This window comes from Pinus tabuliformis, chromosome 4_2 (genome assembly GCF_031772625.1).
Source record: "Pinus tabuliformis cultivar Carrire ecotype Pingquan chromosome 4_2, CPIR1, whole genome shotgun sequence".
Lineage (NCBI taxonomy): Eukaryota > Viridiplantae > Streptophyta > Pinopsida > Pinales > Pinaceae > Pinus > Pinus tabuliformis.
The window spans coordinates 477218318-477362496 of NC_142304.1; the positions used below are offsets into that span (position 1 = coordinate 477218318).

The 144179-nt window shown below is 38.5% G+C and overlaps 1 long non-coding RNA gene across 1 annotated transcript; it reads right to left on the reverse strand.

The window, feature by feature from the left end:
* Window positions 1-55965: 55965 nt before the first annotated feature.
* LOC149170018 (uncharacterized) lies at window positions 55966-57044 on the reverse strand. The gene is made up of 2 exons (XR_016259843.1): window positions 56657-57044; window positions 55966-56580 (listed from the first exon to the last, which is right to left on the reverse strand). It is a non-coding gene; the product is annotated as an uncharacterized LOC149170018 (long non-coding RNA).
* Between the last annotated feature and the right edge of the window lie 87135 nt (window positions 57045-144179).

Below are 144179 nucleotides of genomic sequence, written 5' to 3' on the forward strand. Positions count from 1 at the left end.
GATTGTCGCAGTGGGAGGCGGCTGGGTCAAGTGAATTAGATGGTCACCATGCAAAAATTTTGGCACAATGACATGGGACAGCGTTCACTCACAACTGAGAAATGTTGTAGGACGTAGCCATGCATGCAAGAAAGGGCCGCATTGCATCAGTATTCAGAAGGCCGAGCAAATAATCATAACATTGACCATGTGTTGAGTCAACGCCAATCTCAGAATTCTCCTCCATTCCTTTTTCAAATCATCAGTCCCCTCGTATCTGTGTTTGTTTGTTATGTTGTAGCACTGGACCATCCGAGGGTGCATAAGGCCAAGCTGGTGTGACATTTGCGCATGGAGAACAATTTGTTGAACCATATCGATCGTGTAAAACAAGTGTGGAGAGCGACCATTAGTTTACTGATGTGTAGATCCTGGACTCAAGCCGGCCAGATCGGGTTGTGTCTAGATCGAGCAATTAGGAGGTCGAGATCTTGACATTTTCCTGACAGTGTATTGTATTGAGACGGGACTTTAAATGTGTCATTGCCAGCATGTAAAGTGACGTCCAATTGACACATTCGTCTACTGCATAGTGTGCCTTGGCTGGAGCATACCTGTAGCAGCACTTGTACCCTGCATTGTTTGTCTAATTTGGAGCAAATCACGTATTCTTAGACACAGTTTATGTAAACTATTGTAGTTGTTATTGCGATATGCGGAGGGTTGTCAGCGCTGGCATTTGATGATGCCCTATATATTGTTGCATGAGGAAGGAATGTTTTACATCTAGGAGGGCCATATTATTTGCTAGAAAAATGAATGACTATTCGGTGTATAATGCAAGGTAGGCAGTCGGTTGTTGAGCGTGCCCTGCATTGAATTAAAAATCAACTACGTGTTCTGATGTGAGGGAGTGTGACAATATACAACGGTGTTGTTGAAGTCTGCATGTAGAGTTCACAAGTGACAATGATAAATCGCATTTCCATATGTGATAGTGTGAGAGTGTGAATAAGCATCCTCGTGCTCATAACGGAGTTGAGGTTGCAGAGTCTTCTTCTGTGCGTATAACCTGAAGCAAGATCCAATTGTAAGTTGTCTAACACATAAGGTTCGATGGTGAAAGGGTGGACACAGTGCATATTAGCATCAATGTGCAAAGCATAGTCAATTGGAATGACGTTTTGCGTTGACACCTGTAGAGGTCGATTTGACAACGATCCAATAGTAGTCTTCCTGGGAAGGATGAATTGGTCTTAAGTGATCCCCACGTTATTTTCGACTAGCAGACGTCCATTCCAGGTATGGTTGAAATATGAAGCCAAATCTATTGCTGTATAGCCATGAACTAATAGTATGTTTTTGTCCATGTACTTGAGTGTGTTTTGAAATTGTGTCAAGGTTTGAGCAATCATAATCTGTATGGTTGTATACCTTTGATGCAGAGTACTATGTGCACAAATCTGGATTATTAATGTCATGTAAAGTTGAGTAGGAGTTTGGGTAGAATCTTAAGTCAAAGTCATGTACTTGACATCATTCAACTAAAAACATGGATCAAACACTCATAGACTCCTTTAATAAATCAACAGCAACAATCAACCGATCCCTTTCCAAGGGGATACTTTCTATATTACAACAAGCACAACTAAATGATTCGCACGAAAGGACATGAGATGAGACACAAACTCTTCACACTTGGGACAGATTTAAAATCCATGAGGTTTTCAGTAAAATCCCTTCTCAAACTAGAAGAATTTGCTTCACTTCTTTCCAAGGTCGATCAGTGAGATGGGAGGAGCTTGATTTGGGATCTAAAACCAACCATGCTTTTCTTAGTACAACCCAAGCGCAGGAGAACCCTTGTCTAGGAGTCAAACTTTCAATTGCCTCCTATCTCAGCACTATCATAATGTTGTCTGCACCCATACTTCCTTATAGTGATGGCATAATGAGGAGAGTCTTCAGTTTGACAGTAGAGACCTTTCAGGATTTGGATAACATTGAGGGTCATACTTTTGGGAAGAAGCTTGAGATTCTAGAATTTGTTGTTGGGAATTTTCTGCTTAATTCCAAAACAAAAGAACAGAGAACAATGCTCTCTTTTAACCACAGGATCAAAAATTTGTTTGCTGAAGAAGAACAGAGTTTTACACACTCATAAAAACATTGTATTCATTAATAAGACAAACTGTTACAAAAGGATCTTCCTCTTAACAGAGGGATTCATCAAGAACTTCCAGTTCCATACAAAAAAAATTACTTTGTCTCTTCTGGAAATTTTACACTACTGTGTGTAAAATATTTCTTACATTTACTGCTGTAAATGAAAATCTTCTTGTTTCATTTACTCTGCTGCATATTTCATTTCAACACAAAAAAAAATTCATACATCAGCGCTGCGCATTGCATTTCTTGTTCTCAACGAATAACACCACTCCCTTCGCGCTGCTGCGAGTTTTCATTTTTCTCCCTGCTCACGTGCTGCTGCGTGCTTACAGTTTTTCATATATTCAATGAACAATAAAAAAAAACATTACATATATGAACACCAAAAAGATTACTTCACGTTTTCACTTGCCATACTGCTGTAAAATAAAAAAACATTAAAATTTAAAAACTTTACCAATATTCTACGAACAGGAGTAAATACCATTAATTACTTTACTGAAACAAAGGCGGTCAAACCCAAAACTTCACATCAACTCCATGTGCAGGCCTGTACGCAGCTTTGGCTTCAAGCGACGGTGGACAGCCTTCATTTCGATCGAATGGATATCGCTCAGTCAAGCCAAACGAACATTACGCTCCGATGAAAAGTTGTTTTGAAAATGTTCTGAGGACACACGTCAGATGGTGATTGTATCGCTGCCCCTCCAGAGAATACCACTGTCTGTGAAAAAAGCGGTGCGATAAATGGCTCAGCGATTTTCAGCTCCACGGCAGTTGAAATTATATTTTCAACACTCCCCTTTAATTTCAACTGCTGGGTTATCAGTCATACCCAGACATTTCCTCAAAAATTCAAAACTTTTCTGGCCCAATGGCTTGGTCAGAATATCAGCAACCTGCTCCTGAGTTCTACAATGTCTTAAAACAATTTCTCCACTGTTTACCAATTCCCTGATGTAATGAAACTTTGTATCAATATGTTTCGTTCTCTTATGAAACACAGAATTCTTGGATAATGCAATAGCTGAACTATTTAGGCGGGATACTTAACGCATTAGCTACAGCACTGCGCGGGTCGATACGCACAGCACTTAGTATCCATCATTTACGGCTAGGACTACTGGGGTATCTAATCCCATTTGCTCCCCTAGCTTTCGTCTCTCAGTGTCAGTGTCGGCCCAGCAGAGTGCTTTCGCCGTTGGTGTTCTTTCCGATCTCAACGCATTTCACCGCTCCACCGGAAATTCCCTCTGCCCCTATGGTACTCCAACGTGGTAGTTTCCACCGCCTGTCCAGGGTTGAGCCCTGGGATTTGACGGCGGATTTGAAAAGCCACCTATAGACGCTTTACGCCCAATCATTCCGGATAACGCTTGCATCCTCTGTCTTACCACGACTGCTGGCACAGCGTTAGCCGATGCTTATTCCTTAGATACCGTCATTTTTTCTTCTCCGAGAAAAGAAGTTCATGACCCGTGGGCCTTCTGCCTTCACGCGGTCACAAAAAATCACAGTTCCTTTTACTTGCTCTTGGCATAAGCTCCTTAACATCCTTCTCATCCAAATTGCTTGACACGCTGCTGTTGTAGCCACCACATATTCTGCCTCTGCTGTAGACAATGCTACAATAGGCTGTTTTTTAGAAGCCCATGAAATGGCCCTTGAACCCATGTGAAAAACATAACCGGATGTGCTTTTCCAATTATCTACACTTCCAGCCCAATCACTATCAGTATATCCAATTAAATCTGAACTGTTGGGTCCCTATAATACTAGTGATTACCCCATTACTATTGTAGTTATACCCCTTATTTATATTGTTGTGCCCCTATTACCCCCATATTGTTATTTCTGTGCCCCATAGAATCCCTCTATTGTTATTTTTGTGGCTTTATATTATTATTGTTAAGTCGGCTGGATTATATTGTGACTCCCTAGACTCCTATATATAGAAAGGAGGTTTTGTCATTTGTATCATCCAAGAATTGTTCATTTATGTAATGTAAAGGAGGTTTCCCCCTCGAAGAGGCTGAATTCTAAGGCGTGGATCTCTCTTTTCTATCTTTGTGTGAGCTGGTTTCATAACATTTGGTATCAGAGCTTTGGATTCTAGGGTTTCGCTGCTCCAAACAGGTCATCGTGGCATTTTCGCTATAACTTTTTTTCTGTGACGTTTCAGAAGTCGCAAAAAAAACCCATTTGAGAAGAATTGTCGCTGAACCTTGGGTCCAAATTTCAGAGCTTTTATCGCGATATTTTCGGAGATATGATTTGAGGAAGTTGGTCTTTTTGCAAACTCCTGAATTACATTCAAAACAGGTGACCTGGGGAAAATCGTCATAACTCTCTCTCTGAGGATCGGATTGAAATTTCGTAAAAAGGTACAGAAAGAGGACGGACTGTAGTTTCTTGTGCGTGTGTTTCAGATTCAAAGGTTGAAACAGTGACTCGTGGCACGTCGTACAAGTTCGCTCTACTGAACCAGTCTAAAAGCAAGTCACTGTGGGAGATTTCACATAACTCTTCCTTGGAGAATCCAATTTGGCTCAGACTTGTGGCATTGGAAAGAGGACGCAGAAGGCTACTACAGGTAGCAATTTCAGAATTGGATGATCCGAAATTACAGAGATACATCAGATTCAATATCAGGCTTCTATAAAGTGAAAAAAGGTGTGTAGTTTTTTTTTATTTTTTGTGTAAGCTTGGTTTAACGGAATTCAAAGGGCATAGTAAAACATTATTATCGGTAACTGATGCCCCGAGGAAAGAAAATGCAAACACCTAGTAAGGAACCTGAAAGCTCTAGCATGACTCATGAAGAAGAGGAAGAAATGCTACATGATATATCAAAATTACAAGAACAAGTGCAACAAATGTCACGCTCACAAAAGCTAACAGAAGCTAAGATAAGTGGCGTGGAATCTAAGATGGATGGCATGGAAGCTAAGATTGACGCTAAATTTGATGGCATGGATGATAAGATGGATGAATTGAAGAAGTTGCTACAAGAAAGGGTCACTAATGGTGAAAAGGTAGTAAAGGAAACTCATGATGAGAATAAAAGAAATGTTAATCATGATTCCATAGACTCTAATGTTGGATCGAAGACTCACCATGTTCCAAAAATCGATATGAGGAAGTTTGATGGCAAGGATCCCGCCACATGGATATTACAGATGGAGCAATTCTTCGATCTCAATAATGTGCAAAACACACAAAAGGTACGTATGGCAACTTTATATTTGGAACCAAATCAGTTTGTATGGTATCAATGGCTTTGTTCTCGTAAACAATTTATCACTTGGGCAATTTTTACGGAAGAATTGATAGCACATTATGAGGATACAAAAAGCAACACTTTTTTTAGCCAATTGATAAGTCTCAAACAAAAGGGTTCAATAATGGAGCACATTGAGGAGTTCCAAAAATTGAACATAAGGGTAAAAGATATTCCAGAGGAGCATAGGATTGATGTGTTCATAGGGTCTTTAAAGGATAATATCCAACATGATGTGCGCCTTTGGGAACCTGATTCATTAGAGAAGGCATTCAGGTTAGCAAGAAAAATGGAAAGCAAAATTATGGCAACTAGGAAGCATACCGTTCACAACTATAAAGACGGAAGTGTTGTTGCCCATAGTCTTCCACAACCTACAAGGTTGACACCACAACAATTGGAAGAAAAAAGAGCAAAAGGGCTTTGTTACAATTGTGATAGCAAATACACAAAAGGTCATAAGTGTGCTGAGAAGAAATTATTCTACATAGATTGTGAAGAGGAAGAAGAAAAGGAGCAAGAAAGGTCAAAAGAAGAGGATATATTCCAGGAACAAAGCCTAGATGAAGAACAAATAAATCCGACCATATCTTGTAATGCATTGGCAGGAATTACCACTCCTCAAACCATCAAGATAGAAGGACAAATCAAGAAGAAAAAGGTAATAGTGTTGATTGATTCAGGAAGCACCCACAATTTTATTCATTGTAGGGTAGCAAAAGAATTGAATTGCTTCCTATATCCAGCACCAGAGTGTCAAGTGATGATTGCAAATGGAGGAACAATAAATTGTTCTGGAAAGTGCCATAATATCAAGCTATCCATGGGAGAATATGTATTGACTAGCCCAATGCTTTCCATTCCAATGGGAGGTGCTGATGTTGTACTAGGAGTCCAATGGCTACAATCCTTGGGTACAATAGCTTTTAATTTTCAAGAACTTTTCATGAAATTTTCTGTGGAAGGAAAGGAAGTTGAATTAAGGGGTATTGCAGGGAAACCAGGAAAGATAATCAGCTCTAATGGCATGACAAAGCTTCTAAAAAAGGAGCAAAGAGGTGTAATTGCACAATTATGTTCGCTAGATGTTTCCACATTGGAATCATCTATTTCTCCAGATCTCCAAAAAGTCCTGGACAATCATTCCAAGGTATTTGAGACTCCCAAAGGTCTCCCACCTATGCGTGATCATGATCATGCTATTCATCTGATTCCAGGAAGTGTTCCTCCAAACATCAGGCCGTACAGATATCCCTATGTCCAAAAAAGTGAAATTGAACGTATGGTTGCAGAAATGCTAGAGGCTGGTATAATTCAACCGAGTCAAAGTTCTTTCTCAGCTCCAGTAGTATTGGTGCACAAGAAGGATGGATCATGGCGCATGTGTCCGATTATAGGGAGCTCAACAAGCTCACTATTAAAGATAAGTTCCCCATTCCTGTTATTGATGAATTACTGGATGAATTGCATGGATCAATTTACTTCACCAAGTTGGATCTTCGTTCAGGATATCATCAAATCAGAATGAAGATTGAAGACATTCCGAAAACGGCATTTAGAACTCATGAGGGTCATTATGAATTTTTGGTCATGCCTTTTGGCCTTACCAATGCACCTTCAACATTTCAAGGTTTGATGAATTCAATTTTCAAACCATTCCTTAGAAAATTTGTGTTAGTATTTTTTGATGATATACTAATCTACAGCAAGTCTTGGAAGGATCATGTTGAACATGTTGACAGGGTGCTACAACTATTGGAGGAGAAACAATTATATGCAAAAAGATCCAAATGTTTCTTTGGAGTCCAGGAGGTGGAATATTTGGGTCATATTGTATCTCATGAAGGAGTTAAGGTAGACCCTAGCAAAATTAAAGCCATTAAGGAATGGAAAATCCCCACATCCATAAAGCATCTGCGAGGATTTCTTGGGTTGACAGGGTATTATCGCAAGTTTGTTAAGAATTATGGGAGAATAGCAGCACCTCTAACAACATTATTGAAGAAAGATTCATTTTCATGGACTCCGGAAGCAACAAAGGCCTTTGAACATCTTAAAGAGGCAATGTGCCAAGCACCGGTCTTAGCTACACCGGACTTCACAAAAACCTTTATTGTGGAATGTGATGCTTCAGGAAATGGAATTGGTGCTGTTCTAATGCAAGATGAAAGACCCATTGCTTTTGAAAGTCGTCCAATCAAGGGAAAGTTTTTAAGCAAAGCTATTTATGAGAAGGAAATGTTGGCAATACTCCATGCACTTAAGAAATGGCGACCCTACCTAATGGGAAGACACTTCAAGGTAAAAACGGATCATGATAGCCTTAAATACTTTTTAGAACAAAGATTATCCTCTGAAGAGCAACAAAAGTGGGTCACAAAGATGTTGGGTTATGACTTTGAAATCATCTACAAAAAAGGGAAGCAAAATGTTGTGGCAGATGCACTCTCAAGAAAGGATGAGGATGTGGAAGCATTGTTGTGTGCCATTTCTATTATCCAACCAGATTGGATAAACGAAGCAAGGGAGGAATGGAAGAATGACGAAGAAGTGTGGGCACTTATTCGAAAGTTACAACAAGATTCCAGTACTTCTGATACATTTAGCTGGCAAAATGATTCGTTATGGTACAAAGATCGCTTATACCTCTGTAAGAATTCCCAGCTAAAACAAAAGATTCTTATGGAATTGCACACTTCTCCCTTAGGAGGGCACTCAGGATTTTTAAAAACTTACCACAGGGTTAAGAAGGAATTTTTTTGGGATGGCCTTAAATCAGATATTCAAAAGTTTGTGGCGGAATGTTTGGTTTGCCAGCAAAATAAAGTTGAAACAATTAAGACACCAGGTCTATTACAACCTTTATCCATTCCAAGCCAACGTTGGGAGGAGGTTTCAATGGATTTTATCACAGGTTTACCCAAGTCTGAGGGAAAGAGTGTCATCATGGTGGTAGTTGACAGACTTACCAAGTATGCACACTTTTGTGCATTATCACATCCATTTAAAGCCAGTACAGTTTCTACTGCATTTATGGAAACAGTTCAAAAGCTACATGGAAACCCAAAGATTATTGTAAGTGACAGAGATCCCATTTTCACTGGAAATTTTTGGACAGAATTATTTTCTTGTCTTGGTACTCAGTTAGCTCATAGCTCATCTTATCATCCTCAATCTGATGGGCAAACTGAGATAGTAAACAAATGTTTGGAAGGATATCTTCGTTGCTTTGTATCTGATAAACAGACACAATGGGTCAAATGGTTGCCTCTGGCTGAATGGTGGTATAACACTTCCTTCCATACAGCAACAAAAATGACCCCATTTATGGCACTTTATGGGTATCAACCACCATCCATCACATCATATTTAAGAGAAAATTCTAAGGTTCAGGCAGTGGAACATCACATCGAACATCAACAACAAGTCCTCCAACTCTTAAAGGATAACCTCGTGTTGGCACAAAATAGAATGAAACAACAGGCAGATCAACATCGCAGTGAAAGAAGTTTTGATGTAGGTGATTGGGTATTCCTACGGCTACAACCATATAAGCAAATGTCCCTAAAGCAAGCTAAGAAGGATAATAAATTATCACCAAAGTATTATGGTCCGTACAAGGTGTTGCAAAAGATTGGTACTATGGCATACAAATTGGAGCTTCCTGCAGCTTCTCGATTGCACCCAGTTTTCCATGTTTCATGTTTAAAGAAGGTTATAGGTGACAAGCTCCCAATTCAAACAATATTGCCAGAACTTGACAGGAAGGAAAAATTATATTGGAACCGGAAGCAGTCACAGAAACAAGAACTCGACAGCTACGAAATCGATCAATTTCAGAGTATCTTATCAAGTGGAAGAACTTATCCGCTGAAGATTCCACATGGGAGGATGAGAATTTTATGCAGAAGTATCCAGAACTACTCAAGCGTTGAGGACAACACTTTTTTGAAGGAGAGGGGCATGTTGGGTCCCTATAATACTAGTGATTACCCCATTACTATTGTAGTTATACCCCTTATTTATATTGTTGTGCCCCTATTACCCCCATATTGTTATTTCTGTGCCCCATAGAATCCCTCTATTGTTATTTTTGTGGCTTTATATTATTATTGTTAGGTCGGCTGGATTATATTGTGACTCCCTAGACTCCTATATATAGAAAGGAGGTTTTGTCATTTGTATCATCCAAGAATTGTTCATTTATGTAATGTAAAGGAGGTTTCCCCCTCGAAGAGGCTGAATTCTAAGGCGTGGATCTCTCTTTTCTATCTTTGTGTGAGCTGGTTTCATAACATGAACATTCTGAAGTAGTATATAAAATTCCAAACCTTTTAGTACCTTTAACATACCTCAGAATCCTTTTTGCTGCCTGCCAATGTGCTTCTTTTGGCCTCTCCATGAATCTGGAAATTAAACTAACAGCATACATTATATCCGACCTAGTTGCAGTCAAATACATGAGGTTGCCAACTATGCTCTTGTACAAACTAGGATCAAAAACCTTGATGCTGTCCTCTTTGCTGAGTTTTAATCCCATCACTGTGGGAGTGATTGCTGCCTTGCTCTCCTGCATGTTAAATCTTTCCAACACTTCATTAACATATTTTGCCTGTGAGATAAAAATCTCATTTCCATTTTGTTCTACTTCTATTCCTAAGAAGTATCTCATCAAACCCATGTCAGTCATTTCAAATTCTTCTTTCATGACTGTTTTGAAATTTCCAATAAGATAATCATCATTGCTTGTGAAAATAATATCATCAACATATAACACAACAATTAGTATTTTACCATCCTTTTCTTTGATGTAGAGGGTGGGTTCTCCCTCACACTTTTCAAATCCATTTTCCAGTAGATAGGAATCTATCCTACTGTACCATGCTCTTGGTGCTTGCTTCAGCCCATAAAGAGCTTTCTTCAATCTGCACACTTTGTGTTCTTGGCCTTTCTTTTCATAGCCTAGAGGTTGTTCAATATAAACCTCTTCCTTTAACACTCTATTTAGGAATGCTGACTTCATGTCCATTTGGTAAACTTTGCACTTGTTTTGTGCTGCTATGGACAGCACTGCTCTCACGGTTTCCATTCTAGCAACTGGTGCAAAAGTTTCCTCATAGTCTCTCCCATACTGCTGCTTATATCCTTTGACAACAAGTCTTGCCTTGTGTCTTTCTATTTTGCCTTCAGCATTGCTCTTGGTCTTATAGACCCATTTAACTCCAATGACTTCTTTTCCTTTTGGTAGTTCAACTAAATCCCATGTCTTGTTTCTTTCTATGTCATTGATCTCCTCATCCATAGCTTCTATCCATTTCCTATCCTTAATTGCTTCTTCGAAATGAATAGGGTCATCAACATGACAATATAAAGCAAACAAAAAATTCATACCTTCATTTGCTGTCTCTTGCTCATAAATATCAGTTAAATTTATGAACTTCTTACCTCTTTCATTTGGTGTACAAGTGCTTGAAGAAGCACTTGAATTTCCTCCTTGTGGTGTGCTTGTAAAAGCACTTTCATTTCTCCTCAAGGGTGTCCCTTGTTGTCCTTGTGTTGGTGTTGCTGTTTGGGGATGTATTTCAGCCATCTCTTCATCTTCTTCATTATGTGACAAAGAGTCTTTAACATTCACTGTTTTCTCTATGCTTCCATCCCAAGCTTCCTCCTCAATGAACTGAACATCTCTACTCACAATAAGCGTCTTGGTGGATGGGTTATACAACCTGTAATCTTTGGATTCCTTACTGTATCCAATGAAAATACATTTCTGCCATTTGTTGTCCAACTTCTTCCTTAGCTGATCTGGAATGTGTGCATAAGCCACACATCCAAAAACTTTCATGTGGGTGACTCTTTGCTTTCTCCCACTCCATGCTTCTTCCGGCACTTTGTTCATGACTGCTTTTGTAGGGCATCTATTCAAAATGTATGTTGCACAGTGTACAGCTTTAGCCCAATAATCATTTGGCAAATGCTTTGCCTTTAACATACTCCTCACCATATCCATGATTGTCCTATTCTTCCTTTCGGCAACACCATTTTGCTGCAGAGTGTACCTAGTGGTAAACTGCTTATGAATTCCATTTTCTCTACAAAACCGTAGAAATTCTTTGGAGATATATTCACCTCCTCTATCAGTTCTCAAAACTTTGGTATGCAGCCCGCTTTGGTTTTCTACAAGTGCTTTAAAATTGCAGAATTTTTCAAACACTTCACTTTTTTTCTTAAGGAAATAAACCCAAGTTTTTCTTGTAAAATCATCATTGAATGTTAATATATAGTGGCTGCCTGCAAGTGATGGAGTTTTCATCGGTCCACATAAATCTGAGTGGACAATTTCTAAGGGTGTTTTTGCCCTTATGCTTTTCCCTGATGGAAAACTTTCTCTGTGTTGTTTCCCCAAGATGCAACCTTCACAAAGGCTGTCTGGTTTCTCTATCAATGGTAATCCTCTTACCATTCCTTTTCTACTCAACAAATTAAGACCTCCAAAGTTGAGATGTCCAAATCTCAAGTGCCACAACCAATTTTCATCTTTTGGTTTGCTTTGAAAAGCCTCTTGTGTAACTGCTGCGATTACTTCTTTATTTTTTAAATCTGCCTTCATTCTGAGAGGGAACATCATGTTCCTTGTCATCTTTACTTCAGTAATGCATTGTTTGCTAGGTGCTCTATCCATGATGGTGCATACATCATTCACAAAGTAAACATTGTAACCCTTTTGAACAAGTTTTCCAATACTTAAGAGATTACATTTCATTCTAGGAACATAATAAACATCTGCTATGGTTTTCTTTTCACCTCTCTTTGTTAAAACTTTTACTTCTCCTTTTCCCATAACAGAAACTTTATTATCAGTCCCTAGTGTGACTTGTGACTTCACACTCTGATCTAACATAGAAAACAGGGCTATGTTTCCTGTCATATGGTTACTGCAACCGAAGTCTAGAAACCATACATCTTCACTCTTTTCTTCAGCAATATTACAGGCTAAAAACAAATTGTTTTGGCTGATATTTTCTCTAGTGAAATTTGCACTAGTTCTATTACTCATATCATGCTACTTCTTCCTACATTCATTTGCATAATGCCCATATTTTTTACAATAATAACATTGGACATTGGATTTTTCATACCTTTGTCCTTGAGCATGATGTTGTCCACTTTGTTGGCTACTGCCTTGGCCTTGGTTCTGATTTGGATTGCTGCCTCTTCCTTGAGCATTTGCTGGACTGTTTCTTCCACCTCTATTTTGGCTTCTGCCTCTTCCTCTCTTGTTTCCTCTGCCTTGACCTCTTCCTCTTCCAAAGGACATCTGGGTCTTGAAGGCATGTTCTAGAGATGAGTTTTCATTTCTACTCAATCTCTGCTCATGTGTTATTAGTGATGCATGTAGTTCATCAACTGAGAAGTTTGTGAGATCCTTTGTCTCTTCTATGGTGGTGACAATCACATCGAACTTTGAGGGTAGGACCCTCAACAGTTTCTCCACAATCCTCCTTTCTTCAAGAATCTCTCCATGAGACCTTATCTGTGTGACCAGACCAATTACATGTGTGAAGAATGAGTCAATACTATCTGACTCCTTCATGCAAAGATTCTCAAAATCTCTCCTCAGCAACTGTAGTTTTGTTGTCTTCACTTTCTCCATGCCTTGATAGGCTGTCTTGAGAGTTTGTCATGCTTCTTTGGATGTCTTGGCTGCTGCTATCCTTGGAAACACACTCTCATGCACTGCTTGATACAAAAATACGAGGGCTTTTGAGTCCTTCTTCTTATAGCTCTTCAACAGATCTTTCTCTGCCTGTGTCAAGTTATTGAACTCTTCTTCATCTGCTGGTCCTTCAAATCCATCCTCAACAAATTCCCATAAATCTTGTGAGGCAAGCAAAGCTCTCATGGTTATTGCCCAATATTCATAGTTTTTCCCATTAAACTGTGGGAGCTGAGTGTTAAAGATAACCATGCTAGTGTCGGTGCTGGAGCCAGCCATTCTTGCACTCTTAACTATGCTTCAAATACTTGACTGTGTATTAAAAATCACTGACTGTCTTCAGCAGTAACACAAAAAACTGACTTGAAAAATACCTTGGATTTTTGACCGAGTCTTCACTCTGCTGGATAAGTTGCTGCAGCAAGAAAACCCTTCCTTTAGCTTCTTTGACACCTTCAAAGAGCCTGGACAAGCTTTGATACCACTGTTGGGAATTTTCTGCTTAATTCCAAAACAAAAGAACAGAGAACAATGCTCTCTTTTAACCACAGGATCAAAAATTTGTTTGTTGAAGAAGAACAAAGTTTTACACACTCATAAAAACATTGTATTCATTAATAAGACAACCTGTTACAAAAGGATCTTCCTCTTAACAGAGGGATTCATCAAGAACTTCCAGTTCCATACAAAAAAATTACTCTGTCTCTTCTGGAAATTTTACACTACTGTGTGTAAAATATTTCTTACATTTACTGTTGTAAACGAAAATCTTCTTGTTTCATTTACTCTGCTGCATATTTCATTTCAACACAAAAAAAATTCATACATCAACATTGCGTGCATTGCATTTCTTGTTCTCAACGAACAACACCACTCCCTTCGCGCTGCTGCGAGTTTTCATTTTTCTCCCTGCTCACGCGCTGCTGCGTGCTTACAGTTTTTCATATATTCAATGAACAATTAAAAAACATTACATATACGAATACCAAAAAGATTACTTCACATTTTCACTTGCCATACTGTCGTAAAATAAAAAAACATTAAAATTTAAAAACTTTACCAATATTCTACGAACAGGAGTAAATACCATTAATTACTTTACTGAAACAAACGGCAGTCAAACCCGAAACTTCACGTCAACTCCATGTGCAGGCATGTACGCAGCTTTGGCTTCAATCGACGGTGGACAGCCTTCATTTCGATCGGATGGATATCGCTCTGTCAAGCCAAACGAACATTACGCTCCGATGAAAAGCTATTTTGAAAATGTACTGAGGACACGCGTCAGATGGTGATTGTATCGCTGCCCCTCTGGAGAATACCACTATCCGTGAAAAAACGGTGCGATAAATGGCTCAGCGGTTTTCAGCTGCACGACAGTTGAAATTATATTTTCAACATTCGTGGCCTTGGTTAGATCTTATGACCTCATGTTTGACCTGGAGTGTGACGATTTTATCCTATAGATGTTCTAATGCTTCTTCAGCATTAAAAAACATCATCCTGATACAATCATAACACACATGCAGTCCATTTTGTCCTCATGTATGGGAGGCCATGATGCCGTTTGCAGGAGGTTTTAGTCTAATTTTTTGGCCATTTGGAGGGAGAAACAGTTGGTTTCACCTGCTGCTTATGAACTAGCTGAAAGGTTAGTTGAGCAGAACATTGGACTATTCAGGAGACGGTTGACCCAAGAGGAGTTGTAGTGAATTTATGGTGACCAACCATGTAGCAGGAATGGTTTGAGGAGGAAGGGTCTTTGCTTCATCTATAAGGAACCTTGGGGACCTGACCAATATTGCTTTTGAGATGCAGAGGAGATGGAAGAGGTATAGAAGGAGGATATTCCTTATGTATTTTAGGATGTGTACTCTTCTTTGGATGAGTCCTGGGGTCATATGAGGATGCTTATGGGGAGCATGAGCAGTTATATGGAGTCGTTGACAGGAGGCTACATTTCTATTCTAGTGTGGATGGTGAGCAATCAGTGGACCCTATGGGAGACATTCAGGATGATGAGTCACCCGTGATGATTCAGCATGAGCAGCATATGGTGGAGCATGAGTCAGTTGAGGAGGACGATATGCACAGTATGCATGATGAGCCTTTTTGGGGGACTCAATTGGAGGATCTTATTGAGCTCATGATGGAGGAGGATAAGCAGCCACCCTTGGGGTCATCCATTGATGAGGAGCAGACAGATGTACAAACAGTTAGCGGGGTGGTAGTATTTATAGACACTTGTCCTCAAGAGGTGATGGAGTCTGGCAGGATAGTTTTGCAGGAGATTGGTGGGCTGGAGGAGCGTGGAGTTTCCTATTAGGCAAGGGAGATGACAGTGCATCCATATTTGGGTCTACCCATTGATAAGGTGAAAACAGATGTAGTGGCGGCCAACAAAGCCGCAACATTTTCAGGTAGCAGCCCTCTCCAAGAGTACATAGACAGGGCTTGAAAATCAACTTGCCCACTTTTTCCCATTAGTGAGAGAGAGGCAATATTTCTTGGACAAGTTTTGATTGACTGGGTAGAGCATCATGAGTTGAGCATGGACCAGTATCAAACTAGTAGACATGTTCCTTGCACAGGTGTCCATACATTATATTAGCGGGAGATCATGAGTTGGTATCATATTGATGGAGTATCATTCTTAGTTTGGGTCACAATACAACATGAACCCTTAGACGAGAGGGTTATTGCATGTTCCAGTGAGTAGTGGGTTGTGGAACGACAGTTCATCAATATTCCAGTAGCACCAGCCTAGCATTAGAAGTGTAGGGTTAACCTCGATCTATGTCAAAGGTTGGATTGGAGAGATGTAATGAGTTGGTACACAGTCGATAGGGTAACATTCACAGTTGGAGTTATAGCCCAGCAGGAGCCATGGAGCATTGATTCTTAGTGGCATTGGGATCCAGGAGGGTTTATTGATGACAGGTTTAGTCAGATATTGGCCTGGGATCTGGGCATTGAGGGATTCGTTCTTGGTGGTTCGACACAGAGGCATAGCCTCACAGAACGATTTGTATGGGATCTGGGCATTGGGTCTCAGCTTCATTGGGCCACCAAATTGGTCCACATGTTTGGATTGTTTAAGGGCAAGAAATCTTGGGGCGGGAGGACTTGTAATATTCCTTTTTTCTGGTGTTCCTCACGACATGGTTAGGATGGACTTTCATGGTTGGGGCAGATAGGTCATAGGTGTAGGTTCACTTCATCAATGGGCCCATGGGTTTCTGGAGGTGTTTCATGGGGTTTTGAGGAGATTTTATGAGGTCTGATGGAATTTTCTTAGTATATTCCATCATCCACACAGTTTTCCTTTTGTTCTGATTCATTCTGACAACTTTCAAAAAACTGAGTTATTAATGGGCCTAACTCAATTAATTACGCTTAAGGTGGAATTTCGAGAGGAATACTTGGCAGAACACCTTAGTGCAATAGCTCGTTGGAACCATAACAAGAATATCTACAAGATGGGATGGATAGAAGTGATTTTCGGTGGCTTGAATAAGCATGGTGGCTAATTCACCATTTTCCCACATTAAAAAGAATATTTAAATAAGGGAAATGTGCTCAATGATTAAAATAATAGGAGCTTCTAGAGGGGTCCATCAGATCTTTAAAAAGAGAATGAGGAGGCCATTAGAGGACATATTGGATTTGAGAATTGTCTTGTATGAGAGGTTTGATAACCTGGTTGTCTACTTCATTGTAGCCCCAAGACGGAAACCCTCGAGTGATTTAGTGAGATTGGGCGAGTCCCTATCTCCCCTTGGTGAATTCATCCAGAATTCAATGGAGAGATTAGCAGTGCAGTTCATGTCAGTTTGGAGGAGAGCCCATGTAGCAGTAAAGTAGATTATCTTGGAGGCTACCTTCTTATCTCAACTATTTTGGTTGTATATGCATGTAACCCCTGATTATCTATTATAATGAAAGCTGAGATCATTTTCTGCTTGTCATGTTGTTGTGTTGCTGAAATTTATTGGTTATATTTTACGTGGCAATCTTCTAGTAATTTAATAAAATTTTGTCCTACGCATTTGTGAGTTGAAATTCTAAAAATCTATCCAATTTTCCCATTTGGGATATTACAAACTGTCTATAGATAGTTCCATCTACTGCGTCACTTGTAGAAGCATCCTCTTTCCTCCAGTTAGTACCTAGAGGAGTATCCATTGGTTTTCAATCCTGCATATGGAATCTTTGAAGGATTTCAGAGGTGTACTTCCCATTCCCAATAAATATCTCTCCATCTCCCTGCCACGCCTCCAAGCCAAGGAAGTAGTGCATCAAACCCATATCATTCATCTCAAGCTCTCTTGCAATGTCCTCCTTGCAAGGTTGAATTACCCTGTCATCTCTTATCAATCTCAAATCATCCACATAGAGAAATAAGATGAGTAGACAACCATCTACCATAATGTAGTAGATATTGGCATATGCTTCACTCGTAGTGAAGCACAATCCACTAAGATAAAATTCTATGTGAGTTTACCCTCGAGGTGCCTGCTTGAGACCACAAAAGGATCTCTTGAGCCTACACACATGTGTCTCCCTACTAAAGGTTTTAAACCCCTCGGGTTTCTCAATGTAGATCTCTTCCTCAACCACTCCATTAGGGAAGGAAGTGTTAACATCCATTTGGTGGATCTTTTTGTCTTTTGTAGACAATTCTAGGTTGAGGAACTATGCCAAAATATATAAAGTAAGGTTTGTTATTTTAAATGGATGACCATTGCTTTAAACTTTAAAACAGATGTAAATCCTAAATGTTTTTGAGAAAACAGAAGGGTTGATTCTTCATTCTTAACAGAATTAATCTTTAAAATGATTTGGAAAGAAAAATTTAAGAAAATATATCATTCCTTAAACATTCATATTGAATATCTAATATGTTATATATAGCAGATGCATATAGAAATTTTCCACAGCCAAATAATACGTGTGAAAGAGATGACAAAAGGAAACAATTAAAAGATTTAGAGGAATTAACTAAGACACATAGTTTCAATTAATTAATCTCTTTTAATAATTATAACTTTGCAAGGGCTTTCAGAGAGATTGACATTCAATCTAATCCTACCCAAAGTTTTATGTTACCTTGAACATGTGTAGAGAAAATAAAAATGGAAACATAATTGAATAACTAGAAGAACTCACGTAGATACACAAACTGCTTAGAATGAATCCAGAATCCTTCTATTAGCTTCAAAAATAGCTTAGAAAATTACAATCGTGTCATTGGTTCATCACAAGGGTTCAACCCCTTTCTTCTTTGAATTACAAAATACTTATAGAGTTCGACTCAAAATATCTAGACTTAAATTAAAATTTATTACAAAATATAATATCATCCAAAATAATTGGGATATTACAAAAATAATACTGAAAAATAGTAAATCTGAACTTATTTGAACACTCTGCACATATTTCGAGTGTTATTGTTTGATGATTGTAGCTAGAAATATACTTTTTTGTTCACTGCTCCTTTTAATCTATTGTATGCTCCTGAAATTTAGCATCTTGTTCTATTCGATGAGCTCACATAATTTATCCCATCTTTTTTCATCAAGGATAGAGAATTTAACAACTTTTTGTATGACTCATCAACTTCAGTGTATTTTTCAAAAGTAGGCCTAGTTAGAAACATATGCTTAATTTCATGTTGATTGAATAAATCATAATTTAAACCTTCAATGAAAGCTTCAAGTTACAATTCCTTTGATTTTGGAAAACTTAGCCTTGTCTACTACTATCTCATGTAACTTGTGTTGATAGTATTCAAGTGGAATCAACTTGCCACCTATACCCTACAAACTGGAAGTCTTTTATGATGTAGAGCATTGAATTTTATGTGAATTTTTTTTATCTAAGTTAAGCTCTGACACTTATTTTCAATTTGTAACCTCAAATTTCTTTTTGGTTAAAACTTTTCTTACCTCCAAGACTACTTCAGTTCTATCTTCAATCCAAAATTCTTCAGGTTCATGCTTTTTTTTGGAGTTTAGGACTTTAATTATCCTTGTGGCATCTCCTGGTTTATGGTCTAGGTCCTCTTTATTTCTGCTACTATTGCTTTTGACCCCTGCAATAAATATTCTTGTTCAAAAAAAAAATCAATGAAAGGCCATAACTCAGTTACTGATGCATTGATATCAATCCATATATTTTCTTTGGCCTGAGCTATAGTTTGTGCAATCAATGATTCATTCTCATAAGTTTCTAATTTCTTAGTTAACTTATAATTCTTTTGAATCTCAGCCAAATATGCATTATCAAACTTGATTTTCTATTCTTGAATCTTTTGGAGTTGCATCTTAAGTTTCTCAATTTCTTGATCTTTCAAAGATAAGTCTCCCATGGCCTTTGACAATTGCTCTACTGAATCAGTAGACTGTGTTTCTACTATGATTGTTGCTTCTGTAGATGTCCCTGTTGTTGAAGTACCTGCTATAGAAGGTGTCACTATGGGAGTGACAGTTGTAATATTGAGTTTTTGCTCTCTTTCTTTAATCAAATTCTCCATTTCTGCTTCCATCTTTTGAATCTACATGTTCTGTTCAACAATCATTTTAAGCATATTTTCCTTCTCCCTTCCTAATTGGCCAACTTCTTGTGCTTGTGGATGTTCAGAGGTGGGAAGCTTTAATTGTTTCCTTAATACTTGAATATCAACATTTCTATTCTTAATTATCTCTTTTGTTTCCTTAACATATTTAGGATCTAATCCTAATTTTAAAACTAGATCTTCAAGTCCTTTGATTCTTGTATCCTTAGACAAAGAAGACATGTTTTCTAGTTTTAACTGAGAATGAGTATTATTGAGTGATGCTTGCAGCTTAGAAGTTGTCATGGTAGAACTTGTCAAGGATGAGTAAATCATATCCCCTGCTTGCTTATGTAGATCAATTTGATCTATAGGATGAATGTAGGTTTTAACCCCATACAGAAATTACCTACATACGAATTCTAAAACACAGAAAATAAACAACGCGAGAGAATAACACATAAAACACATATACACAGAGATTTTCCCCTGGATCCCAAAACCGGGACTACCAGCTTGATTTTTCATTATGTTCTTTGAATGTTACAATACATATTTATACATGCCGAAGCATCCAATACCATGGACTGAAAACCATCGCATCCAAAACCATGGACCGAAAACCATCGGGTCCAAAACCGTGGACCAAAAACCATTGCGCCCAAAACCGTGTGCGAAAACCATGCAAAAAACCATAGATAGGTCCGCCCAACCTAATATAGGGTCCAAAAAAAAATTTCCTTAGGGCGTTGCCCCGGACCCCATAGAGGGGGGGTTACCCACCCCCCCCTCTAACCCCCCGGTTAACTACGTAGGCTAGTAGTGGAAATAATATAACGCAACCCAACATTTTCCCACTTGTTGTTTTCTTTCCACATGAGAGCTTAGTCATTTATTCAACCCTGCAACACCCATTGTTTCTCTACACCAAGAGAACTTCTCAGAGCTCACAGATTTTGTCAATGCATCTGCAGTATTCTTCAAAGTGTCCACCTTTACCAGCAACGCCTTTTTGTCTTCTATCATATCCCTCACAAAGTGATACTGAACATCAATGTGCTTTATCTTTGAATGATAAGCAGGGTTCTTTGCCAAGAAAATTGCACTTTGGATGTCACAGTCTATCCTTATAGCTCCTTGTACTAACCCCATACTTGAACACAATCTCTGCAACCAAACTACTTCCTTGCCTGCATGAGTGGTTGCCATGTATTCTGCATCTGTAATTGATAGTGCCACTACAGATTGTTTCTTACTCATCCAACTAACTACACCTCCAAATAGGTTAAACACATACCCACTTGTAGATCTTCTCTGATCCAGATCTCCAGCCTAGTCTGCATCAACAAAACCACGAATATCCAACACTTTGTCCAATCTTGGTCCTCCTTGGTAGCGGAAGTCATAATCACTAGTGCCACGCAAATACCTGAAAACCCGCTTCATTGTTGTCCAGCGCTCCTTCCCTGGTTTTGACATAAACTTGCTCAATACTCCCACTACATGTAAAATGTCTGGTCTAGTACAGACCATCGCATACATCAGGGTACCGATTGCACTTGCATATGGAACATGGGAGATGTCCTCTTCCTCTTCTTGTGTCTTGGGACACTGTTCAGCAGATAACTTTACACCTACAGGAATAGGAACCTTCACCGATTTACTATCATGCATATTAAACCTCTTCAATATTGTCTCGACATACTTCCTTTGGTTTAACCAAAGCTTCCTCTTTGTCCGATCTCTTTTAATTTCCATGCCCAAAATATAGTTTGTAGCACCAAGATCTTTCATGTCGAATTTGGAGGACAATTGGGTCTTCAAATCCTGGATAATTTCTTTGTCATTTCCAACCAGCAACATATCATCCACATATCAGACTAGATAAATAACACGGTCACCAATTAATTTAAAATACACACAGTGATTTGCTTTGCTTCTGATGAAGCCAAGTCCCCATATAAATGTATCAAATTTCTGATACCACATCCTTGGTGACTGTTTTAACCCATACATAGACTTCTTTAACTTGCATACTAGTTCTTTCTTACCCTTCACCGCAAAGCCTTCAGGTTGCTTCATGTAGATCTCCTCTTCTAGATCCCCATGAAGAAATGTTGTCTTCACATCCATCTATTCTACCTCAAAATCAAAAGCAACAGCAACAGATAAAAGTAATCTAATAGAAGTTACCTTGGCAACAGGAGAAAAAATATCACCAAAATCAATTCCTGGCACTTGGGAATAACCTTTTTCTACCAATTGAGCTTTGTATTTATCCACCTTTCCTTCTGCATTTGTCTTCTTCTTGAACACCCATTTGCTACCAATGAGTTTCCTTCCAGCCGGCAACTCCACTAGATCCCAAGCCTAATTTTTGTGCAAAGATGCCATTTCATCAACCATGGCCTCTTTCCAGAGTTTGCCATCCTCTGAATCTACTGCTTCCTTCACAGTTTTGGGATCATCATCAGTAACAGATAAAGAAAAATTTGAACAGAAAGCAGATGGACTATACCTTTTTGGCTGCCTTCTTTCTCAAACTGATCTTCTCACACCCAGAGTTTGTGGCTCTTCGTCTTCTGATTCCTCCTCCGCTGTAGAGTCTGATTCTTCTTCGTTAAGCTCAAACTCTATCTTCTTAGGTTCCTTTGGTTGGACTTCATGCTTAATAACATCTTTCGCTTCTCTGAACACCTCATTTCATTGTACACAACCTTCCTTGTTACTGGGTTCCAAAGCTTATAACCCTTTAAACCATCCTTATACCCAATAAAGATGCACTTTTCAGATTTACTATCCAACTTGGTTCTTTTCTCCTTTGGAACATGTACATATGCATCACATCCAAATACCCTCATATGTGAAAGAGAGGGTTTCTTACCAATCCATACCTCTTGTGGAGTCTTATCCTCCAACACTGATGAAGGTGATCTGTTGACCAGGTAACATGTTGTCTCCACCGCCTCTGCCCAGAATTCCTTTCCTAACCCAGCACCACTGAGCATGTTTCTTCCCTTTCCATCAACATCTTGTTCATTCTTTCTACAACTCCATTTTGCTCAAGTGTGTATGGAGTAGTCTTCTGTCGTGTTATACCACACTTCTTACAGAATTCTTCAAATTCCTTACTACAAAACTCTCCACCGTTATCTGTTGTCAAAACACTTTTATCTTCTTCTCTGTATGGTTTTCCACCAGAGTCTTAAAATCTTTAACCCTGTCAAAGACTTCAGATTTCTTCTTAAGGAAATATATCCATATATTCCTTGAGAAGTCATCTATAAATGATACATAGTACACAGACTTACCCAATGATGGAACATTCACAGGTCCAAACACATCACTGTGCACAGGCTCTAATATATGTTTTGCCCTCTTACCACCAAAGGGGAAACTCACCCGATTCTGCTTCCCATATACACAATTTTCACAGAAATCAAAATCCAGAGATCTATTACTCATACCTTCTACCATACCTTTAACATGAAGTATTCGAAAGCCCTTCTCTCCAATATGTCCAAGCCTTTGATGCCACAGCATGGTCTTCTCTCCAGAGACCACTAGATTTTCTGCTCTACTTTCAGGAACCACATAATCGTTACACCCATCAACAACAGTGTTTCCTTGCAGCTTGTACAGAGTTCCAATCAGAACTCCCCGCATCAATACCAGTGCTCCCCGAACCATATTGTAGGTATCCTTTTCGAACATTTTTTTTACACTTGCATCATCCAACTTGCTTACAGAAATCAGATTTCTGACCAATGCAGGAATATGCAGAACACCCGAAAGTGTTCTAACCCTTCCACCTTGCAATTTCAACTTTACTTTTCCGCGACCAATGATTCTAGCCTTCCTATCATCCCCTAAGAAGGCATCACCACCGTCGTATTTCTCATACTCACAGAGCCACTCTCTATGAGGAGTGAAGTGAAAAGATGCACCTGAGTCAATCAACCATGCCTCATGATCTACATGTGTACTTGAAGAAACCAAGTACACATCTCCACCTTCATCTGAGGTGGTTTTTGCCTCTACAGAAGGAGCATCATCAGATCCCTTTCCTTTGTCAAGAGCTTTAGATTTACAATCCCTTTTGTAGTGCCCTTCCTTTCCGCATTTCCAGCAAACTACCTTTACAGGTTTTCTTGGAGATTTAGATCTCCCACTCGATGACTTATTTTTGTTTCTGTTTTGGGACCATCCTCATACAGACAAGGCATCACCATTCTGGCTCTCCATATTTTTTCGTCTCATCTCCTCCGTCAACAAGGATGAGACTATTTCATCAAACTACAAGGCAGTTGCATACCAGACTATCCCACGAATCTGGTAGAGAACACAACAAACTGATGAACTTATCTTCATCTGAAATTTTAATATCAACAGATAATAACTGACTTACCACAGTATTAAATGCATTCAAATGTTTTGTCACCGAGTCTCCATCTTTCATCCTTAGGTTATACATCTTTTTCCGTAGGAACAGTGTATTCACCAGAGACTTAGATTGGTACAAAGTCCCTAACTTGTCCCATTAAGCCTTCATCGTAGCTTCCCCTGATACATTCAACAATACTGAATCTGAGACACACAATCGTATTGTGCTCTTAGCCTTCCAATCCAACTTCTTCCATCTTCATCGGACACTCTTGTTGGTTTAGTACCAGGATCTACCGCGATCCAGTGATCTTTATCCACCAACAGATCCTCCATCTTGAGTTTCCATAACTCAAAACTCTGACCATTAAATTTCTCGATCTTTATCTTTTCGCTGCTCGTCATATTCTTTCACAACTAGAATTGATCCCGCAGATCTTCCACTGAATAGGGTTTACCACAGGCCTGAGCGAAACCCCTCAGCAACAAAGGCGTCCCCTTGAAGCCAAAACAGCTCTGATACCAAATGTAGGTTTTAACCCCGTACAGAAATTACCTGCATATGTTTTCTAAAACACAGAAAATAAACAATGTGAGAGCATAACACATAAAACACATATACATAGAGATTTTCCCCTGGATCCGAAAACCGGGACTATCAGCTTGATTTTTCATTATGTTCCTTTCAATGTTACAATAAATATTTATACATGCTGAAGCATCCAATACCATGGATCGAAAACCATCGTGTCCAAAACCATGGACCGAAAACCATCGCGTCCAAAACCATGGACCGAAAACCATCGCATCCAAAAGCATGTGCAAAAACCATGCACAAAACCATAGGTAGGTCCGCCCAACCTAATATAGGGTCCAAAAAAAAAATTTCCCTGGGGCATTGCCCCAGACCCTGTAGAGGGGGGGCTACCCACCCCCCTCAAACCCCCCGGACAGGGGAGGCTATTGCCCCCCTGCACAACGAAGGGGGAGCTCCATCCCCCCTCTAACCCCCTAGTTAACTACATAGGCTAGTCATGGAAAGAATATAACACAACCCAACAATGAATCTGTTTTATATCAAAAGAAAACACAAAAGTTTTGTAATCCTCATTTGTTCTTGGTACAGGGATCTTTGGCTCCAAAAATGCTAATTGAAATTGTCCTTTCTCACTATCTAGTGCTTAAAGTAACCTTCTCTGTGTTGAGGAAAGCTGCTTCCAAAACTTTGCATATGTCGAAGTCTTGAGTGCTTCATTCTTCTTTTTCATTTCTAATAATTTAGAAAATATACTTGGTCGCCTCGAAGAAGAGAGAATGGAGAATAATAAGAAGTTATGATCTCTTCTATCTGTTCTAGTGAAAAAGGAGACTGTGTTGACAATACAACAGTAGTAAATTCTTCAGAAGTTTGAACTTTTGAAGATTCTTCATCAAGATTTATAATTTTATTCCTTTTAACCTCTTGAAATATGATTCCTGCAACTTCGAACCTTGGTGATTTAAACTTGCTGGTGCTATATTTTCCCATGGCCTCTTTAGTTCTTTCTTTGTCATTCTCGAAGTTTCCAGTATTGTTTGACTAGATATTGGATCCTCAATCTCCTGAAAAGTATTCTCATCCCAATCATCTTTATTTGCATATTGTTCAATTTTAGGTTTAGGCATATGAGCATAAGGTGTTGATTTATGTGAAACTCTTATTGAAGATATAATTCCCAATGGGTCATAAGACCAACTGAAACTGAAATTGAAATCGATCAGTTTTAATAAAATATCAACCTCTTTTGTTGCAGCTCTTGTGTTGGCTATAAAAGGGTCGACCTGTGCTTTCAACTTAAACTGAGCTTTTTTTTCTAGCAAAAAAGTGAACATCATCTACATTCATCATTTGCTTAATATACTCAAGAGAAAAAATTCTCATTGGGAGAAATACAGTCAACTTGTATGGTTGCAGTTCACATCCATAAATTCTAATTTTAGTGAAATTCTGGTATAAATACTAATCTCCCACTTTAGTCTTCTCACTTAGGTGTACAATTCTCTTAATTGTAGTTGAAATTCTAGGAACAACGTCACTATTTTATAAAAAAATGGCCATATACAGGAATTGATTAAACAAATCACTAAATGAGAATTCTTCAGAGGTCTTTCTCACTAATGATGTCCAATGAATGAGTCACTGTGGGGCACCTGCAACATCCAACTTTTGCATAGGGAACTTAAACCTTTCAGTATGATGATATAGAAACAAGTAAATTAGAACTGATTGGTATTTGAAGGAACCTTCTGCAATAAACTTCAAGAATTGATCATGAATTGAATCTTACAGAAACTGACTGTAGTTTTGAGGGTTTTTTACCTGAAGAGAAAACTAACAAGAAGTGCAAGATGACTTCATCAACCCATTGGTCGTTGGGGTATCCTAATAGACATGAAACTAAGGAAATGACTTGCCTAGACAATTCAGGGAACATAGCAGCAGAATAGCGAGGATTGGTCCTGGGTAATCCAAAATTATCAAGCAAGAAAAATTCAAAGATATGAGCTCTGTCTGAAAATGATAATTTTTGGTAAATTTCCATTAATGCATCAGTAGAAAATGGATGCAAAGGTTCTTTAGGATTCGGCTGGACGGATTGACAAATTGATTAAGAAGTCACATAAAAAAGGGTTTCATTGTTTTGAGCTATTACAACTCTTTGACTCGGTAGATATCAAGCTCCACACCAAGCAAAAAACTCTAGGAAATGGTAGGTTTGTCAGAAATTGAATTGATGAAATAGGGACTCCCAAAAATAAAATTCATCATTGGTATCTTGGTACTTTTGAAAGGCCAAGTTGTGAAGTTCATATAGATCAAATTGACAATTAGTTTTTGTAATCTTGAAATGATTATCTACTAATGGGAGTTCATTAAGGTTTATCACAGGGGGTAAGAAGGGATTATCTGCAACAACTTTTGACGTTCCTTTATGTGAAGCCAATGGGAAAAACAAAATATTGAGACAATTTACAAGGATTTACCCGAATACATGATGATTTTAGGCTAGAAATAGTGGTTGAAGGTCATTGTTTACTGAAATTTCTCTAACAGGTGTTCTTCAAATCACAGCGATAGGCATAATGCAACTAGCTTGATTTGAATAGGTGGCAATGTTTTATTCGGGAATGAAATAACAGTTTGAATGATTAACCGTTATTGGTGCGTAGGATTTAATGAAATGAGACGTTGGCGGGAATAAATGTGGCACCAAGGGTCATCTGCCAATTTAGCGGGAGGAGTTGGTGGTAGTTAAACCTGGCAGAAGAATGGCGGGTGGACAAAAAATGGAGAATGAATGGCGGGAGAATGGTAGCGGAGAAGTGGTATGCGGGGGGGAGGGGAAGGTAGGGATTTTCTTTTCTTTTATTTCTTTCTTTCCTTTTTGTTTTTTTTTTAAATTCTTTTTCTTATTTTTTTTCTTTTTTGAACATAAAGGGAAAAGTGGAAAACAAACTAGGGTAAAAAAAAGTTACAACATCTCCTCCACACAAACTGTGTATCCAATGCAAGTATGGTCTTGATAGACGAATATCTTACCACAGGGGCAAATGTATCCTCATAATCAACCCCCTCCATCCATGAGAATCCTTTGGCCACAAATCTGGCCTTGTACTTCTCAACACTACCATCAATTGTTGTTTCACCTTAACCACTTGGAACTAACAAATGACTTGTTCTCAGGTCTGGGCACCACCTCCCAAACATTGTTCTTCATGCATCACCTCCTAAGCATTATTCTTCATGATGGAGTTATACTCCTCCACCATACCCACACTTGTTAGGAAACAACCTCTTCAAAAGAAGATGGATCGGAATCTATCAAGTATTTCATGAGTACCATAGATTCGGTATATCTTTTTGGTGATCTCCTTAGCATGTGAAAGGAGCTAGGAGTTCCAACCTACTCTTGAGCTTCCTGCACCAACCTGTCAACCATATTGGTCCTCTCTCTCCCTTCTCTAGAAGGATCTATGTGAGTGGGTGCCTCCACTTGGTCCGCTCTTTTCTCCTCCACATGTGGTTGCTCCACATGATCCTTCAGGAATGTCCTCTTGCCTTTGAGCAAGATCTGACTGTGTGGATCTGAATAAGGCTTCTCCTTTGGAACTACAAACTCCTCCTCTAGTGGTATGCTTAGATCTTGCTTTAGAGATCTCATCACGACTTTCTCCTCATCAAATATCACATCCTTCCTCATAACATTCATCCTAAGTAAGGGAAAGTACACCCAAAAAATATGAGGTGTCTCAGTATAGACTACAAAGATCTTCCTCTTTGAGTGGGCTCCAACATTTTCCTACTATCTTTGGAGTTATGACAATAGACTATGGATCCAAAAATGTGAAAGTGGGAGACATATGTCTTCCTCCCAGTGAAAGCCTCTTCAGTTGTAATCATTCCAAGAATTTTGTGAGGGCTCTTGTTTCAATGAGTAAACAATTGTATTGCAAGCTTCTACCCACAGGGATAGTGTCAATCCCTGGTCATGCAACATTTCTCTAATAAATTCTACAATACTTCTATTTTTCCTCTTGGCAACACATTTTGTTGTGGGTTGTAAGGTGCAATCATCTCCCTTCTAATACCCTCCTTGGAACATAATCGTTGAAGGCATTAGACACATACTCTTCTCCAATATCACTTCTCAGGGATTTGAATTTATTTCCAGTCTCATTTTCAAATAAGACTTTAAATTCAACAAACTTTGAATAAACCTCATCTTTCTTCTTCATGAAATAGATCCAAAATTTGCGGGAAAAATCATCTATGAAGATCACATAATACATGTGCTTTGCAATTGATACTGTTGAGAATGGTCCACACACATTTGAGTGAACTTGCTCCAAGATGGCTCCATCTCTACTATCTTGGCCTTGGAAGGAGGATTTAACATATTTTATAAGAGTGCATCCCTTCAGGCATCATGTTGATCACGGGTGCATTTTGGAAGTCCAATGGTGATCTGTTGCATTATTTTCAAAGCTCCATGGTGTAGGTGTCCCATGCACCTATGCCAAAGCTCTACAACATATTGGCCCTGAACATGTTCTTCCCTGCTATTTAATGTAGCGCATGAAGTAGTAGAATTTTGCAAAAATTGTCCTATAGGAACGTCGTGTGTTACAAATAAGTCTCATATCATAAATCCCATATCATTTTGTGTTGCACTTTTAATATTATTCGAGCTACCACTATGTATTGGGTATTAATATAAGTATTATTATTATTTTAGATAATAATTATTTGTACATTGATTTGTCTCCAAAGTAATTTGTTTTATAGAAAACTATAGCTCTAAATTGAAAAATGGCATTGTGGACACTGAAATTTTATGGGACAGCCATGCGTTGATTGCAGATTTTTCCGACCATATTCTTCATTATACATTGGTGAAATTATGCATAAATTTTCAACTAGAAAATGTGTTTTAGTGGCTAGAAATTATATGGTATAGCAAGGTTTTAATTGCATAAATTCCAACCAACTATTTCCTCAAATATTTTTTATCTTTTACATGGGCTTTCAACTAGAAATGATATTGTTTATGTTGGAAATTGTATGGGGCAACATGCTGAAAATTGTATGGGGTTTTTGCTAATTTCATTTGTTTCTAATCTTTATTGTTCTTGATGTATTATTATGTTATTTTTTTATGCAAACAAGCATGATTACATGCTTACCTTATCGAGTATTGAAGCATTTTATGTTTTTAGCTTGAACATATTGAACAATTTGATATTTCTTTCTTGAAAGTGTTGATATTAGTAAAACAGCTCCCACACAGATTGAGTATTCAATATTGAATTGTATTATTTAAGAACATCATAGTATTTGAGTGATTGGAGGCTTCCACAGTGATTCATATTGTTATAGATTTTCGGAAGAGCACTGTGTAATATATGTGATCCGTCCAACATTTTGGATGGGAACTCCATCCATCATTAAAGACCAAGGAGAGCCTTGAGAGTAAACGAGTGTTGGAGTGTCTTTTTATAGGAACTTTTTGGATTATGTATTCATAAATTAACAGTTAAGAGGTAGAAATAATATTACAAATAGTATTAAATTTTATACTAATTGACCAAAATTTAGTCAAATAATGATTGAGATAGGTTCATGGACCAAGGTTTGACCAAGAGGAATAGAAAATTAGCTTTTTAATTTGGTTTTGATTAAAGGCAGAAGGGAGGAGATAGTTGAAAAAAGTTTGTGATTAATAATAATAGATATTTAAAAATAAATAGAGGATTAAAATATTAAAATATATGAATCCTATTTGAAAATGGGACATATAAGTATATCTAAAAATTTTGGAATTAAAATATATGAATCATTTTTTAAATGGGACATGTAATTATATTTAAAATTTATTTGACCCTATTCTTTATTAAAATGACTTGTTCAAATATTGAAAAATTAGGGAACACAATTTGGACAATATTTTGTTAAATTAATAAATAAAAGATTAATAATTTTTAGTTAATTAAAATTGATTGAAGAAATGAAATTATATGAATACTTTTTAGAAATGGAACCTAGATGAATTAATGTCATATATGGTTATATAATTTTATGAAATTTCAAAGGGTTATTAAGCTGCAGGGAGATAATGAAACAATAATGAATTTTAAGGTAGGGGATAGAAATTAGAGCTGACAAAACATTAAAGAGGAAATTATTAAAGAAGAGAATTGAAATAGAAAAGTCAACGGAGTTAGAAGGAAAAAACATTCATGATAAAGAGAATTCGAGAGATAAAGACGAGAGAACCAGAATTCTTTAAGATGACCAACAAGAGGGGAAAAAAGAGGAATACTTGAAGGGGAGACAGAGAACAAGATCGGGGCAAGAGTCAAGGGTGAGACGGTGGATGACAGGTTTCCAGGATTGGTTGAGCTTGTAACCATCTTCCCTATTAAAATTATCAAGGCTTTTCTCGATTTCGAGGGCTTCTCAAATAATATGAGAGTGGTAAAAAGGGGTAGAAGCAATGACTTTAGATTGATTGAAACATATTAAGTGATTGGTCTTATAAGAGTGTTTTGCAATGGCAGACTTTGAAATACGGTTATGGTTGGTGTCAGCAATATGTTCCTTGAGGCGAGCTTTGAACGGACGACCCGTTTAACCAATGTAAGATTTACCGCAGGAACAAGGGATTTTATAAACCCTTGATCCTAGCATTGGATCTGATAAGTCTTTGGGTGAGCAGAACAATTGCTTGAGGGTTTTATGGGGTTTGAATACAGTTTTTATGCTTTTCTTAGCCAAAATCTTGGCAATAAGATCGGTGGTCCCTTTAATGTAAGGGAGGGTGACTTGGCCACAAGAGGGAGAGGGGTCCAAATTTTTGGGTTTAGGGTGAGCAACAGACTGGAGCGCTTTGGAGATCTGAGCAAAGGAATAGCCATTAGCTTTGAAAGCCTTGACTAGATGGGACTTTTAAGCTGAGAGAGATTGGAGTAGAGACTTTTAGTGCTAAGGAGAAGAGGGTTTTGAGAACACCAGACATTTGGGATGGGTGTTGATGGGAGAGGGTGTGTAGATAATTGTTAGTATGAGCCTTTTTTCTATAGACTTGATGAGAGAGGGAGCCATTGGGGAGGTGAGTAACAAGCACATCAAGAAAAGGGAGGGATTTGTTGGATTCAATTTCCATAGTAAATTGGATAAAGGGGTAAATGCTATTAAGATGGGACTGAAAGGCATCAAGGGTGTGGCGTCTGTATTGCCAAATGACAAAGGTGTCATCAGAACACTGAAACCAACATTTGGGTTTGAGATGCCAAGAGTTGAGAGCTCTGGCTTCAAAGTGTTCCATAAAGATGTTAGCCACGACAAGAGACAAGGGGGATCCCATTGTTGTACCTTCCATTTGTTCATAGATGGTTCCTTTAAAGGAGAAGAAGGTGGAATGAAGGCAAATTTGGATTAAGCTGAGGGTTTCTTGGTCAACTCACTGGGAGGAAAGATTGGGTTTGTGGCTCCAACATATTATTTTTGGAAGAACATTATGAAAAGCCTCTTTTTTGTGCAAAAGAAACTACAAATGTAACAAAGTTGTGGAGACTTTAGAAACAAGTTAACACAGAGTTCTGTTGTATTTACCTGTGAAAAGAATGGTAATTTTATTTATTAATTTTAATGACTTTTCTTCCCTATAAATAAATCTCACCTTTGTTTTTTTGATATTTTTAATAAATAATTTTCTTACATTTATTGACATCATCAAACTTTTAAAAATTAACACACATGTTTATAGTGTTAGTAGTTAATATTGAATATTGTTGTTGCAAGATGAGGTATATGCATTTTTATTTCTTTATTGTTTTTTACTCTAATTTAGCTATATTTAAACTAAGCGGCACACAACACTTGTTATTAACATAATATCCCATATATATTTACTTTACTTTTTATTCAAGGCACAATATTAACAATGAATATATGTGAAATGATATGAATGCATTTTTTTTACTATTAAGGAAATATATTTTTATTTTTGTGATACTGAAATTTTTATTTTTATTTTTTTGTATCTTATTAGAGAATTGAATTGGGAAAAAAAAACAATAGAAAGCCTTAAAAATAAATAAAAGTAAGAAAAAACTTAAAATGAATGGAAAAAGGTGCTTCAATTTTTTTTAAAGATATTTTGGCAACAATATATACGTTAATGTATATAATATAAATAGGTACAGTCTAACTAACTAATAAATGAATCTCGCAATACAATTTTGAGCAAATTTGTGATTTCTTATCGTTTAAAATGCACTTTTGAATCAATAAATGGGTTCAACACCCTTAAAAACCCCTAAGGCAATCGAAACAATTTAAACTTATGAAAATATCTACCTAATTTTGGGGAAAATGTCTAGTGAAGAGCCATTTCCTCTATTAATTAGACTACAAGATATAAGTATAGTTATGCTATATATACTTATTATTAACATAGTATATTATATTTATTTATTTTACCTTTTACCAATGAGATAATATCAATAACTAATATATATGAGATAATATGAATATGTTATTTTAGGACAATGTCAGTGTCAATGCTTCATTTACAATTGGTCAGAACTCATACCAATTTGCTCGTAGAATATTTGAATATTTTATGATAGAGAGTTCAATCCTTCTTTACAAATTCTATGCGTAAAAAATGTTTTTCTTATTTTTAAGAAATGCATGTCTATATTGGAATATGGTAATAATTATTAGGTGAATGGTAAGGATTTAATCTTGGTTTAATATCTACAAAATATATCACTACACATTATTTTTAGTAGAGTAGATACTTATCTCAAACATAGTTATGCATTCTTTATCTTTTTAATTTAATTTAAAAAATGCCATGTACATAAATGTTAGGTTTCCATTAGATTTTTATTTTTGGCATTGAAATATTATTATTGCGTATTATCACTTTATTATGTTTTTTTAATTACATATTTTTTAAATGTACATAATGCATTACTTTTTATAATTAATAAAAATAAGAATAATTTAAAATAAAGTTATAATTTAGTTAATTTTAATATTTTTTTAACCATGGCAATGTGAAATGTATCATGAGATGAGTTTTTTTCATCTCTATGGGCATTTACTGCCATTTAATATATATAGATAGTTGGCTCATTCTCCAGTTAAGTATGAGGGAGATACTTAATTTCTTTAGTGCTTAACCTCCTATTTCTTTTTTTAATATTATCTAAATTAAAAAAAAAAAGGTCTAATAAGGTAAAAAACAAAAATGAATATACATGTTTTGGTTAGTTTAATTGAAAGCATTATCAAACATTAATAATTACATTCTCACTTTTTTCACTTGATTAACCCCAACCCAACCCACTATGGAAGAGATGTTGATGTTGTAATGTCTTGTCATGTCCTGTTATGTAAACAAAAATAATTAAATAAACATAACCATACAAAAATAATTAAATAGTTAAATAAACATAACCATACGCTAAAATAAAAATAATGTATTGACCCATGGTATTTGTGTGGAATATATCATATTTAAAAGGGGGCAAGACTAGCCTAGCTCCATCTTAACTCTAAATCTACCACGCGCTGACAAGGATTCATTTGGGATCATTAAGATGGCTTGGTTTATAAAAAATGTTCATGTGTGTATAGTTACTTTTTACTAGTTTGTGAACATAATTAATTTAAATCAAGCATGAAGAACTTGAAAGAAGTTGCAACTTAGAGAAAAAATATAAAAGATCAAGAAGGAGAGAGAATAAGGACAACCATGCGATAACGAAGTTCATCCAAAGTGGACTACGTCTCTAAATCTTGCCTCCAAAAGAGTGACATTCTTTATTAATGCTCCCAGAATCAATTACAAAGAGTAATTGCCTCCAAAATATACATAAAATAAAGCTCTTTGCCACTAAGAAGTGGTATTGAAAAACCACTTAAAACTCCTTCGCTTGCTGCAAGAAAATGAGCTCCAAAAACTTTGTTTTACAAAAATTATAGGCTTAAAATTGTGCTCAAAAGGCCCTCAACTATATTATAAGTTCGACATTCATTGTTCTGGCGCACTGGTATTATTTAAACATATAAAGCATTGCGGGCCGACAGACCCAGGTTAGAACCTGTGGGTTGTTAGCCTTATCACATAGTAGGAATCATTTATTTAATAATTTTGGACCATATATCATTGCAACCTCATAATTGTTTATTTGTTGGAACCCAACGTCCAACCACAAGTAGTTGTGTTGGTGTTAGTTGGCACAATTTGTATACAATGTAGTCCAACATATGCAAATGACATATCCGTTAACCATTTGGGTCCCCTGGCAATATATGTTGTCAGTCCTATTTTACATTGTATCGTAACTATAAGTCGCAGTCTAATCAAGTTTGTTCCCTACGGCATGTTGTTTAAACAAATCGACATATTACAACCATCCTTGACGTGGCTAGTTACCAAACTTGTTCAAATGTTGATGGTTGAATCACCATACATGTTGGCTATGTCGATAGTTTTGGGGAGGTCACGAGGGTCAAACTCGTGGGCCTCCCACTTTGGCATGTAGTTCAACGAATACATTAAATATAACATTTCGGTAATTTGGTACAATTTCGGCTCGTGGCCCCGACTAGGTCATTGGCTAGCCTCAACCAAGGTCGAAGGTTCAATGCCCGTGGCCTCCAACTGTCGAACAAATTTTGACTTTCTAGATTGTTCTTGAGCTACCCTGTGGTGCACTCTGATTAGGCCACATGACAACCTTTCATTGGTCCACTTGCACAGCCAATCGTCCAGTCACCATGACATGTCATCATGGCTAGAAACTTGCCACATGTTTCACCTCTGGTAACATGTCATCATGGCTAGAAACTTGCCACATGTTTCCACCTCGACAACATGTCAACATATAACTTCTACCATGTGTCAGCATCTCAGCCTGCAACTTATCCTGCCATGTAATTATATTTCTGCCATGTGTCAATCTGTGGCCTTGCCACATGTCATCTCATGATTCCACCACCTCATTGCTTGTATAGACTTCCACATCAATTGTATGGTTTGCCATGTGGCAACCTTGTAAACCTTTTGGCGTAAACTTTAGAATGTCATAAATTTTGCATGCATGCTCTGTTTGATGCGATTCAAGTTGCGTTGGAATCATCTCGTCGAGATCTTCGATGTAGCGTTGTTTTCATCAAATATTAAGAACTTTGAATTTATGGCCTTTCCCAGATCCTCCCATAGCAATCCTCCCTACTACGAGACTTTTGGAGCTCTAAAAGGTTTTAATCAAACTTCAAGTGCGGGATCTGCCTTCCCACTTGTATGATATTTGTCCACCCTATTCTGTGTACCTGACTCGTCACAATAAATTGTCATGTGGTTACCAATGAGGAGTCATCTTTTATGTGATGAACTTAGATGATCTACTCAACTTCGTCCTTGAAAAGGTGATACATGTTTTCCTTCCTAAAGTAGATAGCCTTTCTATAAAAAAAGTAAGGACTTTCAAGCATAATTCCACAAATATCCAAAGGAACCACAACTAATTCTATTGGAAAATCAACATATTTGTAAATTAATGTTGATTCTCCTTACTTGATAATTACTTGTGATATTAGTTGGCATTTCAATATATCTTTTGTATTTCTTTATCAAACAATTATAAAAAACATAAATATCACAAAACAAAAAGAACACAAGATATAGGCTCCACACAAGGGAAAAACCCCACAACTAGGTAAAACCCAAACAATCCTCTTCTTATAGAATCAGATCAAAACGAGACGTCCAAGACCCAAAGACCAAGACAATTCCTCCATAAAATCCCCAAGTCAACCCTCCTCCCAAGACATAATCAAAGTCAAGCTTCTTCAAACTTCAATCAAACTACAAAATCATATTATTGTCTTATTACCAACTTGCAATAAATTTTGGCCATGTCATTAATTGCAGACTTCTTCAGATTTTCATCCCTATAACAAAATTCATACTTCTTCATATTTTCATCCCTACCACAAAAATTCAGAGAACTTGCTTATCCTTCCACAGAAACTCGCATATCCCTGTCACTGAAACTCACATATCACTTCAAAACTTGAACAAATTTCTTGCCTTTTGGTGGAGGATTCAAACCTATATATAGTTGTTTGTACGATGAAGGGTCTAGGGAATATACAGAGGTGGGCTAATATTCTATGCTTTTTTCCAAAAAAGCTAGTTTCCATTTTTCTGAAAATGAATTCGCCCAAATTTTATAGTATAAAATTATTTTACCTTAAAAATCGCCAAAATTTGAACATTTTTACAAAGATATCATCAAACATTTTAAATTTTGGATATTAGAGACTAGTAAGATTCACCAAGGTTGTTAAAGTTTAAGATAACTTCCATTCTTAAAATTTTCCTTGGAAGGGTCACGACTATTCAACAGGCCGACTTGACCAACTAGAGGGCCGACTTGGTCTTATGGAGGATTATTTGACTCCTTTTGATTAAAAAAAATCATTTTCTTACAAAGAGTTCAAATGGAATTTGACTCAATTTCAAATCTTTGACTCAACAAATCCCTAAAAGCATGAAGAACATGCTTAACCTAGACTTGAGCATGAAACCCATGCTTGAAACAAATACAATTTTTTTCTTCATTTACATAAAATACAAAATAATATGAAGAACGAACCTAATTACACTTCCAAAGAGTTCTACTTCATCCACAAATTTAGATGTAATAATAAACCTAAGCTTACACTTTTCAATTATTTACAACTTAGTATTATTACATATCCATTCGGGTGGATAAGGTTTAGGATGTGGTGTTGTTTCCAGTTTCAGTGTCTTTACAACTTCCTCGAATATCAGGTTGGTTTGAGATCCAGTGTCAAACAAGGCATCTACTTTAACATGTTTGGTTATCCACCTGATGTGAAAGAGTTCATTTCTTTTTCTTGCAAAAATAGAAGGCAAAATGGAAATGTGTAGACGATATACCTTTCAAACCCACAACGATGATTTGTGTCTCATTGCCAGAGTTTGATCCCAAATCGTGTTGAAATGTTGATGCTACATTCTGCTTTCCCTTCTAGTACCACTTGGTCCTCAACTCCATATGCAACTTCCAACAATGATTGTTGTCGTGCCCCTCTCTCTTGTAATGGGTACAAGAAAGGTTTCCATTGACCTTCTTCACAAAAGTTGTTCTCTTAGGCTTCTCCTTTCCTTTTCCTTATCTTCTTTCCACTACATGGCTTCCATGGAGACTCCACCACCTTGTTCCTCTACTGCAATATAGGTTGCTTGTACACATACCTCATCTAGGTTAGATGGCTTCAACAGAAAAATGATGGTGTATATACCAATGCAAACTACCAATGTACTATCAAAAGAGTCTTTTATGTGTTGAGTTGAATATTTTATGTCAATGCCTTTTTCCTAAACCCCTCTATAAATTTTTGCACACTTTGGCCTTTACGCTGCCACAAAATTTGTCATTCTATTATTGCCTTTTGGTTATTTGCCAAGGGGTAAAATTGTTTTTCTAACGCTAAAGTATATTCAAACATGAGGAAATTTTTTACCTTCCTGAAGCCTAGTTTCCCACCATATGAATGCAATACCTTCCAATGAAGAGAGGCCAATTGAATTTTTACCTTGTCATTGATGATTTGTTGAACACGGTAGTAGACTTCCATCTAGTTAATCCAATTGTCACGCTTTTCAGCATTGAGCTCCCCATCATAAACTAGCAAATCAAATATGATGTCCAACTTCAATAAAGGCTTCTTGAAAACAACTTTCCCATGAGGAGATGGAGGAGGAGAATGAGCAGAAGGAGGAGAATTTTTTCAAATCCTCACCATTTCCTTCATCTTTAACTTTCTTTGACGAGCTCCCTTCTCCAAACTTTTTCCATTCCAGATACATTTCATTTACCATGGCCTTCATCACCATGAAATCTTCAGAAAACTTTGCCATGGAGTTTAATCGATTTCCTTTTGGACTTCCTTCTGTTGGTGAGGTCATCTATATTCTTTGGGTTCGATTCAAATCAATCTTCGGATTGACTTCTATAAGAGTTCCTTCACCTTGCTTGAGTTTGCTCCACGTTATCATGCACACTCACAAACCAACTGCCAATCATGCTCTGATACCACTTGATCTAGGATCATTAAAATGACTTGGTTTGTAAAAATGTTCAAGTGTGTATGGTTACTTTTTACTAGTTTAAAATGTGAGCATAATTAATTATATCAAGCATGAAGAACTTGAAAGAAACTACAAATTAATATAGAAGATTGAGGAGAGAAAATAAGGACACAACCACGTGATAATAGAGTTTGTCTAAAGTAAACTACATCTTCGAATCTTGCCTCCAAGAGAGTGGCCTTATTTATTAATGCTCCCAAAATCAATTACAAAGCGTAATTTGCCTCCAAAACCTACATAAAATAGAGCTCTCTGCCACCGAGAGTGGCCTTATTTATTAATGCTCCCAAAATCAATTACAAAACGTAATTTACCTCCAAAACCTACATAAAACAGAGCTCTCTGCCACCAAGAAGTGTATTGAAAAATCAATTAAAACTCTTTCAATTGTTACGAGAAAACGGGTCCAATAACTTTGTTTAACAAAAATTACAGGCTCAAAACTATGCTCAAGCGGCCTTCATCTCTCTTATAAGTTTGACGTTCACTATTATGGTGCATTGGTATTATTTTAACACATAAAGCATTGTGGGCCAACGAACCCGAGGTCAAACCCGTAGGTTTTCGGCCTTATCACATAGTACGAATTATTTATTTAACAAATTCAAACCATATACCGTTGCAGCCTAACAATTGTTTATTTGTTGGAACCCAACGTCCAACCACAAGTCGTGTTTGCGTCGATTGGCATAATTTGTATACAAATGTTGTCCAACATATGCAAATAGCATATATGTTAACCTTTCGATCCCTTGGCAATCTATGTTGGTGGTCATATTTTACATTGTATCATAACTATAAGCCACGATCCAATCAAGTTTGTGCCCTGTGGCACGTTGTTTAAGCAAATCGACATATTACAACCATCCTTATTGTGTCCAATTAACAAACTAGTTCAAACGTTGGTGGTTGAATCACCATACACATTGGCTATGTGGATAGTTCCGGGCAGGTCGCAAGGTCAAACTCGTGGGCCTCACCACATTGGCATGCAGTTCAATAAATACATTAAATATAACATTTCAGTAATTTAATACAACTGCCACTTGTAGCCTAGCGGCTAGGCCATTGGCTAACCTTCGCCAAGGTTAGAGGTTCAATCCCATGGCCTCCAATCGTTGAACAACTTTTGACTTTCTGGATTGTTCCAAAGGTGCCATGTGGCAACCTTTCATCCGTCCACTTGACTTTCTGGATTGTTCCAAAGGTGCCATGTGGCAACCTTTCATCCGTCCACTTGACTTTCTGGATTGTTCCAAAGGTGCCATGTGGTAACCTTTCATCTGTCCACTTGCATAATCAGTGGTCCACTCACCATGCCATGTTAGCATGCCAAATGACTTTCTGGATTGTTCCAAAGGTGCCATGTGGCAACTTTTCATCTATCCACTTGCATAATCAGTGGTCCACTCACCATGCCATGTTAGCATGCCAAAAAATTTCCACTTGTTTCCACCTTAGTGCCATGTCAGCATACGACCTTTGCCATGTGTTAGCATCTTAGCCTGCCATGTCATTATCTATCTACCATGTGTCAACTTGTAGCTTTGTCATGTGCCATATTTTGGTTCCACCACATCAACACTTGTAGAGGGTACTACACCAATTGTATGGTCTACCATGTGGAATTCCCTAGTGTTGCCACCTTAGTGCCATGTCAGCGTACGACCTTTGCCATGTGTCAGCATCTTAGCTTGCCATGTCATTATCTATCTACCATCTGTCAACGTGTGGCTTTGTCATGTGCCATAGTTTGGTTCCACCACATCAACACTTGTAGAGGGTACTACACCAATTGTATGGTCTACCATGTGGAATTCCCTGGTGTTGCCACGTGGCAGCCCTGCGAACTTTTTTTTTGTTGTTTGTCGTAAACTCCAGAACACCATAACTTTTGCATTGGAGCTTCATTTGAGGTGATTCAAGTTGTGTTAGAATCGTCTCATTGAGATCTTTGACACAACGTTGTTTTCATCAAATTTTGGGAACTTTGAATTTTTGGCTTTTCCAAGATCCTCCTAGATCAGGGATTTTGATCCTTCTTCACATTTGGTAGATCCAGATTTAAGATGGATATAGGCTAGTTGATATTACAACTCACTATGAAGGAGATGTGGTAAAAATAAATAAAATAAAATAAAATGATGGTAACATACATACATACATGTACATATATATAACCTAAATTTATATTTTCACTTTTAAGTGTGACAAGGATGTATAGTTCTTATTCTTTTAAAAAATGTTTCACTATAAAATTTAAATACACTACTTGAACATCCATGTTAACTAATTCATTTCAATATCAACTATATATATATATATATATATATATATATATGAAAGAAAGTTAAGGAAAATAAAACATTTTAATATTGATAACAATAAAAAAATTTATTGCTCAAATAAAATAAGCGATTGAAAGTAAAAAGTTCAATTCAATTATATCTTAATAAGAGCAATAAGAGAGAGATGTGTAATTCATTTAATTCTTAATATAAGATTGGTGTTTGGAATTAAAATAATAATAATAATAAATTAAATGTAAATAAAAAATAAAATATTTCAACACTTACAATTAAGTAATATCGACATATGTTTAAAAATATATTAATAATTAAAAAATATTTTAATGTGGAGAATCTATCCATAAATAAAATATTTCATGCCCATATTAACTAAAATAGTAGGGTTAAAAAATACACCAATTCGACCTGTGCGCGCTCTGTGCAGCCGCCCTTCTGCCCGATCTCGGCCTCCCTGCGTTGCATGCAGTGGCTGGCTCTCATCGGCCTGTCTCCTGCACACCTTGGAGAGCCCCTACGCGCACCTTGTGTTGCCGATCGGACCTGCGTCCTGAACCCTGCGCCTCTGCATGCAGTGGTTGGCCGATCCATGGATTCTGTCGGGATCTGACCCTCCAGCTCCTGGGATTCGCTTCAATGGAAGGGCTGGGCTCCCCTCAGTCGCTTCCCCCGCCTCCCCCTCCGAGATCGCCAGCTGAGGCCTTCTCCCAGCTCCTGGCTGGCCTCCCAAAGAAGAGAACATCTGATGCAGCAAAGTTTGTTAAAAAATTAGATGAAATCTCGGTGATCTCTCTTCCTCCAGAAACCCCGATTCAAGTCGTGCTGTCGTTAGCTGAGCGGGCTCTCATCGGCCAGTTTACAGGACTATGGCCATCTCCAAAATCCACCGAGAGCTGGGTCAATAGAAACTGGGCACCGCTAATCAAAGAAAATGTCACCTCATATTTTCTGGGGAGAGGTTTTTTCCTTTTCGAATTCACATCCAAAGAAGACAAGGAGCTGATCTTCCAAAACGGCCCCTACTTCATGGGTCCTCAGGGATTGTATCTAAACAACTGGACCCCGGACTTTGATCCGACAGTTGACGTGCCCAAAGCAGTCCCGGTATGGGTCAGGCTCCCAAATCTCCCGGTTCACTGTTGGAACTGGGACTCACTAAGACATATTGGAAACGCCCTGGGAAAATTCATAGACCGAGCTAACAATAAAGACCAATATGACTGTGCCAGGATCTGCGTTGAGGTAGATCTGGAGGAGGGACTACCGGAGGCCATTACTTTAAAGGTCGGAAGCTGGACGCACCTCCAGAAACTGGACTATGAACAGCTGCCCTTCAAATGCCGGAAATGTCATGTCTATGGACATTTCGCCAGAGACTGTCCTTCTAACAATGAAACAGTGCAAGGGAAGGAGGACGGATGGAACCAAGTCAAGAGATCCAAAGTTCACCCCAAGAATCAGAAACCGGGAGGCCCTTCCGGCAAAGGGACTCACCAGGCTACTGCTCACCAGATACCTACCAAGACTGCGTCTGAAAACAAATTTGACCCTCTGAGTTCGCAAACAGAGGGCACCCAGGAGATCGAGATCCAAAAAGAGACAGATATGGTTCAGGAGACCGAAGTCCACAAATCAGCTCCTCCAGAAAAAGGTACCCCCTCAGCCTCCCCCAAAGGAGCCAACACTGTAGATTCCAACGCCAAGAACCTAGTAGAGGAGGAAGCAGAACATGAAACTGAAGAATCAGAAGAGGAAGGGGAAATAGGCGAGTCCCAATCCTCAGTAAGAAGATCTACAAGAGGACGGAAAATGGACAAAGAAAAAAGGGAGCAGGAGACCTACAGAGAAAAACTTCAGGGCAGCCAACCTACCTTGGAAAAGCTGCTGGCACCAAAGTCAAAGATGTTGAAAAGCCAGATCCAAGGCTCCAAGGGAGCCCATCAGAAACATAAATAATGAAGATCATCTCCTGGAACTGTAGAGGGATGGGGAGCAAAGCTAAGGAAGAAGCTATCAGAAATTTAATAAGAACAGAAACCCCAGACATCCTTCTTGTCCAGGAGACAAAGCTGGAAGACATTGTCTTCATCCATTCAAGTAAGAAAATCTGGTATAAAAGTGAAGCAAGAGCAATTTCTGCCCGGGGAGCCTCGGGAGGAATTGGCACTATATGGAACATGAGTAAATTTGCTGTACTTTTTGAGGCTAGAAATACCCACTAGCTACTACTGAAAATGCAGAATTTAGCCACCAAGGAAATTTTTTGTCTTTTTAATGTCTACTCTCCAATCATTGCGGCGGATAAAAAGAACTGTTGGGATTCCATAAGACACCAAGCAGATTTGGTACACATGGAGAATATCATAATAGCCGGAGATCTCAACCTCACTCTTCATTCTTCCGAAAAAAGGGGAGGCAGTATAGTACGAGATCCAGCAAGGGAATGGGCGGAGGACATCTTGCAGGAATGGGACATGCTGGACATCAAACCCTCTTCCGGTAAGTACTCTTCGTCTAATAAAAGATTAGGCCCGGGCCATATCGTTGCCAGGCTAGATAGATTCTTTATCCAAAGCTCCTTCTTGCTGCTAGGCCTAGAACCAAGAATGCACATTCTCCCTAACAGCATCTCGGATCATAAGCCCATTAAACTTGAGCTTCTTGCTCATCTAGATCTGGGCCCTATCCCCTTCCGCTTCAGCCCGCTTTGGATTAAAGAACCAGGCTTCATGCAAATTGTCAAGGATAGTTGGAACCAGGCGGTCAAAGGCTCGCCTTTCTATATATGGGAAGAAAAGCTCAGAAGGGTAAAAGGAGCTCTCAAAAGATGGGCAAAAACTCTGTCTAATCCGGCTACAGACAGAAAATCCTTGAAAACTTTGCTGGATTCCCATCAAAAGAGCATGGAGAATGTCACTATAACTAAGGAGGTGATTGATCATGAATCTCATTTGCAGCAGCGCTACCACAAGGCTTGCCTAGCGGAAGAAGAATACTGGAGATTGAAGTCCCGCAATCTCTGGCTCAAAGCTGGGGATAGGAACACTGCCTTTTTTCATAAACAATCCCAGGTAAGGAAATGCTTTAATTCTATTTCAGAGATCAAAGTAGAGAATGTCATTCATAAAGACTTTGATTATATAAAGAAAACAGCCTTCTTGCACTTCCAAAGCCTGTACAGCGAGGACAAAGATTCGAATCAAAATTCAGATCTGCTAGATGTGGTGCCCGCTGTAATAACTCAACAAACTAAGGATTCTCTAGAGGCCAAAATCACCAAAGAAGAAGTAGAAAAAGCCCTTTTTGATATGGATCCGGATAAGGCCCCGGGGCCGGATGGCTTCTCAGCTAGATTCCTCTAAGTCTACTGGCCGATTATAGAAAAGGACCTGCTCAGAATGGTGCAAAAATCTCAGAATACCCAGAAGATAGGAGGCAGCACAAATTCTGCCTTCTTAGCCCTTATCCCCAAGGAAAAAGGCGCCAACACCTTCAGCAGATTTCGCCCGATTTCCCTTTGCAACATTGGTTACAAAATAATTACCAGAATAATTGCAAACAGATTGAAGCCCATTCTCCCCAGAATAATCCCTGAGAACCAAGGAGGCTTCATCCAAGGAAGGCAGATTGTGGACAACTTCTTTCTCGTCCAAGAGGCAATTCATTCAAGTCTTCTCCGAAAAGAGCAAGGTATGGCAATCAAACTCGATTTAGCCAATGCATTTGATAGAGTAAATCATAGCTTCCTGTTAAAAGTCATGAGCAAATTTGGGTTTGGAGATAAGTTCATTAAATGGGTCCGGGCCTGCATCTCGGAGCCTTGGATCGCCCCATTAGTGAATGGAAGAGCCACTGACTTCTTCAAAGCTTCGAGAGGACTTAGGCAGGGGTGTCCCCTTTCCCCCCTGCTATTTGTCATTCAAGCTTCCGTCCTCAGTTTCCTGTTAAACAAAAGAATGCAAGATCAAGACATTAATGGATTGTGCATCGCAAGAGGGGCAAAAAAAATAAATCATGCACTGTTTGCGGATGACACGCTGCTTCTGGGACCTGCCACTCTCTCCTCTGCATCAAAATTCAAAATGGTTTTGGATGATCTCAGTAAGGCTACAGGCAGCGCTGTAAATAAGAACAAATGCCATATATACAGCTGGAACATTACCCCGAGGACGTTGTCTGATATTTCAAGATGCTTGGGCTTCGCAGCCTCTTCCTCCTGGACTTCGTTTAAATACTTGGGATTGCCTGTTCACCTCAAAAATCTAACGAGCAAAGACTGGCTACCACAATTGGAAAAATTCAAATCAAAAATCCAAGCCTGGGGCTACACTTGGTTAAACACTGCTGGAAAGTCAGTTTTGATTAAATCAGTCCTCCACAGTCTACCATTATTCCAATTCACAGGCCTTCTGGCTCCGGCAACCATCATTAAAAAAATGGAAGAATACATCAGGCGATTCTTCTGGAAGGGAGGAAAAAACAATGAAAATAAAATTCCTCTCATTAGCTGGGACACCATAACCAAGCCGCTGTGGGAGGGGGGTTTAAAGTTCAAAAAACTCTGCCATCAGAACGTGGCAATGGCAGCAAAGATTCTTTGGAAAATCACTTCATCCAATCTGGGATGGGCTCAAGATGTTCTCTGGAAGAAATACTTCAGGGGTCCCCGCACCAGGTGTTTGGAAAACGCCATCCATATGCCCAATTCGACTTTCCTGAAGCTACATGCTAAAGCAGCCCAGCTAATAACTGCGCATTCTTTCTGGACTCCAGGAAACGGCAAACAAGTTAAAATCTGGAGCGATCGAATCATGAATAATGAACCAATCGAGAGCAGAGTCACCCTCAACTCGCTGCGCAGCTGGATGGACCTCAACTCGATGCGCACGCTGTGGGACATTTCACAGTGGCAGAATGATTCCTGGGCAGGTTGGATACGCTTTGACGGGCCGGCGCATCTGGCAAGGGACTGGAACACGCTCCTGGAATGTTTACATGGTCTGGCGCCCATTAACAGGAGACTAAGAGACCAGAAGGGTTGGGGCACGAGCGTCACAGGTTATACAGTCGCTCGGGGGTATAATAAACTCAATGAGCTTCCTTACGCCCCTCCCGATCCAGCCCCTTGGCGAGGCGTATGGAGCATCCCCTCTCTGCCGAAGATTGACTTCTTTGCCTGGCAGCTCTGCCACACCAAAATTCTCACCTTCGACATTCTTCAGAAAAAAGGATTTTATGGGCCCTCCATCTGCCCTCTGTGCAGAGAAAACGTGGAGTCAGTTGTTCATTTGTTCCTTGAGTGTGTCTTCTCCAAGCAGGTTTGGTCCTCTTTCATCCCAAATTCAACCCGCAAGCTCCCAGGTACCATGGCAGCCCTCTTTTCCACCTGGGCTCTCAATTACCCCGGCCCTTCCCCTAAAAACCAGATCATCAGAACAGCGTGGGCAATTCTCCCTAAGGTCGTAAGTTGGCAGATTTGGCTGGAGCGCAACAGAAGAACCTTCAGGGATACAAAGCACAACCTCAGGATTTTAGAAAATAAAATTAAATGTCAAATTAAGGAGTGCCTGGTGGATATCAAAGATGACACTAATCTGAGTCAGCAGGACATCGAGTGGGCATCGACCCTTGGACTTCAATTCCGGCCAGCAATTAAAAACACCCCAATTATCAAAGAATGGCAGATAAGGAAGTCTGAAAATGACATGCAAAGCTGGATCAAAATGCAAGAAAGACACTCCCTCTTTTTCGACGGGGCATCAAAGAACAACCCGGGCAAAGCGGGAGCAGGAGGAATCGTTCTAAATCCATTAGGAGAAAAAGTACATGCCTTTGCCTGGGGTCTCAGGTATGCTTTCAGCATTCAAGCGGAGGCCTTAGCCCTTCTTCAAGGTCTCCAGAGCCTTAAAGAATTAAACATAAAAGAAGCCAACGTTATAGGAGACTCCCAGATCATCATCAACGCAATGGTTACCAATTCCCCAGTTTCTGATCTCAAGCTAGCAAGAATGATAACCAGAATCAAAGGCTTGGAGAGTTATTTTCAAAACCTAAGATATTATCATGTGCTGAGAATCAATAATAAAGAGGCGGACAGTGAAGCCAATAAAGCTGTCCTCCTTCCCGCCGGAACTAAGTTGAAGGACGGAAAATAAACTTGGGAACCCATCCCATAAACCGCACGCTGCCATGTTCTATTGTTGGTTATTAAATAAATTTGTCTGCATCTTCAAGTGGGGGAAGATCACTGATATGGATTTCATGGTCTCTTTAGCAATTAGGAACTCCGCAAGTTTCAGCTGCATTCTCTGCAGAATGCAGCATCAGGGCAATGAGTTTCCCAATGTAATTATCCTATCGCCATTCAGGCCAAGATGAATACAATCAACCCATATCCGTTACTGTTAAAAAAAAAATAGTAGGGTTAAAAAATAAATTAAACCAACTAGAAAAAACAAAAATCTTATGGTTAAAAAATTCCATGTAGTCTTACTCTTCTACATCTTGGCCTTTTTTTAAGATAAATATTTCGGTCATTTTGTCTCAAATTCAACAAATGTTTGTTCGAATTGCAAGTTTAAGTTGTGTAGTTTCTATAATTCAAGTGCTCTAGGGTGTTTACAAGGGGTTGAATTCATCTATCTATTCAAAAATGCAATTTAAGAAGGATTTATGTTAAGATGGATCTATATATGGTTAAACAATGAAAAATCACACATGGTGTGCGTGTGTGTAGATCCATCTTGATTATGGATCTATCACGAGCTAAGAGGGATCAAATTTATAAAGGTGTAAATCTTTTTCTAATTTTACACTCTAAAATAAGTTTGCACCTCAGGGATTGGTGGTTAAGATGAATCTATACTCGTGTATATAAATATGTGGATAAACAGTGGGTGATATTGAGAGTATATTCTTCGACCTCTTCACACACAAAGAGATGAGACTAAACTTCCATTAGGGGAATTTTGAGGTCTAAAATGGACATCCTAAGGAAATTGTAAAATAATAGTGGAAATAATAAAATAAGATTAGATTACATCATCAAAGTTTAGAGGGAACCAAACAAAAACAAAAAAACTATTTTTCCAACTCGTATTTTCAACTTATTCCTTTATGGGTTTACTCAAATTTCGAACAGCAACACTCGTTAGATGCAGAATTTGATTCATCATCCAAAGTGTACCCATGTTGCATACTTTTGATGGACTTGAATACATGAAAAGTGAAAAAGACATGAAAAACATGATTGCAATCACATTTTTTCATGTATTTCTCATTTATCGTATAGCAGAGTCCATCGAAAGTATACAACATTGGTACTCATTCGATAAGGAATTAAATTTTGCATCCAACGAATACTCCTGCTCAAAATTTGAGTAAAACCTTAGGGAGATAAATTTAAAATACGAATTGAAAAAATTATTTTATTATTTTATTATTTTTTAATATTTTTACTTTTTTAATCCAAAAATGGTGAATCATCCTCAAGGTTGACATCATCATCTTGAATCCTATTGGTTCTTATAAAGTTTATTTTGGTTGTATATTTTTCTTAGGAGACCCATTTTAGACCTCAAAATTCTTCTCAAAGTTGGAATTTAGATTTCTCTTTGCCCGTCATACAATTTTTCTTTACGTTTTCGGTCATTATGCTATTGGTCAAGAAACATTATGATTAAATTTTGTCCTTTAAAAATGATTCTCATAATAAATTAACCCCTTTACGAATAAAAGCTTGATTAAAAAATTACCCTTCAATAACATAACTATGTTTAAAAAAAATACATGTTTATTATAAGCAAAACATCGAAATAACCATAACACACAAATCAGTTATTTATCTTAACGCATATCAGTTTAGATGTGTTTAACAAAATGTCATTATCAATCAATATGAGATACTCTAACCGAAAACAAAGTTATATCATGTCAAAACATTAAAAGAGTAAGTGAAAAGAACTCATAACATGCAAATTTGTGCTTAATGAGTGTCAAGGTTTCATTTTGAGAAAGGCATGTTCAAATTCAATAATGAAGTTGAAAGCAAGATTAATCTGGAACAACCGTTGTCCATTGGTATTTGAATCTAAGATTTGTGAAGTGTTGTGGACGCAGATTATTAGCCTCGAAGCTCCAAAGCTCCAGCTCCCTTCACATTAATTACAAGGGAGTTAGCTCCATCCATAGCGGAAATAACAAGAGGGCCCATGTGGTTGAATGAGTTTTGATATAAATTGATGGTCAAAGGGAAGTGAATATGTCCTAAGTCTTGACTGTCTATTATTTCGGAGGGCCCTAAAACCCATATTGATGGCAGCCTACAGGTGTGTGATCATCGGTAGTTGTTGAAATTTATTGCTCTAAATATCAAGAGATCGACATAATCTTTAAGGAAAACATGACATTATGCATATTAACCAGATGAGTGAGCACTAGCACAATCCACATCACCCTAAATCGGATCAGGAATCGGGATTTAGCATATTTGGTTGAGTAATTTATGATCAATAAGATCACAGCGCTTTCATGGCTCATATTATTCCAGACTCCAACCATCTTTTCGGCCGTCTAAAATGTGCGTCGGCGTCCACTCAACTACTCCATGCTTCATTTATTATATATATATATATATAAAATCTTAACATTGTTGCAAACTTGCAAGTTTCAACACACAGCAGTGAATTCCAACCCTCAGACCACAAGCCTCCTGGTCATTGACAATTATGTTTCAAAGGGATATAATGAATGGCTATATACGAAGCTACATTCCATAAATGTTTTCTAGTTTAGATACATATCAAATTGCTATCAAATCAAACTCTTTTGGGTGCATAGTTTATAAAGATGCATAGTTTTTAATGTGAAGTGTCAGTAAAGAACTTTTGCCTACGAACTTGTTACTTCTAAATACGTGATCGGTAGATTAATATGTGTCTTAGAATTGGAATAGGTAATTGATGTTTAAGAATCTTCTTTACAGGCTTTCAGATTGTTCAGTATGAGAGCATTTTCCTATTATTCATTTGAATATTATCTATTCATTGTTAATGGTTTAATGTTATGTTTGGGTTTTGTAATACAGAGAATGCAGTATCAATCATTTTAGCAGGGGTGCAGTGGTATTTGATTTGTTCCTTTTTGAGCAGAATACATTAGTAGTCTAATGGTTCTAGCATTGTTTCAAGAGTTAGACCATTTGTGCTGGTTGCAGCCTTATAAGTAAGTTGAGATTTGCAAGTAGTAGATTCATCTCAATGCAAAACACAACCTGCGGCTCTTTGATCCCACCGTTGGGGCATTCGACATTTTTTCCTAGCTTGGTATAACTTTTTCAAATATAAATTTATGGCTGCATGATACATGGACACTTCTTTGACCCCATAGTATAATTATCGGGACAAATGAGCATATGCATCATAGCGAGTTAAGGATAAAATTGAATCTGTCAGTAGGTGTCATTTTTTATCTTAATTTCTTATGAATTGTTAAAAGTGACATTCAAATCTATAGTTATTCCTTTTAAATATGGGAAGGCAAAGAACACACGTTTGACATAGAAACTGTACTTCGCTGAACATCAGTTGTAGCTTAAGCATGTCACTGTATCTGGAAGCAGTGAATACATAAATATAGTTTTTCCCTGAGTTTTCCCGGATAACAATTCGTCAGAAATTCATTTATTCATGTGGCAGGTATCTTGTTTTACTATTTTAAGGGATGGAAGATGTGAATGACTTAAATCTCTTCTCCTTGATGTTGATGGGTAAGATGTGAATGCATTGAATCTTTTTTTCTTGATGTCGAAGGGTGAAATGAATGCAGTGACCCAATTAACGTGTTCTGTTTGGAATGAAATAACAAGTTCATGTAGAACAGGTTAACCTGTCTGTTGGTCTCATAAAATAATGAAATATCTGTTTATTTAACTTACACAGATTTAGTATTTGACTGATACACATTATTCTTTTGAAGTATTATTCTGCCACAAATTAAGGGCCTTTTTGCACTTCTTGACGGATTAAATTATGTATTAAAGTCTGGCTGTTTTGCACTGTGCTCAGTGAGTCAACGGTCAACCCCATTTTCACTAAATCCTGGGCAATTTTAACTCTCTTAAAGCACCTGGCGAGGTCCATCAAGAAATTTATTTGATGTAGCTTATTTTTAATGCAATTATAGAACAGTTTACCGAAGAAAAAAAATAGTAGAATAGGTCTCTTAGAAATGACCCGAATAATCATCTTATGGAGTAGCTTGAGCTAGTTTCTTTAGATCTATGCAACTGAAGTATATCTTTCGTACATTCATGAAAAGATTAAGGTCTTCTCCTAAAGGTGGAATGTGCAGAATTAAAAAAGGAATGTGCATATTTAGTTTGATAATTGTCAACAAAATGTATTCTTAAAAATAATGTAACATTGTAATACCCTTTGCCCTTACAAAAAAAGATGAGATGGCAAGTCTCACTCTATGAGTTGAATCGATGTCCTACTTGTAATGCTATGCAGCTTTCGATGATTATAGAGATGCAAGTCTCACCCTATGAGTTGAATCGATGTCCTACTTGTCATGCTATGCAGCTTTCGATGATTATAGAGGTTAATAGGTTTTTTTTAAGAGACTTTCACTTACCTCTCTGTGGCTTCTTGCATCTTAAGGGTAACTACTACGTCCATTAAAATGGATAAATTCGTCCTAATATGTCGTGACACATATTTTTTCTTCTGAAAAAAAAATTCAAAATAGCTGACATGCTTTAAACATCTACCCTAATGAATTGTAGTGTACGCAGAAATAAACAAAGTGAAACTGTACTATGACTAGATATTATTGTGCTGAATAAAACGTGTTTACATACCAGGCGAACTGGTGCAATAATTTTAAGATGGTTCCATATGAACTCGATTACCCATGTTCCGTTTAGTTTCTCTTTTCCCAGTGATATTGTTCATATGCGATTTATATTGATTTAAACCCTGTACACAGCAAGTTGCAAGTTACAACTCATCTCAGTTCAAGTTGCAACTCATCTCAGATCTGTATTATTAATACAAATAAACATACAGTATTACAAAATTCAGATCAAGCTGCAACTCATCTCAGATCTGTATTATTAATACAAATAAACATACAGTACTACAAAATTCAGATCAAGTTGCAACTCATCTCAGATCTGTATTATTAATACAAATAAAAATACAGTACTACAAAATTCAGAGTGAAAATAAATATGATTTAATAATGTTGGGAGAAAATTACTGCAAGTCAAAAAGTATGTTTCCACGTTTCCAACCACGTTCGAAAAGACGGCATCCAGAAATTTTAGACGTCAAATACGGGTAAAATGCTTGTCAAATTCCATCTCTAATTCCGGGTAAAATGCCCGTCAAATTCCATCTCTGATTTCCCTAATGAACACAATTCCATCCGTAATTCCGGATAAAATGCTCGTCAAATTCCATCTCTGATTTCCCTAATAAACTCTAGTTAATTAATTTTTCCTCTGCTATTTTATTTTGACATTTTTTTATTAAAGAGTAAGATTAAAAAAAGTTCACTTAATTACATGGAGATACAATTAAACTTTTGGATAATGGGCACATAAAAATCAATTAGCCTTTATAGGACTAAACCAATAATTCCTTTATTAAAAAAAACAAATCAACACTTTTATTTTGTGTTTTTTCACTGTTCTTATTTTTTCACTCTTTTTCTTATTTTTTCACTGTTCTTATTTTTTCAGCACGATCAAACTATCCTAAATTACCAAACATATTTAGGGTAGTATTGCATTCAAATTATTAAGAAGGCCCTCTCTTAAAAGTAACTAACTCCATAACAACAAAGATAGTTGGCTTCAATCAAATTTCCTCCACCATCCTGCAAATGGCATTGTTGCTGGGAAAAATGAATTTAGCAGTCTTAGACATAGTTTCGATTAAAAGAATCTCGAACGTGGTACTTGTAAGTTTGTAACCAATGCAGGTTGGATTGGTCAGTTTTATGAGAATTAAGTCACATTGATATTGGGCCAAGCAGAGAGTAAGATTTCGACAATGAAGTTGGACTTCACAGAAACTTTGGAAAAGCTCTGCTCGCAAACACTTCCGAAAAGTACCCAAAAAAAAAATTGCTCCGCTAAACATTTTTTTTCCTCTTCGACCGAAATCAACCATTTTGAACCAGCTAAATGTAACCTAGTCAATCATTTTGAACCAGATAAAATAGAAGCTCAACGCTAATAATGAACTATACATCATAATCCTCAAAAAAATATGGATTGTTCCATAGACTCCAACTCTTATAAACCATTGTGAGGATATAGTAAGAAACAGCTTGATTGATAGATACATATGGATTGTTTTCAATGCTCCGAAATCTAATCAAATCGCTATTAGGGTTTAGTGAAAAAGATATTAATTGATGGATGTTAAAAAGATATTAAATCGGTCAACAGTCAGAACCAGGCTGAGGGATTAGATCTAGCTTAGCAGATTCTTGTTGATAATCTTTAAAGTTTAAAGAAAAGAGAGGAAGGTAAATGAGAAAGTGGAATCCTATGTGTTGTTTTCTGAAGCTTCTTTTCATTTTTCTGTGAAATTCGAGTGACTAGCACCTACAAATCCGAGATTTCAGATCCTGAAGTAGAATTTATTTTGCCAGGCTTCTAGAGATACAGTGCTTCTAAAAAGAAACTGATGGGTGCTGATGGGAATATTGGGTGTTTATCCTTTTTCCTATATGGAAGGCCTGGGTTGTTTATCCAATAATGAGGTTGAAATTTGAGCCCTATCAGGAGATTGGTGATTCTAATCCTGGGTGATTTAACTTTTCCCATATAGAAGGCCTCGGTTGTTTATCCAATAATGAGGTTGAAATTAGAGCCCTATGAGGAGATTGGTAATTCTAATCTGATTGTTGAGGATATGTTGAACAAGAAAGTGTTAATCAACATGATGATAAACTCTCTCCCTTTTTAAGAAGAAATTGTGTATGAATTTATAAAATTCCCAACTTTTCGTTTTGAGTGGACACTCCACTCATTAGCTTTTTATCTTTCGTTTTGAGTGGAGACTCCACTCATTAGCTTTTTATCTTTCATGATAGATGGAATGTCCACTTAGAACATTTAGACGCACTCCCCACCCGCCACCTAAAAAAGGATTAGCAAGAAAGTCATTGTCAATGTTAGAATTAAGTCTCTTCTTCTATTAAAGTTCTTCTCTTAGGTTCACTGCAACATATTTCCAGAGACTAAAATATTTGTACCAATGTAAATGCTAAGGCTTCTGTTTACCTGCTACCTACTGGCTGATTGTCACGAGTTATAAAGGCAGCTTTTTTAGTATGATCTTTTTATTTTCAAATATGTATACTCCGTTTTCCTGTAGTTTTGGGTTATCTGGAAAGGAAATGAATTGGAATTGAACTAAATTATATGTACCCAAAGCTCATTTATTCTAGCCAGGTTGGATTGCAATGCTTGTGTCATTTCCCGATCATGAATTATTACAACGAGATAACCAGCTTGCACTACGTTCAAAGCATGTTATAAAGGAATTGGAATTTGATTTTTGGTGTGTATGAACTATGAAACACTACTTCACCATCCAATCAAGCTCTGTGAACATCCTTCCATGTGTAAAGAAAGGAAAAAGGAATTGATGAATGTTAGCAAATTTCCTCCAAAGTTCTTTGAAACCTAGTACTGTCTCAATCCTGAGAAATATTTCTTGGAATATGCCAGTGCCATCACATGACGATTGTCAAAAGAAATATGATGAATTTATCGAATTTATCCTCAACTCATCCAGTTACCCATATTTTCTTTTGAACGTGGATGGTTCCCTGGAAGGAAATATAAACCTTTGCTGCTATAAGTTTATTGAAAGTATCTTATCTAGCTTTACCAAGTCAAATGCAACAAACCCGTAAGCTGAAGGTAATGTTTGAGCTTATGCAACTCAAATATGGATAGCAACTTAAACTGTAGAGGCCTTTTGATAGTTTATGCAGTTTACACTGAGATTATCAACTTTTGGTAGATGGCATACAAACAACTCAGTGTAAACATGATCAGCACGTCAACAATGCCGGCCATAAAACAACAGTTGTATGGCTGCAAATTTTCCTCTCCACAACAGAAGGTTGTCTGTCTATGACTATAATTCCCCTAGATACAGAAAGAAACCATGTCATAGATAACTTTGGCAGGAAAGCACCTTAGCATCAAACCATGTCATAGATAACTTTGGCAGGAAAGCACCTTAGCATCAGTGAAGAATGTAGAACCTGCTTTTATATTGTCAAAGTAATATGAAATCATTGCACAAAGGCGGTCGCTTGTCTCACAAACAAAAGGCATCATACACCAACTTGGTGTCTGGCTTGGCTGTAACCTTAAAAATAAACTATTATTATTATAACATTCTGTTAAAGATAGTAGCAATATTAACCTGGTTTTTAGGGGAATTTTGCCAAACTTAATAAGGTTGGAGTTTGTAAAAAATAATCTAGACCTGAGATATATGAGCTCGATTCCCCCTATGCAATTGCCAATAATATGACCGATTTCACTTTGTTAGAAATTCCGATGCATAAGCAAACCTACAAGCGCTGCCATGCTCTTTTGCTTCATCGAAATTCTTTTATTTTTTTTCTGTCGTTACATGGGCATATGACAGCCCCAAGTTATCACATTCATAAGTCTTCTGGAAATAAAATTTCTGTTTCAGGCACCCATCTAATTGAAAGACCTTTCTATTATTCAATTCACAAATGGAAATTACACTTTTCAGGTCAAGCATATACAATCCTTAACATACAAGATGTGCAATTGTAAAGGACCAAGAAATGTTTCCAATCCTCAAAATTAACACTGAAAAATGATTGTGTTGATTATAATTTACAATCTGTAGATCATGTAACCTCAAGTACTGTAATGCAAGGGATTAAGATAGATCCCAGTTAACAGTTCTAGTTAGTAGTGTTGGTTGTACATGTGGGATTTATGTTTGCATATCTTATCTAATCCTGGATTCAATAGAATTTCTCGTGTAACAAAACAGCGAGTTTACTTTAGGAACAGAGCATGCAAACTCTCGTGTCAAAGAAACTTATTGAATCTATATACAAAGATAGATAATGGACAAAACCCATAAGTGGGCTCAAACGGAAGCAAACTTACAAATCTAACTAGCTGGGTATTGCTTTGCTTTTTGTACTTACCTGCAACATTCTTCACAATAGTTGTATCTTGACGGATACATGAGTAGAAGTTATGATCCTTTACAGAAGACTTCTGGAAACTCCATAAAGAGAAGCACACTGTCAATGGAATGTACACCTATGGACAACGGCTGATCTTGGCAGATCTGAGAAACTTGTAACCCACCAAAATGGTGAGATGGAGTGATGGTAATGTGGCAAATCTAACCTCCTGCAGGCTTTTGTTTCCACCAAAACTTCATCAAAATAAATATAACCAAGATGGAGAGGGCAGTGAAAGTGAAAGGGAAAAACCTGAATTGGAATTGATGAGGATTATTCTGCCTGTGAATGTGAGGCTGCCCATGACGAACCGCCATGTGTGGAGCGTGCTGGTGGTGGTAATGATGATGCATTATATCCCGCTTAGACTGAATGAATTATCACAACCCTGGACCTCTTACAGATGGTTTTCACTTGAGCGGACCTGCTTCTTCTGTTGCTTTGGGTTCTCCAGATTGATCAGATTTACTCCGATCCAACTCTTTAAGACTTCTTTGGTGCCCAATACCTATATTCAAAAGGGGTAGTTCTGTGGAACTTTTTGTTGAGGGTTGATAGGTACAAAACAGAACAACACCTAAACCAAAAGGAGTTCATTGAACCGATGACCATGTGATCCCCCCGAGTGCCGACGTTGGAGTTTGACGGGCGCTTCGCGGAAGAAGTTGACTTTTATTTTAATGTCCACCTCATATGTAGGATAGACTCATTAAATGTTTTTGGAAATTCTTATGGAAAGAAATTTAGTAGAAAATATTCATTTTATCAATGAGAAATTTTATCATAAAATTTTGTGATTCAGTCCTTGGATAGTGTGTAAGGGAGAGGGTAAGATGGGAGAAGTTGTGAACAACACAATGCAATGGTGGATGGTGCTTTGGTGGTAGTGGTTTATGGTGGCATGTAATGAAGGATTGATAGCAATTTAGGGATGAATGGTGTGTCACAACCTTCCATTACACATCTTTAGACATTATGGTAGGTGTTAGGCCCTTGGCTTGAGGACGCTCAAGTTGGCCTAGGTTGACTTGGACTTATATCGTGCATGAGCGGAAGCAAAGGGCAACTTGGTCATGTTGTGCGAGGGATGACATGGGTGTTGTGATGGAAGCGTGCACGTGAAGGGAAATTGGATAAGTTCAGTTAGACATGAGATGGTGAGTTTGGGCAGGGGGCGTCGCATGAAGGCGAGTGCGCCCATCGAAAAAGACAATGTGGATCGTCGAAGGTATCATGTGATGGAATGGGCAGTGGTGGAACAATGGATGTACATACTTGGCGAATGGGCATAGGCGGCGATGTTTTGTGCAAGGCACACAATGAACAAGCAAACATGCCAAAATGATTGGCGTGCGACGAAGGTGAACCAACGACGCTGCAAGTGAAGGTGTACGCCTAAGGCACGTCTGCACGAACGTGGGGCACTTGGTGACACGCCCATGTGACGAGGGGCGAGGGGGTGTTGTGTGCATGAAGGAACCAAACTGAGGGGTGTTTAGGCAAGTGTTCAGTCAGCTTAACAGTAGAGTGGGGGTTAGCACGAGTGGCATGACCACCCCAACCAACGGGCGCAATGGATATAAATGAGAAGTCGTGCGATGGGAAGAAGGAAATCAATGAAGATCGCAAATCATAAGATAAGTGAATTTGAAGTAGAAACGAAGAAGGCAAGGAACAATGTGATAAGGAAAAGGTGTAGGTCAGGATATGTGCTTTCCTTGAGCGAGCTAAGGCAGATCGTGCAAATTTCCATTGGGTTTCTACTAGTTTGTAAGGGTGAAGCCTTGGACTGCCCATAATTCAACTATCATGCATACGTGTTGAAGTTTTGCCTAAGTGTTGTGGCAGTGAACCTGTGGGGTTCGACCCAAACTTGGCTGTTAGGATTTTGAAGTTATTCTACCTTGTGAAAGGAAGTCGACAGGGGCTTGGTCCTGTTGATAAATCTATGGGCAGCTAGATTAGGTGATTTCTCTTCCTTTGATAACTGCTTGTGATGTATTTTTACTTGATTTTCTTCTTCTTTTACTTGATTATTATTCATCAAACAGCGACCAAACCATAAAGAACAATAAGACAAAGGACATAAGATATAGGCAATCAGACAGGGCCAAACCTCTCCAACTAAGAGGAAAACCCACAAGAATTATTCTTTTCTTATAAAACTTCAATTGACGAATTCCAAGACCTATGGCCCTTGACCAAGACCCTCCAATACCAAGTAAAATATTTTATGCTTTCCAACAACTTCTGCAATTTTGATCCCAGTATATTCTTCTGCAACTTCGACCCCCCAACAAATTCTTCTGCAACTTCGACCTGCCCAGCAAATTCTTCTGCAACTTCGACCTGCCCAACAAATTCTTCTGCAACTTCAATATGCCTAGCAAATTCTTTTGCAAAAACCCTAACGTTTGCACATGTGGAAACATAATGGTAGATTCTCCCTTATTTCTTCTTTGCTTGACTTGATTCTCTCTCCTCGAGAACTCGACTTGCAAGGTGTCCTTCTTGATTCCCTAACTCGACTTCTGCAATTCAGCCTTTTCTGTTGCAATTGGTGCCCTAGTTCTTTCGCACGTGTGGAGAGGAATAACCCAAAAACTGTCCAAAAGCACTTTGCTCTTCCTTCCCTTTCCTTTGCTATGTATTAGGCTTCTTATTTTAGCTAGATCGAACTTCTTGATACTTGAGTGAATGTGCCTTCCAAGTGAGGTCGAAGTCTCCTTTATATAGGCCTTCTACTAGGTCAAATTGCACCTTTTAGGCCAACTTGATCTTTGCAACATGACAAGGTCTTGGAGGGCCTTTTGACTCCAATAATTTTTTCTTTACAATATGTAACATGCCCAAATGGGTCTTCAATACATGACAATGACTCAATTGACTTGTAGACTAAATAACAAGCCCTATAAGCACTCAATGGGTGCTTTGACCTAAAAAAAAAATTGTGAGCATGAAACCCATGCCTTAAGAATAACAATAATAATAATAATAAATCTCACTACATCAAATACATAAAATCATAAATACATATGTCATTATAAAGATCGAACCTAGTTACATATTTCAATAGGTCCAATGTATGACTTTGTATATTTGAAGTTGTAAACTATATTTGAAGTTTAATAAAAGAAGGGAAATTTATTGTTGGGAGTTTCCCCTCCCATGTATGTTGTTGTTATATTATTGTGCATTGTTATACTCGGACATTGTAGAACTGTTGGTTAATAAATGAAGTTTAAATGAATGCTAAAGATAATAGTAGTGTACGCTAATAAAGTAAACAAAGTGAATTGGAAAAATAGATTGTTTGTTGAAAGAAAAATTGAAGGGCTATTGTGTTGAAGTTACTTGAAAAGTTAATTCCACAAAGTTGATAGTAGCTTCACTAAGAGACACATAGGCTAGAGGCATAGTCTGGAAGCAAGTAGTTGTGTGCCTTGCAACGAAAACTTGTTAGGGTTGCATGCCCTCGGTGTTCTAATTGGTGCGATCATCATGGGGTCATGACAATAGGTTATCTATGGGAGTGGAATGAGTTATATATCCTTTGTAGTAGTCAAAATATCTTGGAAGGGACAAAGCCACGTATCAAAATTATTGATCCTCATCAAACATAAGGATGGTTGTAACACGTCCTCCCACATTTACCCGCTTTTACAAGCTCTCTAGGGTAAACGTGAAGCTAAGTGTTAATATGACATGACTCAACCTCTAAGTTCCAGTTATGGAAGTGGGGTCTACAAACTGGAAACTTGTTGATAACCCTCAGGAACACCATATCACCTAGAAACCAACAAACAACCTCGGATGATTAGATCATGAGCTAGAACTACTTTTCACAAGCTTTACCTCCTAACCACAACCTTAACTCACTGTGCATGTAGTTGGAAGGCTCCAACTGCACACATAAGCCTTCATACATGCAATTATGACTAGCGGTTGCGAGATTTGTGCCACATTTTTAGGACTAGATACTTGTAATGCCTCCTCCCACATTTACCAACTTTCACTGGCTTTCCTAGGGTAAACAAGAGATGAGGGCTACTATGATATGATTCAACCTCCTAGATCACCTTAAGGAAGTGGAATCAACAAACCAAAACCCTTAATGACTTCCCTATTAGGTGTTATAGGACCCCCAAGGGCTAAACCACCCTTCTAGGTGAACTCTGAACTAAACCTCATTTTTTAGTGCCCTGATCTCCCAAACGCTAAAACAACATTGCTTAATTTCGACTGAAACCCACAGTTAAAAAGCATAGTAAGGAAGGCATGGTCACTTCAATTCATCCAGAAATTCAAAAGTCACAATAAAGAAGTCATGAAGACATTTGCAAGGTATTTTAACGGCGTGGAAGTTGAGGTTGGAGATCTCAAATTTTCAGTCACAGAGGCATCCATTGCGGCAGCAACGGGGCTTCCACAGGAGGGGAAACGGTGGTTCAAAAACAAAGACTTTGATGAGAGGGCTTGGAGGATTATCTTGCGCAATCCAGGCATGGATATAACCATTTTCAAACGTGGAATCCCTGTCTCTACTCTAGAGAAAAAGTGGATTAGTTTATTACTGATAATTCATAAGTTTATTACATGTGAAGGACAATTTGGGTCCATGTACATGTACCACATCAGGTTACTAATGAATTTTCTAGAAAATCAAGCCATCAATTTGCCTTATTTCCTATTGAGTAGCCTGAAAAAGATGTCCACAACCGTACAAAAGAATCTGAATGACGTAGAGCATCACCTTTACCATCACGACCTTTTTAAAATTCTGATTGAAAAACAATTGAAGGAAAGAAAGGACACCTGGGAATAGTTCTTGATTAGAAACTTATTTCAAGACCCACCTGAAACACCTGAAAGTAACTCAGCAAGGAAAAGTAGGAGAAGGAAAACAAGTGTGAACATTCAGGATACTCCTACTAACATAGCTAAAGAAACTAGTAAGGAAGAGAAGCTGTCTGAAAGTAGGAAGGAAAGAACTAAGGTTAGGAAGCAAGAAAAACTAAAGGGGAAAAGAAATATTGAAGCTGTCTATCAAACCCCATAACCTTCCTCAGAAGAGGATCAAATACTTTCTGAAAGACTAATTTACCTTAAGGAACAAGCAGCTACAGTAAAGGGAAAAGGGAAAGAAAAACAGAGTGTAGAGAAAGGAGACACCAGCTCACAGAATCTAAGGAGGAGCTCCAGACTTAAAGGTAAACTGAAGAAAGTACAAATTAAAGGGGCCCACTTCATAGACTTAGGAGAGGAAACACCGAAACAGTCTCCAGTAATCCCTCCTGGCCATAGCCCACAACATTCTCCTCTTTCTCAACCAAATATTGAGATCAGTCCTTCTTAACCAGATTTTGGGGTTAGCCCAAGAAAGGCTACACCTGAGATAGATCCAACCCAACAAGAAATGTATGATTTCATTGAATCATTGGAGAAGACTGCAATAGATCAAGGCACTTCATCTACCTAGCCTAATACAGCCCAGGAAGCTTTAATCCAATCACTAAAGCAGGAAGTTTTTGAACTGGAAGTCCTGAATAGACACATCAAAAGAGAAAATGAAACATTGAAAGAACTGAGCGGGTTGGATAAAATTATCCACGACAACACCATGTTGCATTTTGAGCTGTGGCAGAAGAAAAATAGGAAATTGAAGAAAAAGAGCAGGAGGTTGAGCAGGGCAATTATCAACCTTAAATACAGGTGCCTAATGAGGAAGCCTAGAATGACAGTGGTACCAAGGAAGAAGAAAAGAAGGCTGGATGTATTAGCAGAGGTCTCAGAACACATGAACTGAAGGGAAAATGGTCACAGTTTTGGTTGCACGAGGACATGCAACACCTTCACAGTGTGGGTATGTTGAGCCCTGAAACCTCTCTTCTACATACTTTCCTAGACCTTTTTCCCCTCACCAGTGCCTCATAAGCTATCAAAGATCATTACATATTGATCATAAGAGTGCATTTAAGTGGTTTTCTAACTATATTTTTGTGTTTGCTATTTGACTTAGATTTTGTTCATAAGATGCGGAATGCAGCCACTTTCCGTAGCTGACCCATGATTCCGCAGCTGTTTTTATTAATCTCTAGGTTACAGGTGTTGGCAAGTAAAACGAGGCACGTGGGCAGTTCGGGAATGATCTGGACATGGACCAGGTCCTATCAGTTCAGCCAAATTCGTAAAGGAAAGCCTTGGTCAAACGATGGTCAAACGAGGAGTTCTACAACAAACAGGTCTCTGTTTTCAACACGTGAAAGGTCCGAGACCGTTCCTAGATCCTTGGATCCATTTTGACAGCTGTAGACAACCTCCATGACACAAATCCAACATCCACCATTTGGTAGATTGAATGATCATGGAAACCAAGACGCTAAGTTCGTGGGTTTTGTCTTTTTACGTGTCCTCTACTGAAGGTGTTTTATAGGAAAAATAGTTATGTAATTTCCTCTATAAATAACGCATTTGCAAATGCATGTAGCTAGTTTTTGATATAGTCTTGCTATTAGTTTATATACTGTTGCCGTAACATTGGTCTTGCTGTTGTAACGAGAGGATCCTTCCTCTGTTTTGCAATATAAAAGACCCTGTTTCTTATGACTGTGTGAGCATAATTTCGGATTGACATCGTGTTAACCAAGGCCGTGCAGAGGGCCACTGCTGGCTAAGGTTTTGTTTCTTTATTTCTGTAAAGTCTTCATGTATCATTTTCCTATTTCCATTGTAAAATTTTCATAGCTTGTTCATTTGTGCATGTATTTCCTAATTCATTTATGATGTTAACATTTCATTCCTGTACATGATTTTCCAGCACTTTATATTTTTGATAACATTGATCAGTGTGTTTCAGGATAGGTTACGCTCGAGCATTTTCATATAATTTTTGCATCAAATAGTGACATGTGATTGGTCTCTCTGCTGACTTTGTTTTCTTAGCTTTTCAATTTCAGTTATGCTTTGATTTCAGTCTTATTTATTTGTTGTTGTTAGTTAGTTTAGATATCAAATTCCTCATGTCATTGATGTTATCTCCAGAGCCATGGCTTAACCCCGAAAAGCTACTTAGCGAGCTATCGGATTATGAATGAAGTGATTTGATTTTACTTTCATTTTTACAATTAGATATCAGATTCTTCATGTTATTGATGTTATCTCCAGAGCCATGGCTTAACCCTGAAAAGCTACTTGGCGAGCTATCAGACTATAAGTGAAGTGACTTGATTTTACTTTCATTTGCAAGTAGGTAATTTAGATATCAATTCCTCATGTTATTGACGTTATCTCCAGAGCCATGGCTTAATCCCGAAAAGCTACTTGGCGAGCTATCAGACTATAAGTGAAATGAATTGATCTTATTTTCATTAGTCTGCAATTTTTGGTTTGTTTGAGTGCAATAGTTTAACTTTTATTTTTGTATTTAGATGAGCAGCAAAGACAGTGATTTCATGATCAGTAGTTCATCATTTTTTAAATTTGAATAGTTGCACATTTACATTCTTGTTCAAATACTACTCTTATCACTAGTATGTTTTGAGATCCTTTGAAGTGTTAAGCTCCGGAAGTTATCATAAGGGACATAATTGTCTAAAATCTATATGCATACTTGCCTTCTAAAGTATTCTTAAAACTTAGGAATAGGATTTCCACTCGCATTAGGAGATAAACAAAGATAAAACCCCAAAACAAAATAAAATTGAAAACAATAAAAAGTAAGAAAGAGGTTGTCTTGCACATATAGTGCACCTCACTTCATCAGTTTACGACTCCCGGATTGATAATTAATGTAGCAATTTAGGACATACTAAATTGACTAAACACCTCTATTGAGCTAAGTTCCAGTAACCATTATTTCTTTCTATACCACAATATCATGGCTAATCCTAAGCTGACACAACATCCAAACGTGGATTTTCTATCCATAACTTTCCCATTCCAATCAAAATCTATGCACCACTACAAATCTACTCCATCCGATCTAACATATCTCATTCCAAAGTCCCTTGTACCTCAAAGGCATCTCAACACATGCTTCACTACCGCCCAATGAACTCATCTTAGCTCCATCGTGAATTAGCAAAGCTTGTTCATAAAAAAAAAATATATGGCCTAGTGTTGACTAGATACATCAAGGACCCAATGACCTACTTTTATAGTGTGGGGTCCACCAACTATCCCTCAAAAGTAGTTAGCTTCTTCAAGTTGGTGGTGGTCATAGGTGTAGACATCAGCTTGTATCCTCCATATGAAATCACCTCAAGATTTCAACTGCATACTTGCCCTGCCCTGGGAAAATCTCCCATGGATGTTGCCACACCTCTAATGGCAAAAATTAATGTGTCAAACTAATTTCCTTCATCTCAAAATCTAAAGCAAGGGCTTTCTTTCTCATCATTATGATCATGTTTGATCCCATCAAGAAGAGATCATCAACATATAGGACCAATATAAGTGGTTCACTATCTACAAACACATAGTAAAAGGTAGAATCTTCTTCACTCTTAGTGAAGCCCAAACAAGGAAGATATCCATAAATGCTAGTGTACCATGCATGTGGAGCTTACTTAAACCCATAAAGGGACTTCTTCAGCCTTCATACATGATAATTTATCACATGCACCTCAAAGCCTTGAGACCACTTAATATACACTTCTTCCTAAATCACCCAATTGTGGAAGACAATCTTCACATCCATATGATGTATCCTCCATTTCATCTCTGAAGAAATATATATAACCACCCTAATAGATGCATATTTGGAAATAGTAGCAGTTTTCTCCTCATTGTCCAATCCCCCCTTATAGGAGAACCCTATCGTCATGAGCCTCACTTTATACTTCTCTAAACTGACATCAACTATAAGCTTGATCTTAAGGATCCACCTAGAAGTAACCAAATAATTTACCCCGAGCATTGACACTATCCCACACTAATTCCTCATGGAGATATACTTCTCTAGCATGGCATCTCTTTAGAACTTCTCATTTGTAGCCTCCTTGAAAGTGGAAGGTTTAGACTCATTAATCTTACTTGACAAGGCCAAAAAAATGGAAAATATCACTGGTGGTCTACTTTTCCTAAAGGTTCTATTAGGTGCCTCCACACACTCTTGAACATCTTTTAAGGCCTATTTTACCCACTTCAGCCTCCTCATAGAACTCAATGGAACATCTTTCTCCTCCTCCAGATCTATAGAATGTGTCTGTTACGTAAAATTGACTTGGGGAAAGAGTCAAAGATTGAGCGGGTCATAGTAGTGGTGTTGGGCCCATGGTTTTTGGTTTCCCATGGATTGCATGTGATGGAGCCTTAAAAGACTGGGAAGACTTCATTGTAATGTGCTAAGGGATGTGAGCAGTGAAGGCTAGCTTCGCCAGGGTTCTCGCCAAGGAGACTATTGGATTTATGTTAAGCTGAGTATTTCCTAAAAGTTGGGATTTTCCCAGTGAAAAGATTGTGTTGCTACATTTGCATGATGTTTTATTATTGTTGTTGGTTAATTTAATTGTTAATACTCTTGGTAAATTTTTATTTTATGTTTCGAAAGTTCTACATATAGTTCCTAAGGCTATGGAAAAATGGACGAGCTGCACCTTGGGGATTGAGGTGTGGATGGTTGGTGCTAGAAGCGATGCACCAACAAAGAAGAAAGATGAAAGGAGATCAAATATGTATGGAACTTGAAAGTGTATATGGAGATAGAACTGTCGTTGGAAACTCCTATGATATTCATAGCTAGAGTGAAGGTGATGAGTGTTGTATGTAGTTGGTGAAGGGGCTAGTCCACTCAGTCAACTAGCCTAAACGAGTTGGAAAACATATAATGTAAAGATAAATGTTAAGCTAACTAAATTCAAGTTAGTTAAGATTTTTGTCAGACAGTTAGATTGCCGTAACTATCCTGAGATGCTATAAATGTTTGTCTATGTATCAATGTATCATTTGTACTTGGATTTTAAGAGAAATAATAAAAAGTGTGCTTCTGCTAGTTCTCCACTACTTATATATCTTCTCCTTCTTTATATTATGTGTTTTTATATGTGAATACTTGATGTCTGTGCTACTGGTAACCATGCACACTTTTCCCTAGATTACAACATTGTGTCTATTATCTGTAGTTTGGATTTGAGTCATGAAAATGCAAGCATAATTGTTAACATTGGAAGAGATACAGTTGTGGTGGGAGACAAAAATAAATAACTAACTGAAGAAATATGCATGGATAAATAGATTATCTTTAGCAGAAGCCAAAGCTGATTTTTTCACTGAAGTGCATGAGTAGTTATCGAAAGCACCCCGATAGAAATAAAAGATTCCTTGATTAAGTTTCTCATGAAAAACCTCATAGTGAATCTAATGCTTGAATTTTATTGAAGCTGTCAGATGGTGGTCGAGAAAAATTACATGAGTGGGTCGAGTCAATTTTGGATGGTTTCTATGAAGAAAGAGAAATAGAAGAACAAATTTATATCGATTGTGTCAAAGCTAGATTATTTGATGATTTGCATGACAACTTCTTTTGCTTGATTCCCATCCCTTTACATAAGTTCCTCCTTGACAAGGGTGCAGGTCATATTCTCAAATACCAAATTCCGTTGCAAACTTGAATACATACTTCTCATAGAAGTGGAAAACTGACTATCACAATTTCTTAGATTCCCACTGCAAAGACATAAAATAAATTTGGGATTACTTCTTAAGAAAATAAATATGGTTGTGTTGCTGCTGCTGGACCCGCCAACATGTCAAGTGGATCTCCCCGGTAAGAAGTCCCAATTAGACCTTAGATCATTTGGTGTAGGAGTCCCAACAGTGAGTCGTAAGGTAATGCCTTGACCGTGATGTCGCACAGAGGCAAGTAAGATAACTATGTCACTAGAAAGGGTGTGACTGATGCAGTGAGTTAAGGAATGAGTATGAGAGGTTCCAACACTTCAAAGGGAGAGGAAGGTGAAGGTGATTTCCAAGTTGAAAGGGATTAGTCCCAAATCGGCTAGGAACACACAACACAAAGGACATGCACAACTTCTAGTAGAGGAGTCGACACAGATGTGACAGTCACAACATACAAGGTAAGATAACATGAACAACACTCATAGATAAGTTTGAGATGAGTGTGATGCTTGATATAATAAGTTTTAGAGAAAGGTCTGTTTGATGTCTGGTAGAGTAGTCGACACGGGCGGTGACAACATTAACAACATATGCAACACTTAATAACAAGATTCATATAATTGCATACACATCAGTTCATATACAAGTATATAAGTTAAACAACATATATCATTAAGGAAATCGAAGTAGTCCAACTACAGTAACAAGATATGCATGAAAATGTGTTGGCTTTTATTATATAAAGAAGTGTAAGTCACAATCATACAATACACCATGTAAACCTGCTAGCCCCATCAGTGGAACGTTACAGCACATCCGCCTACTCCTGCAAAGAGATGTACGAGCTTTGTGAAGTGGAGAAGCCAAGACGCATTACAATACTATCCAAGCCTTCTTCAAGATAGTCTTAGTAGAAGCTTGGCTGGCCAAAAAGCCTATACAATGAGTTATGAGGGACTATTTATAGCAAAGGGTGGGGTGACCCTTGACATTCCCCTTTGTGACCATTCAATTACCCTCATGAATCTTCACCTACTCTATGACTATTACATTCACTCTTGAGACTTGACTTACACTTGACATGACTCAACAATACAAAGAACATGTACCCATGTGAACAATGGCTTGAACAAGCCAAACTAGACACCACTCTAACTTAGACAACTATAGAAGTCCAACTGCTCGACATCTTCATGCTAATCAACAGTAACATATTGGAGCCAAGATTGGTAGTATCTGATAGTGTCCATGTGTTCTGTTGTGACATCCGTCTGGAACCTGAACCTTGCCTCCATGGAATCTAGGTACATTACTTGGGCTCCTCTGTCCAACTCATCTGAAATAATATGCAACAATGTCCTCAATGTGGCTGGACTAGCAACATACTTGCGCATGATGTCTGCACTGATAGGAAAGTCTGGATTGGTGGCGACGCACATCAACTTGTCGAAGTACGAGTTGGTCTTCACTTGGGTGAGGGTCCCAAGTGATGGAATCTCATATGTGTGCACAATATCATCCATGCTCTTGAATACTCATGCATGGGAAGCCTGTATGCTAGTGATGAGATGTGGTAGGTCCTCATAGTTTCGGATCTGACTCCAGATAAATTCTTACAACTTAACCACATTAGCCTTCATCATCTTGGGTAAATGAAGTGAGGATCCTTTATACTTCATCATCCATGCTCGCATGCTATCAATGACATCATCTATGTTCTTCAATATGCAATCTCTTCTCACACATGGATGCTGCCATCCGTGAAGATAAACGACTGCTTGATGCATGGTCCTGAACTTGGAGTACAATGCTCGCATAACGTATCCAAGGATGATACTTCCTCCAGTATTGCCTTCTTCAGTTCATCTCGGGTGGACATTGTCACCATGTCTCCTCCCTGCTTGGCCGCTTGTAGTTCCTTCGCCATTCGCTCATTTTCAGCTATGAGGAAGTGAACACTGGAGCTAGTGGCTTCAACGTACACTCTAGTTGCATCAGCCAAAGCAGCTAGGTCCTTGTGCACATTGGTCACAATCACTTGTTCTTCAACTTGCACAAGGGATGTTTGGTCCTCCGGAGTTGGTACTCTGTCAGGGTGCATTACTCTAGGTTGAGATTCATCAAAGGAGCTGTCGCGCATCTCTGCTTCTGGCTGATCACCAAGGATTTCAGTGCATCCTTGGTCATTGTAGACTTACTCATCATCTGGATACATTGCAGTGGGTGATTCGACCTCTCTATGGTGAGGCATGAGGTCAGTATCCTGTTCCAACTCCTGCTGCTCCATGTCTGCATCCAACTATTCAAAAGCCTGCTCTTTCTCATGAGAAAATTCTTGCCCCTGCGAGGGTTCACCCTGTTCACTTGATGCTAGCTGTTCAGAAGAATCAACTACTTGTATGGGTGTTGCTTCGTCTATCTTTACGTGATGCACCCCCTTTTGAATCCGTTGCTTCTATGCTTCCTTCTCATGTTGGCATAACTCTTGTTCTTTCCGAAGTTGCTCCCTCAGCTCATGCAACTTCTTCTATGCTTCTTCTATTCTCTTCTGATCCCTTTGCCTTTGTGCAATTCTCTTTTTGTGTTGCTGCCTCTTATGTTGAATAGCCATAGATGCTTGTTCTACAAGTGGATCCTATTTGAATATCAACCTGTACATTGGGGCGACAAGATGGTCGGACATCCATTTGATCACTCCTATGAAGTTGCACTCAAAGAATAGCTTGAAATATGTGCTCACAACAGTATCTACCGGTGACCATGCCCTCTCTAAGCCCAGGAACTCATGTCGGGCACAGACCACATCTAGAATGTAGGCAGACGTATAAATCTCTGCATGCATGCCTTTGTGTGACTATCAAGCTTTTGTGACTTTCTCCTTTAGCTGATGAGCTAGTATGCTGGACCAGTTGCACGGTCTTCCTTATCTAGCCAGTTGGTCCAACGCGACCTCCCAACTCTGATGGAAGGTCTTAGTGCTTGCTTGGCCACTCAGTCGACATGCGAATATGACCAAGTATTGTTATGCCTTCCTCAATATCTTCATCTTATAGATCTAGTTAGGGGTCATCTTGAAACAAGATGGATCCTTTACCTAACCCTTTAGAATATCTCAGGAGCGGCCTCTGCTGTTGGGCAAGTTGAACGGAGGGATCATGCTAGTCATGGGCTCGTCCATTTGATACATCTCATCGTAGTCTCATGCCTAGAAGGTTGCAAGCTTTGTCCCACTAACACTTCTCAAGGTCATCGTCTCGGGGTTAGTGTGAGAGACGATCCAATGAATCATATACGCACATGGGAACGTGGGGTATCTACATGCAATCCGGTATAAGCCAGACTTATGAATGTTCACGTACACCTGATGGTCTTCGAGGCCTTCCCCAAAATTACCTGCGAATGTTTCATTCACCTCTTTCCACTTCAGTTTGATGTCCTTGTCTAGATACAACTTCATATCTTCATAGATCGACATGCTAGAGGACACCTATTCAACTGCTGTTCCAACTGCAACACCATCAGTGTCCCGGGATCCTATTCTCTTGGAATCCATTGAGATAGATGAACACCTTAAAGATCTGGAAACAAGCAGCATGCATGGCAAGAAATATGTTAGTGAAAACAAAGAAAATTGGGGGAGGTCACAACACATACCTAGGAAACTGATGAGCAATATTGCGCAAATTTCACTGGGAGGCTAAGTGATTGGCTACCAGAACTGCACAAAAGTTAGTCTGGATTGACTGGGATACTGAACTGGCTGCTGGGTCTACAAAATGTGTAATCTAGTTAGGCAGTTGGCTACTGGGATTGCATAATGTGTGATTCCAGTTGGGAAAGGCTGCTGGCCCAGGGACAATTTTGTGCAAATTTTTGGGCCAAGCAGCCCCTGACCTCTAGAAATGCGCAATTCTTTCCAGGAGGTTAGTGTTGTGCCAAAATTTTCAAATAAGGATAGGAAGGTGAGCCTTCCTTCTCCATATTGCGTAATGCAGCATTGGTGAAGGTAGAGACCGGGTCAAGGTTGGCTCGACTCATCGACAGGCAACTGAAAGCAAGTAAGTCTATGAGATGCATGGCGACACTAAGTGATAGTAGAAGTGACAAGTAATGCATGCAAAACATTAATGGAATATTGAGCAAATAAATCAACATGCGTGTGGGTGAGGCCATTCGCCGGTTGGGAAAACATCTGTGCAAAACAGTTTCATGCATGAGACAACAGTGAGATAGCAACGAAAATCGAAACAAAGCTAGGAAAAATATAATGTATGTAAACGATAGCAGGCATTCAAAGAAATCAAGCAAACAACACTCACACAAGCGAATACACAAAAAATGACAAAAATGATGAAAAAGACAAGTTGAGGCCACTTACTCGTGAATAGCTGAGCCAAATGTGTCGAAGAGTCATGGATATGCTGTGGGATGTCAGAGCTCCAAGGTCAATGTGAATGAATGAGATCTGATGTGTCGAATAAATAAGTTTGGTCTTAAGACGCACATGTCACAAATCTAGGAAAAAGCGACACTTGGAGGGAAACTTCTAAAACAACTTTGCATGTAACCTTCAACTGCTAAAAATAGCTCCCTGAATCATGTGATACCTTTTTCATGTTGCCTCTTGCTATTCCAAGAATATCAATTCATGCATGCATGCAAGTCAAATTTCCTCAGTCCCAGGTGGAACTGGTCAACCAGACTGTCCATGCATGCTGGTGCTCAACTGCTTGGGAAAAATGCGCATTCCTAACTGTAAGCTGGGCTGACTGCCCAAGGGGATTGCTCAATTTCTGGGCCCAACAGCTAACTGCTTCCCAGATTTGCACAAATCCTAGGCTGAATTACCTATTGATGGGAAAATTTGCACAATTCCTGCTAGGAGGGTTGGCTGGCAGGATTGTGCAATTTAGAAGGCCAGCAGGTTGTCAGAGAGGACTGCGAAATTCTTGGAGGGAAAGGTTGGTTTCCCTCTAGGATTGTGCAGTTTTCAAGGGGAAGCTGCTCAGCCTGTAGATGGACCAAGTCCAGGTAAGAAACTTGTGAGGGGAATGGATCAAATGTGTTCGACATGCTACCTTTGTGCAAGGAAAGCACTGAAGCTTGAGTACTTAATGAACCAAGACAAAGTGCTGTGTAAGGTTGGTAGGGAGGCTCCAAAATAGGCTAAGGAAAAATTTTGGAGGGTGGTTGTAGCCACTACAATAGGTTGTTAAGTACTCCCTCACTCCTTGACACTAAGTCAGGATGACATGAGGAGGTAACGTGTTGTGAGAAATAAAGAAAAGAAAAATAAAGGAGTAAACTTGGAGAAGTACTTGAGATTCATAAATATTGAAGGAAGATAATCGTCTACTAGAAAAAAACATAAAGAAAGTACTTGCAACTATAATAAAAAATAACAACATTCAAACAATATTCAGAAAATAGAAAGGGACAAATGACAACAACAATGAGATAAAATAAGAGAAGAATACCAGAGAATGAGAATTTAAAATCATGGGCATGTGAGCAAAGATGCACGAGACTCATCAAACAATTTGAGAGGATTTCCATTGCCTACTCCAATAGAGAACAATAGTCTACTCGTAAGTCCTAGAGGGCAAGTAAACGTAATGGAAATTAATGACTTTGGTCCTGTTATTCAACAGATTCTGACTGTATCTATAACAAGTCCCATTGTGAGAGAATTACTTCAGCAAACATCACGACATTATTCAGACATACTCAATGTTTGGAATAATGAAGATGATCAAAGAAATCAGCCAGAAGTTGTAAATCCTAATGAAAATCATCCAAACAGTGAGAATCAAGAAATTTATCAAGTACTTATCTAACTTAACAATCTCACAATTGTACCCCCCCACCACAATTAGTATCTGTCAAAGAAATTGAAAGCACAAATACGATCGGCAAAGAGACACAACCTAGAGTGAGACAGTTTACCAAATAGATAGATAAAGCGTGTTAGGCTGATGATTCATTGTTGGAAGACATCATTGATAAGGAACAAAGTAGCATGTTTGAGAGAAGTCAACCCACCATCGATCCTGCCGTAAATGACCAGTCAAGTAATAGTCAGACGTTAAAACCTTAAACAAGTACAATGGGATTAAATCACATTCCCCTCTATGAGGGTGATGAAGATCAAAGAAAAAATTGGTTTATTTGTGAAAATTTCTTGTCTGCAAATGATATTACTAATGAAAATAAGAAAATGGCTTAGTTTTTAGTCGCCTTGAGGAAGCACGAATTAACATGGTTTATGAATCTTACCAAGAAGAAACCAAAGTCGAAGGATGAAATCAAGAACAAATTTCTCACCTTCTTCAAGGCCAAGGATGCCAAACATCTTGCAGTACAAAAACTAAAAGAAATTAAACGATCACCAAATGAGACTGTAAGGGAATACGATAAAATATTCAAATATATGTTGAGTCAAATCCCATACGTTCTCAAGAACATTTATTAGTCCAATGGTATGTGGTTGGTCTCCTCCAGAAGATCCCTGTTATAGACATTTTTGTGCCTTACAGCATTGAGCATGAAATGTCCATAATTCAAGGGATCCAAAGTCCCTAAAGATGTTGTTATAGCTCCTAAAGGAACAAGGTCAACCAATGACAGCTTCTTCCAGAAGTTCTCCACCAAAAACCACTCAGAAACAGTCAATTCAGGATCAATTCAGAGGCTCCACTAGTTGTCTGCGATGAAATGCAGAGATTACACTGGCTAGGTGCACTGCAACGCAGGTAGAAGCACTACCAGGGTGCGCTGAGCGGGAAATGACAAATGGCAAGTTCATTCAACGAGGTGGAAAGACCCTGGAAGCTTCCAGAATCTTCTCCAATGACACTTGCCTCAATTAATTCAACTAGTGATGAGTAAGAGGCTCTCAACCTCCAAGTGGAAGCAAGAACTGACAGAGAGAAGCCACAAGTCAAAACATGAGCTGACTCATCCTCTCTGCTCACATCTATATATGGATCTCTCACCCAGAGGTTCAGGAGGCTGGAATTTTGTACTTTGCAGAGAATTGCTGTTGGTTTGAGATTGTTATTAGCACATTGGGTGATTTATGCTTTGTTGGAGGAGAGGAAGGGATTCCCTTGTTGGGAGGTAGATGCTGGATCGGAACTCACTTGGTTGTATCTCCTCTCAGACTTTATTATCTTATCAATAAACTATTTGAGTTTCTCCTACATGTTGTATACCAATGATGTTTTGTTATGCTTACATGTTTAGCTTAATCTGATTTTGAGTTTTTTATGAATATATATCTATATCTTTGTGTAGTTTCTCTCTCTTGTGATCTTGCAGGAATTCGGTGAAGCTGGGCCGGTGAAGGAGCAAGAAGCTGGGAGCTACTGAAGAGAGGAGTGATTTGGATCGACAAACTAGCGGAAGATACAGGTTAGTTAGATCCTTCTTCCTCACTTACATCTCATAAAGAAGAATATTCAAATAAGTTTACCTGTTTGTTGCTAAGGCACTATCACCTCTTAGAGTGGGATAGGGGCATTCCGTATTGGATACTTTTCCCAACAACAAATTGGCGACTTAGAGAATGCAAGAAGTTACAACATGTGAAGAAGCTCTTAAATTGGCATTGAGTATTGAAATAGACAATGAAGGTCAGTTGATTGTCTCTTTCACTGATAACAAACTCGAGGATAAAATTAAACAATTACAAAATCTGTTGCTAGCGTTGACATTATAGAAGAACAATTTGTGGTGCACTAACTGTCATACCAAGGGACATACTAAAGACACTTGTAAGTACACTGATTATTTTGATCAAGATGTTTGATGAATATAATTTGATATATATTGTGACATGTGTCAAATTGTTTCTAACCATATGACTAAATACTATTAGTACAATATTCAAAATGCTAAGCCTAAATGGTGCACCATTTGTGAATATAATACACATTCAATGCAAGAGTGTCTCAATGGGAAAAACAAGCCAAAATATCATGTTGTGTAGCATACATAAGTTGTAGATTAGTTCAATGAGGCACCATTAAATGGAGGACAAGGAAGGAGTTGAGGAGGTTATGGTAGCTTTCAAGGGGGATACAATGATAGAGGTCGAGGCCGTGGTTGAGGTTAAGGAAGATATTACTCTTTCACTAGTTGGTAAGAATGACATACAACCCTGAACTAGCCATTGAAAGATAAGACTGACCTCCACAATTTTAATATGTGTATCTTGGGTGATCATTCATTCGAAGACTACCCCAAAATTATTGAAATAGTTTTAAATAAAAGAATTGTCAATATACTGCAAACCATTCTAAATCAAGATACATAAAATTTGAAGAATATTCATGTTGTTATGAGGCCAGGCATCAGAAGAGACAACAATCAAAAAGTCATTCAACCAACCAAAAATGTGACTAGATATCTAGATATATAGGCACAAAATGATGTATTGACAAGAGCAATTGATTTCTTTTCCAAAGAAGTTGATTCACAGAAACTAACTAAAGATGTCATATTGGAATATTTTTTAGAACTTTTAAAAGGAGAGCATTTAGTCGGCTATATAGTAGAACTTCTGAACATGTTAGAAGATTGTAATGAAAGTAAAGAAAAATGTAATAATGTCTTACAACTCTCATAAGGAAAGCAAATTGAAGACCATGATCCACAAATCGATCTTTAAATAAATGGATATATGGTAAAAAAAGTCATTGTGGACATTGGATCTCAAGTCAATATACTCTCGAGAGAGTGTTGGGATAGGGTTCCCTAGGATCAAATTTGTAAAAGGTTTTTGTAAATATAGTAAAGTCTTCGCATTTTAAGGAGAGGAGCGTGAGTAGCGAGGGTCAATAGGAGTCAAAGGGGATTTAGGAAGGTCAAAGCCCCTTAGTCTGTTAAGAGTTAAGATGTTTTGTGACCCACCTATGGTTTGTAGACCATGGTTTTGTATAGAAAATGATATAAAAGGAGTCATAGAGAAATCATTCAGTTAATGATCTAAGTAAGAAGAGAAAAATTTGCATCTGTTTTCTGTACTTAGGCAAAGGGGAAGGCTCCTACAGCTATGTGCACGAAGACCTTGGTAAGTCTACAGCTATGTGTGCAAGGTTGGAAGAGTCTGTAATCAGAGATATAAGCATAATAAAGGCTGTTTTGAAGAGTTATTTGCATATTTGTGTATTATTATCCATCTCTGAATTTACTATATGTTTTGATATGTTACTTCAATTTATCATGGAAATTACTTAATAGATGCACGAAATAAGTAGATCTATTTATTTACATGATGATATGAATGTTTAGTGCAATCGACAAAGGGTTTAAATATGTTAACTATTAGTTGCTATAATTTCTGAGTTTTAAGAGTTAAGGTTCACGAAGGTCAGGATAAAGCCCTAAGTGTAACAAAAACACATCACATAGTCCTTTGTATGCAGAAATCACGTTCTAGCATCCCCCAATGCTACCTTGGCTGAGACTATAGCCTACGCTACGTGGCTTGTTGCCGAAATGGCCAATAGTATAGGGTTTTGTTGGTTAACACAACTAACTCTGAACTTGGGTCCAAGCCCCCTCAAGCCAATAAATGGTTCTGTTGCTGGGACCAAGATCTATCTAAGGAATTTGTGATGTGGCATTAGTGTATACTGACTAAGAAGGAGATCGAAAAGTGGATAGATCGGAAGCAGCACGAGTTTGCAACCCAAGAAAACAGGAATCGACGTCTGTCGAAAGAAGAGTGGTTGAATATATATATGTATATAGAAGAACACAAAATTTTCTTTTGCTCTTTTCTGTGCAAGTTATACGAGTAGTTAGCTAAATTGGCAGATGGTCAAGACACTTGGAAGTTGGATAACACTATTATGTGGACTCCAGAGTTAGTGAGGTGCCTAGAGAGTTCAAAAAATAAGAGCGCGAGGGCTATCGATTATTGGATCAATATTATCTTGGGTGGATTTATTACTGAGTTCGCAATTGACACGTATGTCAGTTACAGTGAAGCTGAATGCCGTTTTTTCAAAGGACCAAGAGGTAAGTACCTAAAGTCTCCGAAAAGTTGGGTTAAAATGATATTGTGTGAGAAACAAGTTATTCCATTAAATTGATTTTTAGACGAGACTTGAAGGGAACTACGTGAAGTGGGAAACCTTCATAAGAGATCTAGATTTAGGTGCAGAATACAGTCCTTTATTGGGAGCGTCTAATAGTGACAAAGAATATGCACCAAGGTGCACCATAGATGGTAAATCAGGGTATTGTGGGAATACCACATCCATCCACTCCACCTCTGACATCATCTCCACCTCACACACCTACACCTCCACCTCCACCCCCACCCCCACCTCCACTATTCAATATGGTGAATTTTATGAATATGCCTATATTCAAGGGTCTAGGGACAGAAGACCTTGAATAATTCTAGTTTGTAGCAAATACCGTGTGGAGGTCATAATAGATAATGGATGATGATCTGAAGAAAGAGCAGCTAGTCATAACATTGCAAGATAGGGCATTGAGTTGGTATATTAAGTATAGTATGACTCATCCAGCTGCGACGTTGAAAGATATGAAAGATGTGTTGAATAATGAATTCAAGAAGCCTAAGTCTCAAGGTCAGTGTGTAACTGAGGTTAAATAAATTAAGCAGAAGGTAAATGAGTTTGCATGGGATCAAAGGTTGAAATGTATGCTACAACAGGGTAACCTGCAGATCTCAGATGAGCAACATAAGATTGGTATATTTCTTCGTTGTTACCTAATTTGAGATTACCATTGTCACAATAGAGGATTGGAATGCAATTTGAGGCATTGGATATTCCTATGAAGTTGGAGGACTCGCTTATTTAAGATACGAATCTGGGAGTGCTGCAGATTCAGTCGTAGTTGGCTAGCCTACATATGGAGTTGTAGAGTCTCAAAAAAGGAAAAGAGTTCTAGAATGAGATCCATGTGGAAGTATGGTGCTTAAAGTTAAAAGGCCATGTTCATGATAAGGATCATTGTCCAGTGTATCAAAACTATTTAATTGGGGGAGGTCTTGTTCCCCTGAAGCCAAAAAACACTGCTGTATTGAGTACAGGTGTGGTACCATGGTGCACTGTCTGCCAAATAAGAGGAAAACATACAGTGGACAATTGCCATTTGTTGTATAAGTTTGTACATACTCCCCAAGAATTGTTTTGTAGTTTTTATAAGTCTGTAGGTCATGATGAGCGCAATTGCCGAAGCTATGAATTAATGATGGATAAAACCCCAACATATAGAGTACATGCTGAGACATGTCCTCAACAGGATCAAGGTACAACTGTAACACACAAAGGGTTCCAGGGTCAAGGAAGAGGATGAGGGGGAGGAGCTAGAAGAGGTCGTGGCCATATTATTTGTTACAATTGTAGGGAACTATGCCATTTTGTGCGATATTGTCAGAACCCAACACACCCCTCTTGTTAGTATTGCCATCAGTTTGATCACGTTATAGAAGATTGTCCTGTGTTCATCGCAAAGATGTAAGAGAAGAAGAATCAGACTCAGTAGCCTACTCAGAACATCCAGATGATGAGATCATAACCGCGTGAAGACGGGCCCAGTGTTAATATTGTTATGTGAAGCAGTATAACTATCGAGGAGGATAAATTCACAGGAAAACAACCCAAAGAAATTATATGGGTGTGCAAGGATGATGGATTTAATTCAAATAAGGCAAAGGAAAATTTTATGGAGGAAAAAAAGAGTTTTACAGATTTGGGGGCTTCCACATTAAAACTTCAGGGTGCACAAATGAAGAAGCCTGAAGAATTCATTGGTGCACAAGAAAAAAATCCTTCTTCGTATGGGGTGTCTAGATGGAGTAACTATGGATATTGAAGGGGAACACACTATAGTTTATTTTGAAGTAATCGAAATAATGGTTGAAAGTAATCCCTATTCGATGGTGCTTGGAATTGATTGGGAATTTGATATGAATGCGGCCATCAACCTAAATAAGCGCAACATGACATTTGAGAAGAAGGAACTGAGGGTTATTGTTCCATTGGATCCGGCTAAGGGTGTGGAATATACTGAACCATTCTGAGATTATTATGAGGAAGATGATATTGATAAAATCTATAAGCTTACTATGTGGGATGAGGATTAGATCAACCCTACGACGGATGGGCAAATTACTTGGGAAAAGGACAACTCCAACTCGAATTCCGATGAGGAACTTGAGCACTGGAAAAATAGATTGCATGAGGTATCGATGCTGCGATGCGACAGGCTTACTAAGTCACTCCAATGTATATCTACTGAGATACGTAACTTACCATATTATGATGGATTAGAAGATTTAAATTTATTTCTAGATAAATTTGAAAGGGATTTACCAGAGGAACATCGGTTCCAGGCATTAGACTTCGTGCTGAGAGCTATGCCTACCAGATGGTGGGGTACACATAAGAACAATTTTGTAGACTGGAAGGAATACCTTAGGATGATGAAGCTATGGTTTTGGGTATGCCAATACCCGCATTACGAAAAAATATACAGGAAAGGATGATCCGTACGCGCATCTGGCTCGGTGGAAAAAAGCATGGGGAGAGGAACCATAACCTGAATGGGTTCATATATTCTGCCACACTTTGGACACTATCCTGATGAACTGGTATGTAGAAACAGAGCTGCGACATGGAACCATAGAGTGGGATGTTCTAAAGGAGAGCTTTCTGTTAGTGTTTAGTTTTGAGGATGGATTTGATTTTATTGATGAAGTGTTACAGGAGATCAAGGCTGCAATATTTAGGATGCCTATAGAACCTGTCACATGGGTACAACTAGACTGGAGTACGCAGCTGCAACATGCGCTGGAATGATAAAATGTTACTACAGAAGAGGGTGAGGAAGATCCCAAAAATAGCAATATCCTTGAGTCATAACGACAGTGCGAAGTCGCGGGGCTTAAGGTAGAAGTTCTTGACATCTCAAAACCCTTGAAAACTAAGCAAGTGAACATTGGGTTGGAAGTGTAGCCAAAGTTCGCAAATATAGGGGATTACTGGGATGAGGACATAATTGACAAAGTTGCGGAGTTACTGCGAGAGTATCAGGACTTGTTTCCAACAAAGTTCTATGATTTGAAGGGGATAGTAGGGGATCTCAGTGTTATGAAGATCAATCTGAAGCCAGATGCAAAGTTGGTGAAGCATCACCCATACTGGTTGAATCCTAAGTACAAACAAAAAGTGCGTGAAGAATTGGATAAAATGCTTGTAGTAGAGATTATTGGGCCTGTAGAAGAATTACAATGGGTTAGTCCTATGGTGGTTCAGGAAAAGAAGATGAAGGGTGAAATACAAATCTGCATAGAGCTAAGAAAGTTGAATGATGCTTGTGTACATGATCCATTCCATATGCCATTCATAGATAAAGTATTGGAGAATGTCGGAGGTCAAGAAGCCTCTTCATTTACAGATGGGTTCTCTGAATATCATCAGATCAAGATTGTGCTAGAAGACCAAAGTGAGACTATCTTCACCACAAAATGGGGCTATTTTCAGTGTACAGTTATGCCCTTTGGACTTCAGAATGCCCCTGCTATCTTTCCTAGGGTGGTAGTCACAAATTTTCAAGAATTTATTCATAAGTTTTTGGAGGTTTACTTTGATGATTGGATGGTGTTTGGGTTAGTGAAAAAGCATGTCGCCAATCTTCGCCTAATGCTGGATACTTGTAGGAAGTATCAGATATCCTTAATATGAAGAAGTGCATATTCTACATACCATATGGGATACTCTTGGGCCATGTTGTTTGAAAGAAGGGGTTGATGGTGGACCTTGCCAAAATTGTAGTGATTATCGATTTGGAGCCTCCATGGAATGTCAAACAGTTGTACGCAACACTAGAACATACAAGATATTATAGGAAGTTCATCAAGGCATATGCACAGATCACTACGTCCATGGAGAGATTACTAAAGAAGGATGTGACATTTTGCTGAGATGATGACTGTTAGAAAAGCTTGGATGTGTTGAAGGAAAAAATGGTTACAACACCTATTCTAGTGTTCCCCGATTGGAAGAAGGAATTACATGTACATGTAGATGCATCCTGCATAGCATTAGGAGAAGTATTAACCCAACCAGGCATAGGTGATATTAGCCATCCGTTTGCATTTGCGAGCAAGAAGTTATCTAAGGCATAAAATAATTGTTCAACCACGGAGCGCAAAGGATTGGCGATGGTGTATGTGCTCCAAAAGTTCAGGCATTATTTGTTGGGTGCGCACTTCAAAATGTACACAGACCATTCCACTTGAAGTACCTAGTCAACAAGCCTGTGTTGGGGGGGGGGGGGGGGCGAATTTGCAGATGGTTGCTGATCTTTTAAGAATATGACTTTGAAGTAGTTGTGAAGCTAGGGAAATTAAATATTGGATCAGATCCTTTCGCGGATTGGGAATGGCGATGAGCCTACAAGTCTGGATGAAGGATTTCGTGATGCGCATCTCTTTGTTGTGCGTGTCAAAGATGAACATTTTGTAGACATAATCCAATTTTTATCCACGGGTACAACTCCTGAAGGGTATACAACACAACAGAAGAAAGAATTGGTGGTCAGGGTTGCAGATTTTTTTGTCATTGCAGGGCATATATATAAAATGGGATCCGATGAAGTTCTGCATAGGTATGTCCTAGATTATGAATGACAAGGTATCCTCACTGAAGAACATGAAGGAGTTGTTGGAGGACATTATGCGAGAAGAGAAACTGCGCAGAACGTCCTACGAGCAAGGCTATGGTGGCCAACTATGCACAAGGATTCCAAGGAATATTTTCAGGCATGTGATGTTTGTCAAATAAAAGGGAGGCCATCGTGAAGGGATGAATTGCCCCTGAGCCAACAAGTGTCATTACAGGCATTCTATAAGTGGGCAATAGATTTTGTGGGACCGATTCAACCACTAGGAAAGAAGACAAGAGTAAGATACACCATCACAGCCACAAAGTACTTGACCAGGTGGGCTAAGGCACAACCTGTGAAATATTGCAACGCGACTATAACTAAAAATTTGATATTTGAATACATTTTGTCTCGGTTTGGCTTCCCTAATATTTTGGTGCGTGATAGGGGTTCACACTTCTTGAATGAAACAATTGCTGCTTTGCTTGAAGAGTTCTAGATATATCATCAGAAAAGCATGCCTTACCATCCTCAAGCAAATAGTATAGTGGAAGCCTTTAATAAAATCCTGGAGAATGCTTTCACGAATGTTTGTAATGAAAATCAAAACGATTGGGATGTGCTCATACCATCTATTCTTTGGGCATATAGAAATACCTAGAACAACTTGAATGGACAGAAACCACTCAAACTAGTTTATGGACTAGAGGCCATGATGCCGATGGAGTACATTGTGCCAAGTTTACGGATTTTTGTAGTCATAGAAATGGCAGATCGGGATACCATGGAAGAACACCTCGCGTAGATACTTGAGTTGGAAGAAGATCACTTCTTGGAAGTCTTTCATCAGCAGGTGTAGAAGGCTCGTGAAAAGGTGTGGCATGATCGCCACATTAAGCAGTTCACCTTTAAAATTGGAGATTTAGTGCTATTGTATGATAGCAAATTTACGAAGTTTCCCGGGAAGTTCCAGATGCATTTTCTAGGGCCATATATTGTCAAGAATACTATGGATGGAGGTGTAGTTCAGCTCGCGAAGCTGAATGGGGAACTATTTCTAGGAAAAGTCAATGGAAGCCAATTAAAGTTGTACAGGGGCGATCCCACCCTTGCATAATGAATATATGCATGCAGGAAAGTCTTAGTACTCCAGGAAAGTCTTAGCACTACAGGAAAGTCTTAGTTGCAAGGAAGTTTGGGAATCTAAACTACACTGCCAGAAGGATAGTTTGGTGAAGTGAATGGGTTACGTGACGAATAGAGGAAATGCACAAAGGGGAGATGCAATGAAGAAGCTATGCTATCATGGTGGGTACCACATAGCTTGGAAAAAAAGTGACTGTTGGAAGCACTGTAGATGATTGGATGGCTATTTTTTTCGTTAAAGGGAGTGGGGGGAGAGCATTTAAGCAGCATATATTTGGAAATATGCCGCCAAAAGAGCATTAATGAAGAATATCTGGAGGGAATAGATGGATTTGAATTTAAAATGGGATATAAATACAACACCCTTCTCCACATTCAGACACTTTTCTTCCTGAGAAATTTCTTTGAGCTTTTGTGCCTTAGTTTGCACCAAAATAATTGATGCATGTCTCGAGGCGATTGGAAGGAGACTTGAGAAAAGTTTGCACAACAAGGCCTTGGGTAGAAGACGAATTTAAATGATTGATAGAAGGAAATATTATAGGAGAGAATGACTACAGCACAACTCATACCTACCATAGTTCCTAGGTTGTTGAGGCCTAAACCATCTGCCTCTACAACAGGAGAAAAGAAGCAAAAGAAGCCCCAACAAGCACTGGTGCGGCAACCGCTGCACAAGAATCCCACAGAGGTTAGACAAAAGGGTCGGATGGATAGGAGCAAGTAGCCAATGGAACCCTTGGACTTAGATGAGGAAGATTTAAATATGGGGGTTTAAGAGATTGATGCCGATGAAGCAGTGCTGATTACTCGGTTACCATCAAATGTACCCCCTCGGAAATCAACAACCAAAGTGACAAAGGACCCAGATTCGGAGAAATTCCAGGTCTATACCCCATTGCTCCTGGTGGAGATACATTTTGAGGGAAATTTGTTGGCCCAGATACTGATTTTGAATATGGAGGAATGGGACTTGGTTGATCACACGAAGTTCCCATGGTTTAAACCGAGAAAATATCTAAGAAGGTCTCCTATGAGGAGTCGGATGTTATATAACTTGAGCCAATGAAGTGGGTTACCATAATTGACCGTGCGGGGTTGCTTAACATGTTGTGGGTGCCACATTTTAGCCACAACACTATTAACACTATTTGTATATGTCAATTATTGATGCTGGTTCATGATGGGTGCCTATGGTTGGGAGGGCCCATTCCAATTACCGATATATTAATCCGTCAAATAACCTTGTTTCCATATCAAGGTGTGAACCTTGCAGATGATTTTGTAGGGAAATCGTATGAGAAGAAGCTAGCAGACCAAATGAAAAGGGACTTCGGCTTGGTGAAGAAGTTGCGAGGCTATGCTATTAGATCCATATCAGATGGCGCTATGCAATTTGCTGCATAAATATTGGCCGAGAAGATAATAAGGAAGTGTCGCACTGATGAAGTGCCAACACCAGTAATATTTTGGCTGTGCAATGCAATATAATTGGGCTAAACATCCATGTATGAATTCTTGGAATATTTCCATGAAGCCCAAGATGATGACAAGGCATTCCACTATGCATGGTTAATTCTTTTGATCATGCTAGCAGCATGGAGGACCCCTGAGGAGAGCCATTTCCTACAACATGATCTAGGCTTATGTGAGGCTATGAATTTCGCCTCACTATGGGCGATGAAGGATCCTAAACGCATCATGGAGACAAAGATATGCTAGGTCCTATTTGAGTTAGAGTTACAGATGGTGATCAACTAACGACCATGTTTTGTCACCAAGTTTACATGCGCAATATGTTAACATTGTAGACTTTAAGGAAAATTTTCACAATCCATCTATCCTTGCAAAGAAGGATGCCATGGGAACATGGCATAAGTTTCCATACTTGGTCACCAAAGTTGATATTATGGGGGTCATCAGTAAATGGCCAAGTGAATGGCTCGCCCCATCTAATGCAAGCATAGGAACTAGTAAGGTTGCCGAAGGTGAAATAGGCAAAACCACAGGTACGATAGAAACAACGAAAGACAAAAAGAAAGAAGCATAGAAGGCTTCTGAGAAAGAAAAGACCACGTAGAAAGAAGAGGCCATGAAGTAGAAATATGCCACTTCAAAGGAGAAAGAAGCATCGAAAGAAAAGGTCTTTGCAAAAGAGATGGAAGCAACCAAAGAGAAAGCTGCTACCACGTTGTAGGCAACTATTGACCTCAACGAATCTGAAACTAAGTACACCAATGTAGAATTAGAGATTGAAGGTGAAGAGGAAGGGGGCGCAGACTTGGAGTCCCCCTCCATTGTCAGGAAGAGGTAGAATCGAAGTTCCATGGGACCTCGTAAGAATAAGAAGTCTGACAAGTCTTCCAGTGTTACACCAATGGTCCTCAAGGAGGGGGACCTAGATGAGATCAGAGATGTGGTACACAATGCCACAGAAACTATCTGGGAACACATCAAGGATCAGTACCATCAGGCATTAGACAAGGTACAACAGGGCCTGAGGGAATTTTAGGTCTAGATAGGGGTAATTCAAGTGAGCATAGGACAAGTGAGCCGTAAGCAAGAGAGCGTGAAAACCACAACAAAAAAGATCACCATAGACCTCCACATAGTACAATTCACATTGAGAATTCAGAGGACAAGGCACACCTATTGCAACTGAAGAATTTGAACCTCAACCTTTCTACGCTCCCCATTCGATCATTACATGAGCTGCATCAAGGAGTATTAGATAAGCTCAAGGTTCGGGAACAATGGGCATTACTGGTTATTAGTGAAGTCAAAACTAACAACTAGAAGATGTTTGAGGAAAAGGAACAAGCACTTAAAGAACAAGAAGAGGTCATTGCACGTAGTCAGCAGTGATAGCAAAATTCTGCAGTGAGATTCTCGAGCTCCAAATTCAGGCAGAAGAAGCCTCCACAGAGAAAATCAAGAAGTTAGTTGCTGCAGTGAAGGAGTCAAAGGAGGAAATTGGCAAGGTCCGCTTTGAGCTGCAACTACATATATTTGAGCTTCAACTTACGTTGCAGGCAATCACTCCTCCGGAAGTTAGAGAGCAATGTGAGGTTGCTATTAAAGTGGATATGACTACTTTGGATGTTGTAGTCAAGGATTGCAACCAAATGTTTGAGAAAACGATGGAGATATGGACCTTTTTGCAGGAGGATCCACACTTGCAGAAAATTGAAGCAGACATCCGAGGAAAACAGGTACATTTTGAAGAGATCAGGGAAACATCATGGACCTTAGCACTGGTGTAAAGGTTCACCAAACTGTAGGAGGGAAATTTCATCCAGATCCAAATCGATGTGCTACGTCAAAAGTTATCCATCATATTCTCAAGGAAACAACCCTGGGCCAATGAGGTAAGCAAGCTCTCATAGACAGTTTAGAGCAAGTTGAAGGCTATGCAACAGACACATAGAACCGTGGGCCTTGCAGTCGAAGGTCCAACTACAGAGAAACTGGTTGAAGAAGTTCGTCAGGCCACATGAAGGGAACAACAGATGTTTAAGCATTAAAGACAAATTTCAGTGGTCTACAAGCAAAGTTCGAGGCAACACCAGTAGAGTGGCTTGGGATGAGTCACGACTTTGTGTTGGGGGCCTATTGGGACAGGGTCCCCTGGGGTCAATTTTGTAAAAGTTTTGGTAAATATTGTAAAGTCTCTACATTTTGAGGAGGGGAGTGCGAGTAGTGCATGTCAATAGGAGTCAAAGGGGATTTAGGAAGGTCAAAGCCCCTTAGTTTGTTAAGAGTTAAGATGCTTTATGACCTGCCCATGGTTCGCAGACCATGGTACTGTAATAGAGAATGATATAAAAGGAGTCATAGAGAGTCATAGAGAAATTAGTAAGTCAATGATCTAAGTAAGAAGAGCAAGATTTGGGTATGTTTTATATACTTAGGCGAAGGGGAAGGCTCTTGTAGCTGTGTGTGTGAAGACCTTGATAAGTCCGCAACTGAATGTGTGGGCCCATGCAACTATGTGTGTAGGGTTGGAAGAGTCTGTAATTGGAGATCTAAGCATAATAAAGATTGTTTTGAAGAGTTATTTGCACAACTATGTATTATTATCTATCTTTGACTTTACTGTATGTTTTGATCTCTTACTGCAATTTATCATGGAAATACTTAATAGATGCACGAAAGAAGTAGATCTATTTATTTACATGATAATATGAATGTTTAGCGCAATCGACGAAGGGTTTAAATCTGTTAAATGTTAGTTGATGTAATTTTCGGGTTTTAAGGGTTAGGGTTAGTGAAGGTTGGGATAAAGCTCTAAGTGTAACAAAAACACATCATATAGTCCTTTGGATGTAGAAACCTAGTTCTAGCATCTCCCAATACTGCCTCGGGTGAAACTGCAACCTGCGCTACATGGGTTGTTGCCAAAAGGTACAATAGTGTAGGGTTTTGTTGGTTAGCGCAACTAGCTTTGAAACTAGGTCCAAGCCCCCTCAAGCCAATAGAGAGATGATGAGCCTCATCATTGGGTAATTATATGGGCCTTAATTCACCTCCTAGCTTAGTCAAACCAACTTTTCTCACAACTTATTACATCTTTTTGATTATATTTTTTTATGAGATGAGTTAGAGTGGGATATCATGCCTAGTGGACTAATATGCATTGAATGCAGGTTTGAAGGAGAAAATCAAGGAATTTTGGCAAAGACTAAGGTTGAAACTCAAATGGGACAAGGGAGAGGGATTGTAGGAGGTAAATCCTCCTCATTTACTTCTCCCCCATTTGAATATTCCTTCATTTATCACACCAGCTCAGAGTGCAAGCTGCCAAGTCATGAGGATTAGAAGGCAGCCGAGCATGTGAGAGATAAAGAGTTAGTTTAACTCTAGTTTGGGAGTCGAGCCTACCTAATTTTAAGGAAGTCGTTGGGGCCTTCTGTTGTATAAGTAGAGAGGCCTAGAGCCTCATTAGGATTTGAATTTTTGTTGTAAAACTCTAAGTTATTTTCGAGCTCCAAACTTGTGGAAGATTTTGATGTAATTTTATGTTTTGGTAATAGAATGAGTTTTGTTTTGAGCCAGCACTGAGTTAACTCAGAGGGCTGAAACTCTTGGGCTAGGTCCCAACCGTAGCAACCAAGGCTCTTGTTTTTTATCTGTATGTTTAGCTTAGTTTCATAGCTTCATTGTTAATTTGTCTTTAGAGGTATTTTCATTGCAAGTAGTGTAGATTTGATTGGTTGTTTATTAGTTTGCTTCCATTTGTGCCTTACTTCAGTAGCAGGTTGGTATGGATAAAAGAAGCACCACAAGGCTGTCAGTAGGTGTCTTGGCCTCACTTCTTCCCTTTGGGATCATGATTTGAGGAAGGGACCCTTATGCAGCCCCAAAAACACAGATTTCTATTTCTTTCATAAGCTTTAGAGTTTACTGTATTTAAGCTAGCATTTGATCAGTTTTGCAAAGTAGGATTGAATTTCCATCTCTTCTATCTTCATTCTTGTAGTAGATCTCATCCTTGATTCCATTCCTTTCAGCTACTTTCCTCATGCATAAGGTAGACAGTTAGTTCATTAATTCTGCTTTTCTAGCTTATGAGAATGCTTCTTGTTTACATGACTTTTTGGAAATTATACATGTTTGATGTGGAGCAAGTGCTTTGGGAGAAGACAGAGACCTCATAGCCAGTAATCACTTTCCACTTCATCCACCATAATCATTCCTTTCTTTCACCATTTCCTTCACCAATTTCATCATTTTACATAGAAATTCTTCCAAGCACATTGAGCGAATCCAACCATCTCCTAACCTTGTTGTTGACTTTTGAGTGATCCTCGATCTCTTCCCACTTCATTCCACCCATCAAACACCTTCCCTAAGATTTCCATCACCTCAAACACCCGTCATTTTGCTCATGGTTGCATCCTATAGAAATGTAGGGAATCATGTAGGTTTTCCTGTAGTGGCCTGTTTTGAGGTCGAATTGAGGGAAAACCTCTAGGAAGCCCCCAAAGGTCACCCAAGGGTCTCCCACACCATCCATCCATCTCCTAAACCTTCTAGCCATCCTCAAACATCCTTAAACCACCTGTCACATCACCACAAGAGATTAGTTTGCATATTTGATTTTGCATGAAAATAAAAAAAAAAAGACAAAAAAAGAGTTATTTCAGTCCCTTTACTTGCACAATAGTGATGTTTGATGATTTTAACTTCCATACTTAGATAGTAGAATTTGGTTCATGTTAATTTATCATCATTGCAAAGCATAGTTTCTTAGCAGTTAATCGGGAAATGGTGTGATTTAGCATTGGATTTCGACCTTTTTTATTATTGCAATATATCAGCTCTCTCTTAGATTGGATTTCCCTTTCTTTCATCAAGAAACCAAGCTTCTTCTGAATCCATAGAAGTCTAGCTTGAAAATCCCTAGTGGTCTCTCACTAGCTGAACAAGTGACAAAAGGCAAAACATCACTTTTACTTGTGTATACAACACTGTTACCTCCAAGTTTGTATGAACCCCGGGTTGATAAAGTAAAGCTGGTAGCATAAAATTTGTAGCATTCTTGCTGCAATATTGGTTCTCATCACTTTTTGGCGCCATTGCTGGGGGTGTCTGAGTAATATGTGATTACTACTTTCTTTCTTCTACTTCTTGTTTCTATTATTCTGCCATTAGTTTCATTTCTGAAAAAGAAATTTAGTTTGATTTTCATTATGCATTCTTTGTTTTCAATTCCATTCGATGAGTTAGATTTCAAGAAGTTAGCTAATCTTGTCATTCAGTTAATAGTTCTCATTCAGTCTGCAATTTTAATTCTGCAAGTTAGATTTCAATTCAACAACTAGTTTTTCATTCAGTTAGTAGTTTTCATTCAATCTGCAAATTCAGTTATGCAAAGCACTTTCAAAATTTTAAAAATCACAAAAACAAACCAAAAAAATTCCCTTTCATGCCTCATAGGAATAGGGATAACTTAGGGAAATTTTCTCCAAATACCCCCATTGCATTCAACAACCAACCTTCCCTCTTCTTGGGTGGTTGTGAACTAGAGGAACCCTTAGGTGAGCAACCAAACATATTTGAAGAACCTACAGGGGAAGAAGAAGAACCCATTCCTACCGAGCCAATGGTTGAAAATAGAAATGACAGAGGGAATAGAGAGAGATTTGAGGGTGCCTTCCCCATCAGGAAAGCTAATGGGGACACTAAGATGAAAATTATAAGCCCCTCTTCCCTTCCTCATTTCCATGGCCTAACCATAGAAGACCTCGACACTTTCCTATTTGGGTTTGTTGTTATATGCCGAATCTATGACTATATAGATGATGAGCTGAAGTTGAAACTATTTCCATCTTCCCTCAAGGATGCAGCTCTGCGCTAGGTCATGGGTTTACCAGGGGATAGCATCACAACTTGGGTTGATCCAAAATGGATTTTGGATAGAATCCTAAGTCTAAGTGTTCCTCACAGAGGAAAATCAAAGTCCAAGGAAGTTCCTGGAAATAGCCCCATTGCAGAGATCTTTTCCTTCCGAATCTGCTACAACTTGAATGGGCTAAAATGCACTTAGGATGTAGAAGTTATCGTAGAAAGAAGATGCCATGTTTCTTTGGAAAAGAGGCAAAATCCCCTAAAAATGGAAAAAAACCCTTATAAAGGGAAATCGCATCGGAAAAAGGCAAAGGTTGGGCTTAAGCAGAGGCGGAAGAAACTTGATCCACCGATCTGATATATCGGATCGAAGGCAGACATGTAGGTGATATCGGGAACCTGGACTTGGCGATTACGATCATGAATACACCGATCGCTGATGATTGGATTGGCGATGGACAGAACCCCTGGGCCATATGCGACGCGATATGCGATAGCGATCATGACATGCAATCTTACCCATCGGATCGCAAAATAAATGGACGACCAGGATTAAATTAGCGATCAGTGATTGCCAGACCCGATGGATTTCATAAGTGCAATTTGTAAAATTTGAAATCCGTTAAAAGGGATTTTCTGTGTATTAACGTTTTTCGATGTAAAAACTAAAATATAAAGGAAAACGCCCGAAGGCGATAAAAAAGACCCGAAGGGGTATTCTAAGCCCAATTGCATAGATTTTGAGTTCCGTAAAGGCAGATTTCGTGCAGGCCTCAAGCAGTAAATGGTATTGGGCTGGCTCCGCCCGATTTGACACACTGGTCGACACGTGGCTGGCGGACGAGAGAGGAAAACCACCTTTTCGGGCGAGTAACCTCTGTACCCTTAAGTCACCCGAAATTTGATATTGACCATTGGATCATAGATCATGTAGATTGACGGTGGGGATTATGATAGCAGCCAAAGGTGGACCTGATGCGATATTAGGGTGGATGAGATAATAATTTGAAGTCTGATAAAAAGGATTTTGACAGGTTTTTCACGTATTTCCCGTGTATTTGGGATTTTACCCAAAACACTTATGCAATGCGATATAACGCCTAATGGTGGACCCGATAGGGATTTTAGGGGCGATTGAAGGGAATTTCACGTCTGAGAATCGCGCCCGATAGTGTATTTCCAGGAAAAACCTCTGTGTAATGGATTTTGTCTATTTTCGGCTTATTGCCTGGAAAACGGCCCCGATCCCTTGTAACAGCTCCTAATCATCATTCCACACCACAAGCGGGCATTTTTGGTAGACAATGAGGTGTTTGAAAGCCACGGAGCCGTAGAGCCAGATGGCTAGTTGAACAGAAAGCGTAGAGAAGCCAAAGAGCTATAGGGGAATGATTGAACGTAGGAAAATTGCTGGGGAAGCCAAAAAGCCAGGAAAATGCCTCAAAGGAGCCTAGAGAGCTCAATTGAGAGAAGAAGGAGAGAAAAGGCAGAAGCAGGAGAGCGAAAATCTACTGCACAGAGCAGCTGAGGGAGCCTTTGGGGTCACTTGGAGATCAAGTGAAAAGCCAAAGAGCTAAAGGTTGTAGAAAGCCAAAGCCAGAGCCAAAGAAGCTAGAGCCAAAGAGCTAGAGCCAGAGTGAGAGCCAGAGCTAGAGCCAAGAGCCAGAGCCAAGAGCCAGAGCCAGAGCCAGAGCTAGAGCTAGAGCTAGAGCCAGAGCCAGAGTCGAGAGCCAGAGCCAGAGCTAGAGCCAGAAAACTGAGAGCTTCAGAGCTAGGGAGAAGATGGTGTTCTAAGCCCAGTGAGTTTTGTGTAAACCTGTGGAGTTGAGTGTGGAGCTTGTAAAATAACTTAGACCATAATCCGAAAGAGCCTAGTTGAGTTGACCAGAGCTCAAGGAGATGTAGCCCAAGAGTTTTGGGTGAACTCCATATTAAATTGTTGTCTTATGTGTTTGTTATTTGCTGCACTGTTACATGTATTTACATATCAGCACAAACAATAGATTTTATAGCACATAAACAGTTAAAAAAAAACATAAGCATACACCTTATTTTCAAGCACATATTTAAGTCCGCATTGGTTAATCACCAAGACTTGGGAATATTTAAGCTTTGGAAGTGGGAGAGGTTCTTGTAAGTTATACAATAAGCCTAAGTGCCCCATTTTTAGATCAGGTGGTATCGGATCTTGAGATTGATTAACCATACCTTCAAAGAAGGTTATATCAGAATGCTTGATTGACAGAGCAAAGATTGCTTGTCTAAAAGGTGTTTAACAGGCAGAGGTTGATTGTATGCTTGTTTGTAGACTGACTATTGTTTAAGTTTGTAGAGGTGAAGGGAAAGCTAATGATAGCTTAGTCCAGGAACGATAAGAAGGAAGAAGGGTTGAAGGCATTCTTCTTATCCCAAAGGACCTCGAGGCAATCCTTGAAGCACAAGAGGTTTGTTGCAAAAGGTTGCTAAATAAGCTCTTTATTAATATTGTTTGAAGTTCTTTTGATCATTGGCATAATGGCTACTTCTACAAGTGAGTCGTCAAATTATTCTTTCTTCATCACAAGACTCTTTGATGAAGACATGAAGCAAGATTTTTCCACCATGATGGATATGGTGAGAGAAATGTATGAGGATGGAAGAAAGAGAAGCATACTTAGAGAGCAGTTGAATTTCATGAAGGAAGAGAAGCAGTTGCTTTCTGACAAATTTCAGGAAATAGAGAGGCAACTTCATATTACAAATATGAACCTAAGAAGGATGCATGAGTTGGAAACACAACTATTTGTTGCACAAGAAGCCTTAGTCAAGTATCAACTTGAAGAAGAGGTAAACCATTCTAGTTTGTCTTCAAATTCCTCTAAGAAAGCTTATATTGGTTCTTTTGAAAACATACTAGAGGCATAGGTTCCAAGCTAATGTCCAGGATGGGCTATGAAGGAAAGGGCTTGGGAAAGCATGCACAAGGTATTGTTGAACCAATAATAGTTGGGGAAAGGCCTAAGTATTTGGGTCTTGGCTATGGATAGTCTTATGGAAAGAGTTCCAAAGTTGCCATGAAGGCCATTGAAACAACTCCAAGAAGGAGTTGCATTGCATAGTGTGAAGATTGTATTTAGGAGAAATACAATAGCTTGAAACATCATTTGCAAGATGCAGGTGTTTAGAAGCACACACTTGAACCAGAGAGTTGTGGAGACTCTGACAACCTTGAAGAGATTGATGGTGTTCCAAAGGGAGCCACTTCTTCATTTGCTTCACCTCCTCATGAAGGCAATAAAGGTGAAAGAGGTAGGTATAAATCTGGTTCTAATCATATTCCTTTTGATTTTGCAAAGCATGATAAATTTCCACATAGATATGGGAAAAGAATTGCTTGTTCCTTTTGTGGGTTGGATAACCATAATGCTTCTAGATGTTGGAAGAGAATGGCCACATACAGGAAACTTTTGAAGGAAAAGAAGCAAGAAGCCAAAGGTCCATTGGACAAGGAAAATCACGCTGTTAAGAGGATGCACATGCAGTGCACTTACTGCCATAAGCAAGGGCATCTTGCTGAAAAGTGTTGGACTTTGAATCCAGCAATGCTTCCACAAAAGCTTAAGAAAGTGGAAAGAGAAGATAGCAGAAATGAAACTGAAGATTGAAGATTCCATGAATGATGTGTCTCAGGATGATTTACATGATGATGCTGATGTGCAAACAAAGGTAGTAACTTTGAAAGGGATTGGTAAGAAACGATTGGAGTTCTTATCCGATTAAGATTGCATGTCTATTGATGCATTTGTTTTCAATTCTTGATGCAACATATATTTCATTTCAACTTCGAAAGTATAGTGTGCTTAAGTGAAAGTTGAAGGATGACATGCATGCATGAGCATGAGATGCATGAACACATGGATGTTGATGATTTCCTTGTTTTTGAACATGTATGTGTATTTAAATTGCAGGGTTGATTGCTTTGACATGCATGTGATGCCATGTTGACTTGGGAGAAGCTAACTTGGTCTCTGAATGGAGATAATGACGAAGTGTTTCATCTTTTGAAAAAGAATCCTAATGGTCTTTTTCTACATGCTTGACTTGAAGGGTCATTTGTTTAAAGGAATTTTTTGTGGGCTTGGTATCTAGCCCATCATTTGTATGCAGATGTAAGACATGGAGGTGTTCACAAGATGTGAAATATGTTTCTTTTGTTGAAGCAGGAGTTTAGACCATCCAATTGTTGTCTGTGTTTCTGTTGTTGTTAATAGTTGTTGTTGACAACTTTTCAGATAGGTACAAATGAAAGTTTTGTGGAGCAGATGTACTTCACATTTGTTTGAGCCACCTTGGATCAGTGATCAAGGTAGAAAAGTTCAAACTACCTTCTATGACAATTCAAGCAGAAGTTCTACAACGAGGCAAGGAGGAAGGCAGTTCTTCCCAGGAGGACCAGCACATCCAGGAATCAAAGTGGTCAGAGACTTTGGTTCAAAAGCACTTGCAAGGAAGTGTATGGAGGATGAAAGAAGAGGGTGTTGTTACTCTCATTTAATATTTAGATCAGTATGTCAATCTTTTGGAGACCAAAAGTTCTTTTAGTGGGAAGGTGTGATCCAAAATGGATTTTGGATAGACTCCTAAGTCTAAGTGTTCCTCACAGAGGAAAATGAAAGTCCAAGGAAGTTCCTGGAAATAGCCCCATTGCAGAGATCTTTTCCTTCTGAATCTACTACAACTTGAATGGGCTAAAATGGACTTAGGATGCAAAAGTTATCGCAGAAAGAAGATGCCCTGTTTCTTTGGAAAAAGAGGCAAAATCCCCTAAAAATGGCAAAAAACCCTTATAAAGGGAAATCACATCAAAAAAAGGGAAAGGCCAGACTTAAATGGAGGTGAAAGAAACCATAATCCGCTGATCCAATGTATCGGATAGGAGGCAGACATGTAGGCGATATTGGGACCCTAGACTTGGCAATTGCGATCATGCGATATGCCAATCGCCGATGATTGGATCGGTGAATCAGCATCGGTGATGGATAGAACCCCTGGGCCGTATGTGATGCGATATGTGATAGCGATTTCGATGTGCAATCTCAGCCACTAGATTGCGAAAGGAATGGATGGCCAGGATTAAATCAGTGATTGGCGATTGCCGAACCCAACATGTTTCATAAGTGCAATTTATAAAATTTGAAATCTAGTAAAAGGGATTTTCTATGTATTAAAGTTTTTCGGTGTAAAAACCGAAATACAAAGGAAAATGCTTGAAGGCGATAAAACAGACACGAAGGGTAATTCTAAGCCCAATTGCATAGATTTTGAGTTCCGTAAAGGCAGATTTTGGGTGGGCCTCAAGTGGTAAATGGTATTGGGCCATCTCTACCCAATCCCACACATCGGTCAACACGTGGCTAGCGGAGGAGAGAGGAAAACTGCCTTTTGGTGTGGGTAACCTCTATACCCTTAAGCCACTCGAAATTGGATATCGGCCGTTGGATCAGAGATCCCGCAGATTGATGATGGGGATTGCGATAACAGTCAAAGGCAGACCCAAGTCGATATTAGGGTGGAAGCAATAATAATTTGAAGCCTGATAAAAAGGATTTTGATGGGTTTTTCACGTATTTCCCATGTATTTGGATTTTACCCAAAACACTTATACGATGTGCTATAACGCCTAATGGCATACCCGATAGGGATTTTAGGGGTGATTGAAGGGAATTTCATGTTGAAGAATCCCACCCGATAATGTATTTTCTAGGAAAAGCCTCTGTGTAATGGATTTTTTCTATTTTTAGCTTATTTCCTGGAAAACGGCCCCGATCCCTTGTAACAACTCCTATTCATCATTCCACACTACAAGCGGGTGTTTTTGGCAGACGATGAGGTGTTTGAAAGCCACAAAGCCGCAGAGCCAGATGGCGAGTCGAACAGACAACGCAGAGAAGCCACATAGCCATAGGGGAATGATTGAACGCAGGGAAACAACTGGGGAAACCGAAAATCTGGGAAAATGCCTTAAAGGATCCCAAAGAGCTCAATTGAGAGAAGAAGGAGAGCAAAGGCAGAAGCAGGAGAGCGAAAAGCTACTGCGCATAGCAGTTGAGGGAGCCTTTGGGGTCACTTGGAGATCAAGTGAAAAGACAGAGAGCTAAAGGTTGTAGAAAGACAAAGCCAGAGCAAGAGTGAGAGTGAGAGCAAGAGCCAAGAGCCAGTGCCATGAGCCAGAGCCAAGAGCTAGAGCTAAATCCAGAGCGAGAGCCAAAGCTAAGAGCCAAAGCGAGAGCCAGAGCGAGAGCTAGAGCCAGAAAGCTGAGAGCTTCAGAGCTAGGGAGAAGATGGTGTTATAAGCCCACTGAGTTCTGTGTAAACCAATGGAGTTGAGCATGGAGCTTGTAAAAGAACTTAGACCATAATACCAGAGAGCCTAGTTGAGTTGACTAGAGCTCAAGGAGATATAGCCAAAGAGTTTTGGGTGAACTCCATATTAAATTGCTGCCTTATGTGTTTGTTATTTGCTGCACTATTGCACTGTTACATGTATTTACATATCAGCACAAACAACAGATTTTAAAGCACATAAACAGTTAAAATAAACATAAGCATACAGCTTAATTTCAAGCACATATTTAATTCCACATTGGTTAATCATCAAGACTTGGGAATATTTAAGCTTTGGAAGTGGGAGAGGTTCTTGTAAATTAGATAAGAAGCCTAAGTGCCCCATTTTCCGATCATGGGCTCAAATGCAACAAGCCTTCAAAAATAAGTATCATGATTACTATAGGTCTAAGGATATTGAAGAAGAAATTTTTAGGATGACCTGAGGAAATGATGAATCCCTAGGGGATTATGAAGAAATATTCTAGCTTAGTCACAAAAGGGCCAGGTGCACACTTAACCCTGAGTTGCTAAAGCTGGTCCTTCTTAGGGGAGTAAGGGAAGATCTTCTGGATACCCACACTTGTTAATAGGAGGAGATATCTACCAGTTACCCTATGAGGACATCAATACTGTCTTTAGAAACTATTCTAGGGCAGCCAGGAAAAAGGGTAGGGGTAGTCAACCTATGGTCAGTACATCCTCTTCCAACTCATCCATCAAGGGTGAAATTGGAAACACGCTGGAAGATTTCAAGAGTGAGATGTTGCAAACCCTTGCCTTACAAATGGACACTATGCACATTAAGAGAATGCAAGAGGAAGCAGAAAGAGCCTTGACCATTTTTTGTCCTAGGTGCACCAGCTAGCACCCTAGGAATGTCCATAAAATTTTATTGAAATATGCTTAGTATGTGAATAAAACCACTCCAGAGACAAGTGACCTTCTTTTCCTGGACTCAAAGCTGTATATTAAGGAGCTGAAGGGGTCATTGATTAGCTCTGCTACATAAACCAAAGGATACCTCATGGGCCTAGGCCAGACCAATACGGCATGCAAGGGTCATCCCATGCATATTATAACCCCAACTAGACCACATCCATACCTTCCTGGGGACCCCCTGCTCCTCCTTCCTGGTCTACACCTCCTCCTTGGTCCTTTGCATCTCAGTATCATTCCTAGCCAGCCATCCAGTCATTTCAATCATATGCTCCACCACAACCTCAGTGGAATACCGTCCCAGGGGTGGAGGTCCCAGTACAACAATGTTCCAGCTACCCAACTACAACTATTACACTCTGCTCCACTGAAACAACCCTAGATGCCTGCCTAACCAAATCCGAACCTGAACAACAAACAAGCACAAAAAGTATACAGTGGAGAGACATCATATCCAACTTATGTTGTGGAGATCTAGGAAACTAACTTGAGATCTAGGAGAGTTCTCCTGGATAACCAACCTCTACCTCCACCTAGGGAGGTTGAAGAAGAAAGAGAGGAAATCATTCTTAAAGTAAATCCAACCTTTCTTGAGAGATTAACCCAACCACTCCAGCCTACCCTAGAAGAGACTGAACTTCTGGGAGAATTGAAAAATCTATGTGTAAAGATTCCACTTCTCCAAGAAATAAAAGATGTGCCTATTTATAATAAGTTGATTAAGGAGAAGGCTTCAAGCATCTAGGGAGGCGAAGAAGAGATGTCCCTACCATTAATGTCATTGGACAACTGTCTGACTTAATGTTGGGGCAGGTAATCTATCCAAAATATCTGGACCCTGGAAGCCCTGTAGTAGATGTGCACATCAATGGCACCATTGTCCCACACACTCTGATCAATCTTGGGGCTTCCATTAATGTGATGATCAAGGACACCATGCTCAAGCTCAACCTCCAAGGTTCATTGATAAAGACCACAACGGTCCTACAACTTGTAGACTTCTCCACAGTGACCCTTGAGGGGATTGTGGAGGATGTGATGGTCTCCATTAACTCTTGGGAGTACCCTATAGATTTCCTAGTTCTCCAGCCTAAGGCTAAGCTTACTGGTTACCCTCTCATCCTTGGGAGACCCTGGTTGGCCACTGCCGATGCTTACATTAGCTGCAAAGCTAGGAATATGACCATCAAGAATGGGCATATGTCCAAGTAGTTAGTCCTATATTCTCCTGCTTAGCCATCTCTAGAATTTGATTTACCTTTATGGCTGGAAGAGGAGGAAAAAGATGAAGTTTATACTTCCCAACTGTATACCTTAGAAACAACCATGGGAGGAGGACCACATGATGAAGACAATTTGATTGAACACCTACTCCAAAGTCCAACTCCTAGTACATTGCCCCTAGAAGAAGTATTAAAGGAAACCTAGAACAACCATCCAATTGATCTGTACTTGGCCAATTCCAATCCTCTCTGTGTCAAAACCATAGAATTCGGCCCTGAGAAAACTTTGAAAATCAATCCATCTCTTTTTGTTCTCCAAGAGGGGAAGTTGTGAAACATGCTAAAGGAACATCTGGATGCCTTCACTTGGAGTTACAAAGAAATTAAGGGAGTGCACCCCTCAGTGTGTACTCACCATATTTATATCAAGGAAGGTTGCGAGCCAGTCCAAAAACCCCAAAGGAGGATGAATCCAGCTCTTAAAGACATAGTCAAAGAAGAACTGCAAAAATTGCTAGATGTAGGATTCATTTATCCTATCTATGATAGTGAGTGGGTCTCCCCTATGGTGTTAGTTCCAAAGAAAAATGGTAAGTGGAGGATTTGTGTTGATTACAGGTAACTGAACAAAGCCAAAAAGAAGGACCATTTCCCTCTACCTTTCATCGACCAAGTGCTAGATGGCCTAGCAGGGAAAAAGTTTTTCTCTTTCCTAGATGGATTTCATGGGTACAACCAAATCCAGATTAGCCCAGAAGACTAGGATAAAACCACCTTCACTTGTCCTTGGGGAACTTTTTCCTATAGGGCCCTTCCTTTTGGCCTATGTAATGATCCTACCACCTTTTAGAGAGAAGTCCTGAGTATCTTTGCTGAGTTAGTCCATGATGCGGTGGAAATCCATATGCATGATTTCACACCTTATGGGGGAGATTTCGAGGAGGCTTTGTCCAACTTAGGTAAGGTAATGCACAAATGCAATGAGATGAACCTGTCTCTCAGTCTTGAGAAATGTGAATTCTTGATAACTGAAGGGACCATGCTAGGTCATTCAATATCTCAACAAGGACTACAGGTGGACCCCAACAAAATAATTATTATCCAAAGGGTCCCACCTCCTCAAAAGCAGAGAGATGTCAGAAGTTTCCTAGGATTAGCTGGATACTACTTAAGGTTCATAAAGGACTTTAGCAAGTTGGCATCTCCTTTATTTGGGTTTTTGGCTAAGGACTTAGAGTTTATATGGTCAAAAAGCTGTCAAGAGGCCTTGGACATCCTGAAGAACAAGCTAACCACTGCCCCAATTCTCCGAGGTCCAAATTGGGCCCTTCCTTTTCACATTCATGCTGATTCCTCACACAAAGCCATAGGAGTAGCCCTAGGTCAGATAGATGAAAAATTTACTTATGCCATTTAATTTATCAGTAAGAATCTATTAAAGGCCAAACTGAACTACACAGTGACTGAAAAGGAGCTCCTGGATGTTGTGCATTCATTGAACAAATTTAGGCATTATATTACAGGCTATCAAACATTTTTCCATACTGACCATGTTGCAATCAAATATTTAATGAATAAACCCGATGTGAATGCTTGTATTATAAGATGGTTGCTTGTATTACAATAGTTTGATATAACTATTGTTGATAAGCTTGGTAAGGAAAATGTTGTTGTAGAATTTTTGTCCAGTTTAACTTTGCCTGCAGGTGAAGAGGGAATGGTTGATGACTAGTTACCAGATGAGCACTCGTTCACCATTTCAGTTCTCTCTCCATGGTTTGCTGACATAGCAAACTATTTGGTATCTGCACAGTTCCACCGAACTTGTCCTCCAAAGAGAAAATAAAGATTATAAGGAAGAGCACCCCCTTCACTTGGATTGGGGGCAACCTTTTCAAACTTGGCCCCGATAAAAGCTTGAGAAGGTGGGTCATGGAGGAGGAAGTCTTTGACATCCTTCTGACTTGTCATAATGGGCCTTGTGGAGGTCACTTTGTAGCAAAGAGGACAACATTCAAAGTGTTACAAGCAGGCTATTATTGGCCCACTCTTCATCGGGATGTGAAAATATATACTAGTTAGTGTGATCGGTGCCAATGGATGGGAAAGCCTACTCCAAGGGATGAAATGCCTATGCAGCCTCAAGTGACTTTCTAGCCATTTGAAAAGTGGGGCATGGACTTCATTGGACCTATTGAACCTCCTTCCAAGCAAAAACAATACATCATTGTGTGCACGGACTATCTGACTAAGTGGGCTGAAACCTAGGTAATTAAGGCATCAACAGAGGAGAAGGTGGCTGAGTTCTTAAGGGAGAATTTATTTTACAAATTTGGGTACCCTAGAGAACTGGTCACTGATCAAGGAAGCCAATTTACCTCCAACATGATTGAAGACTTTCTTAGCCACCACAAGATCAAGCATAGGACCTCCACTCTCTATCACCCACAAGATAATGGGAAAGTGGAATTGACCAATAGAGTGCTGGAGGGCATCTTGACCAAAGTGGTTAACAACAACAGGAAAGATTGGAAAAATAGACTAGTTGAGGCCACCTGGGCCTATAATACCACCTGGAAGACCACCACTAGATTCACACCCTATGAGCTGGTCTATGGGAAAAAGGCCCTGCTATCCATTGAGTTTGAGTATAACACACTAAGGATGGAAGCTCAACTAGATCTAGATCTCAGTAGTGCACAAAAAGAGAGATTGCTGCAGTTAAATGGTTTAGATGAGTTCAGAATGCAGGCCCTCCTGCACACGGAGGTAACCCAACTTCAGAGGAAGATATGGCATGATAAAAACATCAAGGATAAAAAATTTCAAGAAGGTGATTGGGCCTTGTTATATGATTCCAAATATAAAGACCTTAAGGGCAAGTTTAGGACAAGATGGCTAGGACCTTATGTTATAGAGAGATGTCATGATAATGGTTTAGTGCAGATCAGAACCATAGATGAAGAGGCTGTTACTTTAATTGTTAATGGGCACAGATTGAAAGTTTACAAAAGACCATTTTCAAAGAAAGAAATCATTGACGATATCAATAAAACAATGATGGTAGTGGAGCAAGTTTCAATTCTTGCCTCATCAAATCACTGAGAAAAGAAAAGAAAAATAAGGACTCAGGTGAAAACCTCCACGAGGAGAATATTTGGAACTTGCTTTATGAGGGCTGGGACAGAGCGGAACTGGTCAGAAATAGGGTTTCAAGAATATTCAGTTGTTGAACGCCATGGAGGGGCGCAAAGGGGGGAGCTCCACTCCCTCCTATAGACAAGCAGTAGCCAGTCGAGAAAGAAACCGTTGGAGATGGCTAGAAGTCTTTTAGGATAAGGGAAAAGGAACATTGATGAGGTGCAGGGCTTGACCAATTCAAGGGAGGAAAATAGTTTAAAAGGAAATGAGGAAGAGGACAAAAAAGAAGAAGCAGAAATTAAGACACAAAAGGGCCCATGTAAGCCTAAGGCTGAGGTCACACCTAGAGTAGTTTTAAATGATCCTGCATTGCAGGCGCACAAGGATCACATGCAGACCTAAGCTATCATTTGTAAATTCATGGGGTTATGGCCCACTGAGAAGGCATTGCAAGCGTGGATTAAATACCACTGGAAACCTAAAGGAGGCATAGACCTACATCTTGGATCAAAAGGTTTCTTCACGGTAGTCTTCACAAATATAGAGGACAAAGACATGGTGTTTGAAGGAGGGCCCTACTTCTATGCAGCTGCAGGCCTTTATATGCGGCCTTGGATGATGAATATCGTACCAGAACGCAAGACTTCCACTTCGGTCTTGGTCTGGGTAAGACTCTATTCCCTACCTTTAGACTACTGGCAAACTGAATCTTTATATGCAATAGGAAATAAACTAGGGCATTTTGTCAAAGCATCTGAGGCTACCATAAGGGGAAAATACACTTCCTTCCCCTGAATATATGTGGAGATGAATCTCTCTAGAGCTCTTCTGGATGAGGTCATCCTGGAAGTTTTTAATGAAGAATGGGTGCAAACCGTGGATTATGAACATATTCCTTTCAGATGTCGAAGGTGCCATGAACATGGGCACCTATTTAGAGATTGCCCTCTTAGTAGAATAGAGACCAAAAGTAAAGCTACCATAGTGAAAGATACTGAAAGCTTTCACAAAATGGGGTACAGAGGAAAGGGGGGTAAAAGGGGTCCCAAGAAAAATGAAACAGAGGGGCAACAGGCCTGTCCGAACAGGTTCCAAGTATTAGAAGAAGAGGAAGAGGCAACAAAGGTAGATCAGGAAATGGAGGAAAGCCAAGGAGAGAAAGTTAAGGAATAAAATAGTGTGAAAACATAGGATACTTATAAACAGAAAGGGACTATGCTGAACAATGAGGAATTGGAAAGGGACCAAGAAATGACACTGAGTGAGATGGAAATGGAGGATCATGAACTACAGGATATTCTTGACAGAGAACACCTAGATCTGGAAGGTTTCTTGAAACAGGGGACCACGGGAGGGGTTGACTCATTACCTCAAGAAGATTTTAACAGAGTGCAGTAGTTGTTCTTATGGAGAACCCAGACTAACGAGCTAGAAGGACAAAGACACACAAAAAGGTAGGGTAACGAAGGGGTGAAAATTATAAAAACCGCACCAGCACTAGCTCCCAGGAATCTAGGAAGGAAAAGGGGTAGGAAAAAACTAAATGAGTTATTGATGGAATGTGGAAAACTAATGATAGATTCAGATAAGATGAAAGATATAACTAGCTACTCCTTTACAAATCTTTCATAATGAAGCTAACATCTTGGAATATCAGAGGTATAGGAAGTAAAAGGAAACAAAGGTTATCCAACAATAGAATGAAACAAGAAGCTCTTGACATGATCTTTATCTAGGAAACTAAATGTTCCATTCAAAAAATAAATGAGATACACAACAGATGTCTCAATAAATATGAGTTTCTAGAAGTAAATTCAGACAAAACAGCAGGAGGTATCCTTACTCTTTGGAACCCCCAAAAGATTGGCATAATAGATGCTGAGGCATCTAGGAATTATTTATCAGTGGTTATTCAGCCTGTGGGAGACAGGGAGATGTATTTAATTACAAATGTTTATGGGCCTCAAAGACTTGATGATAAACTCAGGCTTTTAGATTCTCTTGGGGAACTAAGAGATAGACACGCAGAAATACCATGGATAATGGGAGGGGACGTTAACATGATCAAATCCCTTACGGAGAAAAAAGGTGGAACCAGAACGTTAAGAAAAGACTCAATAGAATCTCATAATTTTCTTGACAACATGAAGCTAGTTGACACAGATACGAGTAAAGGCCTATTTACATGGAATAATAAGAGAGGAGGAGAGTCTGAATTAGCCTCAAAGCTAGACAGATTCCTTATCTCAGAGGACCTCATGATCATAAGCATGGATATGACAGTGAGAATTCCCCCCTTCAGTGGCTCAGACCATTGGCCTGTCCAACTTGAGGTTTAGGGCATTGGCACCCCCAAGAACAGACCTTTTAGATTTGAGAATATTTGGCTCACCCACCTATATTTTATCAGCAACATTGCTAAATGGTGGACATAGGATCTACAGATTCAAGGTACGAGAATGTTTCTACTACACAAATGACTGAAACATATCAAGCTCAGACTCAAATATTGGAACAAGAATGAGTTTGGCAATATTTTTAAAGTGAAACAAGTTGTCAAAGGTAAAATGCAGGAACTCAATCAAGCCCTCATCATGGATGGCTTTGATAAGGCAAGGAACGATCAGGCCACCAAGCTTCATCAGGACTGGGAGAATCTATGTAAACAAGAGGAGATATTTTGGAGACAAAAATCAAGGGTTCAATGGCTAAAAGAAGGGGAGAGAAACACAAGGTTTTTCCACAGATCCACTATGGAGAATAGGTCGCATAATAGGATCTCAATGATCAAGGACTCTGAAGGTCAATTACTCAATACCCATAAAGACATAGAAGCTGTGTTGGTTCAACACTTTCGAAGTATCGCAGAGGAAACCATCTTAGACAAAGCTCATTTTATCAGGGACTTCACGAAGCACATTCCTAAGTTAGTAACAAGGGAAGATAATTACAATCTCAATAGGCCAGTGAATGAAGATGAGGTTAGTGAGGTTATCAAAGAAATGCAGAATGGAAAAGTGCATAGCCCTAATGGTTTCAAAGTCGATTTTTTTAAAGCTTGCTGGAACATTGTCAAGCAAGATATTCTGGATGTCCTGGAGGACTCCAGAATGAGAAGAACCATTCTGAAGGTGCTCAATACATCTTTCATCTCTCTGATCCCCAAACAGGACAATGCTCTGACTCTAGATAGATTCAGACCCATAGCCTTGTGCAATGTGGTGTACAAGATAATATCCAAAGTAATTGCCAATAGACTCAAACCCCTTCTCCCCACTTTGGTTTTTGTGGAGAAAACAGGTTATGTGGAGGGTAGACAAATTCTAAATAACATCATCCAAGTGCATGAGGTGGTGCATTCTTTGTTAAGTAATAAGAAGGTGGGAATGATTATGCAACTGGACCTAGCCAAGGCTTATGATAAGTTGAATTGGAACTACATCAGGAAGGTCCTTCTAGCCTTCGTATTTGACCACAACTGGGTCAGGTGGGTCATGGCCTTGGTGAATTCTTCTAGTTTTTCAATTCTGATTAATGGTTCTCCATCTAAAACTTTTAAACCTTCAAGAGGCCTCAGGCAGGGAGATCCTCTCTCCCCCTTTCTCTTTATCCTCATGATGGAAGGACTTGGTCGATCTATCAAGCATGCTAAAGAAGTGGGTACTATCTAGGGTCTCAGACTCTCCGAGACTAGACAGGCTTTGACCCATCAGCAATTTGTAGATGATACTATGCTTCAGGGCATCCCCACGGTCAAAGAGGCACTAGCATATAAACAAATCCTAAGTGACTTTGCCATGGCAGTTGGTACAGAGGTAAGCCTCTCAAAATGTAAGATTTTCTTCTTTAATACTAATATTGCTATTTAGCAGAATATCTCCAGAATTCTGGGCTTTCAAAGAGATGTGCTACCTTCCAAATACTTGGGAGTTCCACTAACTGACAAACCTCTGCACAAGAGTATCTGGGAGCCAGTGATTAACAAGATGCAGGACAAGACCAGGAAATGGACCATTAGATCTTTGAACTTGGTAGGTTGACTAGTGCTTACAAAATTTGTCCTTCAATCAATCCCCACCTTCATGCTTTTAGCCCTTCCAGCTCCAAAAGGAGTCTTGCATCAATTTAGAATCATTCTAAGAGACTTTCTTTGGGGTAAGGGGGAGGAGGAAAAGAAATGGGCCTTGGTAACTTGGGATACTATTTGCAGACCTAAAAACCATGGAGGTCTTGGTTTGGATGACCTGGAAGTGCTAAACAAAGTTTTAGGGGCTAAACTATGGTGGATATGGGTTAAAGATCCAGAGGCACAGTGGGCTCATATTTGGAAGGAGAAATACGCTAGTAATTGGAAAAACAGTGACCTTATAAGGATGTCTGGCATCATAAAAGGCTCCTACATCTAGAATAAAGCGTGGGAAAATAGAAGCATAGTTCAAAAAATAGTTTCTGGGAAATCAGAGCAGGAGATCTAGCTTTGTTTTGGGAGGATAAATGGCAACAAGAACCTATACTGCTAAGAGAGGACTTTGTGGAGCTCAAGAATGATACTGACACCAAAGGACTACTTAGGGTAAAATATTTTTGGGATCAGACTAGCAGTGAAGGAAAATGGCATACCTGGAAGAATATGGAGTACATGGATGACTGCCCCTTGAAAGTAAAAGCTGACACACTTCTAACAATGTTGGACCAAAGGAAAATACTGGTATCAGAGGATCATGACCAACTTAGATGGGGAAACAATAATGAAGGCACCTTTAATATTAAGGAGGCAAAGCACTTAGTCCTGGAGCTTGATTCTAATGAACTAGATAGGGTTTGGCAGAACCTATGGAGACATCAAGGATGGACGAAAACCAAACTTTTCATGTGGATGGTACATCATAAGAAAATTCTTACTTGGGAGAACATTATGAAGAGGGGTGTTCTAGGACCTTCTAGATGCCATATTTGTGAGTCTCAAGAGGAAACGATGGAGCACCTACTCAACACCTGCATATTCACCTCCAACCTGTGGGATGCTTTTGCCTTCATTTTCAGAAGGACAAACAGGGACAGAGGGAGCATCACCAATACCCTTCATAACTGGAGAGGAAAATTTTATGATTATGAAATAATCAACAAAGCTTGGGCTTTAACTCCAAGCTTCATAATATGGAATGTATGGAAAGAAAGGAAAAACAAAATCTTCAAACATAAAAAAAGTTCCTACCAGAGCATCATGACTCAGATCTTAAGTCAGATCAAGGAGACGGTGGAAACTTTATTGCTGACTCACCAAAAAAATCCCCCTTTAGATGCTGATATGCAGATACTTCTTCAGTTGGGTATGCAGGGGCTTATTCCTTAGGGCATGGACATGAAGGTCAAGAAATTGGTCACTGAAAAAGACTTCTGACATCCTCCCCCTCAAGGTTTTATGAAATTCAACATAGATGGAGCCTCAAAAGGCAATCCGGGTACTGCTGGTTATGGTGGGGTGTTAAGGGATGAAAACGGATGCATCAATTTTATTTTTCACTACCATCTGGGAAGAGCCACAAATAATATGGCAGAGCTAATAGCACTAGAACAAAGTCTAGATATCCTTAAGCAAGACAATCTTAAGAACATCATCATTGAACCTGAATCTGAGCTAATCATCAATTTGGTCAAGAGAATCTGTTGTGGTTCGGCACCGGAAAAGGTCTCAAGACACTGGAGGCTGCTTCAAGTCTTTCAAAAGATACAATTCCACCTTCTGCACTTGACAACCATAAGCTTCACTCATGTGTGAAGGACGACCAATAAATTGGTAGACATTCTGGCTAATAAAGGGGCTCTCTGCACGAAAATCAGTGTCAAGTTCAGATGGAAAGAGATGCCACAGGGCAGTTTGAGGGTGAATTGTCTCATTTAGGTGGATGAGGACCGTTCACTTTATCGAAATAGTGTAGGTCATCAGCCGCAGAGAATGGGTCTAGCTAATATGGATCCAATATGAAGTGGTGTTTCAGAGGGGTTTTTGCAATAAGGATGCAAGTCTCTACCAGCTTTCTCAGCCCAGGAAGGCACGATCACAGGGGTGTTAGGTGGAAGTTTCTTGGTAGCCAGCGATTCTCGGAAGCCTGGACAGTGAATATCAAGGGTGGTAAGACGAGTTCCTTCTTCCTAGGTACCAAGCAAATGAGGAGCAAAGGTGTTGTGAAGGACCACAGTCTCAGCTTTCTCAGTTGACATGAAACCCTTCGAATTACTACTTGTGGTGTCAATACTGGCTATAGGGTGGTTTATGGTATATCACACACCCTCAAAGCCGAGAGCGGTTTTCTGAGTTGAGAGCAATTCCACTCACCACTCTAATTCTCTGAGCTTTTTAATCGTGCAATATGATCCTCCACTGTTGGATTGGGCAAGGATAGTCGATGATTATGATACGGCATGCTTATTCGTGGGTCCAGGCGAGGCATTACTACTCATGGTGTATACCGGCCGTGGGGTGGTTTATGGTTTATCACGCGCCCAAAAAGCTGGGAGCGGTTTTTTTGAGTTAAGAGCAATTCCACTCACCACTCTACATGTGGCCAAGGTTGGAGAGAGAATACTGCCCTCAGCGAGCGATAATTCTCTGAGCTTTTTGTCCATGCGATATGATCCTCCACCATTGGATCGGGCAAGGATAATCAACGGCTATGATACAGCGTGCATGTTGGTGGGTCTGAGTGGGCTACTCATCTTTTGCTTTTATTCTCTTTGTTGTATGGGTCTCTGATTACTTCAACCTTTAGGTTAGGGAGTAAAACCTCAGGCTAAATGGTTCAGCCTCTGTTTGTTTGTATTATATGTAATTTCCTCCTTTTGGTTATTTGAAATAGAAGGCACGACTCTTGCATTAGAAAAAAAAAGAAAACCTCCATGAGGCGCCTGAGTCCCACTATTGGGTTGAAAACCTCTTAGGGCGACCCAATGGTGTCAAAAAAGAAAAAAAAAGGAAAAAAAAGATACCTAGGTGAAAACCTCTCTTGAGGTGCCTAGGGCAAACAACTAGTATGAAAACCTCTCAGAGGCAACCTAGTTGTTTTCAAAAAAAAAAGAAAAGAGAAAAAATCATGAAAATTTCTATTTGTAGGTCAGCAAGGAGGATGATCAGAGAACAAAGGAGGATAAAAAAGGGACCTATTTCACTCACATTGTTATTTTTCCACTCATTGTCATTCATCACTCCACCATTTCTTCCATTTTTTTCACTCCTTTGCTTCAGTTTACAAGGGGACTGTGTTTTCTACAAGATCCCCTATAAACCTACAGGATCCCCTGAAAACCTACAGGATGATCCTATAGGAATTACAGTGGCTCGGGAATCCTACAGGAAGTGACCCTAGGGCAAAAAAATGACTTTCTATGTCAAAGAAATAACACCCCTACATCAACATTTCATTACCATACCTATGTCCACTTTCATCACCCCTGCAGTCACCATAAAAAAAATCAGTTTCTATATATATATATATATATATATATATATATTTGTCATAGTCTTCACGAAAAAAATAAGAAAAAAAATGAACCAGAGAGTAGAAGGGAGCAACACTTGAGTATGTCCCATTTCTCCACACTCCTAGTCTTCCTCTCAATCCATGTCACCATCCTTAAAATCCCAGCAGAATGTATGATTAAGAGTTTTGAGGGAGAAGCAACTACAGGACATCTTGTAGCAAATCTTGTAGCAGCCTATTCCACAGAATAAAAATCATGATTGCAGCAAGCTTCCAGCATAATGATCCGAGAGCAGAAGGAGCTCCAAAGCAGTACCAACACCAACATCTTCAACACCAGGTATCTGCACGTCAAACGAATCGTCAGGGAGCAAAATAAAAAAAGGAAAAAATAGCATGCAACCAACACACAACAAACACATCCGGTCTTCAACAACTGTAGCAAGGGCTAGAACCACAGGTAAGTATCTCTCACTCTCTCATTTGCATAATGTAGTTAAAAGATGTAAAGATTATGAGTAAGTTGGTTTATAAGCAAAAGGTGGCTAGTTAACTTGGCCACCTTCGTTCAGTTGATGAGGACAAAACAGTTGGTCCTCCCACATGTGGCAACAGTCAAGTCAAAAAAGGATAAGAGCATGACAAAAATAGTTAAGTCTACAAAGGCATGAACTCGGAGTTGATTACAAGGAGGGTGAAATGATGAGGTGGTAGTGGGGACCAACAATCCAAAACTAGAAAACGTACCTCTGCTGCCAACACACCACCTCACATAATTCGGCCATAAGAAGAAATATTTGTTAATCCCGGTGCACTCATGCATGCATTTCCTCGAGGTTCACTCTTGCAAAAGTCACTCTCATACCTAGGCCACCTACTGAAGAGGAAAACTCAATCGGTTTTCTGCACAAGACTTCCTACAGGATTGCACAGGAAATCCTATAGGATTGCACACAAGATTCCTACAGGATACACAGAGACAATCTACATGATTGGATGAGAGAAGTTTCAGAGGGGAAAACATAGGAGTTGGCCACATCAAACACTATGAAGAGGCAGTCTCTATAATTACTTCCCTTTTTCCAAGTGAATTGAACAATAAATCCTCTAGTTTGAGTGAATTTGGTAGTTGTGTAAGGGAATTTTCCACACACTCATTTCAGTTATTTACTGCTGCATTTAAGAATCGTATCAACCCTCTCATTTCCTCAAACTTCACAAACCGATATGACAAGAGGGTTTAATAGAAGGGATCCCATTAACACTGTGAGAATTCAACAACACCCTCATGTGTTAGAAATCTTCACAAGGCATAATTGGATGGGGTATTTCGAAAAATTAAGAGGGTAGGATAATAAGGTGGCCCAAGATTTTTCTTTCTCCCTCATTGCACTTACTAGAGTCCATGCCACTGTTGTGGTAAGAGGCCTCTCCATAGAGCTCATCCCTGAACTCATCAGTAGAGTTACCACACTTCCCCTAGGAGTACCATGGAGGAAGGAAGACAAGGGAGATAGCTAGATTTCCAAGAGGAAATTCTTTTTAGAAGGTGAGGAACCCATTGAGGACAAGAATGGAGTAAGGAGAGAAAGCCTGCCATATCCCTGGAATGAGGTGAGCTACCAACTTATCAAATACATATCATGTGAGGGTAGGTATAGTGTGGTCTATGGCTATCACTTTAGGCTTCTTGAAGAGTTGAGGTTTGGAGCAGAAACACCTCCTCACCACAGGCTCATCATACCATACTTCCTTCTGCAATCACTGATAGACACAAGCATAAAGGTGCAAGAGGGAAATTCCCAACAATTAGCTCATCATGGGTTAATCAGAATCATCATAGAAGATGCCCTCCAAAACCTTAGAATTCCTATCCAATGGTCAGTTTTCAGAGACATGCCGAAAGGCTAAGGAAGAGACTGAAGAATAGGAAGAAGAAGTAGGGCAGGATGAAGATGAGATAGATGAGGAGGAAGATGAAGAAGAAGAGGATAAAGAGAAAGAGAATGATGAGGAAATAGAGGAAGATGACAAAGAAGAGACTGATAAACAAGATGAGGAGCTAGAAGGAGAAGAGGAGAGGAAAAATAGAGAGGAAAAGGATAATGGAAAAGAGGAGGCAGAAGACAAGGAGGAGTCACCTAGGGTGTCTCTAGAGGCCACTTAGAGAGAAGCAACAAATTCTCTCACTTCTCTTAGCCCCCCTATCAAATATAAAGGAAAAAGACAGAGGAAAACCCCTTTATATTTTAGGACAAGGAAAAGCACAAGGATCAGGCTGGGGAAACCCTAAACGCCAACCAAAATTCCCATTATGATTGAGGACTCACCTAAACAACAAGATAAAATTCCTCCTCCTAAGTCTCCTATCACCTATGTGAGAAGTGTTGGCATTATGATATAGGTGTTGTCCTTGATGGCAACTCACTTAGATGAAAGATCACAGTGCAGCATGTCAACAACAAAGAATTACAATTCAGACTACAAAGAATGAAGAATGAAAGGTATACACAGGTTCACCTTGACCAATCTGTGTATACACGCAGGTTCACTGAACACAAGTAGTGTATACGTACACACGCACTTTCACAGAAGGAAAAGCGCGTATATCTTGGAAAACTAAGTTTTTGGTCCAAGGTATTTGGTCCAAGGTATTTTTGACCCAAGGTATTGGTCCAACGTATTTGGCCTGAGGTATTGGCCCTAGGTATTTGGTCCAAGGTATTGGTCCTAAGTGGTTTTGGTCCATGGTATTGAGAAAGGCCTAAAACTATATAAGGAGGAGAAGATCATTAGGCCAAAGTGTGCAAGTATCGAATATCTGATGAAGTGTGAGATCTAGTATGCAGGTTATTAGCTTATGGTGTTGTGCTTGATTTGAACCTTAGCAGTTGATGAGGGATAAGATCTAATGATGGATCGGGATCTTAAGGCTTGAAATGAATTATCATTATTTGGCTTGATCATGTATAGTCTAGATCTGAACACTGACGCATGTGCTATTCTGTAAATATTATGATCTGGGTATAACTGAAGTCTAGAATAGTTGCAGAATTATGAATTAATATTTGCAGATGTGTGCGCTAGTTAGCTTTGATAAAAGCACATATACACGCTGGTTCGACACATGGAAGTAGCATATAACTTATGAAGTATGTTTTAGTTGTTTTTGTTTGCTGTTGTAGAGTTCTGAGTTCTGCTTTAGGTTCTGGTGACTGTATTCTGGTGACAGTATTCTGAATGATCAGATTGATTGTGATTTGCTACAGTGACAATGGGTTTTCAAAGTGATTGATTGATTTAGTTGTGGTTGATTCAAAAAGTGTTTGGTTGATGCAGATGTATTTGATGATTGTATTGCAGTTATGATGTTATTGATGGATCCAGTCTGAAAATTTATGAAACATGGTCCTTGGAGGAAGAAATAAGGTCGTAGCCTTCTGTAGGTCACTGCCTACGTACTAGTAAACATATCAATTAGTACAAGAGGTAGGGGGTTGTAGCTCCCTTCCAGTAGAAGCTGGAGAACGAGAGAAGTTTGTAACCTTCTGTAGGTAGATGCCTGCATATTAGTATGAGTCTGCACTAGTACAAGGTTGTTAACAAATTTTCTTATTATTAAAAGAAGACAAAGATGACAGCAGCATGTGGTTTTTACCCACATTGGGTTTCCACCTTATCTCTTGTTGTTCATGTGTGTTTCTTATATGTGATGATTTATTCTGCTTTTACTACACTATCTAACAAGTATTTGATATACTTGTTAAAGTTCAATGCATGATAGATTGGATAAATCAAAAGTTCTCTGCATATACGTTGGTTGCTTTAAGTACAGTCGCATGTACACGCTGGTTCACTTAGCTGAAGTAACGTATATAAATCTGTTTGGGAAATAAAATTGTTGATCTGATAATACTAATTCACTCCCCTCTCAGTATTATTTCCAACAATTGGTATCAGAGTAGGTCCTTTAGAAGAAGCTTGATTGCTTGAAGGGAGATCCATCATCATGAGTAATCAAGAAAGTGTGGGATCCATCAGACCACCAATGTTTGATGGGAGAAACTTTTTTTATTGGAAAATAAGAACCACAACGTATCTACAATCACTTGGAACGGATGTCTGGGAAATTGACGAAGGAGGATATACATTTCCAACAACAATTCCTACAGATACAACAGGTAAAAAGCAATATGAATCCAATGTTAGGGCTGTTAATACTTTATTGGGAAGTCTATCACAATCAAAGTTTGTCAAAGTCATGCAGCTCAGATCAGCCAAAGAAATATGGGACAAAATCATTCTGATCTATGAAGGAGGCTCTCAGGTAAAACATGCTAAACTTCAAACTCTCAGAATTCAGTATGAAACTCTTAAGATGCACAGTGATGAAAGTATGGCTAGTTACTTCTTACGTATAAATGTGGTTGTTAATTGTATGAAGAATTTGGGTGAAGATACAAAGGAAGTTACCTTAGTTGAGAAAGTTTTGAGATCCTTGTCAGCTAAATTTGAATCAAAAGTATTTTCCATAGAAGAAAAACAGGATCTGCAAACTATCACTATGACACAGCTTCACAGAATATTAACTGCCTTTGAGATGAGAAAAGGAGGTCCATCAGATATGAGAGAAGTCAAATTTAAAGCTTCAACGAAAGGAAAGGAAGAACACAATGAATCAGGACATATTTTAGAAGAATAAGATGAGGTAAACTTTGTCAAGAAGCTTCAACGGGGTTCCATAAGATTTAGAGGTAAGCTACCCTTCAAATGCTTTGCCTGTGGCAGAGTCGGTCATTATGCTGCCATATGTCCTCATAAATATAAATATGAAAAAGGGAAGGAATATGCAAAATGGAATAGAAAACAAGTTGTAAATAAAAGGAGTTACTATACACATGAAGATAGCGATGGTTTATCAAATAGTGATGAAGATGAAAATAGTAATGACTATAGACTTCTAATGGCTTATGACGATGATAATTTTTGGGATGCCTTAGAAGAAGATGACCTTCATGAAGAAATATCTAAACCCAAAATCCCTTTACAAGAAAAGAATATGATTATAGATACCTTGACATACCAACTTGCTGAAAAAGAAAAACACAATGAAAAACTAGAATGTGAAATTGTGGGTCTAAGAAAGGATCTTGAGAAAACGAAATCTCTCAATCTTAGATTTGCTAAAGGATCAGAAACCTTAAATGAAATTATCAAAGTGCAACATTCTCCTCTGATAAAGACAGGTCTTGGATATACTGAAGAAGCATCTTAATCACAGAAGTCGTCAACCTCCACTAAAAGCTATCTTGATGTAGCAAAGACTAGTGAACAATATGAGAGTCATCAGCAAAGGCATAAAGCAGATCACTAGGTAAATCAGACTCAATTTACTCCAAGGATGGATAGAAGCCATAACCAACCTCAGGTAAATCATACTCAATTTTCTCCAAAGGTGAATATCAATAGAAACTACAATCACAAGGTCAATAGATTCGATAATCGCAGGAACTTATTTAATGGGCAATGTTTTTCATGTCTTAATTTTGGACAAAAAGCTACTCAATGTGTTGCTTACAAAACCATTATGACTAGAGAAGCACGAAATCAAAGGAATGTAACAGGGGTCAAGAAAAGTTCCTATAATAACTTTTCTCTTCTTGAAAATGAAATAGAATTCTCAATCTGTAACAACTTTGGTCATGAAGAATTTGAATGCAGGAGAAAATTTCAGCAAACATCTCAAAAGGAGAAAACTCCATTAAACCCCAAGATATGGAGAAGGAAAGAATTTCAAACAGAGAGATGTGGTATAGTCTTGTATGTAGAAGGACAAGAAAACTAGTGGTAAATCGACAGTGGATGCTCAAAACACATGACAGGTGACAAAGAAAAACTTCACTCATATACTGCCTTAGAAAAGGAAAAGAACGTCTCATTTGGAAATGACACTCCTACAGTCGTAAAAGGTAAAGGCTCTATTCTCTTGAAAGAAAAGGTTAAAGTTGGAAATGTTATGTATGTAGATGGTTTAAGGCATAACCTGTTGAGTGTCAATCAAATGTGTGATCAAGGAAATGAAGTAGTGTTTCGATCAAACAGATGTGTTGTTCATGAGCTTGATACAAGAGAGACCGTGATCAAATATATTAGAACTCCAAACAACATATACATATTCAAGGGAGGACAACAACAGTGCTATCTAAGCAAAAATGATGAAAACTGGATGTGGCATAGAAGATTGGGACATCTAAGTTTTTCTCAAATAAGAAAAACATGCAAATTCCAGGTTGTTCGTGATCTTCCAGATATCAGCATCCCTGAAAATACAATATGAAAACCATGTCAATTCGGTGAGCAAACTAGAGCTCACTTCATTGAAAGAAGGGTTAGCTAGTAAGCCTCTTGAACTTGTCCATATTGATTTATGTGGACCATCAAGGAAAAAGTCACCTCGTGGAGAAGAATACTTTATTTTGTTCATTGATGATTTTTCCAGAATGTGTTGTATAGGTCTTCTAAAGTGTAAACATGAGGGATTTGAAAAGTTCTAAGAATTCAAAGCTTTGGTTGAAAACGAATCAGATCGAAAAATCAAATGCCTTAGATCTGATCAAGGAGGGTAATTTACCTTGTATGAATTCTTTGACTTTTCTGAACAACATGGAATAAAATGAAATTCTACACCGCAAGGACTCCTCAGCAAAATGGAGTGGTAGAAATAATGAACATAACTGTTCAACAAATGGCTGAAGCTATGCTAGATGAATTTGGAACTCCTGCAACCTTCTGGGGTGAAGCTGCATTCACCGCCGTAACTATTCTCAACCAAGAAAATGTTTGGGTAAATAGCACTCAAACTCCACATGAACTTTGGTATGTTAAGACTCCTACTGTAAAATACTTTAAAGTTTTTGGAAGCAAATGTTATATCAAAAGGACTGATGAAAAACTTGGTAAGGTATTGAGCCCTGAGCAGATGAAGGTATTCTTCTTGGTTACTCTTCCTGAAGTAAAGGATATAAATGTTATAATAAAATACTTGAGAAAATTGTTGAAAGTATTGATGTTGTAGTTGATGAAGCATGCAAAAATCCAAAACAGATAAAAAAAAAGATTATGACAAAAAAGAAGATGGGGATTATTTTCCCACATCAAATCACAATGATTTTGAAGAAGAAACCAATGAAGCACTAGAAGAAGAGATAACGGTAGAAGAAAAGACTCTGTCCAGGTATTTTAAGAAAAATCATCCAGAAACTCAAATTTTAGGGGAAAAAGAGGCAGGTGTACAGACAAGAAAAATATTACTGAAACCTCAAGCTATCTAGCATTATTATCCTCCACTGACCTCAAAATGTAAATGAGGCATGCAAAGTTGAATGTTGGGTCAAGGCCATGAATGAAGAACTTGATCAAATTGAAAAGAATAATACTTGGGAATAAGTTCCTACACCTCATGATAAAAATATTATAGGAACTAAATGGATATTCAAAAACAAGTTGAATGAAAATGGAGAAGTCATTAGAAACAAGGCCAAACTTATTTGTAAAGGGTATGCTCAACAAGAAGGTATAGATTTTGAAGAAAATTTTGCACCTGTTGCTAGACTTGAAGCCATAAGGATGTTTCTCGCTCTTTCTAGCTTTCAGAAATTCAAAGTATACCAAATGGATGTTAAATCTGCTTTCCTTAATGGAGATTTAGAAGAAGAAGTTTATATTGAACAACCAGAAGGATTCATTCTTGGAAATGATGCAAAACTTGTATGCAAGCTCAAAAAGGCTCTCTATGGTCTGAAACAGGCTCCAAGGGCCTGGTATTACCGCCTTGAAAAATATCTACACCAACAAGGTTTTTCAAAAGGTTCAGCAGATAACAATCTATATACAAAGATTGACACTGATAAATTGTTAATTATTGTTGTTTATGTTGATGATATAATTTTTGGTAGCAATGAAGAATCCATGAGTCAAAATTTTGCTTTAGTAATGCAACAAGAATTTGAAATTTCCTTGCTTGGTGAACTTACCTATTTTCTTGGTCTACAAGTTAAACAAAATAAAGATGTTATTTTTCTTTCACAAACCAAATATCTCAAACAAATCTTGAAAAGGTACGACATGGAAGATTCTAAACCTGTATGTACCCTAATGGTAACAGGATGCAGTCTCAGCTCAAATCATGAATCAACAACAATACATCAACCAACTTATAGATACATCATTGGCAGTCTGCTTTATCTAATAGGTACTCGACTTGACATCATGCATGCAGTAGGAATAGTTGGAAGATTCCAAACAAATCCAAAGGAATCACACCTTTAGGCGGTCAAAAGAATTTTCAAATATCTTGAAGGAACACATAACTTTGGTTTATGGTATCCTAGAGATACAAATCTCACTCTTCATACATATACAGATGCAAATTGGGCAAGAAATGTTGATGACCGGAAAAGCACTAGTGGTGGTGCATTCTACATGGGTTCCAGGTTAGTATCTTGGTTTAGCAAGTAACAAAGTTCAATTGTGTTATCTACAGCTGAAGCAAAATATGTGGCTGCTGCATCTTGCCACACAAAACTACTTTGGATGATGCAAACCTTGCAAGACATTCAGATCACATGTACTCCACCCATCTCCATTCGATGTGATAATACAAGTGCTATCACTATTTCAAAGAATCCAGTCATGCACTCCAAGACCAAGCACATACCCATCAAATGCCATTTTCTACGTGAACAAGTGCTTGAACAAAAGGTCGAATTGGAGTATGTTCCCTCCAAAGAATAGGTTGCTGATATATTCACTAAACCACTGCCTAGAGAGACATTTGAATATCTCAGACAAAAGCTAGGAGTAGTTGCTGCATCATCCTGCTGTTAAATCCAACTTTTTCAGAGAAAGGTTATTATACATGAGTTTCATGAAGTATAGTTGCGTACACACATGGGTTTTTGTGGGTCAAGAAGCATATATATGTTTCAGACAAGAAAAACAGCGGGGCAGGTGGCACAGGTTCAGGGGGAGCATTAGCCTTCACGTACATTCAACATTGTTGGCATTATGGTTGCTGAGTCCAGCCATGGCTTTAATTACTTATACCATTTGTTGCTCAAGTCATGTAAAAGTCTAGGGTGTGATATGTATTCTCATACATTTGAATGAGTCCTCTTGGACAAATGATGTAGTTTGTATCCCCACTTTACATGGGATGGATGATGTAATATTTCTTGTTTTTTTCATGTATAAACAATTGGTATATCCCCACTTGCTTGGGTGGATGAGTCGAATTTGGTATATCCACACTTGGTTGGGAGATGGATGTATGAGTCATCGGTGATAGGAAGGTCATCCTCACATAGTTGAGTTATAGAGTCATGTTATTCTTTTAGAAAATATTTTTGCAGATAATGCTTGTGCTCAGGGGGAGCATGGACGGTTTCAGTGTGTCTCAGCATGTACAAAAAAAGGGGGAGCTCAATCAGAGAATTCAGCATGTACTCAGGGGGAGCATGAACAACATAATGTATGTCAAAGGGAGAACATACCTTGGTCCAACCTTTGCCCTTGATGTCAAAGGGGGAGAGTGACTTGGTGTTGTTGTTGCCATCAAGTCCAAAGGGGGAGATTGTTGGCATTATGGTACAGGTGTTGTCCTTGATGGCAACTCATTGAGATGAAAGATCACAGTGTAGCATGTCAACAACAAAGAATTATAATTCAGACTACAAAGAATGAAGAAAGAAAGGTATACGCAGGTTCACCTTGACCAAGCTGTGTATACATGCAGGTTCACTGAACACAAGTAGTGAAAACTCCACAGTTAAGCGCGCTTGAGCCAGAGGAGATCTGGGATGGGTGACCTCCCGGGAAGTCCTGGTTACCGGGTGCAAGCCCCGGAAGTGACGATTGACGCTATGTGATTCATTTCACTAGTTTCAATCCCACTTCTTCACCCCTGTGAGCATCACCCGATGTAATGAGTGCTAAGTGAACAATTCAAAAATCATGAGAAATTAGTCAGTTATGACTACCTCTCATGGAAATGGTCATACGTTAATGACTTACTTAATGCAGTTGAATCCCAAAAAACGATATCTAATATAATGCACTGCGTAAACCCCTAATACTTAAATTTAAAAAGAGTGAAGGGATCTCTACTTGAATGGTTCATGAGGCACAATACTTGCTAAGGTTTTGCAAATGGGGTAGCAAGCTAAGTGGGCTTGATTGTGGGGAAAACTCCACAGTTAAGCGCGCTTGAGCCAGAGGAGATCTGGGATGGGTGACCTCCCGGGAAGTCCTGGTTACCGGGTGCAAGCCCCGGAAGTGACGATTAACGCTATGTGATTCATTTCACTAGTTTCAATCCCACTTCTTCACCCCTGTGAGCATCACCCGATGCAATGAGTGCTAAGTGAACAATTCAAAAATGAGCATCACCTGATGCAATGAGTGCTAAGTGAACAATTCAAAAATCATGAGAAATTAGTCAGTTACGACTACCTCTCATGGAAATGGTCATACATTAATGACTTACTTAATGCAGTTGAATCCCAAAAAACGATATCTAATATAATGCACTGCGTAAACCCCTAATACTTAAATTCAAAAAGAGTGAAGGGATCTCTACTTGAATGGTTCATGAGGCACAATACTTGCTAAGGTTTTGCAAATGGGGTAGCAAGCTAAGTGGGCTTGATTGTGGGGAAAACTCCACAGTTAAGTGCGCTTGAGCCAGAGGAGATCTAGGATGGGTGACCTCCCGGGAAGTCCTGGTTACCGGGTGCAAGCCTCGGAAGTGACGATTGACGCTATGTAATTCATTTCACTAGTTTCAATCCCACTTCTTCACCCCTGTGAGCATCACTCGATGCACTGAGTGCTAAGTGAACAATTCAAAAATCATGAGAAATTAGTCAGTTACGACTACCTCTCATGGAAATGGTCATACGTTAATGACTTACTTAATGCAGTTGAATCCCAAAAAACGATATCTAATATAATGCACTGCGTAAACCCATAATACTTAAATTCAACAAGTAGTGTATACGTACACATGCACTTTCATAGAAGGAAAAGCATGTATATCTTGAAAAACTAAGTTTTTGGTTTGAGGTATTTGGTCCAACGTATTTTGACCTAAGGTATTTGGCCCGAGGTGTTGGCCCTAGGTATTTGGTCCAAGGTATTGGTCCTAAGTGGTTTTGGTCCATGGTATTGAGAAAGGCCTAAAACTATATAAGGAGGAGAAGATCATTAGGCCAAAGTGTGCAAGTATCGAATATCTGATGAAGTGTGAGATCTAGTATGTAGGTTATTGGCTTTTGGTGATGTGCTTGATCTGAACCTTAGTGGTTGATGAGGGATAAGATCTAATGATGGATCTGGATATTAAGGCTTGAAATTAATTATCATTATGTGGTTTGATCATGTATGTGCTATTATGTAAATATTATGATCTGGGTATAACTAAAGTTCGAAATAGCTGCAGAATTATGAATTAATATTTGCAGATGTGTACGTTGGTTGGCTTTGATAAAAGCGTGTGTACACACTGGTTCGACACATGGAAGTAGCGTATACATTATGAAGTATGTTTCAGTTGTCTCTGTTTGCTGTTGCAGAGTTCTAAATTCTACTTTGGGTTACGGTGACTATATTCTGGTGACAATATTTTGAATGATCAGATTGATTGTGATTTGCTACAGTGACGATGGGTTGTCAAAGTGATTGATTGATTCAGTTGTGGATGATTTAGAAAGTGTTTGGTTGACGCATATTTATTTGATGATTGTATTTAAGTTATGATGTTATTGATGGATCCAGTCCGAAAATTTATGAAACGTGGTCCTTGGAGGAAGAAAGAAGGTCGTAGCCTTATGTAGGTCACTGCCTACGTACTAGTAAACATATCGGCTAGTACAAGAGGTAGGGAGTTGTAGCTCCCTTCCAGTAGAAGCTGGAGAATGAGAGAAGGTTGTAACCTTCTATAGGTAGAAGCCTGTGTACTGGTATGAGTTTGCACCAGTACAAGGTTGTAAACAAATTTTCTTATTATTAAAAGAAGACAGAGACGACAGCATCAGGTGGCTTTTACCCACATTGGGTTTCCACCTTATACCTTGGTGTTCATGTGTGTTGCTTATGTGTGATGCTTTATTCTTCTTTTACTGCACTGTCTAACAAGTCTCTGATATACTGGTTAAAGTTCAATGCACGATAAATTGGCTAAATCAAAAGTTCTCTACATATACGCTGGTTGCTTTAAGTACAGTCGCGTGTACACGCTGGTTCACTTAGCTGAAGTAGTGTATATAAATCTTTTTGGGAAATAAAATTATTGATTTGATAATACTGATTCACCCCCCTCCCCCTCTTAGTATTATTTCCAATGAGAAGGCCTATAACTAGATCCACCTCATCCAAAGGAAAAACAATCCTACAAGATACACTATAGGACCTACAAGAAGCTGAAGCAGTCCTACAGGATACTCTGTTAAACCTACAAGAGACTCAAAAATTGGATACGGAGGGAAGCCTACAACAAGAAACCAAAAAGGAGGACCCAAGTTTAAAGGAACCTAGCCCCCAACCTAACATTGACTCTTACTACAAATTTGTTGAAGGGGGCAGGGTCATTCCAAAAAAATTTGCTATTCCGCTATTCTTTGAGCTTGATAAGGAGAGAGCCAGAACTCATCGATGGATGCAGATTGCCAAATGCAAAATGGGTGGAAGACATTGGTCACATGGAGGAGAAGCTTAAGGAGATGGACAGAGAATTAAGTAGCTTGAGAGACAGAGAGGCCATAATGAGAAATCAATTAGAGACATAAAATACATGGTTGAAAGGAAAACTGCAAGAAAGGGAGAACCAATTGGCATGTATGGCCAATCTCTCTTTGGAAGAAATCTAGTGTAGGATGCTAGCTAAATCCTATGCCCTATACCTTGAGGAACAGTGGATGCAGTTCCATATTAAGACCCTAGCATAGAGGGGCACTATGCCATTTCAAGACTACAAGTAGTTCATTGATCTTTGTGATCAAAGCACTCTAGAAGATAGGGCCAAGATGTCTGAGTTTTATTTGCATAATATGGCCTTAACATACATGAATTTATGGGACCCTAATTCCAAGACATGAGATTTACAGTTGATGGACTTGGCATCATGAATGAACCATGAGGAATTAAGGGCCGCAGAAATGAAAATGATATTGGCGAGAGAACAAACAACACCTATTATGATTAGAGTTGAGCAGTCCAATCTAATGGCTCTCATCAGCACACATAATTTAATTGCAAATGATCCTCAACTTGTACCCAGGTATCTTGCTACCAAAGAGAAAGCAATTTCACATTTTGAGGACATGTTCAGGTTGTTAGGGGATGAAAACATACATGCTTTCCTGAGGAGATGGAACACGTTGCCATACAACTTAAAGATAAGAGAGTACCACTCTCCTCAAAGGATGAGGGAAGCACTGAACATGACACCCATGTACAAGCAATCTATGCAAAGGCTCAAAGTCAATTGGATTGGATTGAAACTCAGTCCACCACTACTCTTAGGAATGCTAGAAGGAAGGAAGGAAGAGGAAGAAAAGAGGCAGTGTGAGGAGGTAGAAAAGAAAGTAGGTTTTTATGAACAAGAAGAGAAAACCACAACAGAGGCATGGGATGTTAAGGAGGCCACTAGAGCCATGAAGGATATTGATATTTATTGAGTTGCTAAGAGGATGAGAAACACTTTTAGTAGGGGGTGATGATGAGCTTCATCATTGGGTAATTATATGGGCCTTAATTCACCTCCTAGCTTAGTCAAACCAACTTTTTTGACAACTTATTACATGTTTTTGATTTTTTTTTATGAGATGAGTTAGAGTGGGATATCATTCCTAGTGGACTAATATGCATTGAATGCAGGTTTGAAGGAGAAAATCAAGGAATTTTGGCAAAGACTAAGGTTGAAACTCGAATGGGACAAGGAAGAGGGATTGTAGGAGGTAAATCCTCCTCATTTACTTCTCCCCCATTCAAATATTCCTCCATTTATCACACCAGCTCAGAGTGCAAGCAACCAAGTCATTAGGATTAGAAGCCAGCTGAGCAAGTGAGAGACAAAGAGCTAGTTTATCTCGAGTTTGGGAGCCGAGCCTCCCTAATTTTAAGGAAGTCGTTGGGAGATTTAGTTGTATAAGTAGAGAGGCCTAGAGCCTCATTAGGATTTGAATTTTTTTTGTAAAACTCTAAGTTATTTTCGAGCTCCAGACTTGTGGAAGATTTTGATGTAATTTTCTGTTTTGGTAATAAGAATGAGTTTTGTTTTGAGCCAGCACTGAGTTAACTCAGAGGGTTGAAGCTCTTAGGTTAAGGCCTAATCCTAGCAGCCAAGGCTCCTCTTTTATATCTGTATGTTTAGCTTAGTTTCATAGCTTCATTGTTAATTTGTCTTTAGAGGTATTTTCATTGCAAGTATTGTAGATTTGATTGGTTGTTTATTAGTTTGCTTCCATTTGTGCCTTACTTCAGTATCAAGTTGGTAGGGATAAAAGAAGCACCACAAGGCTATCAGCAGGTGTCTTGGCCTCACATCTTCCCTCTGGGATCATGATTTGAGGAAGGGACAATTATACAGCCCCAAAAACACATATTTCTATTTCTTTCATAAGCTTTAGAGTTTACTGTATTTAAGCTAGCATTTGATCAGTTTTGCAAAGTAGGATTTCATTTCCACCTCTTCTATCTTCATTCTTGTAGTAGATCTCATCCTTGATTCCAGTCCTTTCAACTGCTTTCGTCATGCATAAGGTAGACAATTAGTTCATTAATTCTGCTTTTCTAGCTTATGAGAATGCTTCTTGTTTACATGACTATTTGGAAATTATACATGTTTGATGTAGAGCAGGTGCTTCAGGAGAAGACAAATACCTCATAGTCAGCAATCACTTTCCACTTCATCCACCATAATCATTCCTTACTTTCACCATTGCCTTCACCATTTTCAGAATTTTACATAGAAATTCTTCCAAGCACATTGAGTGAATCCAACCATCTCCTAACCTTGTTGTTGACTTCTGAGCGATCCTCGGTCTCTTCTCACTCCATTCCACCCGTCAACCACCTTCCCTAAGATTTCCATCACCTCAAACACCTATCATTTTTCTCATGACTGCGTCCTGTAGAAATATATGGAATCCTGTAGGTTTCTAGTACATCCTATAGTGGCTTGTTTTGAGGCCGAATTGAGGGAAAACCTCTAGGAAGCCCCCAAAAGTCACCCAAGGGTCTCCCACACCATCCAGCCATCTCCTAAACCTTCCAGCTATCCTCCAACATCATTAAACCACCTGTCACATCACCACAAGAGATTAGTTTTCATATTTGATTTTGCATGAAAAGAAAAAAAAGACAAAAACAGAGTTATTCAGTCCATTTACTTGCACAATAGTGATGTTTGATGATTTTAACTTCCATACTTAGACAATAGCATTTGGTTCATGTTAATTTAGAATTCTCGCAAAGCATAATTTCTTAGCAGTTAATTAGGAAATTGTGTGATTTAGCATTGAATTTCGGTCTTTTTCATTATTGCAATAGATCGGCTCTCTCTTAGATTAGATTTCCCTTTCTTTCATCAAGAAAGTAAGCTTCTTCTGAATCCATAGAAGTCTGGCTTGAAAACCCCCAGTGGTCTCTCACCTACTGAACAAGTGACAAAAGGCAGAACATTACTTTTACTTGTGTATACAACACTGTCACCTCCAAGTTAGTACAAACCTCGAGTTGAAAAAGTAAAGCTGGTAGCCTAGGAGTTGCAACATTCTTGCTGCAATACTAGTGCTCATCAAGAGACATATATAAGAATGGGTAGACCAAATATACATAAGATGACTAATTACCTTGAACTTGCTGACTAAAGATTTATAGAGCCTATTGGAATGCTAAGGCAAGTGAAAAATTCAAACAAAATAACCTACCAAACAAGAATTGTGCCAAGCTCTCACTTTTTAGAGTTAGCAAAAAAATCATTTGATTTTGAAAAGTGTTGATTCAAAATACACGTTTTTTTCGGAGCATATTTCTGGCACTTTAAATTTTCTTATGTATTAAGTATGCACATTTTTTTTAAATGCTAGTGATTTTTATGCCAATTTCGAAAAGTGTTGATGCAACATCAACCCCATTTTTTGGGGCTTATTTTTAACACTTTAAATTTTATTATGTATTAACTATGGATAATGTTTTTCAAATGTTACTGTTTTTCATGCGAACTTTGAAAAACGTTGATGCATCATCAACTTTCTTTTTTTTGGGGGCATATTTTTGACACTTTAAATTTTCTTATGCCCTAAGTATGCACAATTTTAAAAAATGTTGGCTATTTAACCATTTTTAAGTTGTCTTGTTCCTCTTCTTATTTTTTCAACCACAAACCTTTTTTTTAAGGGTTTTTCAGGCTTGAGTTTTATTTTTCTTTGCAATGTTTTTTTATAATGAAATTTTCATTTTTTTGTGAAGTTAAAAAAATAATAAAATTAATATTTTGAAGTTAGAGTTTTTTATATATTTATATACCGTTTATTAATACTCCAATACATATAAAATAATTGTCAAAAAAAATATAATTTCAAACATCTAACAAAAAATGAACATTTTTCATATAAATATAATTAAAAAAATATGTATCATAACCTTTTAAAAAAATATGTTAAATAAATGATTTTCATGAAAAATTGATTTTTTTTTTTGAAAAAATAGCAAAATTTTACGATTTTCTTATAAATTTTATGTCTAAACATGATGACAATTGAAATTTTTTCTCCAAAAATAATAATTCACATAGAATTTTAAGTAAAATAAATATTGGACAAAGAAAAAAAAAACATTTAAAACAAAAGTTGGACAAAGAAAAAAAAAACATTTAAAACAAAAGTTGAAAAAAGAGAATAAAAAATAAATAAAAATAAGAACATTATAACCATGTTAAAAAGCCTAAACAAACAATTTCAATAATTAAAACATCACTAAAAATCTAAAAATAAATATATAAAATTATAATTAAAAAATAAAAACAAAAAAAATTACAATTTACAAAAAAATATAAAAAAAAGACACAAGAAAACTTCAAAAAATAAAGTAAAATAGAATAAATAAAGTAAAATAGAATAGAATATATTTAAAAATTAAAATAAAAAACCTTCAAAATAAAAATTAAAAATAAAATAACATTAAAAAATTAAAAAACATGAAATTAGCACATTTAAAATATGAAATTATATATATATATATAACATTAAATTTTTTTAGAAAAGAAGATACTCAAATAGCTTGCGCGCCCCTAGCCAAGCGACAAGTGCTCGAGGAGTGGCGAGAATTGAATGTTCACCCCTAGATGAGTGGTAAGTACTGTAGATAGGGTTGGGGGACTGAAACACTGCCCCCCAACCCTTGCTACTCGACCAAGGTATTTTAAAAAAAAAATTAATGGTTTTGTTTTTAAATATATTCTATTTTTTTTAAACATATTTTTATTATAATATATTAATATTTGAAATGTTTTTCTTCTTATAATTTTTTTAATGTTATTTTCTTTTGTTCTTTTAGATTGAATGTTTTTTGTTTTTATTATATATATATATATATATTTTGAGTTTTGGTTTTTTTATTGGTTAAATTTTTAATTAGTTTTTTGAATTCTATATTTCTGGTGGGATATTTTTTTGTTTAACTCTTTTTTTTTTTTTTTTTTTTTTTTTTTTTCTATTTATTTATTATTATTATTATTATTATTTTTTTTTTTTGCCCTTTTAACTTTTTAAACTCTTTTTTTAATTTTTAATTTTTTTTGTTTGTTTTTTAGTTATTTTTCTATTTTTTCTTTTTTATTTTTTCTTTTACATTTTGTTTGGTTCATTTTTCATTATTTATCTAATTTTTATTTATTTTTTACCTTTTGATTTTTACACTAACAAACTAAGCTCACTATGTGCTAATTTTTAGTTGATTTTTAAGTTTTTGTTACAATAGATCGAGTCCATCCCCATTGTGTGTCAATTCATGGTTGATTTTTAAATTTTCATTGCAATGGGCCAAGTTCACCCCCACTTCGAGTCAATTTGATGGTTTATTTTAAACTTTGCTTGCAAGGTGTTGCCTTGTTTTAGGTTACTATTTTTAAAGAGCCATACTTTTAGCATTTAAAAAAAATATTCTTGGTATAATGGATCTTTGATTTACATAATCAATTTTTAGGATTTTTTAGTCATGATATTTGGTTTTAATTCAATGGCTGATTTTTTTTGAAATTTTAAGATTTTTTGGAATCCTGTTATTTTACCCTTAACGCCATGGTTGAAAAATATCACAATTTTAAGGTTTTTTAGAGTTTTGATATTTATCTTCAACAACATGGTTGAAAATTGTTGGAATTTTAAGGTGTTTAAGATACATGATGTTTTATATTTAACGTCATGCCTAAAAGATGTTGGAATTTTAAGGTTTTTTAGAGTCATGATATTGTATCTTTAACATCATTGCTACAAAATGTTGAGATTTTACCCCCAAAAAAATGTTGTTCCAACAACAAAACTTTTCCTTTTCAGGGTGTTAATTCATGTTCCTTGCACAAAAAAAATGGTTTTTACTATAATTTTTACAAAATGTTGAAAATTTACCTTGAAAAAAATAAAATAAAAAAATATCATTCCAACATACACACTTTTCATTTTCAGGCTATTTCTCCATGTTTATTCTGTTTTTTTTTTGCTAGAGTTCTTGTTTCGAGGTTACAACTCCCATTTGATCGATTACTTTATTTTCTATTATGGGCATCCCATTGACAGTTGATTTTGAGGTCATTGATTTAGTTGACAGAACATGTACATATCCTGCTCTAGTCAGAAGACCGTGGGGTTGGAGGATGGAAGCGACTATATCAATAGAAAAAGATAAAATTAAGCTTAAACGCAACGACAAGAAAATTATTATTCCTGTAGAACCCCAAGAAGGATAGTCATGGGTTGAAGCTTGCAAAGAAGAAGATGAAACAAGAAGGCTATACCAATTACTACATGGAGACTAGGATAGTGTGGATCCAAATGCTTTCTATTGGCAAAAATTCAGACTCAAAGTTGTATGAGTGGCAAGTCAAAAAATACAAATCAAAAGTTAAGGAATGCTAGATAATCGAGACTATTCCAATAATGAAAATATGACCATGTTATTCTATTAAAGAAATGTCCATTCTTAAATAAAAAAATTATAGAGGAACATCGTCACTGCTTCTGAATGATTTTGCACAAGACTCCAATGGTATGATTCACTTTAAAGAACATGCTTCCCCTTTTAATCACATTGAAAAAGTGACAAAGTCCATAGTAGAATTGGGGAGGATGCAAATTTTGGTCCAAATCTTTATGGGTCAGGCCGCGAGATGGTGGGACACCCATTCATCTCGACTCCAAACATAGACAATAAGGAATACATATTTCATTGAACATTTTGTTCCCCGCGAGCTATATACATAGACAAACATACACATCTTCAGTCTCGGACAAGACCCCATTCGTCACATACAAAACTGTGAATCAGAGTGGTGAAGGATCAGATATAGAGATGAAATATTTTGGTATCATATGTTTTCAAATACCTTAGACGACTTTCCCAATAAATGGTATAATATTGAATAAGCATGTGGAGAATATTTACAATGGAAAGAATTGAGAGAAACTTTTATCAAATATTTTGAGTTTAAACTCGAGGAATGAGAATTAAATGTATTAGTTCAAAAAATAAAGGAATTCATAAAAGAAAAACCAACCGGTAATAAAAAATGGACAGTTAATATTTCATCGATGTGTTTGGTGTCATGCATGACAAAACAGAATATGGCCAATCAACTAGAAATGGAGGAAGAGATTATTCCTGGCTAAAGTTTTTACTGAAAGAAAGATTATATGAAGAACCAAAAAAGAATCAAATCAATATACAAACTTGGAAAAATAAGAAATTGAGAAAACAAAATTTTCCACTGCTTACTAAGAAATAAAAGTAAGGGATTGGCAAATCGACGTGTCGAAGGCACTCATCTGGATGGTTGCAGAAGCGAGGATACAAGAAGTCAACATATCTAATAATGATTGACCAAAAATCGCTCGACTCAGAGACTATTGGTTGGAGAAAAATTAGAAGAATTCATCGACCTTCTCAAAGAATATCATGATGTATTTTCTTGCAAATATAAGGATCTAAGGGGTTTTTCAAAGAAATGGGGGAGATGAAAATCAACCTCATTCTTGGATTCGACTTAGTTACCGAAGAATCCACAGTAAGAACCATTTTCTGCCAACGTTTCAAATCCCAACTGGGATCCATCATCATGACAACTTGAATGCTTGATAGAAGAGGAGCTTAGCTGAGAGATTAAATAGCAATGAGGAGAGTAAAATGAGATGAAAGTCGGCTCTTAATATTTGATAATTATTGTTGAGAGTCGGCTGTTATAGATTAATTTAATTAATTAATTTAATTTTTAATTAATTATATACTTTTTTTAAATTTAATATCAATTAAGATTGATCATTATAATTAAATTTTTTAATTAATATTAATTTAAATTAATTAATAATAATCTTTTAATAATTAGTTACTTTTAATATAATATGATAGTTTTTTTTCCAAAGGAAAAAACGGTAACCTTTTATTTAAAAAATGAAAAGTTACACTAGCAGATGCATTTAAGCATTTCCATAAGCTGCCCATATGGGCTCGAGTGCATTCGCACCCCACGCAACGTTAGAAGACTAACTTGCAAATAAAAGAATAAGAAAAGAGAAGAGAGGAGAGAGAAGAAAGAGGCAAAAAACTGAATTTCGGCAGTGAGTAAAAACTCACGCTTCAAGTTTTTCTCCCCTTTTTCTTTTCGACCTTGCGCCACTCTCCTTGAGTGGGCTCGATCGAAGCTATGACTAACTGTGTTTCTGCTTTCTGTGGGGCTGTTTCCTTGTCTGAGTCTGAAGTATCTGAGTGGTGATGTCGTTTGATCCCTCCCATGCTTTGATCCTCGCTTGTCTTCTCTGCCTGATTTTGGTGGAGCTTTGTGATCTTGTTTTCTGTTGTAGTTTCCTTCTGTGTCTCCATTTCTTGGGATACCTCTGCCTTTTCTGCGTGGGTGTCATCCTCTTCTGCTTCTGATTCTTCCTCATCTGAGTCAGGGGGGGGAAATTGCCATCCTTTCCTCTGCTTCCCTTTCTGCTTCTTTTTACTGTTTGCTTTTTTTGCTTCTGGGCATGTGCTTTGCAGGTGTCCTGTCTGCCTGCAGAGCCTACATCTGAAAGCAGTATTTTCATAGTCTAGTGCTTGCAGCCAGTTCTGTTGTTTGTAGATCAGCTTTATGTTGTCTGGCAGCCCTTTGCTTAGATCCGCTTCCACACAAATGCGTGCAAAAGTGTAAACCCTTTCGTCAGTCCTTTCCAGATCTGTTTTGATGTATTTCCCTATGCTGTTCCCAATTCCTTCCAAGACTCGTTCACTCCAAAAGTGAAGGGGAAGGTTGTATAGGCGGACCCAAACCGGTACTTTGGATACAGTCATGTTGTTTGGATCGAAATCTGGGAACCATGGGGTCATGAACAGCCCCGATGTTCCCCAGAACCAAGGCCCATCTCTGATGATTTTTTCTCTGACTTCCGAGGATGCGAATCTAACTATAAAAAAACCCTTGGAGCATAAATGTATATCACATTCCATGGTCCAAGAGGTGAAAATCCAATGGAATAGATCCATTGGTTTTGGCCAGAAACTGTTAAAACGACAGATTAGGGCCTGCGTTTCATAGGACTTTACGAAAACATCAAGCCCTATAGAGTCAAAGTTTAGGGCTGGGGTTTGCCCTAACTGATCTACTATGTATGGCCTAGGAGTATACCTGCCTTGATCTGGAGAGGACCCTGTATCTTTGTTACCCTGAAGAATATTTTTGTAGGAGGAACCTCCTTTGGGTTGCTGCTGAGATGCTGTCTCTTTCCCCTTGTCCCCTCCTGAGGAGTTTTTGTTTCCCCCTGAGCTGCTTGTCTGTCCCTGAGGGGGGGCTCCTCCTCTCAGTCTGAGGTTCAAAAAAATTGTTTCTCCTGGGCTAATCCCATAGCTTCCCATGGTTCTGTTGTCTTGGAGAGACCATCTGCCATTGACTAAGTGTTGGATCTGGCTAGGGTATCCAGTCAATGCACAGATTTTCTGCTTCAGCTGCAACACAGTACTTTCTGCATGTACCCATACTAAAGAAGATTGTGTCTCTGGGGCTTTAATGAAAATCTGAAAAAGAGTTACCTGAGGTCTGCCGTTTTGCTGAGTTCCTGCTTTGCCTGAAACGGTGACGTTGCTGGTTGCCTTGTGATCTAGCTGTCGGCGGTCTTCCAGATCTGAACTTCTATTGCGGCATTCTACCATTTTCCTGTCGTGATCTACCAACCCTCTATTGGATCGATGCATATAACCACCGATCAGCTGCCTGAGCGCCTGGAGGTCTTGCATCTTGCTCATATTTGAGAGATCCGGCCTGGATCTACAGGGATTGGGCCATGCAGATGTGTACATAGGCGGATCTGCCCCATGCAACCCTTCGACTTCGCATGCATGAAACGACTGTAGAGGGATGAGCCAGACTATCCCTGGACTGGCAGATCCTGTACATATCAGGCCAATTTCTGACAAAAGTCTGCCCCCAAATTGAGTTCTGAAACCAAATACGAAAACCGTCTGCAGATCTCTGGTCTCGAACGGTTTTGTTAGCTTCTCCTTCTGATCGGCCCTAATTTCCTTTGGCCCATCATGCAATGGGTGATATGGGCGAAGGGTAAACGCTGTAGCCACGACCTCCGGTAATTTCCGGGTATTTGCCCGCATGATCAAGGCTGCTTCAGGAGTTTGAGGAAAGCACTCCCGCGCTGCGTTTTTACTATCGATCCTGTGGGGGACTGCGTCCTTCCCTTCCACGCTGCCTCCGACGATCCCCATGGCGAGGGTTTCATTCCCTGCGCAGACCGGAAATTCAACGATGGCCATCTCTCCGTCCGACAACCCTACTTTCCTAATTCTTTTCCGTAATTTAATCAATATAATATGATAGTTATTATTAATATTAATTATATTATTAATTATTATTATTAATATAATAAATAATAATAATAATAATTAGAATTATAATTTAATAATAATTAGTATTAATGATATTATAATAATCATAATTAATGTTAAAAATATTAATCTTAGAATATTGTATTAATATTTAATTTTTATAATAAATGTTTGATTTTAGTTAAGTCAATAAAAAAGAGACCAGACAAGATTGAACATAAGTATAAAACTATTGTACAAAAGGAAATAGAGAAGATGCTTTCCACTGGCATCATTTTTCCACTAGACACATTAGAATGGGCAAGCCCCATGGTAGTACAACCTAAAAAGGACAACCCAAATAAATTATGCATATGTGTTGATTATTGCGGATTGAAAAAATTAAAAATGTTTGACCCGTTTCCTACTTTGTTCACTGATAAAATTATAAAAAAGTAGCAAGTCACAAATATTATTCCTTCACATATGGTTTCTCAGGGTACAATCAAGTACCCATTGCAGAAGAAGATAGAGAAAAGACACTGTTTGTCATTGAGTTTGGTTCTTTTGCATATCATGTAATGTCATTTGGACTAAAAAATGCACCAACAATATTCTCGTGGATCGTCGTCAAATCTTTACAAGAGTATATTTATAAGACAATGACAATCTTCTTTAATGAATGGATTGTTTATACATTGCTTACATATCACATACAATGGCTAAGATTAATGTTGGAAAGATGCAGACATATTCACTTATCATTGAACATCAAAATATGTATCTTTTCAACACCTATTGGATTACTAATAACCCATGTGGTTTCAAAATATGGAATTAAAGTTGATATGGTGAAGATTAAAGTGACTTTAGACTTGAAACCACCTGCAAATAAAAAATAAATAAACTATTTCTATGCCATATTGGATATTATAGACAGTTCATTAAGAATTACTCAGATATAACGTTCCCCCATAGATGTACTCTTAAAGAAATATGTGCCATTCATCTAGTCAAAAGACTACGACGAATCGTTTAAATTACTTAAAAAATAAGGTATTCGAAGCACTTATTCTCAAGTTTCTTATCTAGTCAAAATAGTTCCACGTGCATGTCAGTGCACCAAATGTGGCAGCTGGAGTAGTTCATGCGCAACCTAATGATGAATCGATAGATCATCATAATGATTACGCCAGTCGAAAACTCAATAAAATAGAGAGAAATTATTTGACGCTTGAAAAAAAATCCTTAGCTATGATATTTCCTTTGCAGAAGTTCTGACATTACCTTCTGACAAGCTCATTTATATTATACACTAATCATCAGACACTAAACTACCTCATGAACAAACTGCTTCATCAAGAGTGCATTTGTTGATGGTTATTATTATTTCAAAAATTTGAATTTGAAGTTATTGTTCAACTAATAAAGAAGAACATTAGTCCTAATCATTTATCCCGACTCGAATCTAGAGAAGAGCCGACATATATTAAGGATGAGCTTCCATATGTGCACCTATTTAGAATTGAAGCAATCCCTGTAGAGTTGGCTGAAATAACAGAGATTTTCCATACCAGGAATGCACCTAAGGGACTATTTGAAAAGAATAAAAGGACCCTTGCAATTAAAGAAACCCCATTTAATCTATTAAATGGACAATTGTACAAGCTGGGTATTAACGAGGTAGTGCACATATGCATATTAGAACATGAAAGGAAGGATATTATTGATGAGACACATCAAGGGGGAGATGGAGGTAACTATTAAGGTGATACAACTATGAGGAAAATATTGCAAGAAGGATTATGGTGGCTAACAATATTTTGAGACTTCCGACTGCATGTATAAAAATGTGACATTTGCTAAATATTTGGGAGTCCACTACCCAAACAATTTCATTGCATTAAATTTTCTTGTTGATACGTTTTGAGATCTAGGAAATCGACTTTATCAAAAATTTCCCAAAAGAGATATATGGACAAGAGAAAAATGCATCATAACAATAGTGGAATATTTGACAAAGTGGGCAAAGGTAGAATCGGTCGAATCATGTAGCAAAGAAGTAGTATAAAAATTCATATATGAAAATATAGTAATGCGTTTTGACTATCCTTTGGTCATCATTAGTGATAGATGAACTCACTTTGTAAATGCTACAATAAAAAAACTAATGACGAAATTCATGATTGAACACAGAATGACCACTGTCTATCACCCACAAGCAAACGATGTTGTTGAAGCATTTAATAAAACGTTACATAAGGGACTAAGAAATGTATGCAATCTCGACATTGATAACTGGGATAACAAGGTACCAACCATCCTTTAGGCATAGCACACAACCTATAAGTAGTCGAAGGGATCAACACCTTTCAAACTTGTTGATGGACAGGAAGCAGTTATCCCATTCTAGTGTTCAGTGAATGCAATAAGTATATTGACTATACTAAAATTTAATACAAAAATACAGAAGGAATGACGCTAACAATTACAACAACTTGAGGAAGATGTAATTCATGCACTCTATCACCAACAAACTAGAAAAGATCAACAAAAATTGTGGCACAACAGAAATTTGCAAATGAAGAATTTTAAAGTTGGTGATCTAATTCTTCTATATGATAGTTGAGTTAAGGGTAAACCAAGGAAACTAGAAATTGCATGGTTGGGACCCTTCGTGATTGAAGGCATACGACCTTCAGGAGCTATTTAGTTGAAAAAATTGTAAGGGTATATGTTCAAGTTACTTATCATTGGTGCGTGTTCCTAGTGAAAACCTTTCTGAGGTTCCAAGAACATGGGTTAGCTTGAAAACACTCTATGGTAGGCTAACCGACCAAAATTTGTAAAATTAGTAGTTTTATTTTTTTTAAGGAAAATTTAACAATTTATTACGAAAAATAGTTAAATATTAGGAATAAAGTAACTTAGAGAGTAGTTGGGGACTCAATAAAAAGAGAAAAGCACAATCAAGCAAACAATATTGATAAATATGCAACAAAAAGTGGATTTCTGTAATATCTTAAGTGGCCCAGGCTTAACAAAACAAGGATCAACGTCATTCAAAGGATGAAATATGACAATAATGTAGACAAAAATTTAGAAAACATTATAAACAATTTGACCCAATAAACAAGTCAAGGAATCGACTTGAAGAGAGAGAATCGTCTAAGAGATCATTGGCATCAAGAATGTCTCGACAGGATAGATAACTAGGACAAAGGCTTCAACCACATGCTGGATGGAAGTTTCAGAACCCGTGATTCTGAAAACACAGTGTACAAGAGAGAAAAACCATAATTAAAAAAATCAAAAAATTCAAACACACCAATCTAATCATGACACATCACATATGCCACAAGTCACATCACTGTCAGAAATACATCATAAATCATTTCAAATCATTCCAAAATCATCTACCACTTTGGGAAGAAAGTGATAATCAGGTGGCATGCACGTGCTATGTGACATTGGAGGATCAACTAAAAATTTGATGCGATAACCCACAAAAGAGGAAGTAAGAGAAAATAATGGTGCATTAAATTCTAATGCCATAAAAGCTGATAACATCTAAGGTGCACTTAAAATTCCTCTAGAAATTCTGTTAAGTGTCAACTGTGACCTTGACAACGTTCCAAACATGTCGAGCCCTATGATTTCTGATTGTAAATTGTTAGATTGTTTTTGGACTGCAGAATTCTAGACTGATTTTTAAATGGGAAAAAAAAAGTTCACTTTGAGGAAGACGACATTACAATTGAGCCATAAACGAAAGAAAGGTCTAATATTGCAAGGAAAACATAGTTGGAAGTCCACATGCATTACATAAAATGGGCAAAGGTAGATGAACCTTCTTGGGAGAAAATCTATGAGTCATTTCTTCAATGGGCCATGCTAGATAACTAGTGTAATTTATACTCTAAACGACTAGAGAAGGAAAGAATTCATGATATTATTGGTACCTCGTTGATGGAAGATATGCATGGCATGAAAGAAGAAGCTACAAAATATTTGATAAGCAAATACCACTAGTGGAAGATTTAGCTCGCACAACGAAAATTGATTTCTGGGATTACCAACTATTTTATTACAAGACTACTGTATAAAGGAGAAAAGGTGCCCAATGCAATCGACTGTAACAAATGGATCACAAAATTTTTGTGGTGGAATATTTACAAAAAATTCACAAGGGTTGGTAATTAACCAAATTGAGGACCCTTTGGTAGGATGGACTTGCATGATTGTTTCTCGTTTCCTCACACTTGTTAATTAGGCCTCCAATGTCAAGTTGAATATGTTATAATAAATTAGTGAGATGGAAGCCTCTGGGAAGACATATAACTAGGTATAATACCTCTTAGAACTCATAAAGACCAACTGTTAAGATTGCTAGAATTTGGGTAAACACATTTTCTTCCCTACTCTTCTTATTTGGTTAGCAATGAAATTGATTCCACTAGTTGGGGAGGTAGAGTTCACCAAGAGGGATATGCCTCTCATGCATAATTTTAATATTTTTTCACATGGATGGTCGGGAAAACCCTAGTCTCTGGGCCCCCATGAATTATTTAGAAATTGGTTATTGAATATAAAGTCATATTCCAACAAGTGGAGGGTTAGGGTTCCTCAAAATATCCATTGTGCTTTGCCACCCTGTTCTCATATATAGTTATATTTGGATGTTACCAAATTCTGGTACAACAATTCCACCAAGGTGGACCCTTAGAAATTTCCTTATCAACCCACTATCGAGCAAGTTTTTGATGAATTATGTCTATAGTCTAATAAAAACTTTCCTATTCCTCCTATTCCTCCTAGAATCATATGAGGACATTATTATCCCTCTCTCTCATGTAGAGTAGGAAGAGGAGGCATAATTTTCATTTTATTTGTAGTCCTTTAAGGTTGATTTGTTAGTCCCAATAGCCGAATCATCACAAAAATACAATCAGAAAGAGTCCAAAGTCCTAAGCCCACTGCAACTTCTTCTGAAGGAATTTAGTGGGAGGAAGCGTTATAAAAAATTTAGCTATAAAACCATTAGCAGGAATAGTAGTTTGACGAAGTTGTTTGACAAGTGGTTGAGTCTACCAAAGAAAAAGGAAAAGAAGTCAAAAGGCCTTGTAAGACAAAAAAAAACAATTTCATTCATTGAATCAGACGTATAAGAGGAAGTAGGAAATGCTAAGGATGTTTTTATGGAGAATATTAGATATAAAATGAAATAAATTTATTAAGCCTTATTAAGTCATAATATCGTGCAAAAGGACATCACTAACAATGGGAAAAATGACAATTCTACTAAGGAACACAATGATAATTCTGGCCAACAATAGGACCAATTAGAGTAGACTGCAGGCATAGATGCTAAGACTTAAATGACTGAGATTGATTAACTAAGGATACTCCAGCTAACTCTTCGACGCATACCAAAGAGGAGTAATAAAAACCATATGAAAATGTGTCAAATCAATATATCTCTTAAGATAATTCATCATAACTGTTGGAAATAATACTGAGAGGGGGGGTGAATCAGTATTATCAGAACTATAAAACTTTTTCAATGCTTATAAACATATACGCTACTTTAGTTAAGTGAACCAGCGTGTACACGCAACTGTGTATAAAGAAAACAACGTATAACCAGAAATCTTATATTTCAGTCAGTTTATCTTCAGTTAAGTGCATAAGGACATTATTCACCATATTAAGAGTAAACAGATGCAGTAGAACAGATCACACAAAAACCACACACATGAACACCATGATATAAGGTGGAAACCCAATGTGGGTGAAAACCACCTGCTGCAAGTCGTCTCTATCTTTCTTTAATATGAAACTTCAGTTTACAATCTTTTTGTACTGGTGCAGCCTTATACCAGTGCGCAGGCTACAACCTGCAGAAGGCTACAACCTTCTCTCGTTCTCCAAACTTCCTTGGAAGGGAGCTCCAACCCCCTTTGCTCTTGTACTAGCCAAGATACTAGTACGTAGGTGCTGGCCTACAATCTTCTTTCTTTCAGGTACCACCTTTCATACATTTTCAGACTGGATATTCCTGAAGCACAACATTACAATCTGAAGACCACAATTCATTCAACTTTCACAACAGATCATTGAAGCACAAAACATCAAATACTAGCATCATCAATCACTGAACCACTGAAACCCTGTCAAACACAAGTTACCAGAACACAGAGCAGACTACAGAACTCTGCAATAACAATCAGACCCAACTGTAACCCAAAAATCAAGCTCCAAAAGATATACGCTACTTCAATGAGAGAAACCCGCGTATACACGCTCTTTTACCGAAGCCAACCTGCGTACAGATCTAAAAATAAATTCTCTCAACTTGCAGCTGTACCAGACATCAGTTAGACCCAGAACATAACATTGCGTCAGTATGCAGATCTAGAAATACGCATAATCAACCATATCATAATAGTGCATTTCAAATCATTAGATCCCGATCTATCCTTAGATCTAGTCTTCCATCAACCGAAGTGATCTCTCCTTAGCTTAGATCAAGCAACCCAGAACCTGCATACCAGATCTCTTTCTTTTTCAGATATTCAAGCCCTTTCAAAAGATGTATTTGCCTAATGATCTTCTTCTCCTTATATAGCCTTAGGCCTTGCTCAATACCAAGGGCCAAACCATAGAAATCCAGTACCATCAACTTAGAAACTAGGGATCAACACGTCTGTCGAGATACTTTGGTCCAAATACATAGGCTCAAGTACCGAGGACTAACTACCACGGACCAAAGGGAAGCTTCCTGACATATACGCCCTTTTCTGTTCATGCATCTGCGTGTATACGCGTCTTAGTATATAGATCACCTGCGTATACGCGACTTAGTATTCATATCACCAGCGTGTATACGTAACTTGGACTTAATTAACCTGCGTATATGAGGTTTCTCTTCATTCTGTAGTCTGAACGGAGATCTGTCATCAAAGAGAGTTGCCATCAAGGACAACACCAGTATCATAGCGCCACACCTGTGCCAAAATGCCAACAATCTCCCCCTTTGGACTTGATGGCAACCTCAAGCTCCTTAGAATTATTCTCCCCCTTTGTCATCAAGGGCAAAGGGCTGTGCTCCTCCTGAGTACATGCTGATACCTCTGCTTGGCTGTGCTGAATGCTCCCCCTGACTGTAGGCAAGATCTGCAGACGATGTTCTTCAAAGAGAACCAAGACTGATACACCATAAGGGACCTTCCTATCACCAAAAGACTCAATACATACATCCATACTCCCTATCAAGAGGGGACACATCAGAAACAACCAATTATATTACATCATTCATCCCAGGCATAGTGGGGAAACCAACATAGGCCGTTACATGACCTTGACACCATAAAAGAGATATCACAAAAGAGATACATGACATAGAGACAACAGATCTAGACCAAGACTTATGAAAGTCACCAGCAGTATCTGATAAACATCTTTTAGATTAGCAACCAGGATTTCCTTCTGAGCTCCTTCTCCTGAAACCAACAACCAAAACATCTAAATGCCAACAATGCTTTATGAGACTTTTAAGCTGCTCCCCCTGAACCTGTGCCTGCTGCTCCTCCTGAAACTGTGTCTGAAGAATTCTGACATACCCATCTCAGACCTTTTCAAACCAGAGATTGCCCTTGCTTGTTCAGAACTCCATATACGCGATTTATCCTGCATAAACAAGCGTATGTACGCGGATATAATTTCTGCAACAAGCGTACAACATACACGCGACTTACCCCGCATAGATCAGCGTATATACGCGGATATCCCTTCCGTAACTTGCGTATACCAACTTTTCTGTAGAACAGACAAGTTTTAACAGCAGGATGAAGCATCAACTACTCCCAGCTTTTGTCTGAGATATTCAAAAGTTTCCCTGGGCAGTGGTTTTGTGAGAATATCAGCAACTTGTTCCTTAGAAGGAACATACTCCAACTTGACCTTCTGCTCAAGCACTTGTTCCCGAAGAAAATGGTACTTGATTGGTATGTGCTTGGTCTTTGAGTGCATGAATGGATTCTTTGAAATGCTGATTGCACTTGTATTATCACATAAGATAGAGACTGGTGGAGTGCAAGTGATTTGAAAGTCCTGCAAGGTCTGCATCATCCAAAGAAGTTGTGTGCAACAAGATGCCGCAGCCACATATTCTGCTTCAGCTGTAGATAAGGCAATTGAACTCTGTTTCTTGCTGAACCAAGATACTAATCTGGAACCCATGAAGAAAGCACCACCACTTGTGCTTTTCCTATCATCCACACTTCCAGCCCAATCTGCATCTGTGTAAGCATGAAGAGTGAGATCTGTATTTCTAGGATACCATAAGCCATAGTTTTGGGTCCCTTGAAGATACTTGAAGATTCTTTTGACTGCCTGAAGATGAGTTTCCTTTGGGTTGGCTTGAAATCTTCCAACCATTCCTACTGCATGTGTAATATCTGGTCGGGTACCTATCAAATAAAGCAAACTCCCAATCATGGATCTATAAGTGGGTTGGTGAACTGCTGCTGATTCATCATTTGCACTGAGGCTGCATCCTGTAACCATGGGTGTACATACTGGCTTTGACTCTTCCATGCCATACTTCTTCAAGATCTGCTTGAGGTATTTGGTTTGAGACAAGAAGATACCTCCTTCATTTTGTTGGATTTGCAATCCAAGAAAATATGTCAATTCTCCAAGTAGTGACATTTCAAATTCTTTCTGCATAACCGAGGCAAAGTTTTGACTCATAGTCTCTTCATTGCTCCCAAAGATAATATCATCTACATAAACAACAAGAATTAGCAATTTGTTATTTTCAACTTTTATATAGAGATTGCTATCTGCTGATCCTTTTGAAAAGCCTTGTTGGTGAAGATATTTGTCCAACCAATAGTACCAAGCCCTTGGAGCTTGTTTGAGTCCATAGAGAGCCTTTTTCAATCTGCATACAAGGTTTGGATCATTCCCAAGAATGAAACCATCTGGCTGCTCAATATATACTTCTTCTTCTAAGTCTCCATTCAGAAAGGCTGATTTCACGTCCATTTGAAATACTTTGAAGTTTTGAAAGCTTGAGAGAGCAAGGAACATTCAGATAGCCTCAAGTCTTGCCACAGGAGCAAAGGTCTCTTCAAAATCTATTCCTTCTTGCTGTGCATACCCTTTACAAACAAGTCTGGCCTTGTTCCTAATTACTTCTCCATTTTCATTCAATTTATTCTTGAAGACCCATTTTGTTCCTATTACATTCTTATCTTTTGGTCTAGGAACTAATTCCCAAGTGTTGTTCTTTTCGATCTGCTCAAGTTCTTCATCCATTGCTTTGACCCAACATTCATCTTTGCATGCCTCTTTCACATTTTGTGGTTCAGTGGAGGAGAGTAATGCCAAATAGCTTGAAGCTTCTGCAAGTGTCCTTCTTGTTTGTACTCCTGCTTCTTTCTGCCCCACAATCTGAGATTCCGGATGATTCTTTTGAACATATCTGGATGGAGTCTTCTCTTCTATTCTTGTCTGCTCCTCTGGTTCTTCTTGAGGTTCTTCTTCTTCTTGAGTTTCTTCTTCTTCATCATTCCGTCTTTGAGGGTAGCCTTCATCTTCTTCAATGTCTTCATGATGAACTTGCCTAGGAATATATCCCTTCTCATCAACCACTACATCAATGCTGTCAACAATTTTGCCAAGTCTTTTATTGTAGCACTTGTATGCTTTGCTATGTGGAGAATAACCAAGAAGAATGCCCTCATCTGCTCTTGGTTCAAGTTTGCCAAGTTGCTCATCAGTATTCTTAATATAACATTTGCTCCCAAAGATTTTGAAGTGCTTCACCGAAGGAGTCTTACCACTCCAGAGCTCATGAGGTGTTTGAGTGTTGTTTACTCGGACATTTGTTTTGTTAAGAATAATAACCGCAGCATGTGCAGCTTCACCCCAGAAGGTTGCGGGAGTACCTGATTCATCAAGCATAGCACGAGCCATTTGTTGGATTGTTCTGTTCATTCTTTCCACAACCCCATTTTGTTGAGGAGTTCTAGCTGTAGAGAATTCTCTTCTTATCCCATGTTCTTCACAGAAATCGAAGAATTCGTTTGAGGTAAACTCCCCACCTCTGTCAGATCTGAGGCACTTAATTTTGTGTCCTGATTCATTTTCAACCAAGGCTTTGAAGGATTTGAATTTTTCGAATGCTTCATCTTTGTGCTTCATGAGCCCTAACCAAACAAATCTGGAGAAATCATCAATGAATAATATCAGATATTCTTCTCCTCGAGGTGTCCTCTTCCTAAATGGACCACATACATCTGTATGGACTAGCTCAAGAGGCATGCTAGCTGATCCTTCCTTCTCTGGAAAGTTAGTTCTGGTTTGCTTTCCAAACTGACAAGATTTGCATATGGTATTGTCTGGAATTTTGATATCTGGAAGACCACGAACTGCCTGATATTTGCATGCTTTCCTTATTTGTGAAAAGCTTAGATGCCCCAACCTCCGATGCCATAGCCAATGTTCATCATCCTTGCTTAAGTAGCATTGTTGTCTTTCCTCAAAGATATATAGATTATTTGGAGTCCTTCTTCCTTTGATCACTGTTTTACTTGTATCAAGATCGCGAACACAACATCCATTTGATCTAAATATTACCTCAGTTCCTTGATCGCACATCTGACTGACACTCAGAAGATTATGCTTCAATCCATCAACATATAAAACATTTCTTGCTTTGACCTCCTCTTTCAATGGAGCAACACCTTTTCCTTTTATGGCTGCAGAGATATCGTTCCCGAAAGAAACTTTCTTCCCCTTTTCTAATGCGGTATATGACTCAAGCTTTTCTTTGTCCCCTGTCATATGCTTCGAACATCCGCTGTCAATGTACCATAGACTTTCTTGACCTTCTGCATAAAAGGCTATCCCACATCTTTCTGGTTGTGATTCTTTTATTCTCCATGTTCTAACATTTGAGGTTTGTTCTTTCTGAGTTGTCTTCCGGAACCTGCTCCTGCATTCAGAGTCTTCATGACCAAAGTTATTACAAATAGAGCATTCAACTTCATTTTCAAGAACCGAAAAGTTGTTATAAGTCCTTTTCATGGTTTCAGTCATTCTCCCTTGTTTTTGAGCTTCTCTAGTCATGATCGTTTTGTAGGCAACACATTGAGCTGCTTTGTGACCGAAGTTATGGAAAGAAAAGCATTGGCCATTAAAGAAACTTCTGCGATAATCAGATCTATCATCCAACCGATTGTAGCTTCTATTCATTCTTGGAGCAAATTGGGAAGATTTTACCTGTGGCTGATTGTAGCTTCTGTTTGTCCTTAAGGCAGTTTGTCCCCGAATTTCTTGATGGTCTTTATTTGTTCTTGAGGTAAACTGTCCCTGATTCACCTGATGACTTTTATTTGGCCTTTGCTCGCTTCTCCTTGCTGCATCAAGATAACTTTTAGAGGTAGAGGCTTGAGATGTTTCTCCATTATATCCAAGACCTGTCTTGATCAGAGGAGATCGCTGCACATTGATAATCTCATCCAAGGTTTCAGATCCTTTAACAAACTTAAGATTAATTGCTTTGGTTTTCTCAATCTCCTTTCTAAGACAAACAATCTCACATTCCAATTTTTCAAGATGTTTTTCCTTTTCAGCTAGTTGACATTGTAGAGAATCAATAATAGCACTCTTCTCTTCTAAACAAACTTTGAGATCTTTCATTTCTTCATAAAAGCCTTCTACGTCTAGAGCATC